The sequence below is a fragment of the Streptopelia decaocto genome (assembly GCF_964273445.1).
Source record: "Streptopelia decaocto genome assembly, chromosome: 1".
In the NCBI taxonomy this organism is placed as follows: domain Eukaryota; kingdom Metazoa; phylum Chordata; class Aves; order Columbiformes; family Columbidae; genus Streptopelia; species Streptopelia decaocto.
Genome location: NC_138663.1, coordinates 47,826,139 through 47,970,317, shown reverse-complemented (window position 1 = coordinate 47,970,317; position 144,179 = coordinate 47,826,139). Strand labels below are relative to the sequence as shown.

Sequence of the window (144,179 nt, the reverse complement as noted above, 5' to 3'; positions counted from 1 at the left end):
ATATTGCTGAAGTTTCAGGTGTCAGCCATATCATCCCCTTAAAAGGGCCCTGAACCTTGATGTGGGAGTCTAAGGTCTCTACATTCATGGGAGACTCAGTCTCTTCTGTTTGCTTTTCAGCAAACAGCCCATGAGTGCCTAGAATTAACTCATCTAAGTTTTAAGAGATATGTCTGAAATACTGATCATCATTGTGGTTCAGGCCTCAGATTCAGACTTTCAGGAAGTTTTTATCAGTTCTGGATCTTCTGAATCTACAGACAAGTGTGTGTGTTTGTTGGTTTTTTGTTTAGTTTAGTTTTGTTTGTTTGTTTTTTTGTTTGTTTTTCTCCTGAAAATGGATTTATCCAACCTTTGTTTTAAAAGAAGCAGAGCTTCCTGTCAGAGTCACACCTACTAGCAGGATCCTTGTTATTAGCTTGATTAAAAAGTCCAGACACTCAGACCCATCTTTGGCTTCAGCTTCCTTCTCCCTAGACAGTGCCCTAAGTATCAGCCTACACGATGCTTGGGCAAGGCCAGATTTGAAGCTATAGTGAAGCTAAGCCTTTCTGTATGAATAAATACCAGCTAAAACAAACCAGACAGAAAGAGTACATGAGGAAATGGGTTTGAGTACTGAAAATAAGGTATTCAGCTTCAAAAGCACATTTCTGGTCCCAGCTCCTTCTATGAAGACTTTTCTGAAGTTTTCAGTCCATTGGCTATTAAGATGGTGAGAAATTGAGGATTACTGCCCAGGGTTCCCAAACCCACTACCACCTCAATAGTCCCTGCTGCATATTCTTTTCTGTAAACAATGTCACTCAAGTTTTTTGCTATGCAGTGCAGGAAAGACAACATGTCCCCAAGCCGCTCATCCCATCAGGGTTATGCTAGTCTCCTGTATATGTGGGTTGGACTCTACTCATATTGCAGAGTCAGCAGAATTTAGGGCTATGTTTCCCAACTGTTCTGCCACTGTTCTGCTGCCTTAATTGTAGAGAAATGAACCTCTTCATTATTTTTAAAGTGTATTGAATACCTCTGCTGGAGTGGGGTCTTCAGCAGGTGCGGGTATCTGCTAGCCATTGGTATACACATGATGGGCATGTGCAGAAGGCACATGTACCTAAAAGAACTCTTAATTAAGAAGTATCTAATGAAGTTTAGATACCTCAAAGTTTAAGTGACAGGAGGAGCTGAGAGGTTGCTGCCTTCTAATTTGGGACTGGAAGCTTCAATTCCTGTAGTTACTAAAGCCTTGCTGGAGATACACTTATCTGATTCTTTGAAGACGTGCAAATGTAACTTTAAAGTTCTGCCCTCTGAACCCTAAATGAACAAGTAGAAGCTTTTTCTTTACTTTCACCTTCATTTGCAGCACTCTGGATGGCTCAGTTTGTCCTCTGTGAAGTCCCAAGACTTCACTTACTGTTGTGGCAGCCCAGTCTGACATGTTTGTAAACCTGAACCTCAGCATGACACTACAGCAGAACACTGGTGATTTAGGTGTAGGGTAATTTCATTTGGTTTTGCTCTTATAAAAAAATAAAATTAAGGAAAAATATTGCAGGGAAATTTCACATAATATCACAGACCCTATTCTGGCATAATTCCATGCCCTCCAGAATATCCTTCCATTAAACCGATTGCAAAGCTTATATGCACTAGAAATTGAAAGGCAATGTGGGTTTATCACTTAATCTTCAATATTAGTTTTCCTTTTTTTTTTTTTTAGATTTTTTATTGTATGGGACACTTTAGTTGAATCTCTTCAGAGATGATATAATTTCTTTCCTTGTTTTTCATTTAAGATTTGTCAGTGGAACAAGTAATTGTCATAGATCATTTTGACCCGAGGTCTCCTCATCAGCAAGGTACACACACCAACAACACTCTTAAATACATTTAAGCTTTCTTTTGAATCTGTCATGAATTTGCTAATCTTCAGCTCACCCCGTGTCACTCAGAAAATTATAAGCCTAGAGATTTTGCAAATGCTGAGCAGCATCTCTCTTTTTTATTACTTTTTCTTTGCACAAGAGATTTGTTTCATACACAATCATTTTGGTTTGTTTATCGAGATATGAGTGAGGTATTTTGAATAAGATGAAGAGTGAGCTGAACTTTCACCCAAAAAAGAAGTAAATCTCAATGTTAAGAAAATAGTCTGTAGAAATACTAAAACTCTGTTCTGCAAAAATGTGGCAATTTCACAAGAAAACCAGAATGAAATATTTACAAAATCATTTATGTGACATACTCAGCTGATCTTTGAATTAGAATAGGCTTCTAATTTCTGAAGTTTTCCCATCACTGGTTATATTGGTTCTAGCCTTTAACAATGTGTATAAAAATAGATTTCTATAAATCTGGTTCATTGGTTTTGCTATTCTTTTTCACACTATGGTTTATTGTATTGCTACCTCTTAGCTAGCCCTGTTCTAGTGAGGTAAGTCTCATGGGAGCTACACTTAGATCAAGCTATGCGTATAATATGCAGCTGATATTTTATAAGAAATGCTAATGGAAGCATCTGATTTTGCTTCTAGCGAAGTCAATAGACGCAGAATAAGTCCTGAAGTGAGTATTTATTCATATTAGTTGCTGTACACACATGACCTTACCTGGCAGGTTATGCTAGGGACAGGCAAAACTGCCAAGAGCTATGAATATGAAAAGACAGCATAAATTTCAGGAATCATTACAATTCCTGAACTGTAAGAAGAACTAATGGTTCTACCTTCTCAGATTCCTTGTGGTGGCATAAATGTGAAATGCTATGGTTAATGGTCTTTTGGTTTGCTCCTAGGGATATCTTCCTATTGGAAAATGCAGAAGGGTTTAAGTGAATGTACCAGTTTGTCTGAAACCCAGGAAGGGAGAAAAGAAGGGTTTTGTATAAAAAAAATTAATACATTAAAAATATTATCTTTCCAGGTCTGTAGTATTTTGACTTGTCATTATTAAATGATTTTCGAATTTTAAAGATGCATAGAATCAAAGAACCACAGAAAATCACAGTCTCCTCCTTATAATAAGGTCAACATTATACTCAGATGAGATTACAAAGTAAAAACTGTAGAAAAAACCCAAGCATGACACAAACTATTGTGACTGATCATAAACCAAGGAAAAAAGAATAAAGATACTTTCAAAACAATTTGAAATTGTCTGCTTTCTTTCTGTCAGGTTATGATCCCATATTGAAAATATGAATTTCTCAGGAAGCAGAAAGTCTTTTATAACTCATTTATAACTTCAGCTGACAACCTCAAAATGTACCAAAGCCAGCACAATAATACAGGAATCAGATTCAGTAACTGAAATCCTCATGTGTCTAAATTAAAACTGGTCAAAGGGCTACACTGTTGTAAACGTTGTGGTTGATTTACTCAGAGTGAATATTGACTTTCCCTACACACAAGAATAAGTTTATATCCTAGAGGAACAGCAATCTAATCTGCATGCTAAGCTCAAGCACAACTAATATGTCATTTCAGCATCAAATTGAAAAAAGTTTATTCACCACAATGAGGTTACCTGACCTCTCATCTTTGGATTCCTTTGTGACTCTGTAGCAATATTTTAAGATAGAGCTGAAATTCCACATTCAGTGTTCCTGGTTCTGCAAACGTGTTAAATCTCCTTCATTCATCTGGTTCTCACAGTCCTGGAAAACTCCACCTCTCTCTTTTATCAGCATCTTACAACAAAAAAAATTTAAAATGAACCAAGGATTGACTGCTGTCCTGAAGCATAAAACAAAACTAAACAAGACTTTCCTTACCCTTCTTCCCCAGACAGTTGATACTTTAAGTTAGGAATGTTATCTTTCAAAAATCAACCTTCAGTTATAAAAGGGGTGGATCTTATTTAAACAACTAATACAATCCAGAGTGTTTCTTTTTAGTGTTTTGACACTTTGATTAGACAAAATACTGCAGGTAACTTTGTACAGCTTTTTAATGGCAGTATGCTATGAATAAACAATTCCTGCTGCTAGCAAGATGGGAAAGTCAAGAAAACAGAAAGCAAACACATAGAGAGAATATAGAGGGATAATAATAATAAAAAAGTAATAACAGGGAAAGTGAATGGAGAAATACAGAAAAAAAAATAGATAGGACTGGAAGGAAATTAGAAGATTCAAAGATGAAAAATGCAGTGAAGCAGCAAATTGGGGAATCCAAAATATAGAAATGGAAAGCAAATAAAAATGAATTAAATAAATCTCCATGCAAACACACTGCACAGAAATAAACAAAGTATAACATCTAGGGAGATAAGAAAGCAATCCAAGAATAAAAATATGAATGTGAATTGAAATGTGTGTTTTTGGAAGATGGCAACACCAAGCAAAATCTGTAATGCGAATCAATAATGAAAAGCAAGGAGGAGGCCAAGAATCTTGGAAGAAATTTCTTGACCAGTTTGAAAAAGTCTCAGGATCACTGATTTTTAGGACTTTGGATTACAAATGACTAATCTTCCTATGGTGGTTAAAGACCACACCTTCTTTGCACCTGTCCATCTCTGCTAAGAGCTTGTGTAGTTTTTGCTGTTGAAAAAAGGTGTTTCCTGATTTAGAAGCAACTCTACAGGTTTAATTTCCGGGCATGGTGTTTTTCCAAGTTTGGAAGATAGTTAGAGCAGAGCAGGGTGGGGGCCAATATGTGTGACTGTAACTGGGAGAGAAAGATCCAAGCAATGGATGGGTGCATGTATATCTTGGGACACCAGATCAGAAGGCAAATGTACTGGTCTTGGAGGACTGGCAGGGAAATCTCAGCAGGTTTAAAAAAAACAAGACTTGGACAACAGCAAAAAGGTTTTCAACAGTACAAGGGGATACAGGGCAGAGGGAAGGGGATCAGAGGAGGATCTGGGGACATTTCTGTTAGATGTTCATCCTTCTTAAATATCCACAGTAAGCTCTCAGGCAAGTCCTATCACTGTACTATTTATCTGAGCACCTTGCAGTCTTTAATACACTTATATTTTCAAAACTCTTGTAAAATAGAGAATAATTATGATGCCCCAAGAGGCTGAACAATTTGTTCAAAATCACTCAGAAACTCAGTATCTGAGCAGGAAGCTAACACAGAGGTGTCCTAATTCTGCATCACAAGCAACTGGTTTTTCTCATGTTTCCCATACTTGCTACCCTTATTCCTTTTGCTCAGGAAAAGTTTCCACTAACTTTACCTAGTTGCTGTTTTGGTCTTACTTCCTCCTTCATTTGTAGGTGTCACGTTGGTACCTGTTGCTTAGCAAAGGGGACAGCTGGAGAAGGGAGCTTAGGAAAAGTAGCTGAGAGCTGCACAGAGGTGGTCAGTGAAAAAAGCTGGGCTAAGACACAGCCAGGGCTTTGTGTGACTGTGTCAGACACTAGTAGAGAATCAGAAGCATGAACGTGCGTAACCGGTATGTGTCAAAAAAGCTTTGTTTATAAATAAGAGGAAATTGAATGCCCCAAGGCTGCTTTGGCACTGACTTGCTGTTGCAGAGGGATTGCTCATACCCTTCCAGAAATCACAGTATCACAGAATGTTAGGGATTGGAAGGGACCTCAAAAGATCATCTAGTCCAATTCCCCTGCCAGAACAGGAACACCTAAGTGCACATTGAAGCCTTGAGGCACTTAGGAGAGCTACATTCTGCATGTTAACACAGCTGTGGCTTTTCTCTCTGCACTGTGAGCCATGGAACCTGTAAAACACATACAAGCACTTGCTCTGGTAGGAAGTAAAGAGCATGCCCACAACAAAATAAGGTCGCAACGTTTACCTTGCCGATGCACAACTTGTGTTCTGTGAATTGCCTTGAACAGTGAAGCCTCGATTCTCCCTGCACACCAGTCACTCAGCTGCTCCACAAGAACAGCAAGTCAAGAATCACTTTTCCTAACCAGTTCACAGGTCACCACTTGCCATAAGCTGCTCATTCCCTGCCTTCCTACTGACCAAATTCTGCAGCCAGGGAGCCTGGCTTTCTGCTTGCAACACAGCCTGCAGGGCACAACACATGCTGTGAAAAACCTCGTCACTCACTGAGCTCATATTTTTAGCCAGCCCTGAAGGAAAGCCCACATAGTGCATAGTAGTGTCCTGTGCCTGCACTAAGATCCCACAAAGGTGCTGGTTTCCTCGGTTCCAACAGCTCCAGCAGCAACCATGGACATGTGGCTTCTGGAAAACAGATGGTAACTACCCAGCCAGCAATCTTCAGCCTGCAAAGGGTCCTGTAGCTATACTCCCATTTCCTCTTATCATAGTCAACAGTCCTGCAAAATTGCTTCCATGAATCATTCTCTTGTACAGCTACCTTTATCTAAATGTATGCACCTCAAATTGCAGTTTTCATTTGGGGTCCACAGATCCAAATGATGCTGAGAGGTAACAGATAGGGGTAGCCTGAACCAGCCCCCAAAGAAAGGGCTTCTCACTCCAGCAGAGCACTGTTAGAGGTTTTAGAGCTCTCAGATTACAGATTTAGGGGACAATTTCTGTCTTCAAGGAATCATTAGTATGAGTATATTAGATTTCAGAAATGCAAGTTAACACTAGCTTCACTTCTGATTGCATGGTTTATGGAAGTTTAATCTGATTCACACACTATATTTTCAGAGTCCAATTCTGTGTGAGCAGTATTTTTGGTCTAAGACTGGCAGGGTTTATTGAGTATATACATATATGCATGCCTATATTTGTTAATCTTCAGGTGAAAATTATTGAAAAACCACCCCCAAAGAAATGATGACATACTGACATCTCCTTTTCTTATTTTGCCCAATAAAAACTGAATAAAATACTCCATCAGTTTCACAGCAGTGGAGTTTCTTTTTGCTCAAAGAAAATTTTGTCCTATTGGTTATGAGAATGGGAAGCCTAGCTACATATAAATAATTTTGCTACATTGTTCTTTAGGTATGTAAAGATACTAGCTCATGGTGTTTCCTGAAATCCAGGAACAACAGCAAAGGAACAATATAAGTCTCTTTAAACATATTAAAAGCTACGGAAAAGAGTGTGAATTTGTTTTAATTAAACCAAACCACTCTACCAGCTCATGCCCTAGAAAAGGCCATTTTAACAAATTCTGTCAAATGAAACCCAAGTGGGACAAAGTGCCAAGTATTTTACTGCCAACTCTGTGAATGCTGGCGACATTATCCTCTTATTTTGCCAGAGTAATAGAGGATCAATTGTAAGATGCTACAGACGCTCAGCTACATAATCATTAATTATGATTTCTGTATTAACTATAAAGAAAAAAACTGGTAAAACCTTTCCTAGTTTGAAATGTCAAGTTAAGCCTGCACGAGGCAGATAAATGTACTGAAGATTCATTGCTGTTGGCATGATTACCCATAGAGTCATCGTTGTTGGTTACAATAAGTACAGTGTTGTTACAGCTGGGAAAAAGTAGGGGAAAAGATTGTGAAACATAGTAACATGAAATGCCATATTAAATGTTACAACAGTGTTCAAAGACATAGCTAATCAGCAAAGTGGAATTGTATGCTATGTACATGTAGATAACACAAAAATGTCATGACTATAAAAACTATAAAAAATTATATATATATTCCAAAAATATATTCCAAAACTTAAGTAATATTCTGATCTTAGATCTGATTATTGAACGTAACAGTCCACTTGATCTGAAGATACATCAGCTTGGAAATGTGAACCTATTGTAACGGATAAATAAAGAACTGTAAGAGGCATTACTTTATCTGCTAAAAAAGCAAGGAGGTGTCCTTTGCTACTTAAAACATCCATTTTGTTAAGTTGACGAAAGCAGCTTGAGAAGAAAAACCCTCAGATTCCTTGAGAACCGTGAAGAAGAAATTACATTTTTTTATTAAGAACTTTTGTGTGCAAAATGGGACTGCGGTTCTGAAGTAGAGGTAGCACAGGAGTGGGGAACTGGCATTATTCAGCAAGGTAGTAGTTGTCCAGTTGCCTTTTTGCTAAGATAAGACTTGCTTCTGGGCAGAAAGGGAGATTCAGACAAAACCACAAGTGACCCTGGCTTTGTGATTTTTATTGCTATGGTTGGGGTGAAAAGACATTTGTGATCTAGTTTCCGTGGGATATACCAAGTTCCTTGTAAATATTAGGTCACCCATTGATTTACAGCTTTACTTCTGCAGTTTTTTGGACAAAGAAAAGTAAATCCAGTATCCCTTCTTTCGAAAATGTACTTTGCATGTACCTTTCATTACACAGCATTTCAATAAAAGAAATAGAGCTCAATGACTTGAGGCAATGTGCTATTTACAGATAGTTTATTTTTAATTATCTTCTGCCTGTAATGCTTACTGTCAGACTACATTCCTTATATACTTACATAGATTGGTAGTGGCTGAAACAGAAATAAAGTGGTTTGAGCTTTTTCTTAAGCCCTCGGCTTTTTTAAGGCTTCACAGTGCAAATGGAGAACATGACATTACAAATAAAAGGTTTTGCTATGGAAGGCTGTCATGGAATCATAACAAGTTTATCAGTGTTTGGAAACTAGTGTTTTCCACTGATGGCAATGGCTGCTTGTCTGGGTTTCTCAGCTGAGCAGTCTCCATGGTTATTTTTCCACCATAGCCAGTAGAGGATGATAGCACTGTCTAAACTATGTGTCTCAGTGAAGCCTGATTGCCTTTGCAGGGCTGGCTAGTTTTGCTTTCTTAACATCTGGAGGAGTGTTATATGATTCCGACTTCAGCAAAAATTAGATTTATTGCAATGTGCATGTAGTAATTTGTATTTATGTACTGAAGTTTAGATTTTAGGATATTGCACAAAATCCCAGACTATATTATTAAACAGTTACACTATATTATTTCTTAACTGTTTTTCTACCAACAGCAATTTTATCATACATTCATAAGGAGGAGTTGTACTTCTGGCATATATATATATTTGTTATAATAATCACAGAATGTTCCAGAAGGACTATTAAACTTGCATGTTTCCACAATCTGTTTATGTAATGCTTATTATACGCACAGTATATATCTGCTTTTCAAGGAAATGGCAATAAAATGTGTAAATTGTAATCTCTTTAAGGCAAGGACTTTTTATTCCAAGTGCATTGCCAGCAGTCAGCAGTGAAAAAAACAGAGTAAGATACATATAGCGTGTAGTCACAAGACATTTCAGATGTGATCACTGCTACAAGTCTCGTTTCCCTAAAGGTATTTCTTCTTAGGCTGTTCTGAAGAAAGAAAGCCTTTTGAATAGGCTTGGTAATTTTCCCTGCAGGGTCAGAGGATGTGCAAATCAGAGGTTGCCAAAAATATTTCACAGGCACACACAGACTAAGACCTTGTACTTGTCTTTAAACAGCCAAAGAATCTCAAGTCTAGCAAGCAGACTAGAGACATGTCAAGTGATGAAATTGAATGTGAATGTAAAAGCTTTTCTGTGCTAAAAAAGAACACAGCCTTTAGATTAATATTAGCAAACCTTGCTATGTCATATTGCTACAATAAGCACCTCTCTGGGAAATAAGAATACATTAGTTCAGGTCAATATCTGCACTCCCATCAGACAAAATTACCTAACTGTCTTTGTCTGGTAATGATAATGACATTGCTAGCCTCCAGGGAGTTGACGTCACACAACTAAGCAACTCAGGAAGAGCAGCGTGTATAAGTGAACCAGCAAAGACCTCCACGGGTATGGACTGATTCAGCTGACGGATGCTATACCAATGCTGCCATGCAAAAAATCAAATATGCCCCAAGCTGTACTTGGTAAGAAAATAAACAAATTGCAAAAGAGTGTTTTAGGCATCTAAACTGTTGTAAGTGACCCATTGGAAAGAAAACATTTAAAGAATAGGACAGCATCTGAATCAAATCTATTATGCTCAACCCATGCTCAGATGTATACGTGTTTATTTACACTCATGAAAGCTAATATTCCTTTCCACTGTAAAAAAATGAAATCTGCTGTTGGTGTTTATCTACTTATGTATATGTACCTGCTTACCTACCTCAGATTACATACAGATCTTCCAAACAAAGCTAGAAAAAGGTAACCAAACATCAAAGCCTGTGAATAGGTTGACTGTACTGTATTGTTAGCATTGAGGTAAAGATGACATGTGAAATCTTTTGCCATTCAATAAAGAAGAACTGTGTACTGTTTGCATATTCTGTCTATTTATAAGAAAGGAACAGCCAGTTTTTCAGAGTGATTAGGGGGGCTAGGGTAGCTGGATTTCTTTTGGTGTTTGTTCAAGGGTTTACATGAAGCTAATTCTCTCTGTATAATCAATTTATTTAATTAAAAGAAAGGCTCAGTCAATATTCCTGTAGCAAAGCCAAGGCATGTCTGAACTCATTAAAGTAGGGGTTGTACGCTGACACTGATGAAAGGCCTGCTGCTGGTGCTGCTGCAAGTCCATTTAGTTTTTATTTGACATCAAGTTGCTTTGCTTGCACTGTCAGAACTTGTATATGAAGTTGCAGTGCCATGGAAAAAGAGCATATCTGACATGGAGCCAGGCATCTCTCAGATGATACCTGGGCATTGCCTCATTTGCCTGTCTTGTGATATAACAGCTTTGGGCAATCTGCTTTTTGCTCTCTTGCTTCCCCATCTCAAAATGGTGCCTGTGCTCTCTCCGTGTTCTCCTCCAAATAGCTGCATGTGGGAGTAGATACCTGCAATACAGCTTCTTCTCCCTGCAATCCATCTCACATATGTTTGCGAAGGGGATGAGAAATGGGGCAGCCGCAAGCATCTGAACCCAACACTTGTGATAGGAAGTAGCTCTGCTAAAGCTGAATCTTCTGCTGCTGCTGATTTTCAGCCCACTGGGCTGTCAGGAAAATCTGCTGTGAGTGGATGCAGCTTGTCTAACATCATAACTGTGTAGACAGGCTTTTGTAGGACATTCGCAAAGGCTGACTTAGCCCACTCAGGCTTCTGCCACCAAACTGCTTCTATAACCAGGGTAGGGGCAGTGGAGCATGCAGGACCATTATGGGATCCCATTTCTCTCCAGTGACTGCAGAGGTGATTAGACCCACTAGGCTAAAGCTGGCTTGCATAAAAACTCTTTTAGTTGGACTTTCATCAAAATGACTTCTTCAGGGTCGAGTAGATTATATTCCCACAGCTGCACTTTGATGTGTTGTTTTGCTTTATTTCTCTCTCTCTACAGTGCTGCTTAAGCACTGCCCAGAATTTTTAGAAGCTTTGGATCTGATCTGATTCATCCATTTCGAATAGCCTTGTGATTTTAGCCAGAGAAGATCATTTTTATTCCATCTTTTAACCTGCAAGCTAGGTTTCTAAAAGGATCTGTTCCACTCTGTTCATCTGAAGATTTATTCATCAGTTCCCTTTAATGACTTCTCAGCACACTGGTCAATTCCAACTCCATTTGCAGGGCACGGAAGTCTCAGAAATACTAGGTTATAAAAAAAAAAAAATGCAGAGAGGAGGCTGAGGGATTTGGGCTTGATTAGCCTCTAGAAGAGTATCCCCCTCAGTGCCTATAAAGAGGTCACCAAGAAGACAGAACCAGGGTCTTCACAGTGTTGCAAGGCAGGAAGAGAGGCATAAATTGAAACAGAAGAATTTCAGGCTGGATATAAAGAGACGTTGTATCCCCAGGAGGACAGTCAAGCAGTGGAACAGGGGCTCAGAGAGGTTCTGCCCTCACACTGGAGGTTTCAAGACACAGCTGAATGAAGCCCTGAGCAACCTGGTGCTACCTCAGAACTGACCCTACTCTGGGTCAGGTGTTGGACTAGAGATCTCCAGAGGTCCCCTCCAACCTGAATTATTTTGTGATTCTGAGTTTTGTATAGAGGGTGTATATATATCTACAGAAGGTGCTAAGCACTGCTGGGCTTAGGCAGAGGAGACTAACCGAACCCAAGATGAGAAGTCCAACTTTTTTTTTTCATTATACTTAGGAGGAACTATTTAAAGTTGTATCAATATTTTTTTTAGAAAATGAACTACTTTGAACTCTATACATGGATAGACATTATCCATAGAGAAACTGAGAGATCATATTTTGAGTTTTGTGTCTTTGTACATGACAGTAGTAGTTTGAGATTGCAATCGTCTTCTGGGACTTGCAGTCCTTGCCTTCTTCTTCAGCATTGTCCCCACTTTCCTCAGACCCTATCAACAGAAGGTTTATAGTCCCTCATATAGAAGCTGCTGAGCTCTGCTCACTTTTAATGGCAAAAATCCCTACCAGCTTCACCTTGTGTGCTTAATCTGGAAAAGCCCAAATCTCACTGCAGGCACTAAACCGCAGTATCATCCAAATGCCAAAACAAAACCTTTACCGAAAGAAGCAGTAGCAACACGATTCCACATCCCGTGAGAGACCCTGTTGTGGTCTCAGCTCTTTCTTGCCTGACGGCTCTTTCAGCAGAGAGCACGTTTGGACTAGAGAGGGATCAATCCTCCTTATTTAAACTTGGAATATCTTCTCTCCCCCTCTCCACTCCTACAAGGCACAGTGGTATCCAGATGAACCTGACCCTCTTATGACCTTCTTTTGAGCTCTACTCTAGCATATAGGCTATCATCAAAATGAAGGTTGCCAGGGCAGCTCCAGAATTGTTCTCCTGGCAATATAACCCAGCAGAGATGCTGGGCTTTCCCACAGAGCTGCTCTGGTGGAGTCAGACTACATGCAAGACACAAAGCTACTCTGCCCTGTGAGGTCGCTCCAATGCCTTTTGGATATGAGACCACTTGGAGCAAGATGAGAAAAGATGGTCAGAGCTGCTTGCTCAGTCTCTACTACAAGCACCTGCTGTGGGCATCCTAAGCATGTGGACCATCTGCTTATCCTGTCTTTTTTCTCCAAGCAAGATTTTTCCTTCCACCCTGAACAGATTATTTCTTTTTGTCTTGGTTTGTCTTGACCAGGAGCTCCCAGGGTCCTTTCCTTGGAGACCCATCCCCCTGTCACACTCTGGCAGAATTTCTTCTCCTTGTTCCACCTAGGGAAGGTTTGGCAAAGAGCTAGATTTGGCATGTGGAAAGCAGAAGCCCAGCCTTACCCTTTTTAATGACATTTTTAACTTCCGTGGAAGAAATCCAGCTAGGCAGTCTACCCAGGAGATTCTGTTTACCTCTATGCAAGATAATGCTACTGCAAACATAGTAAACAATTCATGTTATTTAGCTGAAAATTACATTTTGAGGGTAAGAGAATAAAATCAGCGTGTTGAAAGACTGACTCTGCAATGTTCTCTGCACCACTGAATGGCAGCCATATTCTGGCATAAAGATATCATGGGCAGACTGCTTTGCAGGTCCCGAGTGTGGATTGCAGTAAGGACACTAGATGTGCACAGAGATTAAGAATTAATAGGGTTTATAAATATATTCTGCCAGTCAAACAGTATTAACTTTAATTCACTTTGTAAAGAGGGTTTACATTCCACATGTCTGCTTATATGTGGAAGTCTTAAAACTGTTTAGAGAATAGACAGGCAAACATTTCATATTTTGGTAATAAATCAAGAAAAGCATATTTTTGATTTCCCAAATAGTCATAGAAAAATATTATCTGGAAATTTAAGTCTGTATTAGTTTCTAACTATATTTGCATCACAAATTTATTCTTCCTTGAAAACCTTGTGGTCCTTTGTTATTATATCTTTGAGTGTTAAATTTCTTTTTGTTTGTTTTTCTCCTTAAAAACCTATTTTTTAAGATTAAGAAAAGGAAATGTGTATTTAAAAAAACCCTGCATCTTTGTGAAATAATTAGGTTTTGTTTTTTAGAGATTCTGCTCAGAATTCTTTTGGTAAATATTTGGGCAAACTCACAATGAAAATACTATCCAATATTTGTTTTAATGAAAAACCATTTTGGAATGATAATTTGAATGGTTTTCTTGTGGAAGAGCTACAACAAGTAGCAAGCACAGTTTTACCAATCATTTCAATCACTCTTGAGAGAAATTCAGTGCCCCTCAGGCAAAGATTAAAAAAAAAAAAAAGTTTGAACAAGCAATCTGCTAGGCATTTATCTACACATGGGCACACATGCCTTACATTTCTACTGACAATCATTTATGTTCTCCCTACTGATTCCGTTCTGGTGCTTCATATTGATTATTTGTTTTTTTTTTCACTATATTTTTTTTTCATTTGTATCCCAAAATTCCTAAGTAATTTTTAACCAAAAGCATGACCTCTGGCCTAAATGTTTTGCATGCTGAGAACAACATTAGACTAATGTGGTACAGGATACTGAAGCACTTAACTGATTTCTACAATAAAATTCAAAATAATTGATTGTGTAACAGTTTCTCCAGGTCATTAGATTTCTGTGGCAGGTGCTGTTTTATCCTCAAACACCAACAAAAAGGTTGTTTCCCTGCAATATGAGATTGTGTCGATGGGAAAATTATAATGCCTGGAATATTTCTGCAACATATGTCAGCTTCTTCATTTCTATGGGTTGGGCAGGAAAGTGAAGAATCCACAGGAGACTGTACTGTACTGTTTTGGGGAGCACAGAGGAGAAAGTGCTTGCAAATGCTTCTGAAGAGTTTGGTATAGAGTTGATTTTGTTTGTGTTCAAAACTAAATACGATGATGTCTTTATATAATTCTGGAAGTTAATAAGAACCTCGTAATTGGAATTAAACTCAGAATGCTGATGATGAGAAGGAAAGAAGGAGGAAAGAAGAAGAAAACCTATCTTTTTTAGTATTTGTCTTCATGTGTACATGTGTTTACTGTGCACATCTATGTATTCATGTGAGCCAATTCTGTCTGGTTTCCATTGCCTTTGGTAGAAAGACATACATGGTGGGGTAGATCTATTAGTGGAAAATGCCTTAGACATTTGCCAACATCATATGCTTAAAACTCGGAAGAAATAATAGAAAGGAAAACATCCTTTCCAGGTTGACCTCCTGTGCTCATCACCATGGTATCTCTATGTGTTCATAAGAACACTGATTGTGGTGTCTGTTCCCTCTCACACATGGTTCTTTTTTCCTCTCCTCTTTCCTCTCCCCATGCAAGAGTTACAGGGTGGAACTGGATTCATTTTGAAATGCTATTACTTTGTAATTGGCAATGCAGTTTTCTTAGTGAGTCATATCAAGAAAAGGCACCTTTTATTTTGAATGTAGAGTAGCTTCGTTCTGGTGAGAACAGGACCCTAGTCTTTCAGAGACATAGAAGAAAAAATGAAATTGGGAAAAAATAAGTTTTTAAGAAAAGTTTAATCCCTGAAGCACTGAGAATGACACCAATCAGCATCTCTCCATGTCACACATTTAAATGAGACTAGCATGTTTACAAAGTGACACAGCAGACAAAGAAATTGCAGCGACTTCAGGACCTGAGCATCATTGCCCAGTGCCATTAAAAAGAGTAAAATCCATTTGTGGGAACCAGGTTTGGCAACATTCGGTCTGTTAAAACCATAATGTCATGGCAGCAGTGAAGTACGTACAGCTTTGAAAACAAACTGGGAAGACCGGTAGTGCTTCCTTAACCCAGTATTAGGCACACAGGTCTCTCTCTGAAGTGTAGCAAGCTGAAGTGCATCTGTTTCCAATGTCCCAGATGGTTCTTGTACAATCCCTATAACTTCTTTCAGTCTCCTATTCCCTTCCCGGTTTTCCTTCCAAAATGCCACTGACTATGAATAATTTAATTCGCCTGCCAGAGTTCTCCATCACATTCTCCAGCCTTAAGAGAGTAACTTTCTAACACTGTATTTCAATGTCTTCTGGCAGAATATTTTCCATCTGCTTTTTCGATGTGTGAGTGTGGGAGGGGCAGAGGAGGCTGGGATAGCGGGGGTGGTGTCAAGGAACGACGCCAAGACATACTGCTCTCATTGAAATGATCTACTGCTTCCTTTCTGTTTCCACATGCCTTGGTACACCGCTCTCACTTCCCTTCGGTGTGACTGCTGTTCCTCACTTCTCCTTGAGGTAAGGATAAAAAGGAAAGAGAAAGTCAACTCTTCTACAGATAACTTTCAGAATGTGTTTGGATTGGAAAAGTCCGTGAAATAAAGCTTTTATCCTGTTATTCTAGGCTTTTAGTCTCAGCTAGCAATGTAACTAGCTTGAAAAGTGTTTGTAGTGTGAGCACTGATCTGAAAGGACAGAGGAAGCTGGGCAAGGACGTGGGCACCCAGAAGGAAAGAGAGTTGGACTCCATCTCTGTCAGAGATCGCTTGGGGCATTGTTCTGTGAACTGGGAAGACAAGGAGTCTTCTGGTTATCACAAAAGGAAAACAACATAAAGCAGTAGCTATTTTCCAAGATACTGTTCATAGAAATAACACAGGTTTATTTGCCACATGACTTCTAGGGGTTGACCTTTACAGTGAAGATATATCTGCTACGAGCACTTTTCCTGTGTTTGGGCTGGGAGAAGCTGATAAATTTTGGGTCTTCTCTACCTCTAGACATGTTTTTGGAGTGGTTTTCTGGGACGTTACATAAACAATAGGAAGCTATAAGAAACATCCTGAAGCAGCCTCTAGGATTGCATTGCAGTACAGTTATGTAATAAGAAGCAGCAACGTGGATTAGCTTGTGAAAGTCAAGAAACATGACAGCAGGCATTATGCTTAACGTGGAACATATTAATGATAGATTAAATAATACAGTAACCTGTTCTCCTAAAAGACTAGTCAGGCAGTTTGTTGCCTGTGGCTATGGCTGATGTGCTGCACCCCATCACATTCAGTTGTGGATACTCAGTTCAGCTGTACAGGACCTTTATTTAAATGGAGAACCCTGAGAAATCCCATCCACCTTTGGCACAAGCCAAGGAGCTGAACTCATTCTGTGGAGCAATATTAGATCATGGAAACAGAATGAAAAAAGCTTTGTGCAGCTCTGTTGTTGCTGACACACAGCATGGAAAATGGCTGCTGACTGCTCTGTTTCCTTTGAGCTCTTGTACATTACTTTCTTCTGAGTTCTGCTAAATATAGTGGCATTTCATGCAAGTTATATAGCTTCTTTGTAGATAATTGATTATTAAATATAGTAGTGTTTTACCCAGATTATGTTTTTTCTTTAGTAGATAATAGCTTTAGCATATCTGTATGACAGGGGATTGGATGAGAATTTCAAATTCTTGAACATTGTAATGCAAAATTCTCTCACCCAAGATGTTCATGGGATAAAGACATGGCTTTTTTCTTCTCTTTCTAAGAATCATTAAAGACGAATTACCATGTTTTGCTATTGCAAAGTAGCAAATTTAGTTGATGAAATCTATTTGTTAATGTTATACTGTGGATATTTTAGCACTCTTTCTTGGTAGTTTTAACTCAGTTTGACAGGTGAAAATCTACATACAGCTGTGTAATTAATTTATACTTCATCAAAGTTGGGAAACAATTTGAATGGCAATTCAGAAGAATCTCATACAATGCTTAAGTTAGATCGTTGCTCCATGTACCTTAGAGTGTGTACAAGACAAAGGCTGAAATCTACAGCTTTGTTCTATTTTGCATAAAATTGTAGGGTTTTTTTTTTTCTCTTTTTGAGCATATGCCACCAAGCATGATAATGAACCAGTCAAAGAATCAGCTGTACTAACAGTTAATGAGAATTCAAAGAGATTTATTTAGCCTAGCACCATCCTTTCAGTGAAGATTCAAAGAGGATTAATTTGATTTATGTCAAAATGGAGGAATCTTTATATAATCTGCAGTCAAACTTTCATGAATATATTTATGCAGACTTGCAGACTTCTTCAAATTCATGTTTAAAAGCATATGAGAGAAGAAGACAATATTTATTTATATGTAAATTATTCTTTTTGTGCAGAAAATCTATTTCAGGTTTCAAATGTGTTTGTATTTCATCTTTGCAATGCTTGGGAACTGACAGTATAAAATTTGGAGCTTCTGAAATCAAGAGGTTTTGTATGTGATTTCAATGGACTCCAGAATTCATCTACAAAAAGCTGATGGGCAGACATAGCTCAGAAAAAAAAAACCCCTGTACAACATAATTCTTAAGGGTACTCTACCATACCTCACAGCATCATTTTTTCTGGAATACTTATCACACATAAAGAATTCACATTAGCGTGTTATCAACATTTCATCTGCTCTCTTTCGGAGAAGTTGCATGACTCACATCTTTCTCATACCCAAGTAAAAAACTCGTGCTAATAACGTCATTACAATGCAGCAAAACCTCACGTACAACTATATTAAGTATGAAAAAGACAGCTGATTTCAGCACCAGCAGGATTTGTAAGCACATCACTGCTTCTCAAACCCCATATCATTACCATTTCCAGGAACTGTGCATGGCATCCTGAAATGGCTTTTCAGATGGCATTTCCATGGCCCTTCATGCACTGCTGCTTTCATACAATGACCTCATATCATGCATGATGATACTGAGAGTCACAGATGGCATGAACACAAAAAGCCTTGTGTTGAGCCATTTTCTTCACATACACATTGAAATCCAAATTATTCATGAGTAACTGTACTTTTATTAGACAACTTGCGCTACCTAAACTCCAAATTCACAAGATCATTCATGCATGGCCAGAAGAGAAAGAAACTGTAGCACAGAATATCAAGTGACCTTACCAGCTTTTACTATACCTTTTTTTTTTTTTTTTTTTTCAATTATTATTTGTTACCTTGCAGGGTTTTTTAAGCAGTGGGGAATGTTTCAGGTGCTCATTAATGCAATTCTTTTTCTGACCTGCTCTTTCCAGCATTTCAGGTGAGGTTATTATTGGTAGTGAACATTAATCGAAGATTAACTATGAGAAGCAAAAGCATTTTACTTGATCCAAGTAGCTATTGGTAATGGATGTTAACATTTAGAATAAGCAAAATTACCAACTGTTTAGGCATATAATGTGAGGAAAACAGTGGATCCGGTCTTGTTATACACCAAAACAACCCTTTCCCACTGACTCCACAGCACTATTTCACTTCAGTATTCTTTCATTTTCACTAAGGGTATTTGCTAGAATGTTTGCTCTCTGAAACGACTCTCAAGCTCTCTGTCTGTCACCAGGTTTCTCTGTCAGTCATTATGTTCAGCACATATTAATGTTATGCTTCAGTGAGAAGGACTTAATGTCTTGTTCTGTCCAGTCTACTGTATGAATCATGCACATAACTGTTTAGACATTCAGAATGAAATCTTAGCCTTGTCCTTGCCTAGAAAAAGTAATGTAGAGAAAATCCCTTTTATACTTGCCTTAATTTTAAATAGTCACATGTATTTACTTACTATACTAACAGAATAAAGATATGTAGAGTGATGCTGTATCTTTGGCCAGGGAACCCTGAAAAACAGTGAGTATATAGAAAGGATACAGGCTAGTCTAGTGCATCTCCCATAGGCATCAAGAGTCATTTTGTGACTGGCATCAGTTGGAGCAGCATTGGAGGACCTCTGGCCACTTCAAAATCTAATGAGAAATTTCTGTGAAAAAAAAATAGAGGCTTATTTGGCAAAAGTATCATAATAAACTCTGTGCCTCCTTAAACTGAACCTTAATATGAAAAAACGTGCTAGAATATACAGTTAGTCTGGTAGGATGGAAAAAGTCTGGCATCTTGTGGGTCTGTGTTCTCTGATCTTCATCTCTTACTCACCCACTTTTGTATTCCTATCCTCTATATTCCATGTACCAATTTTCTTAGGTCTTTCTGAACATTTGCAAGCCTCTTTTCTGATATCTCCTGTCCTTCCATGTTCCAGGTCTCCTGAACCAGTGTTTTGCAACTTATGATCCTTGGGCCACTACTAGTCCACAGAAATGCAGGTGGCTGTCAATTAAAAACAAAAATACCAAACCAACCAAACAAACAAAAAACCCCTGAAAAAAATAGCCAAAGACTCTTACATGTGCAAGCAAACAGTCACCAAATTTGGCGAAACAGAAGCAGCTAAATAAAATTCAGAGCTGACACTAGTTTTATTTTAGTGATAACTGAAAAGAAGTATAAAAATGCTCTTTGGCAGTCCTGCACAAGAGGAAGATATTTTTTGAAATGGTCAAGCAATCCTTGAAATAAAACTAGCTGAGAAATAATAGCTTAACAGTAACAATTTCTTGCCGCGTCCTTTATCTGTCATGTCAGACCAGAGCACCACTTGCCATGGCAGGTTTAGACCTGCCTACAAACCAGCTCACTATCTGTGATGGAAAGCTGATGGGTGCTTCCGCAGCACAAGCTGATCCCTAAGCTTCACTGGTACTGAACTGGGTCCCTCTGTACTTTCTAGCCACCAGTCTTTATATAATGCACAGAAAGATGATATCTTTGAGACCTCTACTTTTTGTCATATCTTGTTATAACTGGCTAACTAATTCGACAGTTATTAGGTGGTACTGACAGATGAATTTGAAGAACTTATTTGCTAAAAAACCCAGCTAAAAATAGAAGGATTATAACAATGTCCTAAGTGACAGTTTCAGCATGATCTTAATTAAAGGGTTACTTTGGTGCACTGCATATACAAACTAATCAATCAGGTCATTTTAATGTGTTTTTAAAGGAAAGAAGAATACCTTTAATTTCACTGAAACAAGAAAACTTAAAACCTGCACAAAGTAGTTAACGATGAGTTGGTCTAAACATTTTCTGCTACTGCAAAATGTAGGTTCTGTGTTCAGTCAGTTGTGCTATGATAACTCTGTTATGTAAAGTCAGGTCATGTGAATGTAATGCCATTTAATGGGATAGGTTATAAAATCAGCTCTGGACAGAAATCCATTACAATTTCCCATTCTCATCTTGACAAGAGATAAAAACTTTATAGTGGTCTGTGTTACCTTAGCTTTTATCATATGGTGATATTGTATTCCCTGTTAAAAGAATGAATTTACTTTTCCTTGACCCAGAACGCAATTCTAAACAACAGTCACCTACACTCTCTTATGGTATAATGTGAATGTACTACAGATACAGCAAAGTTAATTTTAAGCTATACAGACTGTGATCATTGGGATGGCATCAGTATGGGGCTCAGCACAAACTAACTTCTTGGTTATTTGCTTTGCTTTTTCAGCTTTTAATCTCTCATTGAACCTAACATTTCCTCTGTCACCTGTATCTAAACTACTTAGTGCAATGCTAACTCAGGGTAGTTCCTGTTCCATGCACTGCAGCAGTATTTTAATGAGTAAAACAAAGGAATGAAAAGGCCCAAAAGTTTTCGCCTTATCCCACTGGAGAACAGTTAAACGTGGAAAATAATGCCTTCACAGATCAGACAGTGCTGTGACCATGTAATAAAAATAACTCCTTTTAATTCCTGTTGTCTCACTGTTGTGTGAGAAAAGTGGCAGGTTTCCCTCATACATACCATTTATGCTTCCCAATATGAGATCTCTGTCCTACGAGATTAAAAAAATAAAAATATTACATAACCACGAGCATACTCTCCATAGAGTGGCCTAGAAGAATCACTTCAGTTTTCGGAAGCCTAATTAAAAAGCTTTCTTTCTCTTCATGAGGGAAGGAGAGGAAGAACAATCATTGCTCAGAAAAAGTAACATTGGACTGTATTGGAGACCTTGGAGTTTCTTGAGGCAATTTACGCAGAAACATAGTTTCCCAAATGTCAGATACAGAATGTTTTTCCAGGCTTTTTGTGAAACTGAGAATAAATAAGTAATCATAATGAAACCAACACTCTTAAATCAACCAAGAGGTCAAGCTTTTTCAGTAGCTATTCACAACAGAGCTTTGAATATTTTTTCAATTATGTGCAACAGAAGGAGTTATGTCCTTCTGTAAGAATGTACTCTATTTTATAAAATATTTAACATGATCCTATGCTATGTAAGTAAACTCTAGAAAGAATGATATATTAATTACCAGGAGAAAACCTCATCCACTTAATTAACTTATGTGTTGAACTTCCTTTTAACATATACTGTGGAAGATAAAAAGTTCTGATGTGTTATATTTATAATCTGTTATTTTTCTAGAAGCAAAAATGAGATGAGTAGCATTTTGGATATGGAGATTTGCTGAACAAATTAGCTCTAGGGCTTCCCACATAATAATATTCCTTTGACATTCAGACTCTGGCCTCACTTTTAAAAAGCATATGCTGCACACTGAAATACTTCATAACTCTTTGGAAGTGAAATTAAAGTATATTTTAAGATTTAAAAATGTCAGGATACTCTTTCTTGATTTTTCTATTTCCTAAATGAATGCAAATGGAAAGATTCACAGCCGCAACTTTCATAAGGCCAGGACAGTGACTGAGAGTATGTAGTTTTTTCCACTTTCTTCCTTGTTAAGTTTAATGGAAAGCATTGAACAATTAAATAATTCCTGGGAACAGGAAATAAAGTTTGTAATATGATAATTTAGATACTCGCTTATACCTCTAAAAAGGACTAGAAAACAACTTGAACCGCAGTTGACCAGTAGTGCATTTACAGTGAATGCATTACCCAGGATTCCAGGCTTCTGGTGCTGCCTGTGGGGCTTGTTAAACCACATAGTCTGCTCTCACCTCACTCCATCTATGGATGGGAAATTTCATCTGGAGAAAGAGAGTAATTCACCTTTTCTGAGTGGTGTTACTGTCACAGAGGCACACCAAAACTAAACCAGACAGGTGAGAAGCTTGAACTTTGTTCTAACCAAAAAATATTCAGTAGAAAATCAATTAGAAATGGGGTTTATCCAAATGCTCTGATAATATCTAGCAAACCACAGGTTCAGGATACTGGTTGGGATCTTATTACTACATGTCAACACACAGGAATGATGATTCAAAGCAAGCACTCACTCACAAAATGAGAACCCTCAAGGGCAGCCCCTGAAACACAATCACTCACCAAGAAGACAAGGGCACTCAAGGATATCCAGGAGGTATGATCACTCATGAATAAGATGACAACACTCAGTCCTCGAGGAAGGTTCCTTAGATGGTGTCCCACCCCAAGGAGAGTGTCCCCAGCTGCAGACTCACTGCTCTGAGGAGGACCTTCTCAAATAAGTTTTCTGCAGGACCTCAGTTATACTCTAGGTCAAATCTGATCTGTGGTCAGATATGGTCAGTGGTCCATAAACTTCTCTGAATTGAGGCATTTCATTGGCTAAGGACCTTGTCTGTTGACTGAAGGACTTCGCCTTTCCTGTTCCCTGGCTGGGCTACATACATGACCATAATCAGGTCAAGAAATTACGGAAACTGTAGAAGGTGGGACAGGGGAGAAGTGCACCTGCCACATTTACAGTCCCACATGTCTGGTTAGTATACCTTGCTCAAAAGCACAAAGTTAATCCCACTAATTCAAAGTTATAAAATACTTCTCCTGGTCTCATCCCTACAGCCAGACCAGACCAGGAGGGCAGATACCTGTTTGGCTTTTAATCGAAATCTACTTTCTAGGACCATCTGGAGCCCCATTTAACAAAATCTGGGTTATTTTCAGGGCCTTAGGTGACTGGTGGTGGTCTCACTTTCTTGAATTTTTTCTAGAGGGGCAGGGTAAGTTGTGGCATTTGGTCAATCTGCTAGAGGCTTTAACTTTATTACAGAGTGTTGGGAAGTGATTTGTGGTACGTGCTGGCAAGGAAGGTGGTTAGTAGCTCCTTGGATCAGATACCTATCCTGCGGTTGCCAGCAATTATTGAAAGCCAGGTCTGACAATCACACAGAATCACAGAACCACAGATTTTTAGGGATTGGAAGGGACCTCGAAAGATCATCTAGTCCAATCCCTCTGCCAGAGCAGGAACACTTGGATGAGGTTACACAGGAAGGTGTCCAGGTGGGTTTTGAATGTCTCCAGAGTAGGAGACTCCACAACCTCCCTGGGCAGCCTGTTCCAGTGCTCTGTCACCCTCACTGAGAAAAAGTTTCTTCTCAAATTTAAATGGAACCTCCTGCATTCCAGTTTATACCCATTTCCCCTTGTCTTATCATTGGTTGTCACTGAGAAGGGCCTGTCTCCATCCTCGTGACATTCACCCTTTATATATTTATAAACGTTAATGAGGTCACCTTTCAGTCTCCTCTTCTCCAAGCTAAAGAGACCCAGCTCCCTCAGCCTTTCCTCATAAGGGAGATGCTCCACTCCCTTAATCATCTTTGTTGCCTTGCGCTGGACCCTCTCCAGCAGTTCCCTGTCCTTCTTGAACTGAGGGGCCCAGAACTGGACACAAGAATCCAGATGCACCAGGGCAGAGTAGAGGGGAAGGAGAACCTCTCTGGACCTACTAAACACCCCCCTTCTAATACACCCCAGGCTGCCATTGGTCTTCCTGACCACAAGGCCACAGGGCTGGCTCATGGTCATCCTGCTGTCCACCAGGACCCCCAGGTCCCTTTCCCCTACACTGCTCTCTGATCTTAGTGTTGCTATACAGTCTTATGTTCTTGTGTACTGTGCAGGCAACAGAAATCTGTAACATTTAGAAGCCAAACTTCCTTGTCCCTTTCTTTCCATTTGCCCTGAAAGCCACAGCCAGCTGTGATTTCTATAGCGGTGGTAATTTCTAAACATTTCCTGGAGCAAGAGAATGAACAAGATACAGATATGAATTGCAAAACCAGTACATAACAGTTTACAACATGAAACCAAACCAAAACAAAACAAAGTAACCCAGATTAACATTATTAAATTTAAGGTTTTTTCCTCCTGTTCTTCATCAGAGGCAATAAAAATAACTTTTTCTACAAGATCCTACTCAGTCAATCTGAGATGGCAACATTGGTTTCATCACCATCACGTACATCATCTTCACCATGCTTGCACAAAAGTAACAGTTGGAGTGTTTCAAATTAATAAATGCCAAGCAGACAGCTCAGGATTTCTCTCATTGAGTAGAAATGTCATCTCATGCAAAAGATTCAGGACTTTTATTTGACCCCATTCTAGAAAAAGAGTTGTACTCAGGATCACCTTAAACAATGTCTCCAGGTTTGTGAACTTCTAAGATGTCTGCTCCTACGAATCTGTTTTTTTTGTCTAGGATAATCTGGACTCAATTATTGGAAGCAGTTATTGTATTTGAAAGCAAATAACTATATTTTGACTAAAAAAGGAAAACAAAGTCAGCTCTGTTGATGTACTGAAGTCTTTCTTAAAGTCCTATTCTGTAGCTGCTTAATTCTACTGTAACATTAACTGCTTAAAATTGCTTTCATCTCCTTTCTTTGCTTTATAATACATGCAGAGGTCCTGACACAGGTTATCTTATACGCTTCCTAATACTGACTTTTTCTGTTTCAGTAACATGATAATGAACAATAATACAGTATAAAATTTAGCTCAGATCTCCTAACATTTGGTTTCTCAGTTTCCCTTGTCCAAACAGGGAAAAATTACATAATAAATCTCTCTGTGATGAATAAGACTCATCGGTCAGAACAAATCACTTTTCTTGAAGCAACTACAGGAAAATTTCCTATTTATTTTTGCCAGTTTTGGCATTAGTAAGAAGGTTCTGTACTAGTGCATTTCAAAGGTGATGAGGTCTGCTCTGAGTCTGACTGAAAAAGGAAGATATCCTTATCAGAAACATCAATATCAGCCACAGATTTATTTCTCAAAATAAACCTTAACTGTTAACTGTAATTTTTCTTCTTTAGCTTGTAAGCATACATATTTACAAACATCAACCAGTCATCCACTTTCATGCTTTACAAATTTTGTTTATTATTTGAAAGAGTTTATAACAACTTCTGTGAAAAAGATATGCTCTTGTTGGTCTCATCCTTCAGCCAGATACCAAAGTTCTTAAAGAGTGTTTGTCTGATTGTATTCTTCCTATTAGGAATTATATTTTGAATATGCAATAAGAAGAAAGATGTTGATGTTCACATTTTATTATCTAGTGGTTTAGCACTCTCTTTTCTCTTTTCTCCTTTTTTTTTTTTTTTTTTTTTTTTTTTGTTCCTGACGTGATTTCTTTTATTCTCTTGATTCTTTACTTTTCATTGAATGTTTTATTCCGACTTTGTGGTTTTTTGTTTGTTTGTTTTTGTTTTTTTCCAAAATATAAATCTGATCACACTGCATAGTCTATAGTTACATTTTTAATTGGTCTTCCATCTCATAGTCTATTGTTTCTGTTGGTTTCTACGGAGTCTTGAACAAGGAATTTTAAAGTGTGTATTTTTTGATCCACTTCAGTGGGGTTTCACACTTTCATGAATTAGGTAGGATGACCAAAATGTTTTTATTCACTTATTGTGGTGTGTGGGTATACTCATTTCAGTGCAAATAGCAACTGTTGCTTAAACTAACTGTTGTTAGTGAACAAAAATCACAAAGCAAAAACTTTCAAATAATAAATGAAACATGGAAAGAATGAAAGCAAATGATTGCTTTCTATGTTTGTGAATATGACTTGAAGCATTCAGCTACAGTAATGGTTACCATAATGGAACTCCATAGCAAAAAAACAAAAGCACTGACAATGTTGTTAGGCAGCTCACATACATTTCTAGAAGAATAAAATATGTTTTAAGCATTGGGATTTGATGATTTTTTTTTTTTTTAAATTTCAAAGCTAACTGATTTTAGGCCTAATCTTGAAGTTTATTGTGTTGTATTGTTACATCATATAAAATTATGTAATTTTGTAAAAAATTCCAAAACCTTAGGATCCCACATAATACACATTTTTTTTCTTAAACATTTGCTAAATAATATTTTATTTTTTATCACCATTTTGTTCCTTTTTGATCTACACTACTCACTAATATAAATACAGCTATTGATGCCAAGCATAGAATTCCAAACTTGTTGTTATACCACACTAGTTGTCCCTGGTGTAGTTTCTGTAGCTGAATTCTAACTTTAAAAAACATTGACTGAGAAAGACACAATTAATTTCATTTTTAGAAATCATAACATTTGATTTGTGTTTGCAAAATGGAGATACCCATTGGACTTTGAAGCCCTGTTAAATAAAGACAATGCACATTGTCAGCACAGACTACAAATACAGGAAGTGCTTCTTAACCACATTGTGACAGTGAAAACTTGGAGAGCTACTGTGCCCCATTTGAGAAGACCACTTAAATCACTAATGCCAAGGACTCTAATGAGCAATTAACATGCTTCAGTTATAGGCCATTAAAATGTTATGACTATTCCATCCTATTGTGCCATTTCGCAAATGTTCCTCTCTATATGGAGAGAAACACAGAGCTCCTTATAGTGACAAACCTATTTAATACCTGTCTATATATAAACTTATTCGGCTATTTATAAAACTATATAAGGTTTCTAAACTATATTTGTAACTCTTTCTCTCAGCAACCATGCCTTCTGCTATTTTGAGGTGATAGTGGATACCTAAATAAATCCTATTGGCTATATTCAGCTTCTCTTTATTTTTGATCTCTTATAACTGATGGGTTTGGGTCTCATTAATTTGACCTTGAAAAGACCTTCTGTTAACTGCATAGGACAATATAGATCTATGCTGTCAGTTATGGCAGACATTATATGCTTATGAAAGGGTAAAAAATATCAGCAATCATGGACAAGAAATAAATTCAAATTAAAGTCGTCATATTCTAAATGAAGTGGAAGAGCAGGCAATGTGTTCCCTGTGACTGGACAAAAAAGTCAGGACAGTTGTATCCTAAGCCTTCCACAGGCTGCAGATTTTCATTTTACAGTGCTCAATTGGGACAGAAAATGAGGTACATCTTATAGAACTTTAGACCACTAAGGTTGAGGTGCCAGTAACCAAACTGGTCACTCCAGTCCCTCTTTATAGTCACGTAGACACAGAGTCACATTAGGACGAGATTCATTTGCTTACTATAGATGCCTGTTCACTGATTATCCACCTTACAGGTATCTACTTGGGACTGGAGGAATTCTGGTCTTAAAACCCAATGTTCAGGCTCAAATCATCTTTACCATCAGCTGAAGCTAATGGAAGCTACAGACATTCAGCACTACTGAGAGTACTGGAGTTAATTTTTGACATACATAATTTGTAGTAATTCTTCTGTGGTCATGCTGTGAAAAGCACTCCCATCTCTTATCAGAAATATGTTACAGAAGGTAGTGATAAAAATGCATCCTCAGGTCAGAACTCAGCTAGAGAACACTTTTATTAGTTGATAAACTATGTAACCATTTCATCACCTCAAGTAAATTCATGACTCCTGAGAGGCCCCACCTTGAATACTGTGTTCGGTTTTGGGGCCCTCACTATAGGAAAGAAAATGGAGGTGCTGGAGAGAGTTCAGAGGAGGGTGATGAGGCTGGTGAGACATCTGGAGCACAAGTCTGATGAGGATTGACTGAGGGAACTGGGGCTGTTTAGCCTGGAGAAAAGGAGGCTGAGGGGAGACCTTATCACTGTCTACAGCTACCTGAAAGGAGGTTGTAGCATGGAGGGTGTTGGTCTCTTCTCCTGAGTAGCAAGTGGTAGGACAAGAGGAAATGACCTCAAGTTGTGGCAGAGAAGGTTCGGGTTGCATATTAGGAAAAATTTCTTCACGGAAAGGGGTGTGAAGCAGCGGAGCTGGCTGCCCAGGGAAGTGGTTGATTCACCAGCCCTGGAGGTGTTTAACAGATGCGTAGATGAGGGACTTAGGGACATGGTTTAGTGCTGAAGTTAGATAATGGCTGGACTCAATGATCTTAAGTGAAGCATGGGAATATTCCAACCAAAATGATTCTATGATTCTATGTTTCCACGTAGTGACATCATCCATAGAAGAGTCTACAAACAAACAAAATCGATAATGAGTTAACTCTTACAAACTTTTTTCAATTTTAAATGTTAACACCAAATTATGTGCACACGTACAGGGCTGCATTCAATTTTTCTTTAAATATTTGCTTTCTTTAGCTGTTGAAGTTGATTCAGGAAAGAATTCTGTCTGAAAAATAAATGCAGTATAACACACAGAGTATTTTACTGAGAGGTTTTACAGATCTATCAATTTCAAATGTTTTTCCTTCTCTAGTAGAGGACTTTATTAAGACAAAATGATAAACCAGATATAGTCTTTTCAAAAGTGAGACTTGTGTTTCTTCTTTTCAAAGTAGTAAATGTCAAGTCTACATGTGGTAGAAAGTACTCTACATTTATGTACAGGGTAGAAAAAAGACATGTAAACAGTTTTGACTTTGTGTTCCAGAGAGGTCTGCTTAGTCAGATAAAGGTTTTATAAGAGGCTCAAGAAAAGATTAAGAAAGATCACAGACTGCTTTGAGGGAAGAGGAAAAGGAAAAAATGGAGTCAAGGCAAGACCCAACATGTCTCAGCTGTGACATGGCATGATGGAAAACGGCACAGATTGAAACAAAGCAAAACCTTCTTCCCTCTGGAAAACGATGTTTTTCCTGGATGATGAGATTACATCTTGAGTGTAACAAGGGCTTCCCAGTATCAGAAAATAGATGAGACCTCACTGCCCTTTTGAAGGATGGTTTACAATGGTGATCTGTGGTTAATTTTCACATCTAATGAAAGAAAAAGGCTTAGAAGATTAGAACAAACCTTGAGGTTTGAGGTACTAAAATGGCTAGAGAGCAAGAAACCTAAATACCTCATCTCTTTGTGGACTGAATACATGATGATACTATTCTTCAGCATAACCCATGGAAATAAAAAATTAAAACTAGTTCTTTTCACTCTGCAAAGCTATGGATGCACTCAGCTTACTCCGTTGCTGCTATAGATGTATGATTTGTGCAGGCTATCCTAGGCTAATTCCAATAGACTAGATTGTGATGCTAATATCTGTGTGAATGTGTGGATGTTTTATTGTTAAAAGGGTCATTTCTTTCCATTTTAATAGAAAGCAGCCAGTTTGATTTCACTATACAGAAATACTGCTGAAAGCAGTTGCAGAATCTCATTATATTGTGTTGGGAAAAACAAACACATATGTTGAAATGGCTGCTTCAATGGAGTGGATGCTAGTGACCATAAATTACATGCAAGGAAAAACTTTTTCACTGTGAGCATGGTAAAATATTTGAAGAAGTAGCCCAGAGTATCTCCATCCATGGGAATATTCAAACTCAGAGAGTCTCTGACCAACCTGGTTTAACTGAACTGCTTCAAGGATAGTTTGGACTAAATGACCACGAGATGTCCCTTCGAACCTCATTTATTCTATGATTAGAAAGGTTAGGGGTTGATTGTATACCTAAGGCAAAAACATTAATAATGAAAATCAGAGTGAAGAGCAAGAAAGACATCTGCACTCAGAATTTATCATAGGACAAGGAAGTTTATTTTCTAAAAGGTTTTCCAAACAGCTATGCAAAATATTGTTAAAGATACTTGCCTTGAGGTCAAAGTTCATTTTTCCACTTTAAGTTTCTGATCTATTCACTATTCACTTAAAGTTAAAATTACACTAATGATTAAATAAGACACATAAGTAGATTCAATGCTCAACTTTTAAACTAAAGTTAAGTGAGAAAGTGCCAGTCTTTACAGTTGCCTCTGTTTTTTTCCATGCATGACAGAAAAACAAAAATGAAAAATGTCCAAGAGCTGCATCACTTCTGAAATGCCACAAATTTTAAATTCTGACTAATGCAGAGGTACAATAAAGAATTCAGCAAAGCTTTTAACACTGTTTTCTGCAGCCTTCTCCTGGACAAAGTGGTAAGATACAAGTTGGGTGTGTGTCATTTGAGATGGATAGGAAATTGGCTCACAGGCTGTACTCAGAAGGTGGTGATCAATGGTTTTTACTCAGGCTGGCAACCTGGCACAAGTGGGGTCCCCCAGGAATCAGTACTGAGTTCCTCACTGTTCAATATCTCCATAACATTCTGTCTTGTGGCACTGAAAGCACTGTTACCAAGTTTGCTGATGACACCAAACTGGGTGGTAGGGTGCACATGTCAGAAGGGAGAGCTATCTTACAGAGTGGCCTGGACTGGCTGTAAGAGTGGGCTAGCAAGAACTCTATGAAGACTAACAAAGACAAGTGCAAAGTCCTGCACCTGGAATGAAATAACCAAAGAGCCCAGTACAGGCTAGGATCTGTGTGGAGGGACAGCAACCTTGCTGAAAGGCACCTTGGGGTCTTGGTGGACAGCAAGATGAGCAGGAGTCAGCAGTGCACTGCTGCAGCAATGAAGGCAAGTTGGATCCTCAGCTGCATCTGCAGGGGCATTATTAGCAGGGACAGAGTTGTGATTATCTCATTCTACTTAATGCTTGTCAGGCCACACCTGTGGCCCCCACAATTCAAAAAAGAAGTGAACAGACTGGATAGGGTCCAAAGATGAGACACAAAGTTGGTCAAATGGCTAGAGAACCTGCCCTATGAGAAAAGACTGAAGGAGTTAGGTCTTTTCCACCTGGAAAAGAGAAGGTTCAGGGTATCTCATCACAGTATTCCGGTAATTAAAGGATGTTTACAAAGAGAATGGAGGCTCCCTCTTCCCAAGGAGCCACATGGAGATGACAAGGGGCAATGGGTACAAGTTCCACAGAGACAAGTTTCATCTCCATATAAGAAAGAAATTTTTTACAGTGAGAACAGCTGATCACTGTAACTTCTTCCCCAGGGATGTGGTAGAGCTCTCATTGTTAGAGGTTTTCAAGATGCAGCTGGACAGGGTGTTGTATAACCTCATCTAGCCTCCCTTTCCCACAAAAGGCTGGACCACATGATCTTTCAAGGCCCCTTCCAAACTGAGCTATTCTGTGATTCTATGAAAGATAAAACACATTTAACATCACTTGGAATGCACCTATGTGTAGTAAGGTATTGCTTCATCATGCAGTATGTGGTCAATAGCTGATTTCAGCAAAGATTTATTAGGATTTGGCATCTGTGCCCTCTGACTCTTCTCCACCAGCTCCCGAACTCACTGAACAGCTTTAACAGAGCAACAAGCACACACTGCTCCTTGAGACAACTTTCTCTGCAGTTGCTTCCCTGGCACTAAGACTACAAACAAAGAGAGTGTCTTTCCAGTGCTCCACTCACTGCCAGTCCTCCCACATAAAAGACAGCAGGAAAGTTTCCCTGGGTTAAGTATGAAAAGGAGGAGAATTAAAAAAAAAAAAAAGAGCACAGAGCTGTACTGGAAGAACTGACAATTTGGAAAGAAAGAAGGAAAGGAAAGTTAACAAATATTGGTTCATGTTCCTCTCATTCTGTTGGGACCGAATGTGGTAATCCTAAATCTTTGTTTCTCACACATCTAGAAATAAACTGTACTGCCCATGTGTCCCCACCTCATGGCAGAAGCAGAGCTGGACGGGAGATAATTTTTCCTTGCTATGAGTTTTCCTCTCAGCTCATGTTGCCACGACTGTTAAAAATATTTAAAGATCCTGTTGCTGCTGAGGATGTGATCATTAGAATCTTAGCAGTTCCATGGGATAGGGCCTTGAACCATGTTCCTTGTGAAGCAGTTCAGGAATTTCATCTCAACTGCCTTGATTTTAAAGATTATGTTCGTGGAGCTGGCCCATAGTATTTCAGTCTGTGTTGTGACATGTGTGCCATTGCAATTGAAAAAGTTAATAATATTTCAGCTGTTCTCTAGTAAGGAAAGTGCACCAGAGTTGAACGCTAGGAGCTTGCAGATCACTCAAGTACAGACCACCTTCCCATATGTGACTAATAGAGTTGCGTTTTGCTATGAACTTATGTTTTGCTTCAGCTATCTTTATTTTCCTGTAGGGGAGAAATAGCTTTGAATGTCTGAGAGTCTCAAGGAATGATTCAAAATTTTTGTTGATAAAATCACAGTGTGATATATTGCAATTTACTAGAGAAACCAGGAAAGGATGCACTTTGTGTCCGTGGTGGCAACTCTCTGGCAATCTCCTCATGTTGCCTGTAGTAAAAAACAAAACAAAACAAAACAAAAACCAAACAAACAACAACAAACCTAAACAAAAGCTTCTGGGATTATTTATTTATTATTCTAACTGAGGGTTGAATCACCCTAGAGGGATCTTGCCACCTCCTGAATGAATTACTTCTGACATTTCAGTTGTAATCTGAAACATGGAAACAAATCTCTTTTCAGGCAAGTTTTACTAGCTAATTTCCTGCACTAATTATATATTGTATAGAAAATGCAAAGGCTGGGAAGGGAAAAACAAGCCCTATTACTGGTACGGATGTCTATCCTTTTGCTGCTCTTGTTCTTGTAGATTGGTAATTACACACAAGAGGCTGGATGTTTTTGTGGGTGGCTGTTTTTGGCTTCATAGACATTTAAAATTTTGTTTGAGTGAAGTCAGTGTAGTGAGTTAAAGCAGGTCAAAGCTTAGTCCATTTGAACATGTGCCTTTATGTAGGAGATGAGGAACACACCCCAAATCCTGACTGGTACTCAGTGCCCTCAGGCCTTACAAAAGGAAGGCAACTCTCTGATACTGAACTCACTGCTCCTCCTGTTTAAATCATGCCATGGCTCCACAGTTACATTGAGACATCTAAGAGTGTATCTTTTTATTAATCTATTACGTTTTATTAACCTTTTTTTTTTTTTTTTTTTTTTTTTTTTAGATAAGGAGTGGTTATTTGAAGTCTAATTCAACTACTGTAAGCCAGGAACAATCAAATACATATATTGCGGTGCTTTTCAAGTTTTCTTCCTAATTTATGAAGACTGTGTGGGAGAAGACAACAATCTGTACTCAAGAGAAATGCAGTGAATCAGCCTGATCTTTATGGTGAAATGTTCTTTTATGCAGCTGCTGTACTTTGGAGAAAAACAAACAAACAAAAACCAACAAAACAAACAAAAAACACAACAAAAAACCCCCAATAAACTCCAGATTCTACTGTAACCAGTCTGTGGGGGTTATTTGTTTGTTTTTGTTTTTGTTTCCTTTTATTTGTTTGGTTTTGTTTTTAAGAAACTTAGGCTGATGTTCTTAAAAATACTATTCAACAATGGAATCTACAGTCTTAATGAGATATTTGGTATTGTTTAGAAACACTATATAATATCCCCCTCCCTTTCTCTTTGGCTGCAGGAGCAATACTGATTAATCACACTGACTATTATGGAAGTTAGACAAAGGCACAGAGGGAATAGTGTGGAGACCTATTGTCCCAGGGAAGGATCCAGGAGGGAGTCTTTCCTAAGTGCCACCACATGCAAACAGCATTGGTTGACATGCCTTTTTAGGAAATTTTGAATGTTATCTGCATACCCAGCTGGCCCATGAGGGAAAGAGAAGCAAGCACAACCCTTGCTGCCTTTCTGTCCTCTGCTGTGCAGAATGCCTGTCAACAATAACCACATCTTGCTTTACTCTGTTACTGTGCAGGGATATAAGAGGTGACAGAACAGGTACATACCTACACAGTGACCACAAAGAAGCACCTGGAGAAACAAGGATCAGTCTGATTTGACCTGAGCTGAATTATCACCTTTTTTTTCCCTTTTCTAGGAAGTAAAGGACTATATGGACGTGGCCTGATAAGCAGAGAGGAGTGGCTGTTCCTCTACACCTTTCCTGGAACAGAAACTAGCTGAAGAATTACCACAAAGGCTGACAGTTTGCAGTTCCAGCCTATACTTACTAGCCTACTAGTGTCACTGTGCTATGAGCATAGCAACAAGAATTTTAAAGGTCTGGGAACTCGATGTAAAACCTGAGGCATCTTGGGATTACGTGAGTCAGGAGACTACTTGAATGGTCATGTGCTCTGACATCTTTTCTACTTGTTGTCCCAGTGAGAGAAACCCCAGGAGTAAGGCTGGTAGCTCTTCATTCTTAGAAAATCTCACTAGTAATGTCTTTGCTGCGCACAGTCCTCTGTGGTTCAGATCTCTTTGAAGGCAGAGTAGGATAATGTTCCTTTGCACATTCCTCCTTCACCTTCTGGTCTGAACAGCTACAGCAATGGCCTGGACTTCTAAGGTTTTTGGCAGCACCTCCATTCCAGAATGCTGTTATGACTACACATATTTGCATTTTAAGTTTTATGAGGAGAAAAGGTTTAAGCACTTTTACTTAGTGTCAGACATAGCCTTGGTCACTGTGCCCTACATGACTGTTGGAGCCACGAGGTGATCCAGCAGTCAAAACAGGCCACTTATCCTATCACCCACATGCCAGAGGCCACCAAGAACTTTGTTCACGCTCGGGACACTTTCCTGGCTCCCTAGCAACTGCCCTGTGAGATGTAAACTGCTAACTGCATGAAATAGAAAACATACACTCACCATTTCTCACCTTACTCTCCCAGAGTCAAAACTCACTGCAGTAGAAAGTAGGACCTTCATATTTGCAATACATCCCTCCCACTCCCACCCTCCCCCAAACACACCTTACAGGAAACCTAGTATCAGGCAACATAAACTACAAAATGCTTTCCTCAAAGCAGTCACTGCCTTGTATCAAAATATGAAATCCTAGCTCACAGAACAGATTTATAAAGGCATGCTGTGAAAAGTCAGTAGGAATTAGGCATCAGGGTATATCCACAAATAGTCTTTGGTAAGGATTCAGACCTGGGCACCTGGCATTTTCTCAGGTCCTGAACTTCACTCACTGGATTTGCCCTGTTTCTTTTCCATCTGCAAGGTGTGGAAGAAAGGCAACAGTTTTCTCTTGTACCATGTTACAGGCATTGTAAACCCTCCAGTTATAGAAACACTTTTCCCAACGGAGCAAAACAATTCAGATTCATGCAGTTGTCTCTATGCTCTGGGTTAAAATGTTTTAGAAGCTTGATCTGTAATGCAACAAGGGTAAAACAATGATTCACTTACTTGTGTTCACAGCTTGTTTTACTGAGCATTGCAATAGTTTAACTTATTCCAGCAACACCCAAATATGTTCAGATGCAGCTGACACTGAGCCACTGTGAACTTCTGTTATTTTGTTTAAATTCTTCTGGGTGGTCCAGTTGCAAAGTGGAGATCCAGATAAGCCTGCATACCAGGGTCAGAGGTGTTTACATCCCTAAGTTCAGCCTGAAAAACTAAAAATGTGGGATGGAATTTTATTCCAAACTTTTCCTTCCCTGACATTCAGGGTGGCAGCAGCTGTTAGTGCTGATGTTAATAACTGTGCCCAAGAAGATCCAGCAAGTGACAGATTGTTAAAGATTATGTAGGGTGACCATCTTTAAAATGCTTCTAAAGTATCTTATTATTATTATTGGTATCATTAATTCTCATGTGTAATACCAGTGACCAGATTTCAACCCCATCACTCACAAACAGGCCATCACCTGAGAAGAAATCAGACTGCTTAGTTAGGTAGAGCAGTACATCCTTCACTGGGAGGAAAAAATTTAATTTTGCTGTGTGTGTTCAACATGGGAATATTTCCTTCAGTCATGGAATACAGACTAGCAGACTATTACAAACTTTGTTTTTTGCATATTTCCTGATATTCCAGAATGAATAAGATATGACCAGAGTGCTGCAAATACTTATGCAAATGCTGAATTTTAGACATGCAGGTAGTCCAGTGAAATTCAACAAGGATTGTGAGATGCAAACGATGCTGATATTTAGAGAGAAAAAAGCCAAAAAAACACTGTTTTCTGAGTAGCTACTCAGGGATGTGAGTTAGTGATGACATTGTTGATGTAAGAACATCTCTCCTAGGCAGATTTAAGAAGCTGGTTACCTTTCATTCAGTTTTCTGGAAGAAATCCCACAACAGAGGTACGTGTTTCTATGGGATATGTAGGCCTCCCTTTTTCCTACATTCTCACTTCCATTTTTCATTTGTGCCTCGTGTGTGTTGAGAATGAGTCAGGGTCCTGCTAGTGACAGTGGGTACTCAAAAAACCACCAAGTTCTGCTCCGCCCTGCAGCAGAGAGAGACTGGGGGTGAGTGCTGAAGCTGAGTCAATGTGCTCTGAGAGGTTTGGTGGGAATACGTCAGCATCAGAAAAGTGATGGTTGTAAATGCATCTGAGCTCTAGGGTGGGCTATTTTAAGTACAAAAAATGAATTGTATCTGATCTAAGAACTAGCCTGCAGGTTGAACACTCTTCTGCAATGCATGACAGGACTGCCAAGTACTGAGAACAGGCATGTGAATTCATCAGGCTAGCAGAGCTGGGCTTCAGGTCCAGTTTCTTTTCCTTGGAGGCTGGCACTTTAATTGCTTGTCTCTTTTGGAGGACATGAAGGGGAGCAGCAAAGGGAGTGAGACAACGAAAGCTTTAACTTGCTTTTTTTTTTTTTTTGAAAAAGTTGAAAGGTCCCTATTTAATCCCTATATGGAATGGAAAACTGTTTCTTGACTTGAACTTATTTCTGGAATGGGAATAAACAGTTTTCTACTCATTTCTATTCATGGTTCTTCATTCTTTCTATTTACAGACATGGATTTCAGATCATGAAATCTGAAGTCCAAACACCTTTGAATATTGATCCTCCCAGGAGATGTTTAGTATGGCTGCTCATGGGTGAGTGAAGATGGAGAACAGTTGCCTTACAAAAAGAATCCCACTGCTTTCCTTCCTTCATTTTCACAGTATTCCTTTAGCTTTCAACTAACACCAACCATTTAGGAGAAGGAAAAAAGCTGAAAGCCTGTCATAAATAATTATATATTCTTGAAGTCCTCTTAGCAATGTTCAGCAGTTATTTTTGAAGCATGCCAGCACTAATACACAATTGTTAAAGTGCTTCAAGTTCTTTGCTTTTTGCGTAGTGGTGAATTTTTCCACTGATGTTTTTTATTAGATGAAAACAATGCAACTAACTGGGAGCCAAGAAGATCCTGTATTTTAATTCATGTGAGACAAGGATTTGCCTGGGAGCATGTTGTCATAAGTGTGGTTGCCCAGGCCAAAAGAAAAAGAAAACAAAACATGACAAAACAAGCAAACAAAACCCCCCAAACCAAAACAAAAAACAAACCGATACAATTTTAGTAGATACAGAAAAAATGCTCAAATGTCCACTGGTTGTATAATTGACACCTCTGCTCAATGAACTGGGACAAGATGATCCATAGTATGACAATTTTATTAGATCAGGGATATTGTTAATTAAGTAAGTAGGCATTGCAGCCAAGTGTTTCATCTGATCATTTTTCACTTTACTGTTCTATGGAATCCTATGTCTCTTATTACATTGCTGGATGCAGATCTTGTTATAGTTGTCCATGCCTTTTCTACCTTTAAGTTAATCTAACATAATACGCTGCATGGGAAACGTCTGTCAAGATGTTCTGGGAAACGTGCTAGTGCAGCATATAGCTGGCTTCTTAGTGATCAGCAGAGAGCTTTACCTCTCTGCTCCGTGATCGGCACTGTTACTTCTTCATTTTCATGTGGTGTTCAAAGTGTTACTTTTAACCACTGAAACTAAGACTCTTTTACCTGGTTGACTTAAGAACCTGTTTCTGCTCTGCAATGCTATCTCTAGAAAAGATGAAAGCTAAGATACCTAAGTATCTTATAATCACCATCAAAATTTGACATCTGGTAAGCTTGACTTGACCAGTCTCAGCAACTTTTAATGTAAAGATACAGAATCTGAAGAACTGGAAGAAGAAGGAAAAAAAAGAAAAAAAAAAGAAACAATCTATTATAATGCACTGATTCTACACTTCTAACATTATCCGCAGTTGGCAGTGCTCTACAATGAATTTTTCCAGTCTATCTGGTCAAAAGAGTACTAAGAAGTACTAATTACCCATCTTTTATTGCAGTTCTATGTGAGAATGAACAAAACTCTGTACAATTTTCTTCCCCATTACCTGACTGGGAATCACCTGTGTTGGCTGTAGGTTACATCTGCAAGAAAACAAAATGCTGTAATTAGACTGGCAGAGACAAGCCTCACAAGCCTTGGACTTCCTCTCAGGAGAAGAATTCACTTCAAATGACTTCAGCACTTAGAAAATGAGTTAGATGACCAGAAAATAATTTCCTATAAATCTTGAGAAATACTGTAGGTAGACAAATATCATATACAAAATATTTGCAAATGCTTCTGCATAAACTGCAGTTCACTTCTGATTTTGGCCATGGAAATAAAATAATCAGATGTAGAGGTCCAAATAATGGTGTCTTCACTCCGAGAGTCTAAGATGCAATAAACGTTTTATTCTTAGCAGGACAAAATAGTTTGAACTACATGGTATTCAACCAGATTGGAGTTTAGGCAGAATGCTTATGTAACTATCTGCACCTATCAGTGTAGTTGTGTCCTAAATTTGTTTACCTGCTAACACCGAGGCAAGAGTAATGCAGGTAGAAAAAGAGTTTCAAGGCTCAGGTAAATGTCTTTGTACAGGAAGGGGCATTTTGAGAAAAGGGAGGATCACCATACAAAGGATACATCAGGATTTATAGAACAGTTATGGGTATTTAAAGGTATTAATAACTCACCAACAGGAAGAGAAATATCTGCCATAAATAATGAACACATCTAAACAGACAGAACAGAAATGTTATCATATGAGCCCAAGGGCTATCATACAGTTGATTAAAAAAATTAGGAATGAACTGGAAGCTAAATTTCATGGGTGAGGAACAGACCTGTTGTAATTGAAGATATTTTGAAAGGAAAAATTAGAATGTTAAGGATGATGTGTGACATTCAGAGCAGGAGTAGGAAAGGATAATACAGACTGGAAGATTAAAACAGAGATCTTACCGAGAACATCAAAAGGATAGAAATTAACAGTTAGGGTCAAGCCAGGGTGGTTCTCCCAGGTGTTTCAAACATTGTGAAGAATTTCAAGATTTGGTTTGATCTGATTTGATTTGATTTGATTTTGAGATTGTGTTAAAATTCTGGCTAGAGTTTGTTTTTTTGTCCCAAATGATTGTTGATCATTACATATGAGCAATAAAAATGTGACTGTGTGGGCTGGCTATAATGAAGCTGGGATTTTGTGTTCATTCATCACAAGATGTAACTCTTAAGTACATCTGTTATCTATTTCAAGATCTTTTCTTCTTATGGGTAGCTTTATGGATAATTGAGCTAACGAGGTTTTTGTAGAAAATCATCAGGAAAGAAGGTAAATAGAGGCTTCGGTGTGGTGTCTGTGTGGTAGGCTCAGTTATGACAGAAGAATTACAGAAAAATAGGGTTTACCTCATACAGACTTAGTCAAACAAGCTTTAGTATACAGTTTCAGAGAGTCATCAGGGCCCTCTCTATTAATGCTGCATGAAAAGTCATCTTTTTTCTTATACAACTGTCTTACGATGTAGACAACTGGCATGTGAAGGTGCTTATCCCTCTCCAGTTAACAGAGAGGACCAAAATAGTAGCTTAGGTGACACACTTCCAAATGATTGATAATGTAAATCTCACCTTAAGAATACAACAAAAATCTCTCTACTTAGGTTAAAGCCTCCGAGATACCCTCCAAGGAGAGAGAATCATACAGATCCTCCAAACAGCTAGTGGAAGTTGGGCACAAACTTCAGGACATACCTGCAAAACTCCAGTCTTAGGTGTTAGGTTGTCTCTCTTCCCTAGAAAAGGAGGCAGATGGTAGCAAATGCCTGCATGTCTAAAATCCTCTCTAGTTGTGTGTTGCTTATATTTAATTGTGTTGGACTTCAGAACCAACACAAGCGGTGAGCTGCTGATACAAGGGGACGGAATGGAGGTGGGCATAAGCTTGCACATAATCACATGCATGAATTAGTGCAGAGTATAGAGACTTGTATTCATATTCTCTGTGCAAACAGCAGAAGTTGTTTAAGGAAATACCTTCTCAGCTGTTTGCTTACTGGAGGTTACTGTTCCTGTAACTGTGCTGGTAGAAAGGAAGATGTATGCTCTAGCAGCTCCCACTCACAGACGTGCATCTTCAGGCAAGACCACTTTCATTACCAGTATTGGCTAAGATGTTGGACCTGATGTTCCTATCAGAGCAATGTGGATATGTAGTGAATTATTCTGACACTGTCATGAGGAAGCAGAAGGAAACACCGGGCAATGGAATGCTGTAAATTAATAGACCAACACCCACAAGAGATGCTTTGTCAAAGTCCTAAATCAGTGCAGAATTTGATTCTTCATCTCCTTCAAAAGGCTCTGTCATTCATTTACAAGTGCCGTAATCAGAGGTTTGTTTACAGTAGGGGACATTCTTCTTGCTAGAGTAAGCTGTTGAAGACAACAGAAGTCTAAAGGCATAAACAGGGATTGAATACCAGACTCCTACTGGGTTTTTTTTATGCAACCTAGTGTGTAGGGTAACCGAGCGTTGCACTCTGCACCTTTCAACTATTTCCCTGTAGACCTCAATGCACTGTTTTTCAATACATTTCTGAGACATGTTTAGTCTTCTCCTAGAAATTGCTGTGCTATTTTTGCATATTCAGATCTCTGTATCTGTATCATTCCAGTTTAGAGAAGCCAACTGTTCCCTCTGTTTTCATATGAAGATAGAATGAATCAGTGTTACTTCCATTCGTATTGCTGTTCCTCCAAATGCTTCCACAGATGTACTAGGAACATGGAGTTCTGTGATCTATAACAGTATTATCCCAGACTGGGCTGCTTTCAAAATCCACCCTGTAGGAACTGTACAATTACAAGTAACTCAAGACTAGTAGGAGTTATCACATATTGCATGAGGAAAAGTCCCATGAGGGTGTTCAGGTGATAGCAAATAGCTAACAGGAAAAAAAAAAAAAATCACAGAAGCAAATAGGCTTCCAAAACTCTGATATTCACACTTAGGGGAAGAAAGTTACTGTACCTCCAAGACTGGCCAGCACAGTACTTACTAGATGACTATATGGAAACTCTAATTATTGGTATATAGTTTATTTTCAATTTGTTGTGTAAATTTTAGCCTGCTGTCAGGAAGGCTGGTACCGCTCTAATAATCTTTTCTCCTCAGAAATATGATAGAAACCTAGCATGTACTCCTAAGTATAAGGAGACTGCTGATTTTATATCCAGCCTGCTGTGAGAATGATTTCACATCACAGCATCACTACGCATCACTTGCACCAGCTCAGCACAGGTATCAGTATGAGCTCAGAGTGGAACAACTAACTATATCTACATTCCTGATGAGGGAAAAGATGGGGGAACTACTGAAGATAAAGTACAGGGCCTGGTGATGAAGACAGGAGGGAAAGAAAGGTCTTCAGCTGGTAGACCTTAAACCTCTGCAAGCCTGGACATTTTTTTCTTGGCACTTCAATAGCAGTAACAACATCAATAACAGTTAAGAATAAAGTGAAGAATGGCAATTAAGAATAAAATGAAGCCCATGTAAGCATGTAAGCTTTCCTATCTGTGAGACACTTAGTCTCCACCAGCTGTGTTGGCTTGCTTCCTACCTCTGGGCTCCAAATTGGGTAACAAGAAAACTCTGACAGAACTATTTTAAGATCTCTGGCATCAAGCAGGGTTGGGGGGGGGAAAGAACCCCAACCCTCCACTTTTTAACTGAAATCAGTCTGTTGAATGCATTTTTGTTTGGCTGCCACAGTTCACCAAGCAGCCTAATGTGCCAGCTATTAGTACCCAGCAGAGAGCATGTTTGCAGCTATTCAGCAAAACTATCACATGTCCTTAGCCAAGGCAAGAGGGATCAGCTGCTCAACACTGGAGATGATAAAGAGCAGAGCTATTAAAGCAAGCAATAAAAAAAAAAAAAAAAAAAAAAAAAGAAAAAAAAGAAAAACCACAACCCAGAATGGAGAATGATTTTTATTATTATTTTTTTAACCTAATGGATGACATCTATAACTGGAAAGTATGAGTCAGAGTGTGCTGTGCCAGCATGGGGTCTTTATGATGTTTTCATCTGGCTTGTTCTTCTTCCTTGGCTGGGACCATTTTATCTTATTGATTTGTAAGTTTTAGGTTCCTTACAGTGCTTAGGAGATAGGTTCACATGTGTGTTTGTGTGTGTGTAAGTAGTGATAGTAGCTCAGTGAACCAAAAGCAAAGAGCTAAACTACTCAACTCAGGATATTTTTAGGGAGTAGTGAGGTTACTTTACAGTGTTGGGACCTCCTAGATAAATTCTTGCTGCCAAAGTGTTATTGCTGCCAAATCTGGCAGCAATGTGAGTGTGGGAGGCAACCACCCACTTTCTAGTGAGGACAAAAGGGACACAGCTCCGTCTTCACAATGATTAATCTCATCCAAAAAAGCTTTAAAAACAGAGAACTGTTTGTCCATTTGTAGCACATGAACAAATAGAATCCATTTGCACAGAGCTTCTCCGTAATACTGTATCTCTAGCATGTAACCAAGAAATAAAATTATACTACTTGTTGCAATGACATTTGTCCAGTTACCTCAGAAACAACACACCTGATTCCAGATTCTCATTCCAGAAAAATCTCTTTATATTTCAAGATCAGCCCTGCAGCATGGAGGATCCCTTGTCATGGGTGAGTCCTGTCCTAACATAGAGCCAGCATTTTTTTTATGGTAGCTTCTCCTACCCTGCAATGCTCCATTGCAGGATTCATGTTGGGACACACAGACTCCTGTGAGCAGAGTAATCCCCAAGACCAATGCAAGACAACATCATGTAAGCCATGTCTGCTTGGGCTGGTGCGATGGCTGGGTCCCCCCACGGCTTTCCAAGGACACAGGGAGGTGTGAGGCACCCGCAGAACCTTTGCCTCCCTTTTCCCACAGCTGATATAGGTCATGCTCAGTGCAGCTGAAAATTGAGCCCTCAGGGAGGGACCTATAATGAATTCACTAGATTAGGCAGTGAAAGCCAATGTGAACAAAACAACCAGCTGGATCAAGAATGTTTCAAGCAAGAGCAAGAATGCTACGTGAGTGGGGGAAATAATCTTCAGAAATATCCCCTTTCATTCTCCTGAAGATCATGCCCATCTTTTCTTCTGTACACTTTGTTATAGCCCATATATAGCTGTGAAGCTGACAAGAAATAAAGGTATTTTCATCCTTTATGTACTATCTTGTAGACATCAAAAACAGTAGAATATCTCCTCATGAAAGAATGTGATGTTTCTTGGTAAAAGTCTAAAAGACTATTCATGGAGGAATCTGTCTGAAGCCCTGGGATGTCCTCCCCCCCCTCTTTTTTTTTTTTTCTTTTCTATTTTATAATGAGTATTGGAATCTAAGTTGTTCAGCTCTTTGTGGATATTTTTAGTTCTGGACAATTAAAAGCCCTCACAAGAATTAGAAACAGTAAAATAACATACGTAGGGTAGCAGAATTCCAGAATCAGAAATTGAGAAGGTATTTTAACTTTGTTATTGGAGGTGGAACAATAATTTCAGCATAGACTAGTGTGAGAGTAGACTCCAGTTTATTTCTTTACTTTTGTCCTATGTCTCACAGGTTGTGTAGAAACCCTATGCTTTCAAATGTTGTTGTTTTTCCTTTAGCTGAGAAATGTCTTTTCATATGTGAGCCAATCCACCCACACTCTTCCTGTGATTATCCTCAAGAAATGGGAAGAAAATTCCATACAATGTGCATACCCGATAGTGTCACATTTAGATTTCAAGCCTAGTTTCACTTGATTAATAGTTTCCCTTCCTTTTCAGTTCCCAAGGAATGTGTATTCCCATAAGGCATTATTGGAAAATGTATGACAATTACTGTACTGGAGGAATCTCTCCTATGGATGCCACTCTTACCACAGAATTTAAGTAAGTAAAAGCAGCCTAATATTTGTCATTTGAAAGAGTGAAAGGCAACACTTAGGAATTTCTGTACAGTATCGCCTGTAAAATCTCCTAAGGAAATCCACAGTAAAATACAGTATGTGCTGAGAACAGGCTGGGCCACCTAAATGTGAATTGCTTTTGGCTTCAGCTATTCAGAAATCCCCAGAACAGGTGCCAAATTAAGTCACTCTACTAGCTGCTTTCCATGGTTGAAGGTCAGCGATAGTTAACACGGAGAGGAATCTGGATAGCAGATCTCACAATTCAAATGCACACGAACTACTCTAAAACACCAATGCATTTCTTACCTCAGAAAACCTCAAGTGTAGAGCAGTTTAGCTTTCCTTTGACATGGAAGTGGTTTAGAGCTTATAAGAAAAACTTTTTAGTCTTTCATATCAACGTTAATTTATGCCATTTATCCTATCTATTTATAACTCAAACATTCTAAATTAGAACTATTAAATGCAAATACACTATAATCTGACAGAAGGCAAAATATTCTATAAATCTGATTTGGAAAAGGAAAATATTCACTCTCATATAGCTGACTAATGGTTTTACAGTTGCAGTTTCAGGAGCTCGACTTTCTGAAAGAACTGCTGACAACCCATGTTAAACTTCGAAGATTAGTATGTTTAGCCATAATTTTGCTCCCATTTGAAACCTACTTTGTTGTCTGCTTGTTTCTTATTGCTGCCTTTGTTTCTTAGAACACTTGCATAAATAGAGAATTTTTGTTACTTGAAAGCTTTTTGATCTCCTTTTCATTTCCCACCTGCAATTATAACTCTTTCTTGGTGACATCACCCATTGGATGCAATGAAAAGAATTCTGATAAATAGCTCAATAAAGAACTATTGACATCAAATGAAAAATAGCCAGCTGGAACTGATGAACTCTCAAAAAGCCTGTTTGCATGCAAGAATCATAAACAAGGAAGAATACAATCAGAGAAGTACAGAAAATACACTATGTAAGCTATGCAGTGCAAAGTCAATGCAAAGAATTGAAAATCTCATAAAGGTGGCTGGTAATACAAAGTTAACTATGTAACCTGGTTAGCTAGAGAATGCTCACAATCATTAATCCAACAATAGTAACGTATTATTGTACTTTATTTCAGTGAACTAACAGGGCTGCTGTAATTTATTTTTCTTCCATATCTACTTAAATTCAAGCTGGGTGTACTTGTAAGAATATTCTTCTGTGTACTGAATTTCATTCTGACAGTGAAACACACCATAAGTGCATGATAGGCCCATATTGGTTTGATATTTTGCCTTTTTCGTTATTCCCCAGACTATGAGTTGCATTATATGTAAGTCCAGACTGAGTAAGTATCAAAAAATATAACTCTCTGAATGTGAGTGGAGTTGCTTTTAAACTGTGCTGGTAAAGAATCTCATACTTTTTTGAAACAAGTACTGGTGTATGCTACTGTTATGGGGTTTTTTTGTGCGTATGCATAAACTGAGGACATATTTACCTTAAGCACATACCTTAATCATATTTACTAGCCCATCATAGAAGTATAGATTGCAAGCCACTTCCCTCTATTAGATGTGAAGTATTCCTTAAAAGAGAATTAAAGCACAGTTGTTGCTCCTGGGCTCTATCCACTTTGTTGAATTGCTTATAATATTCACAGCATAAAAGTGAAGGCAGGGAATATAGAGTGTACCAGTAATTTTAATCTTGGTCTCTGCTTTTGAAAGAATTGGAAAAAAAGAAATTGCAGAGAGGAGTTTCTGTCAATTTACACTTCTGTTAGTTTTGGTACTCTTGGCTTTCTAGATAGAGGGAATGTGCTAGCTAATACATATTCTCAAAAATCTTCAGGTTAATATGGAGTCAGTTTAACTCACAGTTATAGATTATTATCATTACAGTGACTTTTTTTTTTGACAAACCTGCTATGTCTTTGTTCACTGAATAATAAGATATAAAAAGTGACAGGACCTCAGAGCTGTTTGAAAGAACGTGACACATACAGATTCAGTAATAACTCCTAAAACAGTAACAACAGACATATACAGTCTTGCAGTCAGAGTTGGTTTGTGTCCACAATCACAATAGTATTTCCCATAGTGCTTATACAAGCTCTGTGTGCTAATAAGCATGGATAATGTTCAGGCTTTTCACTGTACTTTGAACTTACACAGTTTATCGCTTCATAGTAGAGATGACCCAAATGCATTCTCTGGTTCAAAAGCAGTTGCCCTCTGGAACAACTTATTAGGTGCTCCTACTTCAAACCTAGTTACTTAAGCCTAAAAACCTCTTTCATACACAGGTTGTATCTGCTTTAAGTCCATCAAAGCTGCTGTGGGTTTACACCATTGCAAAAGAGAAAGAAAAGCAGGCACCGCGTAACCCCTCATCCCCAAGGATCTCTGTCTCTATTTGCTTGGAATAGCAGATTTGGGAAAGCCATCAGCTCTGCAGTATGAACCAACCAAAACAGATTTGTTTTAAAACAGGGTGGTTTAGAGTTAAGGTAGACAGTTTATGTAAACAAGATGGTAGGAATAACTTCTAGACTAGCCCAGTCTTCTGATAATCTGACATACAAAGAGAGATGGAAATCAGAAAGTGATTTCAGAAACTCTCTTTGATTCTGAGAGAGATACATTTTGCATTTGACCCTTTAAAAAATGTCAGCAACACTGTATTTGCCTTTCTTGATCTTTGTATCAATACCTTCTGGCTGTGTAATATACTAGCAGATACATTTTACATCCAAGAAGATATTTTCAGAACTGTCACAAGTGAGTTTTCACATGAAGCATCATTTATGTGACATTTACAGTTCCTGAAAAAATCAGGCACAGACATGCCCAAGAGTGCCAATCTTTTCCCTCTGGAAGGGTGAACCTCAGAATGATTATTTTACCAAAGAAGACAAGCAGTTTGTTGCATGGTAGACTTTTACGTCATATGTTTTATTTAAAGTCATATATGTAGACACTAAAGGCAACACTGTGACCTCTGTGACTGTAGCCATCAAAACAGCGGTGTCCCTTAGCTCCACTTTGCTTCCTATTGTCCAGATGATGTGATTCCTCAGCTTTCTTCATGCTGGGTTGACATAATTACTTGAGTGAGAGATAAATACCTGAAGCACATCTGAGAGAAGCTGGCAGACTGTCTGGGAGAGGTACTGTCTAGGACTGAAGGAGCTATTTCCTTCCTTTTGGCCACCTTGTGAACTGAGAGTATCTTCTAGAATCTTCAAGTGCATCTCAATACCTTGGCAGCAATAGCAGCCAGGGAACTTTATTCTGTTTTGTTTTCTTATTTACAAGCCTATGTCAAAATGCAGATTTTCCACTGTTTTGGTCATGCAGAGTAAGCAGTCGTAGTGCCCAGGTTTTAAAATGATTTGAAACCTCAGAAAGAGTAAAATCTGGTTTGATTTCTGCTCCATGTCTTTTACTGCATTGATGCTTAATAGCTATCCTACCTTCCACTTCCATTCTGGATGCACATCAATTACTGACTCTTAAGATCACTGTATCTGAAAGACACAGTATCTTACAAGGCAACAGGTAAGAAGAATGAACTTCTACCTTGCTGTGATCTTCATTTCTTGATCTAGTGTGCTGGTTATCAATGAATACTACTGATAAAAGCTATAATAATTTAGGATTGGATTTAGAGAAAAATTGTCTTGTTGTCTAGTTTGTTTTGTTTTTTTTTTTTTTTTTTCTGTTTGAGAGGTATTTATTTGAAATTGTGTCAGTTTGGGTTTATTGATAAAATGAGGTTTTGTATCATGTATACTTTCATCCAGAATATTTGTGACAGGTGCATTGTATAAATTGATCAGATAGTTGCATAAATTGCATAACTGTTGTAGATATTAAAAGCAGGAGTTTACTGGAAAATGCCCATACAATTGCCAATGCAGAAAGAAAGGCATGATTGTGGTATATCAGGCCCAGTCATCTGAAGGTATCACTTTAATCATTTGTGGTATTAGAGAAGATGATATTACTTCATTCCCCAGCACAAGGGAATGAAGCTATTTCACAAGTTGATGCAATCACAATCAGTTAGCTGTAATAATTTATTGGGCTCAGTCCTTCACTCTTATGCAACGGTACACAGCTGTTTTATCAGGTCAGAGGGTGCTTTTCTTTTTAGTTCACTGTTGAGGGTATATTGTAATCTCTGCATTAATTTTCCTGAATGGAACTCATATCCAATCATGAATGTTTTAGCAAGGCATTCAGAAAACAAGCAGCACAGTTAGTCAGTTTTACATACTATGATTGTCTGGTGCTGCTAGGGCAGGATGAGGACTGAATAAGTGCTCTTCCATTGAGAAACTGGCCAAGATCTCACTTCCCAATTTCAGTTAAAGTACCTCTTAAAAACTTAATGGGGTGGATGACAATATAAATGAAGGCAAATTTTACAGCCGAGGCCCATTGCAAATACAGGCCAATTCATAGTAGACTTCTCAGTGATTTCACAGTGATTTCTGGGATTTTACACTAGAAATTCGATGTAAAATTTTTTCTCACTGTAATTTAAGAGCATGAGCAAGCAAGACAGACATTTCAAATGTTTTTCTTTTGATCGTATTTTTAGCATCTGCTAGTGAGGTATTGTCTTTCACTATTGTATTAACCTGTACTGCTGATACTTTCAATGCTTTGGTTTCTATGAAAAGAAGGAAGTTTTATACTAAAACAACAAATATATACTTGAGTATTAATAATGAAGACTGTTCTGCTAACTAATTTGAGTGCCAGTTTATAAAGATAGCCAGATATTAAAAATTTTACAGTCTAGGTCAAGTTTGGATAAACATCTATGAGAGCAAGCTTTCTTATCAGATTCCAGAACTTCCACTTGGCATCTCAGCTGGAAATACCAGAAGAAAAGCCCTTCTGTTAGAGCACAGTCATTTCCAGCACTAGTCCCTGGTGGAAATCAGAGGTGCCAAAGTACTTTTGCTCATGAAGGGTTCAGTGTAAGTTCAGTTCCAAGCATGGACTAAGGTTTATTTTGTGTTTTCTTCTTGAAGTCTGTGAGAGGGATTGAGTTGTAAGTACTGCATTTTTATTTTAAAGCCTAATTGTAAACAAGCAGGGCCTTCACTTCTAATTGCTGAGGATGTAACTCGAGCCAATCATAGAATCATAGAATCATAGAATCATAGAGTCATTTCAGTTAGAAGAGACCCTCTGGATCATTGAGTCCAATTATAACCTAGCTCTAGCACTAAACCATGTCCCTAAGAACCTCATCTAAACTCCTTTTAAACACTTCCAGGGATGGTGACTACACCACTTCCCTGAGCAGCCTGTTCCAATGCCTGACAACACTTTCTGTGAAGAAATTTTTCCTAATATCCAATCTAAACCTCCCCTGGCACAACTTGAGGCCATTTCCTCTTGTCCTACCACTCAGGAGAAGAGACCAACACGCTCCATGCTACAACCACCTTTCAAGTAGTTGTAGACAGTGATAAGGTCACCCCTCAGCCTCCTTTTCTCCAGCCTAAACAGCTCCAGTTCCCTCAGTTGCTCCTCATCAGACTTGTGCTCCAGACCCCTCACCAGCTTTGTTGCCTCTTCTGCACTCGCTCTAGTACATCAATGTCTTTCTTATGGTGAGGGGTCCAAAACTGAACACAACACTCAAGGTGTGGCCTCACCAGTGAGAAGTACGGTGGCACAATCACTTCTCTAGTCCTGCTGGTCACACTATTCCTGATACAAGCCAGGATGCTGTTGGCCTTTTTGGCCACCTGGGCACACTGCTGGCTCATATTCAGCTGGCTGTCAATCAACACTCCCAGATCCCTTTCTTCCAGGCAGCTTTCCAGCCACTCTTCCCGGAGCCTGTAGTGCTGCCTGGGGTTGTTATGACAAGCGCAGAACCTGGCACTTGGCCTTGTTGAACCTCATACAATTGGCCTCAGCCCAATGATCCAGTCAGTTAGTTTTGAAAAGGACCACTGATTTGGCATACATTAGTTGTCAGGTTTTCTGTAAAAGAGAAAGGAAGTGGTTAAGATATTAGATGGAACTTTTCTTAACTTAATAATTAAATCTATTCCTTTTCCACAAAATGCAGAACTATCTTCTTCTGCCTGAAGAGACTTGAGCAGCAATTGTTTATATCCCCAAAGACTGCCCTAATCACTGCACTTCAGCACAGTCTGAGAGTGGGAGGGAGGAGAGTCGTCTTGGCTACTTTTGATAAAGCTATTTCACTTTGGATAAAATAACACAAATTAGATGAAGAGTTTTAATACACATTTCCTTATATTCAGACAAGTGCTTAAGCTAAAAGAAAGATTTATTCTCAGTGTTTACCTCAATTAATTTTTAAACATGTGCAGATCAAGTAGAGCAGCTTCAGCTGGAGAGGCAGAGCTGACCCTCCAGTCCAAAATGTGTCACATCTAGATATTAGACCATGCTTGCAGAAAGTGTGAGTTCACAACCTCTGAAGCAGATAAGTAATGTGAGTTCAAGGCCTTTAAGACCCTCCTGAGTGCTTTAATAGCAATAGCAAGACAGCACCAGCACCTCTTCCATCATTTTTTCTCTTGTTTACAATGACTGGTGCAGTAGCCGTCTTGTGAGAAATCCCAAATTCAGAGTGGATTATAGTTTGATGTTTAGCTCAGTGGACATTTAGTTCATACAGACATGGTTTGAATGGTCCTGTACATGCTGACAAGCAGATGTTTGAGGTCAAATTGGGCCTGATCTTGGTTAATTCTCCTCTTCAGTCAATGAAGACGCTGTCAGAGGGTCATTCATCCTACATACCTTAGTGTCACATCTTATGATAGAAGAAGTGGTCCTCTGAAGGTGACTATTTCTCTTTGATTATGTTAACTTTTAGGGTGACAGGTAGAAATCTTACTACGAAATCCTCATGAAACCTGTCTTGTACAAGTGGATACATTTACAAAATTCAGACATCAATACTGTTTGGTAACAGTTTGTGGGGTCTTTTCAGATTAAAATTTTGAATGTCAGCAACAGAAGTAGGAAACAGATACAGCAACATTTTTGTTGATGTAGCACTGCATGCCTGTTTGGTGTCCTCTCTCCCTGGGCCTGAGGTCAGCTCTTTAGATTCTGTTTTAAGATGAATAAATAAAAATCTTTATTTTTTTTGTAAAGTGGTTTCACATGACAATCCTGTGTAATAGTAAAAAAGTTGTTCAGGATACTGCATTTAAAACCTTTGATAAAGTTCATAAACATATTTTTTATGTCTTATTTTTTTCTTGCCTAAATATCCAAAACACTATGCTTTGCCAATTTGATATTTGTGTGCAGATGGATTGGCTGGGAAAGATAGCATGAATTTTTAAATAATATATTGACTTTTTCCTTGTAATTAAAAATGTTGATTTCCTTTGAAAATACTCTGAAAGTTATAACACCTGTAATTCTTTTAATTAGTTTTTCTTTTTTAAAGTTTAAATTAAAAAAATCAGCATATCTCTCTGTTCTTCTTTTTGATTATTTCTATTCAATCTTAGCTCAGGACTTAATCTGAAAAATGGACCTCAGAAGAACTTCGTATTCTCATATATATCTTCCTTATGGCTGATCTGTGGAAAGCATGTTCATGTTGCCAAATTTCTAAGACTATATTGGATACTGTATTATTGATACTGTAGTATATAACAGTCATATGCCAGCACAAGGCAGGGACAGAAATATCCACAGGGCAGCAGGCAACTTGAGTTGCAAAGTTTGACCTTGTGTTAAATCCACTCTCTTTTTAATTCTTATGTTTATATCTGAAAAAGGGGTTATCTCTTCTATGGAGTACAACCCTGAGTGTAGTGAACTAAGATTTTCCTGCTGCTTGAAAGAGGAGAGATGAGAGTGTTACCAGAAGGTCACTCAGGGTAACACAGCTGCTTTAGTTCAATACAGCATCTTTGCCTAGAAAGCAAGAGGCCTGACTTACCTTCTGCATGAATTTTTTTTTTTTGCTGTGTGTATTTTTCCTAATTAATTCAGAAAATTGTGTGGATTGTACCTGTGAGTTACCTGTATTTTGGAACAGTGTGGAAATAAGCAATGATCCAGAAAACAAAGCCACTAACTCAGTTATCATGGCATTTGTCATTTCTTCCTATGGATTTCAGGGTCTTGAGTAAGGAAGATGACAGTCTTTGAATATCAACATCACGAGGAGATGTGTTCAATGTGAGGTGTACACTGCTGTGCTTATAATCATTGACCTAAACTGTGAGCTGGGAAAGTGACAGACTCCTTCCAGTCCCTAAACATCCATTTGGCTCACTCAAGGGCAAATTTATTTTCACAGCAGTTGATTACCTGTCTGGAATAAGTGAACTTCAGAGAAGGCCAAGGCAACAGAGCTGAAACACACATCTGTTCAGATCACAGTGCCAATGAAGTTTGTGAAATGATGCATATTTCCTGCAGAAAGTCCCAATTGCTCCTTCCTTTCTGTGTAAAGTATACTTTTTCTTCAGAAGTTAATTAACTGATATTTATGTTTTATAATATGTTCCTGCTATTACTAACACTATAGCTTACTGCACAAGATGCACATCAGGTGTTTTTTCTTTTTTTCAGGCTGTCAAACAACTGTAGCGTGGCACTAGCTGTTTAACAAGACAGAGCACATACTACCCAGTGCTAATTCTATTCCAAAGCGGCAGCTGAATTCACATAAGCTTTAAGTGGGCGTTATGTATTCATTTGCACATTTGCTGCTGCTGCTTATAACTGATTCTGCTGCAATCTGCTACACCTGACAGGACTGTTGAATCTCCACAGAACCTTAAAGAAGTGACAGATGTTGCAAGTATCTCTGCATAAACTCATGAAACACACTACAGGTCATTAGTTTCAAATGTCTTGGGGCAGAGAGATACAAATCTCTTTCGCTCTTTCTCTGCCCACAGTCTCACCCACTACCAGGTCTGGACAGAGTACTCTCTATAACCTACCTCATCATTGTGAGTCATGTTTCAGCTTATTGTCCTTTTTCTCTGCTGTCTTTTATTCAGGTGAGATATTTGATTAAAGTATATCCAGGATACACTCGTCATAAAAAAGATATTTTTTTTTTGCATTTACCTCAGAAGACTGAACCTGGTCAAATGCAATCAATTGCAGTGCTTGCTTCTCCACACAAGCCTGCTGCAGTATTCCCAACCAGAAGGACTCCAGGCATAACCCCTCTGTTGCGCATGCTGAAGTAACTTTGCTAAACCATTTCCTTAGAGACAATAAGATGAAACCAATGGTATCATTCTCTGCTATTACCTAGACAGGATTTGAATTCAGATTTTTTGCAGAAGTTCCTGTGACAGCTCACAACTACTGCTTGTTTCCTTTTATTCTGGGTAAGCACCACTTGCAGAAAAACATCAGTACCGTGGCTCCCTGAATTCAGATTAAATCAGGAAGTATATGCTATTTTTAGTTCTGGAAAATATGATCATCTTCTCTTGCCTGCTGCTCGTAAATCATTTTGCATGGCTTTTTTTTCCCTTTTTTTTTTTCTCTTAGAATGTATTAGGACATTACATATTTCTGTTGATGTATGCAGTGGTGATTTCCAAGATCACATAGGAATGAAAGCGAAATGTGTACTGTTTGTTTTGATTGCTTATTCAGTCATTACACAGCAAGGGTAGAACTCATTCATGCACTGCTCTTCATTTTGTATGGATATACGCCCTTTTAAAAGGAAACAAATTCAGTCATATGGCTGTGCAGCTCCTACATTACATAACTGGCCCCAAGCTGTGGGAGTGATCTTGTCTTTTATTAATACGCAAGTTAAAAGCTTACTCTAAGATAACCATGTGAGTCGGGATTCTTCCTACCCTTATTACTTTTCTTTCTAGGTTCAGACTCAGAATTTGCCTCAATATTACTGGCCATTTCTTCTTCTTACATCCCTCTCCAAAGCCAGAAGTGTCTCGGCAGTTGCCCAAACCTCTATATAAAGTACAGAGGCAAGTGTATGAGTAACTTAGACTGGACTCACATTTTAGATGACTAAAAGTAGTGAGGTGAATCCTACCTGTTTAGGTTTGCTGTCTCTATGTAGCCAGTTTGCGTCATATGGAAGATAAATGCTACAACAAACATCATCCTTGTAAGATTCCAGAACTTCAAAACACAGCCACGTGAATTTCTCTTCCTGAGTTTTTTTTGTCTAAACTAGGTGTGAAGTTTAAATATTTCACTGATGTTTAACTAATGTCTTCGGCATTGGGAAGACATTTTTAATAAGGATATACAAGTACATTTTTGAAAAGCTCAGACACTCACCTCTTCTGCTAAAAATATTGATTAGGTCTTCAACACCTTCTTGTGAAGTAAAGGATATTATTGTCACAAACGCATTCAGCTGAGAGGAAAGACAGTGAGACTAGCTATAATTGTCTTGGCTCAGAGTCTAAACCCTTGATTTGCAATTGGTTATTATCTTTTTTTTGGCCTCAAGAATGTTGAATCAAGAATTTTCTCTATCAGTGCTTCTTGGCTATAATGGTATAAATAAGTTAGGTATGGTCATTCACTTCACATGTTCATGCTTTTGGGGATAACTAAGATATTTAAAAGCTCAGTACTGTCTATTCAGCAACTGATGCAAAGATTTTTTTAAATTAGAGACTTCTGTTGATATACCTTTTTTTTTTTTCCCTCATTTTATTCCTCCACAAAAGAGAGAGTAGCACATGAACCTTACACTGATTGATATTTTGCACATGACTAACAAAAATCTCAGCTTGGAAACTTGGGAAAATAAAGTGTGACATTTACTTAAAGTCTGCCTGTATCACAAAATAGTAAAAGCTTTTCTGGCTTTTCACCTCCAATCTGGATTCAAGTCAGAACAGAGACAAGTTTAGTTACATGGCATGTTTCATATTTCTTCTTCCCTGGAAGAAACTGAATAACTCCACATGGATTCTTTGGCAATCCTTAGTGACAGCAGTCCTGGTAAGAGAGAACATGTAGGAGATGATCGTGCAATAATGCTTTTGAACATGACAGCTTGCACTTACTTCTTAAAATAAAGAAACAAACAAACCAAGAATGTTTTATTTTAACATGCCTAGTACTAATGGAATATTCCCCTGTTGTCAAACTGCAGCATTGCTTGCACTGGGATCCCATTTTCTTAACATACACTGGCATGAAGTACTTTCCAAAATAGCATCTACCTTGAAGTGGTTACTTTCTTTTCTGTTCTCCAGTGAAACTTATATAATAACTTCCTGTTAAACAGGAAAACTAATAGCATCTTTATGAATATTTCTTTTTTCAGTTTACCAAAAAAAAGAATAAGTGGCCTGATGTTCCTCTTAACACGGGAATGTTTTTGAAAATACATGTTAAAATGAAAATTTCAGTGTTTTCAATAAATGCCAGAATATAGACAGAAACATTTTCTGTTGATACATTCTAAGAACTCCCCCTCCACAACCTTGTTTGATAGTAACACTGTTGAAAGATTTTTAATATGCATCTGACTTCATTCATTTTATTCAAAACCAATGATGATGTTCATTTGCCAATTTTTGGTTCTGGCTTGTTTTTTTTTTTTTTTTTTGTGACCCTGGCTCAGTTATTAGTATTTCCTTAATTGACGAGCAATCCATTTTGTTGCTGCGTTTTTGGTGCTTCATCAGTAAGTAATATTTTGTTTATTCTGCATTGGTCTAGCAGTCCAAATGATACTTCAGAAACAGTCATTGCCCTGTACATACCGGTCAATGGGCAACAAAACTCAGTAGACTTCACCTCATGGCATCAGTCTATTATCTCTTCCTAGTTTGCACTACCATAATTTTAATTTTTGCTTCATTTTCAGTTCCACCATAAGCATTAGTGGAAATTTTCCTGCCTATGTACATATTTCATATTAGGCTATCATTTAATAAACTCAAAAATATCAGTATTCTGAACCACATTGAAGAATCATTCTTTCCTTAAACTAAATGTTAACTATTTATATGCCTTTGGATTATAGAAGAATATTAAACCAGCTACTGGTTCATAATACTGCTTTTACCAAAAGCTTCCAACCCTGCACAGATCACAAACAGCACATAGTTTAGCTGTCTTTCGGTACTGCCCTATGCAGGTGAAACTATCTTGAGACATTGGCTTGACTAAAATGAAGAGAAGCTGCTTTCTGTTGTTTTCCCTTTTCCTTAAATTTTCTGAAGAAAAATAAAGAAAAAGGAAAAGGAAAAGAAAAAAAAAAAAAAAAGACAGGGATTGTGGAAAGGCTTGAGCAGGAAAGGAAATTAAAAAAGATTAGATCAAATTAGATCAAATTGCTTTAGAAGGACTGATCCACAGAGGATCATTGCACTGGAAGGACTGATAAGACAATGGTGTTTTAGAAGTGGGTGTTTAGTCCTAGAAGTTTTGAGATCAAAGCTAAAGGAGAATGAGCAACAAATTGTGGGAAAATGATCCCAAACACTTTGTAGTTTATACTGAGAAAAAGTGATGAGGAAACTGAGACAGGAAAATATATATGAGAGTATTTCCTGCAGTTTGCCTAAACCTTCTCCTTTGCCCAAGGCTATGTGGATCTCGTGGATGTGTACCCAGCAGAGCGGCATAGGGGCGTGCCCTAATGCAAGGAGCTCAAACAACACTCTGCTGGTGGACAAAAATGGTTTAACAGGGCATATCAGTGGACATAAATGGTGTGATGGGGCATAACAATGACTCAGAAAGCAAACCACATAGAGGCAGCGATTTTCCACTGCCTCTTGGTGGAGACAACTGCCAGCTGTGTGGGCGAGCTCCTTCTTGGCACTCTGCTTCACTAAAACAATGCGAGTGGGTGCAGGCTCCTGATTTGATGATTTGAAGAGACCTGTTCTCATCTTGCACAAGTTTAAAACAGTTGAAGACCACTGACTTACAATAAATTGTTCCTAAATGAATCCAACACGGGTGAAAAAAGGATTAGTTCATGATCTTGCCTGTAGCAAATCATGGACACAGAGCCCATGAGAGGCACTTTTTATTCACTTTCCCATTACCAAACTTCTCAATGCTTCTTTTTATTGTTACATTTTCTTCTTCTGCAGCTAGTGGACAAGATGGCAGAATTCCCACTCATTTATGTATTGTGTATGAGTACTGTGTATCTTTTCATGAAGTCCAGAAGGCTTTTTCTCCTGCTGTACTATACCTGTCTGCAAACAACACCACTCTGGCTTCTAATGTTGAGTATTTATTAGAAATGCTTTTACATGAGCTGGCAAGGAGACAACAGAGCAACCCTAACTACAGTAAAAGGAAATATTATTTTCAAAAGCATTGTGTGAAAACAAAAAGGAAATCAGCGCTAAAATAAATCACTTAAAAATATGCTACAGAGTCCTTGATATGTCTTTCCGTCATCTGAAGATAATGCAAGCTAGTTATTAAAAAAACGCAAATAGTATTTTCCTAGGTAGATCACTACAACCTCTTGGGACTTGGCTGACGTATTTACATATGTATCATAATAATTATCCTGCCATTTCCTGACTGTTGTTGTATTAGTTTAGCTACATTTGTTTTAACATTGATACTCAAAATAGTTGCCTTGATTATTCTTATTATACTTCCCTGTCTTAACTGGTGGGCACCAATACATGGAGCAAATACTCAAGAACATGTTAATTCTCTCTTTTGCATCTTATATTGTTTTCTTATAAAAAGATAAAACAGATTTTCAGAGACAATATGCTATTACTGTAAAGCATCATCTCAAAGAATCACAGCATAGTTCAATGGAGTAACCACAGTTATTCTCTGATAGAGAGCTCCCTTCTGATAGGGACAGGTAACGCTATGATTTTCCCAAGGCCAGCCACTCAAAAATCACGGATTAATTGCATCTTCAACACATGCAAAATAATAATAAAAAAATTCCAGCTTTTTTTTTTTTTTTTTTTAATTTTCCTTTTGGGTTTTGAAGCCGTATGTGTGCTCATAGCACCCTTTCAAACTCTTTTTTTTTTTTCAGCCAAGAGTCCTTTTTTTTAAGTTTTCAAACAGAAACTGGAATTATGTGTTTGCTCCTCAACCTCATCTCCAAGAGTGGAGGTTTAAGAAAACGCATTAAAGAGAGGAAGACTGCATATAAATTGCAGGAGCTGGGAACACGCATATAAGAAAATCATGGAAGATGTAACATACATTTCTATACTATAAAATAAATCTTTGGCACCAAGAAAATTATGCAAAATTTAAATAATGAAATTTAGATGTTGCTAGCTGATCTTTGAAAGGGATTGTACAAGTATTCAAAGTGCCAGTGTTTGATTGTTCAATTTAATAAAAGCAGTAAGAAATATGTTTCTCATTTCACTGCCTCTTGCTATTCATACAGGCTAATTCTCACTCTGCCAGTGGCTCATTTCTTCAATTCCAGGATGTACCTTCATTATTGTTGATGTATTATATTACACAGTAAGTGTCTTATGTTAATATTCAGAACCTTGTGGTTGCCAGGCATCCTCCTTAAAGAAAAAAAACCTAGAATTTTCTTTTTAATTAAACAGTTGTCTTCAATATGAATAGTTGTCATAAGCTACTGCCATTACCCAAGTGGTAATGTTTTCACAGATCATTAGAGAATTATTCAATATGAAATCCCACACCTGTATTTATGGAATAGTATATGGAATATATAAAAACAGTCAAATTACCAAGTAAACAGTTCTCTAGTGTAGCGCCCAAAGAGAGGAATTATATAACAGTACTGAAGCAACTTTGGGGAGTTTCTACAATTTCCCATTGTATTCTGTAAAGAAATATAACAGCCACATTTGTCATTTGTATCATCTTATTACAGTAATAGCCATCTTTTGCCCTCAGTTTTTCCATGGTGTCTGTTGCAGACATTTGACTCATCTCATTAACTGGGCTATAACGGTTTGATGAGGAAATTATGTTATTGGAGAAATCAAGGCAGCTCCCAGTGAGCAGCAGTGGCAAAGGAAGAGTGGGTACTGCTTCTTGTTGTGAATCTAGAAACTTGGGTTTGAGCCATGTCCCCTGTAACCCGGGCAGCAGTGAGGGCTGTCCTCTGGTGACCCAAACAGAAAGGGTATTATCTGGTTTGGGTAACTAAGAGCAGCTGGAAAGGAGACTGCCCCTTGTGCATCAGTGTCTACACAGCAGATACTGGCTCACCTTAACCACATCTGATCACTTGCAAAGCCTTGCATGAACTGGACAGACCTCAGTGTAATGAATCTGGTCTTGATCATGTCTTTGGGCCATGTCTTAAAAATCTGAAATGTGAAACTTGACTTTGAACTTCTCAGAGTGCGTAAATTTTCCCTGTGTGATTGACTGAAACAGAAAGCTCATTAAAAATACTCCCATATTTAAGCCTGGGAAAACAGTGGGAAGGTATTTCACTGTGTTTTCCTCTCTCTTTCCCAGTTCTTTGGCTACTGCAGTAATATGCAATGAAATAATGATCTTACAGAAATATTGTGTCTGAAGAAAACCACAAACCCCTAAGAATGCTTTTAAACGATGGGATTCATTATTTAATCAAAGCAAAACTAATGTGACAGTGTCTCCAAAGGTGAGTCAGTTTATTCTAAGAAAAATACCTAAGACAAGAGGGCTAAATTGCCCTCTAGAAATGTCATTCTTTTTCTATTGCCTCCTGAGGGAGTCCAGATGACTTGGTTAGATTATGTGCCTAATTTCTAACAGGCTAAAATTAAGTCAGCAGGATACTACTCTAGATGGTCGTGTTATAAAGATCATCTATTTGCTGTCTCACTGTATTCAGTACAACATTGGCACCAGGAGGAACCTTGAGTTCAGTTTGATGATGGAAAACCAGTCCTAGTGTAAACCTAAAAAAGATCTCTAAATTATGCAAAATGCTGCAAGACAAACAAACAAACAAAAGCTTCCACCGTTTCTTTTGTCTTCAGAAGACTAAAAAGGCTTCAGATAGTCTGTTTTCTAAAGCTTTAATAATTTCTGTGAGTAGATTTAATTGTCCTGGTGCTTCTGTTTATCTATTTTTCTCAGCATTTTACCTGAAAATCACACTAATGGAGAACTTGGCAGAAAAATACAGTTGTCAGGAAACTGTGGATTGTCAGAGACCTGTTATCTAGACAAATAAAACCAAACAAAACTGAAGGAAAATATAAAAAGACAGGAATGTCACCTCCTGCTGTTCCTTCACCAGGATTACTACCATTCGAAAGACCACTTTCCAACACAGCAATGATGTAAATAGAGGTGAAATTTATAGTGCTTCGTCTAAAAGGAATAAAAGACTCCAGATGCTGTTAAGAAACATATGTGATAAAAAAGATAAGAAAACATTATTTCATTATAAAAAGATTTCATTCTATAAAGAAATAAAGTCATCATGAGGTAGTTCGAAGGTTAAGTCTAAGTGAAGGACAACTCAAGAGAATTTAAACAGAGTCTTGAAAATGTCTTGGACTGCCTGAAAAAAATATCATAGATTAAGCTGCTATTGAACTTTTTGACCCTTTCAGATGCCCGTTTAGACACTGAAGAAATGCCTAGCATGGGAATGTATTTGCAGCTCTTTTGTAAGACTGAAGATGAGACATCTCTGCTACTGTTTCCTTTTTTTTTTTTTTTTTTTTTTCCCCTGTATATGCTTCATCCACCAGTTAAACTAATACAGAATATTGACAAGCACCTGAATAGATATGAGCAATGTAGGAGAGAAAGAGTTGTTCTCTGCAAACTCAGTTTCCTATCTTACAGTACGTATTCTTGTTCCTTGTTCTGTTCCTTAATGTCTGCCACAGGAGTGTTGGAGTGATTAGAGGAATTAATTTGCACTTAGAAAATTTAAATTTATTTCCTAGATCTGCCAGCAACTTTTCTGTGCAAACCTAAGCAAACCAACTGAAAGACGAGATTCGGATACGTTAAACTTGCATAAGTCTTCAGAGCTCAGTTCTGAAGCCCTTGGGACAGTTTGGCTGTATAGGACATGCTTGGGACAATTGTTCTTTCTGTTTTTTTGTTAATAAATAAATATTTGCATGGTTCGTGAGTGCTCTAGGAAGTGTCCAACAGTGAATAAAAGCCATGCATCTGTCTGTTGTTGATGTGTGTCATGCGATCTGGCTCTTTTTCAAGGCAAATAGACCCTAATAAACACAAGAGTGATAGACAACTTCAAAATGCATATTAATTAATTTTTTTTTTTCTGTACAGAATATGACAAATCACTACGTACTTATCCTAGTAATAGATCTTCTTCAGAATCACAACTGCTTGTAGCTATGACTAGTGTTATAAGATTATTTTTGGATTACAGCAACAAGAAGGATAATTATTTGATCTTGATAAGGAAAACTTATGGATTTATGAATCATAAATAAAAATAGAAAATACATCAGGAATTTTAACAAATGAATAAACATCCTTTATCATATTTTAAATTTGTGTTTCTTTAAGAAGACTTTCATATTTATTCTGTGTTGTCATAACAGGATTGTCTGCCATATCTGACCCTGAACTTCTAATAACTTTTGAACCTGTTAACTAATTTCAGACTAATTTGACACAGAGGTGGAAATTTCATAATGAAATTCTTAAGTACCTCATTAAAATCTGGCTGGTAGAGGAGCATGTGTCCTCATAAATGGAAAATTACCATATGAACTTATATCTGATTAGGTACCAAAGAACTAAACCAAGAAAGAGCCCTTAGAAGTCTTCTGATGCATGGAAAGATTCAGTCAAATTTGGCCCCTTCTTCATATCAAATTCAGTTAATGATGATAATGATAAACTCTGAAAAGAGAAACACTTGGTTAGCCCCAGTGCCTATGGAGCAAACTCTTTGTTTACTCAAAGTTTACATGTGCTTGCACCCTGAGGACAGTAAAGTCAAGGCAAATGCCTTTCAATTACTCTATTTGAGGACCCCATATAGTCTTTGCCTTTAAACTGTCACTGACTTTAGACTGAAACACCTCTCTTGATCAAAGTTATATTTTTAATGATTTTTTTTCTTGAAGAAAGTTTTATTTTTTCTGAACATAGATTATATTGGAAATGCTGAAATTAAATGAAATTATCTTTGAAGGCTCTTAAACCTTCATGAGATTCCACTAGATTCTATACATGCATCAAATGTAATGGCCCAAGATATGCAGCAAGTCTGACTTGATTATTTAGAGATATTGTCTTGTTTTACACTTTACAAATTTAGGAGCTAAAAGTGGCCTTGACTGTGTCTGGCAAGTCATTAGTACAGAATATGCAAAAGAGCTCCATTCTTTTCTGTTCATAGAAGACACTCTTAGATCCCTAACTTCTTATCTACAAAGCAAAGACCAACTGTCCACCTGGTTATAAACAAATATAGGAAAACAATTTAAATGACCTTGGCACCCATGATGTGAGTCAGCTAGCACTCGTGTACATTGGCAGTGGACATTAATGTCTATACACAGAAGAAAAGCAGGACACTGTTGTTAAAATGCCAGAGGTTAAAACATCCAAAATTGGAGTTGGAGTGTATCGTTATTTAATAGTGCAACAGGCAACATTTTAAATTAATTAAATCTGAATGATTACAGCCATTTGTAGGTAAAATAAAACAACTCCAATATTTAAATTAATTTTTACTTCTTGATTCATCCCTACTGGAACTCCTGAAAGTATTAGAAAATGTTGACTACTTTTACTCACTATAGTGAAAAACTGACAGAAGTTATAATAGAAACCTGAAGCCATTGGCTATACATTCTGTAAGAGCTATATTTCCTGTGACTGAGAACAAAAATAGGTTAGATGTTTACATCTGAGCTGAGAAGAACAGGGAGCAAATTAATAAAAGTGTGTTTTTCTTTATTGGATGGCCACACATACATATATTTAAAGGATTTTGCTTATTAATATTAAAGAAAAACAGATTTTGGTAGTATATATACATATACATAGTAAGTTCTTATTTTAAAAATATTCATATTTATTTTTATTTATACTAAGCATTCATATATATAATTAAGTAATGTTACAAGACTACTTAAAATATGAATTTATAATTTAATACCATAATACATCCATATCCCAAGTATTTTTGGCAGTCTTTAACTGAAGCATAGATGGTGAAGTACTTTACTACGTATTCTTGATTTTATGATACAGTTAGCAGGTGTTTTCTGTTTCTTTTTCAGACTACATCACTTCTGCAGGGGAAACAATATTGCCTATCTCATAATAACCTTTGGTGGAGCCAGGCATGTACAGCAAACTCCAAAGAACCCCTATGGGTTAGTGGTGACAGTTTGCAGCAGTTTGTAAGGAACTTGGAGAAAAAAGTTTGTGTGAAAAACCTGGAGGAAGCCTCAATCTTTTTTGCTGAGAGCTCCTCTAGCAGTAACTAGAACACCCTTGTAAATAAGTAATAGGGACACTAAGTTTCTGTAGAAGCATGTAGCCCTAGTCACTACCCAGCATATATGAAACATGATGGCAATGAGGAAAGCTAGTGAGAAGTACAAGAAAACAGGTGAGTGTTGTTAGCAGAAAAACAAACCAGCAGTTACAGCCTAAATAGGTGACTCATATAATAGATAATGAGATAATTAACAGAAATAGTGCTCCAAACTGAGGACAGTGGAAAAACTGAATTCTGTCACTCTAAACTGGAAGAGCGTCTGTGGTGACATTGTTTATCAGAAAGCAAAGAGCAACAAGCAACAGTGTTGAGAAACTTGTTATTACACGTAATTTGGCAAGCATTAAAAATTCCTTAATTTTTGGCAGAGCTATGTCATGGAACTCGTGCCTCCAGGGGGTGGAATGGTCAGAGAAACAAATTTAAACTTCAGCAATGATCTGCAAATAACTAACATTATTGAAACGTTCAGAGAAAAGTGCAGAATAAATGTGGATGCTCAAAATGAAGGAATGCACAGGGCAGGAGAGAGGCTGAATGCTGAGGAAAATAGGCAATATAGAGCAACATATATACTGCAGAAAGTAATATGAAGTCTGAAGAAAGAAAAAAAACAGTGTCTGGGCAAAAATACAGGAGATCAAACAACCCTAGCCTCTTACTACCCAGTTAATTGGACAGCTTCTTCAGGAGGAAGAAAGTAACTGAGGAGGTCAAAACTGCACCTGGTGAGAAAGCTTCTTGTAATGTCATTTGTACACACTTGTCAGGCAGCTGTTGTGCTTGCTGTGATGTAAAAGGAAGAAAATAACTGTCTTAGGTGTTGCCTGACAATAACTTTGTTTGTGGTTTTGTTTGTTTGTTTGTTTGTTGTTGGTTTTGGGTCTTTGTTTGTTTGTTTTTTTCCTTTTCTTTTTCACATGAAAAGAACAAGAGAATTTTAAATAGTTATTTTTCTAGTGAATGCAATGAAGGAACAAAGGAGAAAAGGTGGCAAAAGTGGTTTTAAAGAAACAGCATTTTTGAGAGAAGAACAGGTGATGCTGTAGGAAGCATGAGAAAACAATCAATAAACACAGATGTATGTGAAGTTTTGGAAGATAAATTCAGGAGCTACTGACCTTAAAAATATCTAAAGCTAACTGTTCCAGTCATGATAAAATTTGAGTAAATACAAATCAAATCATAAGAGAGACAAAAATTACATTAAGATTCCATGCATTTCATAGAAATTATGATCAGTACAAAGTCAGGCACAGTTCTTTGTGCTTAATAAATACTTTGCAACAAGAGTAATAGATTATAATTGGATTTTGGCGCCTTTTTTTTTTTTACAAGACAACTAAAATGATAGTTTAATGATTTATAGAGTTTAATTGTGTTTCTCTAGAGAAATGCCACTTGCTAAATAGCACAACTGAAACTTCAAGTAATACAGAGAGATCAGCAAAAGGGATGAAAACAAGTTAATCCTGGAATTAGACCTCTAGCTAAACATTACTTTGTATATGTCATGCACACAGATACACATTTTTAGAGTTCAAATACGTTTCTGTTTCAAACATCAACTGAAAAACTTACTTAACATTCTTATTTTTGGAGCATAAGGTTGCAAGGTAGCCTTTGAGTTGGATTTTTTCTAAAGTAGAGGGTGCTCTCTCAAATGCCACAGCTCTGCAGTTTATGCTTTAGCTTTAAAACAACAATTGCCAGCAGCCTTGTTCATGTCACTTTGTTCTTCGCATAATATATCTTTTTGTTTCTCCACAAATTAAATTATAATTCATATTTCTCTCTCAGAATTAGCTTCCCACAGAGATCCTTATTATAGCAAATGTAGTTGTTATAACTAATTTTAACAATTTAGTGTATAAGTTGGTAGAAAGTACTTTTCATTTTTCTGCTAGTGAACAGAACTTATTTTTAAAGGGAATTTAAATGTATTATATGTACTGCATGCTGACAATTTTTGCATATCTGCCATTACAGTACATTAAGCACGTAGTAATGCCGCAAGTTAGGTTGTTAGCAGCAGACCCAAACATGAATTTGAAAGAACTAAGACTGAAAAGGAAGAAATAATACTTTTGTGAGAAAAACTAGAATTATGCTGATATGCTAGAGCACAGGCAAATGTATTCTAATAATTATTGAGATTTCAAAGAAAAACTGCTGCCAGAAGGGTTAAAAAAATCTTATTACCACATACGGTGCTTACCTTACAGGCAGTTTCGAGTGACATAGTAAATACTAGGCTTTGTTTATAGATAGATAGACAGACTGATATATCTGTATTTTAACTTATTCCTTAAGATTAAGCATATCACTAAGCTGTCAGGGAACAGTCAGGCAGGAGTGGCTGCTCTGGGCTGGGAGGAGCTGGCAGGACAGGCAGCACTCTGCTGTCACCAACAAAAAGGTGGAACCTTGCAGCACCTGCACAAGGTGAGCAGGTCAGGGATGGTGGCAGTAGCTGGGGATATTCATCCTCATGTCACGCTTTCCCAGGAGATGGTGCAGGGCTGCTTGAAGGCACCATCTCAGGGCCCGGGCAACCCCCCAGGAGAAGAGTGCAGAGCCTATTGGGGTGCTTTGAGTCCTGACACAGGCAATGTCTTTCTCTTGTCTTTCTCCAATTCTCTCTTCTTTATTTTTCACAACAGGGTGTTTTCTTTTTCTTACATATAACTTTCACACACCACACTTTTTTCTTGCTTAACTTCTGTCTTGGCTTAAGGAAAAGTAGGTGTCATATGACTTTGGATTTTACTTGTCAATTCCCCATTCCTCAGGAATTTCTTGATCTATACTGGACTCCTTGGGTTAAAAAAATGCTTTGGAATATTCTTCTTTTTTAGGAGGTAAAATACCTTGTACAGATAGGCATCAGGCATTTATATGTCACTATTCTTTTGTGAACAAAGAAAGAAGCTCATTACTGTGCCGGGGGTCTGAGCCCCTCAAAGTCAGAAAAATTTCCAGTCCTAACAATCCCTTTTTTGCATTCTCTAAGTCTTTGTTCATGTAATTGGTTGAAATAAGATTGATAGGATGAAGCAAACTCACGGCTTTTAGGTTCTCAAATGTCCAAATTGCTCTGTTAAGAACAGAAACCTTGATGTTCCTTGTTACTTCACAAACATATAAATGCTAAGAGATCATATTTGAAGTAGAGATTACACAACGCCACCTTGATCGTAACAAGCTTCTGTGTTTATGAACAAAATGTATTTGCATTCTTCATCAGTAGAAACCTCATATATCTAGATGTCTTTACTCAGAATCGTTCATACCATTTGGACAGAAACATTCCAGACAACTGAAGAAAAATCCATTGAGTGATACCTTTTTGCATTCTTGTGAAAAGTACATTTTTGTTACCTCATTTTTTCTCTGATACCACCAGAAGATGACTTGAAGGAGAATTTATTAATGTCTGAGTAACTTCAGCAAAAGTTTATTTAACACAGCACAAGCACTCTAGATTAATTGCTCTGGCCTATGATGGAAACAAATTTCTCAAGGCTCTCTGGAACACAATGTATGACAGTGTCCAAAAAGAGCAGCACAAAAATCTGTCAGTCAAAACACACAAAATCCATAAATACCATTGTTTAGTGTAAACAACTCATTGAATTCACACAGTTTGAATCCTTTCTTTTGCAAGTTCTAGCAATAAAAGCTAGGAAATAGCCAGTTTTTCAGGAACTTGAAATCATCACTCATCTGTAAATCTGACAGTCCACGGCAGGGGAGGTCGGGTGTGGAACATTTAATTGCAACCATTTCACTGCTTGTGACATTAAAAGCTCTTTTAAAGTAATTCAAATCATCGCGTGGCGGCAGTCTAGTATGCTTCCTCTCTGCTCTCTAGGAATATTTGGTTTCCATTTTAGAATATTTTGTTCAATTAGGCTGTGTGAAAAGTAGGACACCAGACAATAGAAACATTTTTCTTTTCAGGAATGAGGTCTTGGTACATTTTTAAGAGATCAATGGCTGAGGGACCTGAAGTTACTCATGTTACACAATCTGAACCTCTTCTTCTCAGTGCAGCATCCAGTGCTTTTTATTTGCTCTTTATTTAATACTCAGTCTGCATGTCATGTGTTCATGTACAAGGTTCATACTGTTAATTAAATGGATTGCTTCTTAAAGTGCACTAATTGTGAAATCACATCACTTTACCTCCAAATAGCTAAAATAGAAGCCACTAGCTAGGCAGAAAAAAGTATGTTATTTTAGACAAGACAGAAATGTTAATTAAGAACTCCTGTACGCTGAAGTTGAGAGGCAATATCTTCATGTCCTGTCCTGAACGGGAACAATTGCCAAGACAGATTTTTTAAAACTTTACCCAGAAATAGCACTGTACTAGCTAGAAAAAATTTAATAATTCTTTCAATTTCCTTTCCAGGTATTAAAGGTTATTATATAGAGAATTAAATGGCATATAGCCTAGAAGTACTGAAAATCCAATCGCAATATGTACTAAATTGCAAAAACAACACATGCCAAGTAAGCTATGCAAGTAGTTGTTTGGCTAAATTTTTCATAACCTAAACTGATTCTGTCTCAAGTTGCTTTCCAAATGGAAATTGTCTGGGGACCAAACTAGATCTTCTGTTCGTGATAGATGGCAGTCATTTGCCTATTACTTTTATTATTATTATTAATTAAATCTTTTGAAATTTATGGCTGAAAATGTCTTTGTTTTTGCTTTTAGTTCCATATTACTTCAACTCAAGGTCAAAAAGAAAAAATTGATTCTTATATTCCACTTCAATTATAGCAATAATTTCCCCACTAACTGAGATATTGATTTTTATCATAGCTATTTGAAGGTAGCAAATTTATATATATATATATCTATACACATACACACAAATACACAAACATATATATACACATGTGTATAGATGTATTTGTAATACATACAGAGATGCACGAAGTGGGAAGATTTTTAAAAGTAAAGAGACTGGTTTTGTACTCATTTTCTACTAAGGGTCAATAAAACCTGGTCATTTGAAATCCAGTTTGTATCTTGAATAGTCTTCTCCATAAAGATCATATTTAGGGCTAATATTCAATAGAATAATCTTGTAACCTCAATGACAGAAAGAAAAAGGGCTTAGAGTCTGCTTCTTCACTTATGTTGCAAAATTCCTACACCTTATTGGAAAAGAAAAATGAAACAAATTCTGTTTCATTTGTTGTATTTTCTCTTTTTTACATATAGCAATAATGTATCACTGATGTTGGCATCTTTAAGCTGTTGATCATTTTGTCCCAGTTGCAGAAACACATCTTAAAACATATAATACAAGAGAAATCAGGGCATAAACATAGCTATTAGGTTATGGTTCTCTTACCATTTTTTAGGAGAGGAGGTGGAGGGATTTACTGTTAAGTAAATCAATATTGTACTATAAGAATAAGATGTAAAGTTATGGGAGTATATAAGGAACCAGTCTGATATTTTTCAAGAGTATATCACTATGAATTGCATTTTATAATTAAAATATAATACAGTTTTTAGTCATTTTCTGAGAATTAAGAAACTGTTTAACAACAAAAAAATTTTGCTAAAAATAAGCAATTGTACCTTCCTGAGTGGGAGGCAGTTCTTACCCGATGCCTTCAACTACTAATCTCTTGATACTGAAACTTGCACATCTTTTCTTTCCTAGGATAACATTCCTCAGTTCCTCAGGGTCAAAATGGCTCCTGTCTATGCCATAGACTCTTCTCACAGTATTTTTCAATGCTGCATGCACATGGCAATGTCCATCTGTCCAGATCACGCCACTGCCTCTCTTTCAACTTGACCTTTTCTGCCCCTAACCCTCCTTTAGGTTTCATTTTTCATTCTTTTAAAATCCCTCCTTCTGCAGTTCCTCACTATTATTTTCCTATCACTGCTTCCTACCACTTCTGTCTTTTCTGTCCCTTCTCTAAAACCTAACCAAGTTCTGGTCCCCTTGTAGATGGACTCCTGTCCCTACCCACACAATCTTCCTGTTCCTGCTTCCCACCTTTGCATAGAAAACTCTTGTTATTGCCTCCAACCTACCACTGTCATACTTCAATCCATGTTGATGACTCAACTTTTCTTGCTATGTCCTTACGACATTTCAATCATGTAGAAGTTGTCTTGTTCTCTCCACTTCCTGGCTCTTGAATTTCCACTTCATTTTACTCATCTGGCTCTGAATCTGTGCCTGTTTTCCCTTATGGGAAGCAGTATTTTTATCATAATGCTTTGTTTATCGCACTTTTTTCCGATAGCCTCCAAATCCTTTCTCTACTTATAATTTCTCTGTTGGTTTTTTTTGCTTGTTTGTTTGTTTTTGTTTTATATAAGTTGTTTTATTTTTTTTTTCTCCAAGCTGCTGCCTACTAGGCAAGATTAACCCCACCTAATTTTAGCTGTCTAAAAGTTAACATGCAACCTGAGCTGTTCATCCTATTTTTTTTTTTTCTGAAGTTAAGAAAGAAAGATAGTCAGTTTCAGAGACTGATCCATGATGCTTACGTATCTCAGGATAGGAGAACATCACCTGTAGAGGTAATTACTTTTCTATATTAACTATCAGAAGAGTTTACACAGCTAGATTAGATTACATGATCATTTTCAATGATTAAAATTAATCATTCTAATATGTATTCCATTGTAGTTTCATCCCCTGGTTTTCATCTTGTGATTTCCTACACTTATTGCATAGAGTTCTGTATAAATTGATATTTTCAATTTCTAAATTAATTTAAAAGAAATGACTAATTTCTCACAAGTCAAACTCTGTTTCTGATTATATAATCAATTATATTTTTATTTGTTTTGTTGCTATTGAAAACATTTTTCTTCTGTATTACCTTAGGCTTCTCACTTTTCTCATGGGGCTAATGATCAGGATAGTTGAAAAGTGTATTATAACAACAATGGTTTTAATTCAGCTTTGAATACACAGTTTCTAAGCAAAAGTAAAAAATACCCACTATTAACAGAAGAAGCTAGACAATTAAGACTAGTAGTTGATAGAAATTCACAATGTTTCAGACCCGAGGAGAAAAAAAAAAAAAAGGAGGAAATCTAGTTGTTCTAGACATGACGAAAAAACCAAAACCAAACAAACATAATGCAAAAAATTCAGTTTCCTGATTATGTTCAATGTCTACAGAAAAGAGATCTGAGGTATAAATAATTAGATCTGGAAGCCTTGCTATTTGATCAACAGTAGGACTTATTTGGCATAATACAGTTCGTGACATAAAACACATACACAGTTCATAATATGCAATTCATATTACATTAATGTCAACAAATTTAATTTAATAAAATAATAAATATAAAAATGTATTAGCTATTGTTCTGGATTTATTAAATAATATTACTATAAAATATTAAACCACACAAAATTTAAAAACAATGTCATCAATATTTGTATTAATAGAAACCGAAAAAAGCAGAAGCATTGCCATCTAGCTCAAAGACAGATATCTGCTCCAAAGTCCAGAGTTTAGATGGATCCAAAGGCAGGTGGCACATAACAGTAAAAGACAAAAAGTATAAGGATTATGGTGAACCCTGGAGCCGAGGTGCATGAAACTTTTTGTAAAGAAGGACCAACATTGTCTGAATGAGAGGACTGAGTGGTTTTACAGGGAATGATATGCTCCCATATGCTAGGAGAGGAATTTTTAAACTATTCAGTAGGTTCATGGAATGAGCTGGGGATTTGATAGATAAAGTAAAGGATGCAACAGAAGAGTGGTTTTTTCTCCTCACTACAGAGTGACTGACAAGGCCTGAAAGCAGCTTGGAAGATGGTGATTCTGAATCACTGAGGTAGGAGGAAAGTAATGAAAAGGTATAATAAACACAGAAGACTTAAGAAGACAGATTTCAAGAAACTCTGGGGAATTGGAAACTAAAATCTCTGTTAGAGAAAGTCCAAGTCAAAAAAGGAGAGCTGATAGTGTCTCAAGGAAATAACATTAAGCATAATTCCCAGCTATATTTTAGGAACTGGATTTAGCAGTCTCTGGATTGAAAATGGGTATTTTAGATCTTGTGGAGCATGACTGAGGGTTCAGAAGAAAGTTCAAACAGATCCACCATTTTATTTTTAAGGGGCAGCTGGGAAAATTATATAGATAGTTCATGGAAAATACTTCAGCAAATAATTAAGCAAACTGTGTATAAACTAATAGAGTGTATAAGCAGATAGAATTTAATAAGAAGATGAATAACTCCCAAAATGCATTTGACAAAAAACTCTACTCTCACTCTTCTAATTAGAAGCTCAACTAGTTTTGTATTTCTGCAATCTGTTACTGCATAGTTATAAAATACATTGTCCAGAAAGATAACTACTTTCGCCATTAGACAATATGGCATATTAACATGAAACATATTAGAAGTGACAATGTATTTATGTAGGTGAACTTATATTTTTGTTAATTTCCTAACATTTTCTGATCCACTCCCCAATACTATCAGCAGAACTGACACTATAGAACATCTTTTTGATTATCTAAATAAATTGCCCACCAGTATATGAGTGGAAATCAGACCTTTTTTTTCCCCAATATCATATACTCCCAGAAAAGGACTGAATATGTTGGCAAACGCAGAGAGAGAAAGTTTATTGGGATAATTTATTTGAGAAAGAAAAGACTGTTCTCAGGGTTATCTTATACTTTATGAGCAAAAGCACTTGGAGTAGATAAATGTGTAGATCTTTGAATACAAAGAAAGCATGTGCATGGAAATTCCTTGCCTGTTAATGCAAGAAGTTAAACATTTTGACAATAGTACACTGCAAGATAACTGGGAGGGACACACACATTTATATAGTAAACCAGAACAATTGAGATGAAATAATATATATAGTCTAATAAAAGTTTGTATTACTGCCAAGAAGTGTTCATGCCAAAAATGTTCTGCAGCACAGCTGCCAAAAAAAATCTGAGAGCATTATGAAACACGCTAAATCTATACATAGAGGGGCTTAGAGAAGAAAAAAAAAAAAAAAGTATGTTTATTCTTAGGATTCAAGTATATCAAATCATTATGGTTATTTTATGCACAATAAGCAAGGCTCTGAGCATGCTGGCAAGCATTCAACAGAGCATTTGTGCTACTTGAGGACCATGTTGGTCGTTAAATTCAGGAGGAAGGCTGAAAAAAGCCATAATTAACTTGACTGTTTGAGACAAGCTAAACATCCAAATTGATGAAAAAACTTCCATGTGTTGTTAGATATAACTTAATAACATTCCTGTCATTGCTAAGCAGACTCAGTTCCCAATGAAGGTGATTTGATATACACAGAGTAGCCATCCTGGAGTCTACCTTGAAAAAGATGAAAAGTGGGTTGCCATTGCTGCCATGTGGCCTTCAAATGAGTACTTCCGTGAAGAACTTGGAGAGCCTTAGGAAGCCTTCCTAGTTTGCCATTTCCAAAACAGTATTCTAACCACCGGGTTCTGAGGGCTAGATCATGAATTTTTAGATTTCCTCTTGAAGATAGTCCACTGACCAGTCAAAAATATCAAGATTCAGGCATCCAGGAGGGGACCTGGAAAACAAAGGCCAGTGACAAGGCATGACATCTGGGAGAGGGAGCTGCCATGTTCTGAGAAGAGACTAAAGGGCTATGGCCACACTTCAGAGCAGAGAAGGCTGAGAGATGACAGACCGAGATTTAAAATTCATGAAGGCAGAGGCTAAGGTGAATGCAGAACTGTTGTTTACCAAATCCCACAATACTGGAACCAGAGGGCACTCAATGACATAGTAGGAGGTGAGCTTAAAATAGCTAGAAGAAAGTACTTCTTTACACAGCAGGTATCAAACTTTTGGAACTTACTGCCACAGGAGGGCTTTTTTTAATGTTCATCTGTGAAAAAGGATTTCAGACATGTTCTCCTCCTTATTCCTTGTTGTGGGCTGGCTAAAGCTTCCCAGTGCTTAGATCCCTTGTAACACCTGATGCAGGAGCTTAACCTTCCTCTTTTTGATTGCTGCAAGGTGTCTTCAGCTCTTACCTCAACTTTATGAATTTAGTGATTAGGAGTGTGCTCTTAGCTTCAAAGTATTACAGCTCTACCTGCAATGGAGTCTGACAGTTTTTGTTCAGTATCTGCCTTTTTGTCTATGAAGATACACAAGCAGGCACAACAATTTCTTTTCCAGGAAAACAGTTTAGTTTACATAGCATTCTCAAGCTTTGCTGTGAAATAGGATGCAACAAATATGCCATTGGGAAAGAGAGGTAAATCACAAGTGTGTGTGATAGGTGGCTTAATACAAGTGGTAGGAGAGAGAAATAACTAGAAATTTTGATTTGCAAGGCAATAGCTTCAGGAATGATAGTCCTTCAGATTATGGCAAGATTAAATGGGAATCCCTCTTCTTCTACCATTAACACAGCATGAATTTCTGAGTATGACATCTGCTTTTGATGGGGTGTGAAGTTCATGGTTGAATTTCTTCTCTACTTCTTCCTTTATCACAATATACATTGAAGAGAGAACACAGTTTCAGATTTATTTGTCTTGCAAACAGGAGAGAAAAAGTGACCTCTGAGCTGACTTCATTTCTGCATTATTTCTGATTCTAGACATACAAATGTGTGAGACAGGCAAATGCTGAAAAAATTTGTATTGGTTTTCACAAAACAAGCATTTTTCTTCATATCTTTTTTTTCACAATTAATTGTTGTTATCACTATTTCAATTATGATTTTCAATTGTTATGATCAAGCATCTTGGAATTAAGGTTAATAACAAACATCAGAATAAAATATAATTAGGATGGTGGTGTCACGAAATCTTAAATTCTAATTTCAATTTTAATCAGCCCTTTGATAAAATCTTAACTGAATTTAATGGCTGAAGAAGGGCAGAGAGAAGACTCAAGTATTCTGCAATGTAAAGAAATAATTAAGTAATAAAGAAAACAGTACAATTGAAACCAGTAGTTCTTTCTTCTACTAAGCCCTGGCTAGTAACATGGTGCTAGCTCACTTCATTTCCAGCTGCTAGATTTCACTAAAAGAAGCTAAAAATAAATTCAATACTTTCCTAAAATGACTTTCCCGTGTAAGCAAGTGTTGCAGTTGCCATAGGGATGTTATAACATCACAAATGGGAAGCAGTTCACTTAGTGGTAAATAAGCACACTGGTGGGCAAGTTGTCCGTTTGAGCATGTCTCAAAGAAGAAAACTCTCAGGCTATATTTTTGAGGCGGGGGTAAAAAGAAAAAGAACTTTAGATTTAGTCCACAACAGTGCAGATCACTGAATGTAGGTTTTCACAGGTGGGAGCATCTGTGGAGACATAAGACGCTTACTGCCTATGCCTAGTGCTCTAGCACCTAACCTCTAGGACCTACACCTTTTATTGAAAAGAGATAAAAATTTGAAAACATCTTTAAATTCTGTGACAATGAAAACATCATCCTGTTCTTACATTTACCATTTGTCCAGTGATCCAGGAGCTGTCCAGCCCTTCTCCTTTGCAACGCATTAAGTGACTGAATTCTAGTAGTACACAATTTGCCCTATACTACCCATTTATTTTAAAAGTTAATACAAATAAACACAAAAATGCCTAACAAACCAATTAACTTCCTTTCCAAAGTTTCTTCATAATGTTCTACATCATAAAATTTCAAAGGTCAGATGATATAAATAACCAGTGACTTCACTGAAGTTGATACTACTGTCCTGATTTACAACAAGTAGTAATCTAACCTCAGCACTCAAGTATTGCATTCTGTGCTCAACCCAGAATAGAAAGCAAATGGCTGGTTAATAAATACCATGGAAACAAGAAAAAAAAAAGTACAAATCCTATAAAGAATCAAATTGGAAAAAAAGAAGAAAAGCCAGATTGTCTGTAGTTAAAATAGAATTAACTGGGATTCTGCAACAAGATCATTAAAATACAAAATATTATGATAGTTTCTACATTTTTGTACGTGCCTTTGGTACATGTTTGAAGGGTTTTTCTTTTAAGGCTGATAGTTTTACCAGTCTTAGAACGTCATTACCAACCTGCTGTTCTGAACCCAGTTTCGAAGGGGTCCCTTTCCCAGTCAGCTCTTCCCCATGTGCTGGATCAAGCCCTCTGAATTGCCCTCCCACAACACTTTTGTTTCTCTATTTTGTACCCATACTCACCTGTTTCCTCAGATAAATAGTTAAAAATTTATGTTTCCCCCTGAAGTATGCCCCATTCATTTTGCAGTATATGTGCAGCTACAGAGTGAATAGTAAAGCTCAGCCTGGTCAGGGATGTTGACCAGTAAACATTCCCTCTCTTTACTTATTCCTGTCTGGGATTTAACCTGCACTACATTTATGGCTCCATTTTACAATACTAGGTGCATAGCAGAGGACAAGTGCTCAAGCACAACATCTACATCCCAAAGTAGGCTCTGTGAGCAGATCATATCAGGTTTCATGTTAACCCCAGTGTCAGGACAGAATTCAGTTAGAAGAATCACCCACCATCTTCCTTGATATACCTCAAACTGATATTATTTGGGACCATGTGGCTGACCAAGAGCAGCGGATGCAAACAACACAGCTAGAGTTTGAATTGCAGTGTAAAAAGTAACTACACTAACTTGAAAATTTGAGATTTTTCCCTGTTTTTTGGTGTCCAGTGTTTGGAGTCTGGTGGCTAGGAGAGAATGAGTCTTAACTAGTGGATATCTAAATGGTACTCGGTCAGATTACTACCAGGGCTGCTAGAATCCCACAGACCAGTCTGGACTATAAGTGAGATACAAGTCATCTCTGCAGCTTTTAACAAAGAGATTTGTGTATTGCACTACAGGCCTGGATTTCCTTTATGGTCAAGAGGGAGAGATGACATTAGATAGGCTGAATTAATCCGGCTATTTTAAAGATGTACTCAAGCATGAGATAGATAAGGTGAATTGTGCTCAGGATATGACTATTTATCTCCTTCAGTTATAATGGAAAAGTAGAATGAACAACTCAGATGTGTACATTTACATGACAAATGTCTACATTTGGGGAGACAAAAATCACCTTGGCTGCTCATACTGTCCTTGCAAGCAGTCAGCAATCACTCTGATTTTAGCTCGCCTGCAGATGCCATGCTCCTTTGTAGGAGACAATGCCAGAAACTTCCTTAGAAGGATCTCAGAAGCCTTACAGGCAACCACTGATAGCAAGGGCACATGTGGCAGCTGGGGACTACAAAATATGGTAGCATCCACTCACAGAGTGTGTGTGTCAGATGCACAGAAAGGGCTGCTGGTCAGCTCTGGAAATACCACCAGGGTTGCCTCTTTCCCTGCTCCAGGTGGGCAAGTAGCATTAATAGACAGCCATTGCAGTGTCCATGGCAGGAGAGAGGCAGTCCCACAGGGCTGTGTGGGTATCCTTTTTGTCAGGGTCTAGTGCTTAGTGTGTTGCCTCTTGGTCTCCTTCTCTTTGCCCTGTTCATGTCCTTCTGCTAAGACACCCAGTCACCCAGCGAGAGACGTCATGCCTGTTGGTCATACAGTGACTCTCCGGAGAGGTGCCAGTATGTTTCTCTGTGAATACTTCAGCATTTTATTCACGTTGAAATAGCATCAAGAAGAAGAGGGTAGAAAACACTTTCCTCTGAAAAACCCCATGATGTAGTCTTATCAGGCATGGAAAGGTGGGATTTTAAGCAAAATGTAAATTGAATACTTGTCTCTCAGCCCCTCTATTCTAAGCAGTGAGCTATTGCTCAAAAAGCAATAGTCCTCCTTTCTGCCTATGCTTTAATAAGTTTGTGCTTTGTGTCTTTTATCACAAGTGGCTGAACATGAAATATGCTGGAAATGGCAGGAACAGTTGGTTTCAATATTTCTGAACAGTTTCTTTCAACCCAACATGAACTCTATTCAAAAACTATCTTGTAAGTTTTGCTTTTGGCAAAAATTATAAGAAGATACTGACCTAAATGTACAGTGATTATTCGTTGTCCCAAAGTGCTCTTTACAATGAAAAAGGTACTTGAAAAAAATATGATCCAGCTGTCCTAACTGTCTAGTACAATGGCCTAATGAGCAATGTGATCCAATAGTTGATTGAAGGTAGAGCTGATTTTATATAGTACTGGAGAAGACTCCAAAGGATACAGAAAAGCAGAACAGACCCTCGTGTAGACTTTAGTGCTTTGAAAAGCCAGGGAGCACACTGCAGGACAAAAAGTCTCATGAAATGACATGAAGCTCTTCCTGAAACTTCACCTATTGAACATTTTGTTTTTTTTAGAAGTAACACTAATCTGGAAGAAAAATAATGTTCAGATAGATGTCAACTTCCATATTTTATTACATTTTTGTGTATATATCTAGCCTATATATGTATAACTCTATATATAGTTATATGTACAATTTTATATTAATCATGACTAGAAAATTTTGCCTGATGTCCACAGCCTCTTTCTGTTTACGTGTATACGTAAGTATAGGTATAAATATACATCCATACACACATAAATACATATATAGCATAAGAAAGTTTTCCAGTTTTCCAAATGCACTGAATACATATGAAAGTACATACAATCAGCACAGAATGTTTGTATATATGGTGAAGTGGCTTTTGTAATGTTTTTTTGTGGTGCTTAAAGGGCACTCTGATGTGAAGATTATAACTCCAGTGAGCCTTTATATAACAAAATAGAAGATGAAGGAGAGACCTCTGTCAGATGCTTTCCTAAATGTCTCTAACAGCAGTGGCTGAATCTTCTCCCCTCTGGGGAGCAATGGTGCTGCTACACCTCCAGTTTTTGCTGACACAGGGACTCCTGTTTCTACTTTGTTGTCATGAAATGCAAGATGGTGGTCAGGTGAAGATAAAATTTTAAATGTTAAATTAAAGTTTCATTTTTGTTGTGTTTGTGTTAGTTGTTTACAAATGAATAGATAACTGAGTAGAAACACAGTTAAGCAGTTGAATACGCATGAGCACATACTGTAATTTATAGTCCTGTCTTTATCAAGGTATGAGAGTGATACTGGTATTGTCATCAAGGCAACTGCCCACTGAGGCTGGGTTATGCACCCCAGTAGCAAAACTAAAAGATAGAGTTCCTTTGAAGTGGCAGAGGTGTGTCTGTTGGAATATTGCAGCCACAGCAGGCTGTCCAAGCTGTGCAAGATGTGAAGAGATGAACCAGTTCTGCTGACAGTAAGTCCCTGTATTCTAATTCAACCTGTAGATAAAACTCAGTCAAGTTTCTCCTGGTTCCTGACATACGAGGCATGATTTTCTCATACTGAAGGTGGTCACTGAGGAGGTTGCTGGACAGGATAAACTGCCAGTGGCTGCCCCATGTTAACCCTTTCCACCACTGGATTTACTGACAAGCCTTCAAGCAGTGGAAATTTTTCTGCACACAGATAGACAGGAACGAACTCAGCTGGAAAACCTAATATTTTCTCCTGTCAGGGCACTCCAGAGAATTGACTGTCAAAGTTTCCTCAATCTGAAAAAACATTAGTAGGACCCCCATTTTCATTAAGACCTTCATCTGTCCTCATAGAGTTTATTCCTCCTCTCTCTCTGCTTCTTGTGCAACATTTTTGCAAATGAATTAAATAGTAAATTCTTACCATAGTATATATGGGAGCCGACAGATATGCTGAGCTGGCACTACTTGCTAGATACGTTATATGTCAGCTATCTTACATCAGATTCACTATGGTGGCAGCCATATCATGCCAGCTTCTGACAGCATATGGTACAATAGCTTTTGCAGCTTCTGATAAGGCCAGCTGTGGAATTATAGAAAGTAAGGCTAGATATGACATGGCAATTCATGGAGTTTGTCCCTCTACCCAAAGACAAGATCAGCTGCTTCTGAACAATTCTTGAAAGATGGCCATCTTACTGGTTCCTAAAACTGAGCAGTGATAACAATTCCACAATCCCAGGGAAAAGTATTCCAGTAAATAACCATCAGACAGTTGGTATTGTTTTTTTTATAATGACTAACATAAATCTTCCTTGCTACAATTTATGTTTATTACCTCAAGTTCTGTTCTCAAAGAATTGTGAACATAGTTTATTTTCTTCTTTGGCAGTTACCTTTAAAATATGTGAAGAGTGTTAGCCCATCTTTCCTCCCACAACTCAGTCATCTCTTTTGTAAACAAAGTGAATATAATTCCTCTTGTCCTTCTGTATAGGTTATATTCTTTAGATTGCAGTTCATTCTCATTGCACATTCCTGGCATTTTTATGAGTTAAAGCAAAGGACAGTCATCAAACAATATAAACTTATGAGTTTGATACGTTAACAAAATCTAAAATGAAAGTGTGAGGGTGAATTGTTATTTCTTTCTAGAGATTTAAAATAGTCTATTATTTCATTTTTCCAATGAGATCTTTTACTTTTCTTAACCTGAGACAATTGTTGAGGTGCTTTGAAGGCAGTACCACCTTAGGCTCTATTTTGCTTGTATTTGTCATAGATGCAATTGTCTGCAAAACTCTCTACAAGGAAGGTGTGGCCTCATTACACTGGGAAGAAAAGAGCACACATGATCTCTTAATCTAGTAATAGATAGTGATATCTCATTGATAGTACTTTACATGAAGGAAACTTGTTTCTACGTGTTTTAAAAGAGCACTGCAAGAAACAGCTGTGTAATTCAGAGGTTGTTCGAGAAACTTATTTGCCTGATCTACTGCTGGAGAGCTGTGGCATGTTCCTTACAGATCTCACGCTTCCTTGAATTGATACTCTTTGTGCCACTTTTAGTTGACTGAGTGGTGATGTCAACCCGTCAGATTGAGATAACTGTCATGCACCAAGAAGGAGAATCTACAGGGACTGCAACATGGAAGAGGTTTTTCCACTCTGCTATTCAGTGTGCCAGTATGCACATTATCGTCACCTCTGACATAAGGGAGCAAGTATATCTGACATAAAGGAGCAAGCATACAGGTTGAAACATGGCCCCAAATCCCTGCCTGCACCCTGCTGCAATAATAATGCAGATACAAACAGCAACAGAGCATCTATCTCATACAGTTGTGTGATATGTAAGCTACTGGAGCTACTGGAGCAGTAGCTGAAAAAGCACAAACACAACAAACCATACACCTGAAGAAATCCTAATAGTGACCACAGGTGATGGCAGCACACACTGGAAATGGCACAGATATAGACAATGTCCACAATGTCCGCAGTGACGGGCTTTCCTAGGTTTCCTAGGTTTTGTAAAACCGGTTGGACATGCCAGGAGCTCTCATTCAACTGTAGGTTTCCATGCTGATGTCTCCTAGCAGGAGCTTGGAGTAATTTTATAATTCACTAAATGAACTTCAGTAATTGTAGCATTTCTTGATAAGTATCTGATGATATGGTCAGCTGCATCTGCTTCATAGCCACGTACTACAGAAGTGTGACTTCTGGTCATCCCCTCTGTTTTGGAGGTGTGCATCTTCTGCACATCAAGGAAAGCAACTATTAATCAGTACATCACTGTTCATGGGTGACTGTCAGCCTCCTGTGCAGCCTGTTTGACCTTTAGTGGCATCTAGTGGTAAATGAGTTTGTATGGAAAATCTTGACAATTAAATGGCAATTAAACCAGCAAAAACTGATTTCATCTTCATACATGAAAGCAGGAAGAATGGAGCTTACAATGGATGAGGATAGTGAGGACAGGTTGCTGGCTGCCAGGATACCTTATAGGCCTAAACTATTCTCCAGTCTATGTGACCAAATTAGTTTCAGTGTTAATTTACAGATCTTCTGATGAGACTCTCTATTTATGGTTTGGAACAAGGACTGTAGTTAGTTAAGAAGTTAGCACTAACAAAATTTTGCAAATAAAACTGTTATTTTTGCTACTTTGCTGATTGTAATTTCTTTGTTTCATAAGACACTTTGTTCCGTGTAAGACACTCTCTGCTATTGCAATGAGAGTGCCTCTTACCCTTAGAAATGTCACAACAGATTTTAATATTATCTTGGCAAAAGAACTGAACCTTTCTTCCTAAATAGGATTCAATAGTATTTTGATTTTATTAGATGTCACAATAGTTTCTTGTCCTGTCTAGTGTTAAAATGTATATGGACTAGTATGCTAGGTAGAGGCAAGCCACAGTTCAGAGTCAAAAGACGTTCGTCTCATAACTACATGTTTCCATATTCAGGCACCATACTGATAAAAGTTGATAGAGACCTCTAGCTCTGCTTAAATAACAGCTTGCAATTTTTAAAACTTCTGTGTTTTTAATGCACTACTTTTACACAAAAATCAGCTGTACTTAAAGAGAAGCAATTTAATAAGCACTACAGATGAAGTAGTCAGTCCGAATGATTTTTTTTAAATAATTCCAAATGTTAAAAATTCAGGCCAAAATATATATATGAAAAATTTCCATAGGAAGTGTCACCACAAGTGTAAAATGTCATGCATGAATTAATGTATGCATATTTTTTGTTATTCTGTAGCTCTATTAGAGATGAGAAAATGGCTGTGAGTATAGCATTTACAATCTTTGAAGTCTTCCAAAGAAAATCAGTGTTTACATTATATGTGTCCTTATATTCATGTAATAAAAAAGAAGGTCTGATACAAAGTTTAGTATTGCTCATCATGTGGGCTGACTGAAAAGGTATTGTTCAAAGATGTTTTTCAGTGAAATGTTTTCAACTAAATTGTTTCATTTACTGAGATATTGTCAGATTAGACCAATTTTACACGGGAGCATGGTAGGAAATGCAGGAGGAGATATTTTGGCCATTGTATGGCTGCAAACTACCATGCAGTCCAAATTCTTAGCACAACTAAGACGAGAAAAATACTGTAATATGCCGTCCTGGGAGTCATTGATAAAGTCCTTATTTCTGTAATCTAGAAATGCCTCCTTTTTGCTGGGAGCTGATTTTTAAAAGAAGAAAGGAATGTTATTTTAGGACACAGAACTTGTCAGTGAGTCACAATTCACTATTTAAGAAAGAAACAAGAAAACTTTCCTCAGTGAATTGATGAATGAGATACATTAATACAGTAAGTCCTTCTTATTTCCTTTGGTGAGGGATATACTCACATTCTGGCAGCCAGTAAAGATTGGGAGGCCAGGAAATATATTTGGGCCAGTTGAGTGTGTTTGTCTGCCAAATTAAATAATAGACCAGAGACATTGGAACAGGACTAGAGGATGTAGAAGATAAGTGAAAGCAGTGCCAGCTGAGAGGTCTAATGGTCTTACTGGAAAGTGGTTTGAACAGCTTGCAGCTGAGATGAGACAAAAAGTCCATGTGAATAGAGAAGCCCATCTGTCTCTGAATGCATCTTCCCACTTAGTGATTAGGAAAGATGCAGAAATTATTTGGGTTCCTTGATTTGCACAGTGAAAGGAAAAGGGGAAAAGATGGTTGTGTTCTTCTGACACGGCAACATTACTTCAGATCAGCTTTTGCTTTGTTGAAGAGAAAGTCTTCTGCTTGAAGAAGCATTAAAACATGTGCCTACCTTCAAACAGCTCCCTATTAATAAAGCTGAAGGAATAGTCAGAAAATTATGTGTAAAATATAGCTGATTCTAGCAGCAAAGAAACTCTACCCAAATGAAACTGATTGGTCATAGAAAACAAATGCTTTTTATGGTTCAGGACACATTGATTGTGAGTTTAGAGGAAGAAAACCCTACTGAAGTTACCCTGGAAATCCTGAAGGCATGAGGCTGTCTAAACCAAACTGTGGAGTCTCTAATCACCTTCCAGCATGCAAGAAGCTGACAGCTGATCAGAGAGTTTATTATTTTCAGTGTGATGGTGGCCTTTAAAGAACTAAAGGCTTATAGCTAAAAGAGGATTGGTCAAACAATTTGGGTGTGATTCAAGCAATCAGTAAACAGTTGGCAGGTTTGGTAATGCTGCTTAAATTGAGGTGGATTTTGTTCTTAAAGGCTTACATTTATCAAGCATGGTTCCCCAGCAATCTAAGTGTACTGTATGCTTCTCTCCCTTCAAATCCAAGAATAGACAAGATGGAAGGACAGGCACTAACAAAGATGGATTATGTTTTTAAATGTATAGAGTATCACCAGCATGACACATATTTATCTAAGAGATGGGGCAATACAATGTATTTGACAAAGTGCTTAAAATCTGAAACAGTTACATTTATATCCAACTTGTTAGATTAAAATAAAATATCCACATAGTAGAGATTATTTTTTCAATATAACTTTCAGGTCTAAACATAGTGGATTAAGCATTTCTTAAAACAAACATTAAAGTCAGGGCCAGATTTACAAAAATATTTCAGGGGAGATGTTTGGAACATGGGTATAGGGACTTTTTCGAGGTGGACAATGACATACACTTCAGTGAGAAAAGCAGACAAAGAAGGAACAATCTAACTATTATTGATGTCCCTACAGTCTGTATTGTGCAAACCCTGAGTCACAAATGGGAAAAAATAAGTGAAACATTTTTTCAAAAGAATTCCTTCCCTGAAGAGTTTACTTACAAAGAGAAAAAAAAAATACACATATGAAATAAATATGCAGTGGGAAAGATGGCAGAAATACAAATAAAATAATGAACATTCTTGTTTATTTTTAACTGATAGAAGCAGCAGGAGGGAGAGAAAGAAATGCCTTTGGGATAGTGAAGAGAAAGGGAGGAAATAAGAGATCAAGTATGGATAGTATAGTATAGGTAAGGGCGAGTATAAGCAGGTTGAATGTGATGTCAAATGATAAGTGGAGCTCATCAAGGGATTCAAGGAGAAAATTATGCTGTACTGCATGCAAAAGATCAGCTAAGATGGAGAATCTACAAAAATCAGTCAAAGAGAGAAAATGATTATTAATAGAATCAAAACAACACAGAGAGGGAGACAAGACATTTTTTGCTTTTCAAAACTCAATTTGATAGCCTCTACAGTCTGTACTCTGTGTGCTGAGCACTCTTACCATGGACTGCCAAGAACATTAGGAAACTGTTACTGCTACTCACTAGCAGAGAAACCAGCCCTCATCAAACACTTATTTGTTGAGACTTATTCCAAGGATGTACACCATGCTCCAGGATCTCTGAAAAAAAATGTTTAAAACAAATAACTTTTATTAGCTATTCAGTTATTAAAGTCTTCAGATAAAGTAAGTCACAACTACTTAATCACAGTGGGACTGTTGTCAAATCTAGATCAGATCAGCCTTGACTTTGTCTAGCTGAGTCTTGAAAATCCCCAGAGATTTTCAGGAAACCTCCAGGGATGGAAATCACACTGCCTCTGTGATTCCCAGTGCTAGACTGTTGTCCCAGGACAGGTTTTTCCTAATGTCCAATTTGAGACTCAGTTATTCTCCTTCAGAAATGTTTATCAGTTATCATAATCTATAACAGAAGTATAAGAGTCTCTTTATTAAATACATTTTCAATGCCAGAAGACAAGTTCTATGCATTCAGCTACACTTCTAATAGACTCTACTGTTAGAGAAACAGCAACAGCACTACACCTGTCAGCATCTGGAAGAGGAGAATCACACAAACATGCCTAACTATTTACACTGCTAATTTTATATTCAATGTGTGCCTCCATTTTACCATCACCTATGTTATGACAAAAATGGCACATAGTTCTTGTAATCATGCTTTCCTCCATGACGCTAAACAGAGCTTTAACCTGATAGCAGAGTGGTGAAAAGCTTCTTGCTGCACAAAAAAATTAGAGGTCTGAGATTGCACCTTACCCTGGGTTTATGCTACAGGCTGCCCCTGTTATGAATGAGGTTTTGGTCATCTGAGCTGGGGAATTGAAAGCAGCTGGATGTAATGCTTGCCTTATGTGCTCTTGGCTACAGTTGTTGGCATTCCTTAGCCATGCAAGTTTCCCCTGTCCTTGGAGGAGCGCTTTTTAAGCGCTGTAACGCCAGTAATAGGTGTACCCTCCTACTGTCACACTCCAAGTTGTTCTTCAACCTATTCTTTCTTCCCTCCCAATTAGACAGATTTCCCAATTTGGGCAAATCTGGTGTAGCTGTATGCCTGTTCTGCCTCTCACTTGCAATAGGAGCACATTTGTCAATGAGAATGTTTTGTTTCTCTCCGCTGGTTCAAACAGGAATGCAATTTTCTCCATATATCTGAGGAAGTACCAGTTACAGAGGAGTACTTAATAGGCTGTCAGTCATTTAGCATGAGTCTTAGATCTTACAGTTTTAAAATGCTGATCCCTTAATTAGTAGTCTTCATGTTTTTGGTTTTGTCTTTAATGAAATGAGCACTCTAATTCGGTTGTGAAATCATGCATGCTAGTTTGAAAAAGCCTTTATATTTCCCTCATAAACTGATGATCAGAGCATTGGAACTACATTTGTGGTTTATTTGTAATTTGTATTCTCATCAATGCACATTTTCAAGTATAGAACTAACTTAAAAAAGAGTAACTCTGCCCTAACATAACCATCTGCAGCAAAAGAGTAAGTGCTTGGCAACACTAACTAGTTCATAGAACTTCTTACTAGATATAAATAATCCGATTTTCTGGCAAAGAAAGTCCCCACAGTGTGATCTTTAGTTAGAGGAAAGAAAACTTATGTTAGTTGGCACATCTAGCAGCATAATGTAGTTATTATTAAAAAAAAAAAAAGTGACCATGTAAAAATGGCACCTTGTTAAACAACGTAACAACTCTCTGTGTGTATTCTGGGACAGATTGGCTTACACTATTTAAAACAAAAACAAGCTTTTATTGCTTTCTACTCCTGTTAACACTGCTGAGCCAACACATCCACACAGAGCAGCAAGAGGCCGGAGCCAAATACTGAATGAAGTGTTTTAGCAGGACCAAGGTGGACTTTAAATATATAAGTCATTAATACAGATTTTAAAAAAACAGGGCTACTGTAGAACTAAATTTCTAACAGAATCTTGTCTCTAACAGAAACACTGATCATGAGAATTTTGAAGAACATGTCTAGAATTTCAAGACTTCTTGTGGTACTGGCAGCTTTGATGCTTCCCACCAGCCAGCTGCACTAGCAGAAGTCTCAGACATGCTCCTCTGTTGTGGGTACAGCTGGGATTTCTGGACGTGCAGAAGTCTGGTCAGAGCCACTCTGCATTTCTTCTCCAAGCTGAGCCCTCTGCTTCAGGGAAGCTTCAAGTGAATTTGTGACACATTCTGCACAGTGGCTGCTTCTAGACAAGTGAATTAACTGTGCTCAGGACTGCTGTCTAGCACGGAGGCCATTGGAGAGAAATGTACCTTATCCCTGCACTTAACTCTATCTTCCGGCACCTCAGAGTGCCTGTATTTCTCTGCAGGAGGAATAAAATCCCAAGCCAAGGAAACGTACGCAAGACACCAGCTTTTTGACAAGACTGGGTGCTGGGTGGTGTTCTCCAATCATTTTCTTGATGCTGTTTTGTTGTATTCCAGCAAATGGGCAATGACATTACAGCTTTGTGACAATGACTATTTTTCATAACCAGAAGTTTTTTCTCTTTTCTATTTTCAGGCAGACAGTGTAAAGAAAGCTTATGATACCTCTATCCTTGTACAGAGCGTGCTATTGTAGATGTGCTTGGAAAAAAACACTGGTTTAGGGATAAATGGAGAAGGATGGTGCTTAGGTGGTCTGCTGTGTAATGGCTCTACTGCTTCTGTTGATGTCCACAATCAGGGGTTTAATAACCTGCAGAGCATTGACATTGACAACTGAAGTGCCTACACCCTACAGCCACCCTGCAGGCTGGGTGAGAGGAAGGGGAGCTGAAGATGTGTGTTTTGAACACAGATGTCTGATTGTATCTGAGTTTAATGGATCTGGGGCTTAGACATAGTCTCTTTTAACTAATTCATAGAAAAAATTGTTATCATCTCCCCAAAACTGGTTTGTCACTTTTGTCAGGGAAGATTATAATATGTACATTGGAAAGAACCTCACTGGAGGGAGGTTCATCCTTCTGCATAGAGATTAGTAAAACACTACTTTTACTTAAAACTTGCATTTGAATGAAAACTTACCTGATCTACAGTTACTGACAGTCTATTGTCTCCAAGACATTGAATTTGTACCTTTTCAGTACAATAAAAATGCAGCCAAACTTATTGTTTTGTTTTAAAGTTTGCATCACAAGCTGTTTATGCCACAGAATTTTCAGTACTGGATGTCTTTGAGGCTTTTAGTCCTACTTTACTAGAAATCTGAAATTCTGTTTTTTGCAGTTGTTATTGCTTACAGCTCTGAATGACAAGGATGATTAATATTAACAAATAAATAGAATGAAAAGTAAATAAGATATTTTGATTTGCTATAGAATTATGTTTGCGTGCTCTTATTTGTTCATATCATATATTTTCTGGCAATATATTGTATATTGTCCTAATTCTGCTATTTGTACACAAAGTGAAACCAATGTTTAAATAGAGATAGTATTGATATGGCAAAACCTAATTTTATTTAACATCATAACTAAAAACGTACGGATAAAACTACAAAATTCATATCTTTCTCAAACAAAAAAATGACAAATTGTTACTGTAGCAATAATTATTGGCAACTGCCTTCTAGGGGATTTGCTGTAAACTCTCTGTGATGTGCTTTTAGAATTTCCTAACATTTTAGGAGAAACAGCATCATACCCCATTACTGTGCCTCCCCACCCATGAAGGAGCTTCCTCGTGACCCAGTTTCCCTGTGGATTCCCCTCTGCAAAGGGCTGCAGGATTCTTTTTGCCAAGAAATGTTGGACCAGATGATCCTTGTGGTCCCTTCCAACCTGGTATTCTACGATTTTCAAAGGAGACTTTGCAATAGATTTTTGTCCATTTAAGTTCTAATACCTGTTTCCAACTTCAAAAAGCTTCGAATTTTTAATTTTTCTGGAAGAAAATTACTATCCTGTGATTCACTGAAATCATTGCCACAGGTAATTTTGGTTATAAAAAATATATGCTATGTAATTTAGTTTTAAGCACTTTTAAAGGTCTACAGTGTTGACTCAGAGATAATGGTAATTTTTTTTTTTTTTTTGAATGACATTTAAAGCAGCTTTTATAGGACTGGTATGTAAACCTCCAATGTTATTATTAAAAGTCATACTCCAGAAGGTTATTCTTACTTAAATGGTCAAGAATAAAAAACTGTTTTGAGATAGCTAGACTTAAGTATGAAGAATTCCACTCATGATGTCTAGGGGACTATCTTCTGGCATAGACCAGAAGTATGCTACAGACACATACATGGAAAGTCATATGAGGAAACATATTATCTTTCCTCAGATGTGGATTAGTCCTTCAGTGCACCAGGTAGATGACCAGTAAGCCACTTGGTAGTTTTTTAACTTTGGTTTATTTGCCTCAGTATGACCAAATTTACCCCTTTACTTCAAATGGTTGAGAATGAACATGTGAATAAAAGGTTTAAATAGTGTCAGTTGAAAAGTAACTACCTGGGGACCAAAGGAGTTTTCTCTCTCTGAAGAATGCTGGCTACTGAGCCAAAAATGATGCTTGTCCCTGATTTAACTGCAACCAGATTTCATCAAAGGTGCAAAAATGATGACTATAAGGCAGGTAAGTGTAAATCTTCAGATGCAGAACTTCAACATTTCTAAAAGTCAACTGTGACTGATAACTCCCTTTAAATATGGAAAGTTCAGCTGGAAAGTTGGGTGTGTTTATAATAACTAAAGGAAAAGTTCTTTTTTTCAAACTAGGACTTGAGAACTATTTCTGTCTGGTTTTCCAAGGCAGTACTGCTTTTGCAGCCACAGGTGAAATTTTGAACCACAGTGTTTGCAGAGCTCAGAGGAGCTGAGGGAATCAATTCTGACTGTCTGGTAAAGACTGCAGCTATCGACATATTGTCTGCAGATACTAACTATCTTAGCAGGTGCAGTAGTGCCTGGCATTGCCAATAACATTTAGCTCAGATTATGAGCTGATTATGAAGAAATGGCATTTTTTGCTGGTACCATTAAATACATATAGTTATCATTCCTGAATGACTGCATTCCCTTTTCTTGTATCTTGGTCTAGTCATACAAGGATTTTTTTTTTTTAACTCCCTATTGTTCTGATGTGATTTTTTTGACTGTGATACTTACCAGATGAGGTCAGGTAAAATCCTCAAAATCTTCAAAGATAATGCCTCACACTTTTTATATTTAAGATCTGTTCTAAGACAAATGTGCAAAATACTTAGCTAAGTTTTGTTAAAGACCCCATTCTGTCAGAATTCTGTCTTCAGAAGTGCTACTTCTTGATAATGAGAGTTTTGAAATATGGATTAATGGTTAGAGCTGACCCCTATCCCTTGACAACGGCATCCTCCTTGCAATAGCAGGGAACAGTCTCTCCTTTCAACAAATGCTTGAATTCAAGACAGTTACTTAAAAAATAAGATTGGAAAGATCTATATATAGTGCTACCCACATAGGTGTCTAAAGGCATTTCTGAAGTCAAATAAAGTGCCAATAAACACAGACTTGATCTTATATTAACTAATAGAATAACCCTCTGAAAGGCTGAAAACTTTCTGTGACCTGTTCCTGTGAATATTTATGTACCTACTCTGTAGTTCACTACTTATAAAGGTAGGGCCTGTGGCACTGAGTATATTGCAAGGTGTTCTTAACTTCCAATATGGTGATTTCATTCCCATTCATTCCTATTGGGAAGAACTTACAGTTTTGGACTCACGTTGAATGTCGTATGGGTTACAAGGGGAAATTCAAGCAGCGTTCTTTCACCAGGCTTATTACAAAGCAGGGCGAGTCTCTCTGTTCTTATGCATGTCCTCAGGGCACTGACAGCTCCAGAGGAGGCAGGATAGAGAAATTAACTCACTGTTCCTTCCGTGTAAAAATGAGCGAACTAGTACCAAACATAGGGATTCTACAGCCTTACATTTTTTTCTCTGCCATGTGACTAGTTTAGGAAAGAGGATAAGGAAAGGAAAATTCAGAGTGATATTTTCCTTTTGGTGCAAGCTGTGCTATGAGCCTTGTAGAGACTGCCTATTCACCACTGTGTTTATTAGCCATCAGTGGACCTTTCCTACACACTTCTGTTTCACCTTGTTTAATCCCATTTGTACTGATGGCAAAATAACCAGAGGCAGAGAGTTACCCAGCTCCTTTTCAGAGAATATGAAAAAAAAGTACTTCCACTCTTTGTTTTTAACTTGATGCTTCATGATTTAATTTATTTCCCTCCAGATCTGGTATTATGAGAAGTAAATAAATAAATAAATAAATAAATATTTACCCTCTTAGCCATGCTTCTGTCATGTGTTTATTTCACTTTCTGTTTTCTAGGCTAAGTTTTAGTGAGTTTAGGCTCTACTTGTGTAGAAGGAAGCCTCTCCATTTTCTTTGATCTATCCTGTTGCCTTTTGTATAATTTTGTTCCTTATTCTACTGTATCTTTTTTGAGGTGGAATGACCAGAACAAAGCATGATTATTAAAAGCAGTTTGCATCAGGTATTTGTAGAGCAGTATAGCATTTTCCTGTTTCATTTTCTATTCTCTTCATACTAATTCATAGCATTCAATTTTCCCTTTGACTAAGCACTAAAATGGAGATTTCAAAAACCTGTGACTTACACATCTATTCCTTCAGTGGTAAAAGTTCGTTCAGAGTTCATCATTTGTATGTGTAGTCGGGGTTTGTTTTTAACATATGCATTATACAAATTACTGGCAATAAATTTTACTTTCCGATTCATCTCTGCCACTTAGTATTGCAACATGTTTTTACAGAACACTATGGCCAGTTTTAATTTTGGCCACTGAAGCTAGTTTTGTATCATTTGCATATTTTTTCATGTAATTGTTCATACTTTTTTTCAGACTGTTTAAGAATATGATTGGTCCCTGAGACACTTCCATAAAGGACTCCTGTGACAAGCCTCTCCCTTTTTTGAGAATGGGCATTTAATGCTGTAATTCGTTATTTATTTTTCAACTAAGTACTGATCCACAAGACAACTTCCTATTTTTTCCACATGATAGCTTAGTTTCTTTAAAAATCATTGTAATAGTTTTTGGAAATCCAAGATGGGTTAGATGGGAAACCTTCTCCACAAGATTACTGACTCCTTGAAAGAACTCATACCTCTCAAATTTGGGAGGCATAATGTGCTCTTCAGATGTTAAATCTTCTCCATAATATTATTTATTTGATTACTAATGTAGTTTCTGCTAACAGACCTGGTCTGAAAGCCATATTCGCTGGTTTGTGATCCTCTTTATTCCTCTTTGAAGCTGTTTCTCTTGTTTGTTTGTTTGTTTGTTTGTTTTGTTGTGTTTTGTTTTTTGTTTTGTTTTGTTTTTATTTCCAGGCTTATTCGGACCCCTTAGGTGAATGTCATCTGCTCCTGCTGATATGTTTTTATACATATTATGAACTGATTCCAAAATCCTTTCACCAACGCTAATCTTGCAGTGCAGGTGAAGTAAGCAGGTGGACTGATTCATGATGGTTCCCTTTATGACTGTACTTATCTCCCAGGGAAGGTTTGTCTCCTTTCCAAATCCACAAGGAATAGTGAACCTTATGTTGCCTGTTGCTGCCTCTCATATCTAAGAGATGTTATGTAGCCTATGGTCGTGAAAATCAGGTTACTGTTTCACATATATCATAAAACCATCATCCATACCACATGTCTAAAACAAATGATAAGTGAAAAAGGGCAATCCATATTCCCTTTTATTATTATTTTTTATTATTATTATTATTAAGAAAATGGACCACTGGGATAAAATACTGTAGAACTACATTGTAAAAAGTTTAGTCGACAATTGTAAAGGCAGTCTACAAAGAGACTGAAAATAACAGGCCTAAGCTGTTTTGCCATTTTTATAATGCATAGAAGAGGCCTGAAAATTTATATGGAAAAAAGGACTTATTCTCTCCCCATTAACAAAACAGGTTTAGGGAAGGCGGAGGGCAATGAGAAGTTTTTTGCTTTCCTATAATTAAAAAATCAGGTTTTGTTTCTGCATATGTCTTTTTCTAGAGGTTCCAAAAAAAAATCAGTTAATCTAAGACAGGAATGTGTGATTTTTCTTTGCATTGGTGGAAATAATGTCTGATTATTTCCTTTTAACACCTATGTACACATAAATACTTGGCAAAAAGGGTGTATGAACATCTATAATGACATCCCTTGTTCTCTCTTTTTCAGCTTTAATCAGCAAAAATATGTAAATATAGGTTAAAAAGTCATTAATGAATCTTCCCACAAAACTGATATGACATTTCTGATATTCTTCTAGTTTAACAATAGCAGAGAATGAAAGCCTTTCAAAGGGAAAAGCAAAATCTCTTTCAGGGTGTCTTTATTATAAAGAAACAAATGTTACCTGTTAAAGAAAATTGGGTTATGTTCTCTGTAAGTATAAATATGTGACAGGTTCAAATAACCATTTGAAAATACTCTTCAAACAAATTTCCTAGTACTGTGCTATAACATTTTTTTTTCTATGTTAACAAAGACTCTTAGTAAGAATTTTTTGAAAATTTGAACAAAGTCACAAGCTATTAGCTACTGTTAAAAATAACCACTATCTTCAGAAATCTCTTTGCTACTTCAGCTACAGATGGAACTTGCTGTTCCTTAAGGAACATAAGATGTTGACTTAGAAACAAATCAAAATCACCCTTAACCTCAACATTTATACAGGCTTAGTATCTCCACTATGCAAGAGGAGCTGTATTGTTTTCTTTTTGTTTTCTTGTTCATGCTTTACAGTCTTTTGTCCTCATGATTAGGATTATGACCATGACTGAGAAAATTTAAGACACTTTCATATTTCCCTTGTACTAAGTAGTTCCTGTTGTTGGAAACACAAATAGTTACAGAGAAATTCTGCTGTTTTGGATTTGCTATAATTTGAAATGCAAATAAGTAAATACAGTGGTAGGCATATCTGATTGTTGAAATTATGTAGTGCCAGGTTCTTCGAGAAGGTAAGCAGAATTCCAGAATATTTCAAAAGCAGGTATTTAAAGTCAATGTAGAGTTTTGACCTTTTGATAATGACTTTTGCAGTAGGTACTGCTTCTTGGCTGCCATAAAATCGTATTAGTATTTTCCCCTTCAGAGCAAGCTCGTTGTATATAGAGGAAATATTTCTAAGAAAACAGTAGCTGATAAAACTATGAACATACACTATGAACACACACTATGAACACCATTTTTTAATTGCCACTTTCATATGAAAGTAGAGTGGTAAATCTATGACTCAAGTTTAAGATCAGTATAAGTGTAGCTACACTTATAATTCACTAATCTTAATAGCTGTGTCTCTCGAACATCTATTTAACAAAACTTTAATAAGACTTTGCACAAATTAACAGCCTTCATTCATGTATCACATTAAAGGGTATAGATTATAAGTTCAGTAGATTTCATTCATCAGTAATGTGTTTTCATACATATTTACTGCTACATAAATAAACACTTTAAAAGAAGTATGACTCAAATATGGCTTTTTTGTTTCCTCTCATCTTCTCCTTACTCTCACATTTGTTGCTCTTAGTCTTTTCTTGGACCTTATTTGCCAAACTAGAGATAAATTGGAGCCCTCACCTGTTGCCACATCACTACTGAGTTGAGCTGATTGATCAGCAGTGCGTACAGCCAATGTTAAAGGTACCACAAACGCACTCTCAGGTTGATCCCAGAATACATAGTCACTTGGCTAATCTTTTCATTTCCGTTCTTTAAAGAACCAAAGGCCAGTCTGTGAAATCCTCCCCTTCATACAATGTGGCATGGTCACATCGATCAAAGTCAACCAGCTGTTTTGGGGAATGATGATTCTTAAAAGCCTACTGATAATAATGCCTTAGTGTTTCTTTTCATGCCATTCTGTCATCTACACACACCTACATTGCAGCTGTGTCCATTCATCCTGATTTTGTCCCAGGAATCCTCCTACAGGCACCTTTACAGACTGCTTGTGGTTTCTATTTCTTGATTCTCTGTCAGAGACTTGTCAGGATAAAAATATATCATGGAGGTTTAAGGCTTCGAGTTTTGAAGATATTATAGAGGAAATCAGTACTTTGTTGTCATTTTTTCCTGAGGTCCTGAAGTCACTTGTGTACTCTAAGTGGCACATATCAGCTTCATAGATGAGAAGCTGCTAAGGAGATGTGCTCTGACCATCCAGCCCACCTTCCACGCCCTAGGTATTTTTGCAATCTTGAGCTCATCTCAGGGAAGCATCTTGTCTTAGGGCCAAGAGAAGCAGGAAAACTGCTAATAAGAAATCCAGAGCCAGGAGTAATCCCAGGAATACACTATTTCAGTTGCCTTTCCTTAGGTAACCAGAGGTTCAGAAATGTGCTCTACATCCCAGTTAAGGGACTCCTCACACTTTCCTCCTCCTCCCCTTTATAATCAGGCTGTCCCAAAATAGATTCACAAGTGCTTTTCTTCTTACTTGGTATAAATACTGCTGCATTGAAGAGGTCATGGACAGTTTTAGATCCTCAAGCATATTGCTGGAATAATACACTTGAAGAGTGGCAGCTTTCTACCAAGAGTCTAGGTAGAAAAATGGGATGCTTGTTGTGGGTAGGTGCCTCTGTCAGATGAACAATCCTGTCAAGGGGAGAGTTGAAGAGACTCTTGCAGGACAGTGTGAATACAGCTACAGATTATTTTGCATTTATTCAGCATATCCACTGATCTCAAACAGTTCTATGTGCATAGCTCAAACTGGTTATGGCATCCATTAATGTTTTACAGTGTAGAAACTTACATCCCATGATCACTGACCTATCTGCCATAGCTTCCAGTTGTTAGGGAAGTTCATTTTCTCTAGATTTCCTGTAGCAGACACTCAGTCATGGAATTCAGTGTCTCTGGAAAAGGGACCCTCAGCAAAAGAAAAAAACAACGTGGACAATTTCACCCCTAGAATCCAAGCCCACAAACGACCACATGTCCTCCAGGCCAATTTCAAAATCAGTTTGGAGTTTCCCTGTTCATTATATCTCTTCATTTTTGTTAGGCGGGATGTCAGTCAAAGTCCTGACCCCCAGTTGCCATTTTGCACCTGCAGCTGGACAAAAATAATTTATTGGCATATCAAAAGTGAGTGCAGAGGAGGGCAACAAAGCTGGTGAGGGGCCTGCAGCACGTCTGATGAGGAGCAGCTGAGGGAACTGGGGCTGTTTAGCCTGGAGAAAAGGAGGCTGAGGGGAGACCTTATTGCTCTCTACAACTACCTGAAAGGAGGTTGTAGCATGAAGGGTGTTGTTCTCTTCTCCTGAATAGCAAGTGGTAGGACAAGAGGAAATGTCCTGAAATTGTGCCAGGGGAGGTTTAGATTGGATATTAGGAAAAAATTCTTAACGGAAAGGGTTGTCAGTATTTCAATGGGCTGCCCAAGTGGAGGAGGCACCATCCCTGGAGGTGTTTTTTTTGTTTATTTTCTTATGTTCCTTTGGACAAAGAGATTTGTGACTTTCAGCAGGTAAGTGCTAAGTACATGTCTGAATAATAATTAGAGAAAAGGATATACTAACTCTTATTTTCAGGCCCACCAAATATTATAATTCATGTTCCTCCTTTTCTCTGCAACACACAGCTACACACATTTCATACCACGATCTTATAAACCTGCCATCTTTTGTTTTGATTATACAGTCTTAATTTTTCTTTTGTCAAATGTGACTCATTAAAAAAATAATTTCCAGTTAACCTTTTCGTACCACAAGCTTGCTAGTTTCCTCTTAATTAATCATCTGAATAATGCTGTTTCTTTTGCTTGGAACATTGAAAACTATTAGTTCATCATAATCTAATCTGCCTACCTGTTCTCTGTCTGGGTAAAGGTTTGAATGTATAGATATATACTTAGTGTATCTAAAAAAAGAGAAGCAACCTAACAGTAATCCCTAAATCAGCTTTATATGCTGCCTTAAAACAGTGGAATACTTTGAATCATTGAAATAGTAAACTCCAGAACATATTCTAAGTTCGTTGCTGTACTCCCAGGGGAGGAAAAGACCTTCTGAATTATACTCTGAGAGGTGGGCTAGCACAGACTTGTGTTGGTCTACACAAGTAAAAATAATCAGGAATACCAGTCTTCTAGAGTATGACTAACCCATTTTCCAAGTCAGTGACACCAAAGCAGTTTATCTGTTTTCTTGGAAACATGCCTGTGCTTCTGTACCCTTCCTTCTTGAAATGTACTGTACACAGAGCAGCTGCCAAGCCAGATGAATCGCGCACTAGGGGGAATTGCTGAAAATAAGCAGAATGCAGACTGAAAATAGGACTTGGGAGTAATTGCAGGAGAGGAAAACAAGCATGGTTTTCTCCATTGTGGTTTCCTCTTAACCACTTTCCAAATGCTTCACGTACTATGGAAAATATTCTAGAGAAGAGGTGTAGTGGCTTGAGTTGAATCAAAAAGTCACTGCTGTCAATTACTTTTGACAACTGAGGGTTTGGATCAGGCCCTCAGTCTCCCAGCATCCTGCATTCAAGGCTTCACTTATTAGTAGTGAAAGACTAAGAAGGGCACACTCAAGTACAAGATGATGTTTGGTGCCTATGTCCAAAACCAAAATTGAGTCCCGCCCAGCTCAGAGGCTGCTAGACAGTAGCAGCACATCCCTGACCTGCCAGGCAGATTCCTCCTCCTTCCTCCCTGGGTAGCTCTGTCTTCTTAGGGCTGAGCAGCTCAGGGGGTAGTTCACAAGCCACCGTAAAGAACATCCAACATGCAACTGGAACAGACTCCTGAAAAAAAAAAAAAAAAAAAAAAAAAAAAAAAAAAAAAAAAGGTGAACTTGACTTTCTTAAAAGACATCTAGATGAGCAATTTCTCCTAGGGATACAGTTTGAACACTCATCTTAGAACCAGGGAAAGGCTTATTTCACACTCTTCTCTGTCCAAAAGGGTACACACCTGTACTTTCTACAGCTTCCTAAGCATTATAGACACTTCGATGCACTATAAGAGAAAGCAGGAGCATTTCCAACTCCTTCAGTTGATGTAGTGTTACTGTGCAAGAGAATGCAAGATTTATTGTTCTATAAAGAGAGCAAGACAAAACACAAAGCAAGACTGCTTTTTCTGTATTGGAGGCAGCCATCCAGGTCTCTTGTTGTGAGCAGAGGCTTTATAAGGATTTAAGTCATAACCACTGTGTAAAAATGTGCTTTTGTATGCCAAAAAAGAAGTCTCTCCTTTTGTTATGAATATTCTGGCAGTGATAAAATCAGAGCAGGAATTACATTTGAGAAGACAGTAGCAATAATTACTCTTGTCTTCTTGTTGTCCCTATTGAGGTGTGCTTAGGACTGCTGGGAGAATGCTTGTCAAGTCACATCCATCTAGATAGATGGAGCAGTGACAGGCCCAGCCATGCCTTATAAACTTCTCATCTAAGGCAACACTGAAGAAGAGCTACACATCTATCAATCGGGTACCACTGGGATTAGAGTGCAACTAAATTACTGTGTCCAGAGTCATCATTTGGGACTGCTGAAGAGTTTAGTCTCCCAGCTCAGGTTTTAGATGCTTAAATCCTTCATTAAGTCTGGTCGTAAATGAACTAAATATGTGTATACCTCCATCAGAGCTTTAGGTCAGGAAGCAGAGTAAAGTCGAGTCTCTTCTCAACTATCATGTATTTCTTACTCCTAGGATTACTGAATAGTGTAGAGTCAGACTGAGATCTGACTGCAGATGGTTCTAAATCTAACAGATGATGTCAGGATCCATCTCACCTGCACAGAACCTTTGCTGCTGGTCCTACAATATCACCCCAAAAGGAACTGGTATATATATAATGGTGTGACCTAGTCCCTCCATGCTCTCATGCTTGAATCTTTAATAAGAAGTTTCACAGTCTCAGGTGTTCTCCCTTAACTATGGATCAACTAAACCTGTATGCAAATGTAAGCATGCGTCCTTACACCTCCATAGGTGAGTCCAAACTTGTCTGAGAGCCATCTCCTAGTAACCACTGATGTTACTTTAATTTTTGCACTAACACAGCTACTATAAGAACTGACCAGTTCTCTTGGCTGGTAGAAATGCAGGACTATTTATGTTACAAAGAAGAGCAAGGCCCGATCCTCAAGTTACAGACCATGCTCCAAACTCTCAAGTTTTTTGCTTGCTCAAATATAGGTATTGTAAGCATACGCGGTTTTAACACTACAGTCCTTATTCATGCAAAAACACCCACTATGGTCAAAAATAATAGTGTAATTTGGCATCCAATAACACTGTATTCTCGAGTGACATTAATTCTCCTACCACAACTGTTGCTTCTTGCTTGAATAATTACTGTTTTTCTCTCAGCTTTCTCCAGATTTATACATTCATTTTCTTTCTTCTTCTAATAAGACAGAATAAAACTTGCCAAAATTTCAAGATGAGGACATGGCATTCATATAATGTTATTATCATGTTTCTTGCATATGCTAGTAAGACTGCAATGGATAGTGTAATATTTCCTGTCTTTCCTCTTCTTAATACAATCTAACATCTTTAGTACTTTCTGAGGCCTGGTAAGTATTGAACAGATACTGCGGTGTGATGTTCGAGAAACAAAAGTCACCCTTATGTAATTTTTTTTTTTTTTGTCAGTAAAGAACAATACACATCTTTTCAAGGAAGGTGACTTTTATGGGATGGAAAACCAGCAAAAACAAAGAAAATATATTAGAAACAGTTTTAGTTTATCTTCTGTATTAGAACTTCCACTGCGAAAACCTTTCTCAAATCTTGCATAGAGACATCTTGTATTTCAAATGTATTTTGAAGACAAACCAGCATCATAGACTTAGACCCTAGACTTTTCTGAGGTCTCATTATTTGGAGAGGAATATGGTTTTTTCATTGTTTATGTATGTATACATATGTGTAGTCACACATGTACATGCCAATAGTTACAGAGTGCCATCTGCTGTCATGTGAGACTAAATAGTGTTGTTTCTGTTAAGTTTTAGGGTTGATAAAGTTGTTGTGTCCTTCAAAGTCTTTCTGATAAACTTACACTAACAGACGAAGTACATTTATAAATTGTAGGAAAAGTGGAGGTGGTTTTTTCCTACTTCTGAACATATTAACCCCTCTATACTTTATTCTTCTTCAGTTCATATCACTGCTTAATCTTTCTGGCTGACCTATCTCTGCAATCTCTTTTGGCCATAAATGAAAAAATAATTTTGTGACAGGCTTATGTAAGCTATTGTTGATTTCTCAACATGATAACCTATTTAGACCAATAGGTTATTTTCTTGTTGATCTAGAAATAAATTGCACAGAGTCCAGGTACAATGTAAATAACAACAGAGGAGTTCACAAACAGCATTCAATCTCTGTTTGGGGAGTGAAAATCTAAACTTGTTCTTCAGTAGAGAAATCTGCCTTACATGTTGGATCCATAGACGGATTAAAGCAAAAAAGGAAACTTTGTCACTTGTCACAGTTTCTTCAAAGAGACAAATCCCAACCCCCCAACCATACGGAATTTCATTCAAGACTGAAAACTTGCTCAAATGCTGCCTCTTAAGATTGTTCAGTTCTTCCCTCTAGTGGCCTGTCCTTTTAAAATCATTCTCACAAAAGATAAATTGCTCAAATCACTTTCTTTTTGAACTTAAGAAATTTTGAGAAGACATAGATGCATAGAAGTTTGCATCAATTTTTCAGATGGGCTCCAAAGTGGCATTAACTAGAAGGCTGTCGAAAACATTTTGATATTATAGCATGTTTTGTGACATAATCTTGGTTTCCAGTTTGTGTTAAGTGGATCATATTGGTGAAATTTATCTAAACTGTGAAGCTCAGAAAAATCACAAGAGGATATTTTTCTCGGTTTTTAAGAAAGCAAGAAGAATGAAAGCCAGCAATGTACTATTCTGGACAAGCTGACTTCTTAATTCCTTTTGGGAGGGTAGCCAGGGAATCAGCACATTTTCTTGTATCTGACATGATTGTACAACTAAACCTTCTACTCTGCCATGGCATCTTTATGTGCTGCCATGATAATATTGTGTTGCCTGTGAAAAGTATTCCTGTAGAAATATCCTAGTTTTGTAACTGGACAACATTTTGTGCTTTTGCCGCTTGTGTTTCCAAAAAGAATCCCAACTTTTGCTGTTTCCTTCTTCTGCCATTCAAATGCAGATACCTGTAACCTCATTTTCAGAGGTATTGTCATTAATATTTTCAATATTTTTTTGGCAATGAGGACCCAAAATAGGCTCTTTATTAAAGAATCCACATAAGAAAAGAGGTAAAAGGAGCTAATAACTATGGGTGGGATTTGAATAGTGATGCCACTTTCTAATTCATTCTCCTTTTCCTGAATCACTCCTTTTTGTTTTTTACTGTGCTTTTCAATGTGAGTTATCTACCATTCATATTGCTATGCATGACATTCTTCTGTGAAATATTTAACTTTCTGCTCTTGTTATACATTTGATTGTGTAGTCTTCATTATATAATTTTATAGACTATTGTGATTACATTAAATATTTAGTCGGTGAAACATATCCACTTCTTTAAAACTTGCCATCCTCCTCACTTTTTCACTTTCTTCTAGAAGACCATATTTCAAATATTTTTCTTTTTCATGGAATGCTGCTGTAGTGATTTAAACCGCAGTCAAGGTAAAATATGAGAACAACTGAACCTAAACTGGAAAACTCATTCTGCTATGACCCATGCTGATTTATTGCTGCTTTTCATACTTTGCTAGTGGTTTTAAATTTTTAGGGATGCAGGAAAAATAAGCATATCCAGGCCATAGATATATATTGTATGTATGGGAGCCTAAACAGTTAAATGTGGACCTGTCTTGAAAAGTAAGATTGCTGCTGGAAGGATGGTTTGAAAAATATTACCTGATGGGAACAGAGCCCATTTGTGTCAGTCTTCAGTGTTTTCTTATACAAACCCCATTTTTAGCTAGAAAATAAATGTGCCTCATATTGTCATGTAAACCTGACAAAAATCAATACTTTGAAAGTAGTGCCATCAAAGGCCAACACTGAGATGGATATCTGAAACAGATTTCAAACTTCTATATTTCACTAGCTTTAGATTTTGGTGGGAAAATATAGAATAAGATACACAAATGACTTACCTAAGATTTTGGGTTAAGTGATTGACTGCTCTATTGACCTCCAGATATGTTTCCCCATGATTAGGAAACAAGAAAGAAAAAAGATACTTGTATTACCCAGAGCTCACCAGAAATATGGCAAGGAATTCCACCTTAAGTAATAATGGTTTTGAATAAAGCTAGAAATTTGAAAATTTGAATTTATTTTTTGTGCAAAAGAGGAATTGTGATTAAAAAAATAAATTTAAAAAGAAAAGTAACAAGAAGAAAAGCAACAACAAAAAGAAAATCACTGCATTTTCAGCTTTCTATTTAGCTAGACATATCCTATTATCCTGAGTCCCTGGGGAGTCAGCAGCAGAACACTACGGGCAGGTGGAAATTCAGTTACTGAAAGAATATGGCAGTCTGGCAGCCCATTCAAGCATTCTGGCAAGCAGGCAGGTAAGCAACCAGGCACAGAAGGAGATAGCTTGTCTTAATCACTTAATTCCTTAGGTAAATTTAACAGAATCAATATAGTATCATGTAGTATTTTAGTGTAGTGTAATTGGCTTATTGTGCCAGGGAATAGTTCCAGTGGTAGATTTTCAATCTATCCTAAGAGTAGCTTACACTGCCAGAATGACATCCACCAGGGATCTCAAAGCACTTCCCAAATGCTCCTGAATGAAGCCTTGTAACACATGCTGCACATTGGGTAAGGAAAGACATAGAAATTAATGGAAACTTTTCACTGGAGTTGATCCAAATTAGCATTGCTAAGCACTCCCTTCACTTTAGATGGAAAAATAAACATATATTTAACACATACCCTCTAAGAGAGAAGACTTGTTCTTAATTTTGGTCTTTGACAAATGCAGATATATTCTGGCAAGGAAGACGGGAGCAAAGGAAAAGAGGTAGATTCTGGTATTATAAACAATTCTTGTTTTTCCTTAAAAAGTGCTTAAGCAAGGACCAGACTCAGCTTCCACAACAATCAACTGGAATAATTTTCTTCTCAGAGTTCTACTTTGCCTTTAGGCCTGCAAATTTTGTAAGAGTTTTACATGCTCGGTTTTATTCATACACTTTAAAAAACATATGAGTGATTCTTATAAGAATAAGTAATGTTCACTTATTTTAAAAAGTGCTGTTGCAAGCAAAAAAGTTAAGGACAAAAGCAGCTCACATCCTCAACTGTTGTTGAAACCAGGAAAGTAAAAAGATAATGGAATTTAAAGCCTTCAAATACATTGCATGTTCCAAGTATTATTACCGGTATTCTGTCTGCGAATTAATAACATGAGTTAATATATATTCACTAAGTGCTTTTTTTCACAACTTCTTTAAAAAAAGCACATAACTGTATCTCCTTTCCTTATATGCAATATTTACTGTTTTTCTTTCACTGTGTATACGTTCATTTCCTAGGTAAGTTTCCCTAAGTAACTTGGATCAATGAATTCCAGTTTTCCTTGAAATTGAAATATAAGCACCTAAGGTAATTTTTAAGATCTGCAAAGTGCCAGTGATGTGTCAAACTGAAATTAATGTCTCTGCAAGACCATTCTGTAATTTTCTTACAGTGTTAAGTATCAAGGCCATATCTGATTACATCAATAGTACAATGAAAGGTAAAGAAACCCTTGGGTACTCTTGGCTCCATGAGACCAGAGCTTTCACTACAGATCATAAATCAGAAGAAAAAAGACAATATTTCATACTCCAATGTGAAAGTATTTCTTTCCTCTTTCAAGCCTTTATTCTTATACTATTATTATAGAACTTATCATCATACACTTACTGTAGTGCACAGGTACCATAAAAACAAAGGGATTCACTTTGAATAAGCCAGATCATTATGTCTTTTGCAATTAAGAGAGCTTTGAGAAAAGCTTGCAGTGACATCCCTAGGTTTTTGGAAAGCCCTTGTGTCAATCTTGGAGATCAATGCTGTTCTTCAGAATTTTATGGCTCTTCTTCCACTACCACTAAAAAAACTCACAACAATAAATTGTCATTGATTCCAGAGAAGAATTAAGTTTAATAGTATTCCCAGCCATAATATTCAAAATGCAAGCATTATGCTACATAACATATCATTGCCTTGCAACAATAAATATCTTAATGAATTTTGGTTTCTTATTTATCCCATTTCTTTATACACTTGTCATGTATTTAGGTAATTTTTTCAAGCTGTGCATTGAAAGGTGAGTTGGAAAAAGAGAACAGTTGTTGTAATTGTTTTTACTGTTGCTGTTGTTTAACAAAAGCAAACTTTCGGATACAAGAAGTGAAATCTGAGATCTGCTAGGTAGTCGAAAAACCACAAGACTGTGGGAACCAACGATCCTAGTACAGGTTCACAAAGATATAACGGGTTTCACTCTCATAATAACTGGCTGAAAGTAAGGCCTAGCTTTAGATTTCTGGGAACAAATACTAGTAAAGCTCTTTCATGTTTGGAAGAGCCCATTTTAAACATTATGAACATGGACACACAGAGAAGACAGTTTCTGACTGAAAAACTCCTATGCAGCTATTCCAGGGATAGAGAATAGAATTGGAGTTACATTATCAAATGCAAAAGTCATAAAAAGTGAAAAAGAAATCTATTTTAAGAAACTTAATTTATTTCTAAAGCTAATAGATATGGAAGAGAAAGATACAGGAATACAAGTCCTTTATCATTTTAGAAGGTTTAAAAATAGAGCTTTAGGGGAATACATGCATTTTATAGCAGCCTTCCTAAAGGCAGACGTTTGGTTTCCTATTTCAAGAGAGGAAAAAGGAGATGGAAATTGCCAGAGCATGGTAGTTCACTCAGTAGGGTGGGAAGAATTGCCGTCTGGAGAAGACCGTCTTTCTCCTCTGACTACAGACTGTCTTGAGCAATCAGCTTATACCTGGTTCCTAACATTTAGACTGCTAAAATTAGGCAAGGCAAATTCCATCTTATGTTAAATACTTCTCCATGAAGACAGAAACTTGAAAAAGACTGTGTGGTGAAAGATAATGAGATTATCAGCATTGCTTGTGCCAGGGGTGCACTGAAGAACCTTTGGTCTTCAGCTGAGCTCCTCGTATGCAATGCACAGCACAAACACAGAACAAGAGAGCATGCCGTGCCCTAGAGAGTTTATTCGTTCCCCGCTGTCAAAGATACTGCTAGTTCTACCAGAGCAGCAGTATCTTCCCACGCTGGTCTGCTATAAAACTATGATCTCAGTCATAATTCAGTAATGAGATTTCTAATGCAAGTAGAGAATACATTAGAAATGGAAACAAGTTAATACATTATATTAGCATCTGCTCTGATTCTTTAGGATGCGTTATTCATCAAGCTTTCCCACAATAAAAGGTCTAACTTCCATCACAAGATGAAAGTATTTAACAAGCCAAATTTTTTAAGAATTCAAAAGCATTGATAAGCATTTGGACTCTTATCTTATGTGCATGGAGTGGTAAGATAAAGGTTTATGTGTAGCCATAGGTGGGCTATAGTGTCATACTTTCTCATTAGAGCATTTGAAGCATCTTTTTCAGAGTGATTTCATTTAAAGATCTAAAGCTAAAATCAGATAAAATCTTTCAGGGTACATATCCCAACCCCACTGTCCATACAGTATGACGTGTCTTTTTTTTTTCCTTCAACTCATACTTGTATAGTCTCTGTGCAGACTATCACAGAAGATACAGAAGTTCATGACAGTGAACAAAATCTCTGCAATATTAGGTGTTTTTTCTCATAAGACAGGTCATATCATTTGTCTCTGGCCAACTTTGCTTCCTCCTTTCTGTGTGACACATAAAAAATACAGATATATCAAATATGTTTAATATCCCATATAAAACAGTGGCCATGCAACATACACAGTCAACGTACACAAGGCATGCTAGACTCTATTTGATGGGAAGATGTTACAAATTCTTCCATATCAGAGACTGAGTTATATTAATTGCTCTGTACTAATTAGTATTTAAAATTCCAATTACATCTACAGGGACTAAAAACATTAAAGTTGTAGCATTGTAAAACAAGAAGCAGGTCATCCAGGATGCATAATAAGTTGCAATAAAAATATTTTTACTACTAGTTTGCTTTTCAACAAGCTTTAGCAGAGTGTCCAATTTTCAAACGTACCTGAATGTTAAGGCTGGTGACTATTAATTCATTTCTTTCTTTTCAACTAGGAAAATGCTGTATATCACTTGTTTCTGTTAGGTATACAATGTTAAATCCAGTAGTTGAAATATAAAATAAAACATAAAATAACACCTAAGATTAAACTTCAGGGAGTAATACAATAGCTAATGAATTACGAGATGATACCTGAATTTGAAAGCAAGTAATCTGGGGCATTTTTTTAGCTGATATATTAGTGGCATATGTGTAAAATATGAGAACTTCCATCAGACATTGCTAGACACCTCAAGACAGACCAACCTCTTATTGAAGGGGTTTAGATAGTTATGGCAGAAAATTAAAAGCTGGTGATTCATTTTGCTATTACAGAAGAAATAACATTACTTGGAATTTATAAATTATTCTTTTTGTCATAGAATGCATAATGAATCACAATTTTTGTTCATCACTAGCTTATTATTAATTTAACAAACATAGACATGGAGTAATATATTTTTTCAGTTCTATTTTTTATTAATAGAACACTTCCTTTTATGGGTTTAATATGGTGACCAAAAGGAATGTAGTGTTGAGGTAATGAAGGAGCAATGAAAACAAGACTCCTTGAATTTCCATTCTCCTGATTTACATAGCAGTCTGCTCAACGGAGAAAATTATTCTGTTACTCACAGTAGAACACGCACCTCATTATGCAAGAGTGGTGCACACCGCTTTAATGAAGCCACAGACTACAATGCAGGGATTGTGAAGGGCTCCTCTGGGATTCAACTGCTTACCTGGTTGCAGAAACATGCAAGGAAGGTATACATTTTATCCTTTCTCAAGTTAATATGCAAACAGTTGCAAGGGTAATGAAATTAATAGAATTACATCAACATTTACATAGAAAATATTTATCTCAATGTGTTTAAATATAAAATATCAGCCCCCTTCCCATTTAATAAATGCCCTAATTTCAGGATGTACTTTTGACATTTTTCTTTCTCTGAACAAAACAGTACAAAATTTTTAAACACAGAAAGTTTGCTAAATGTCCATTTTTGAAGACATCAGTGATATATGTTAATATATATTTAGTCTCATTTGAAATATATTCAATTTTTTTGCAAGATAAGACATCCATTATTCATGCTATCTTTCTCAAATTGAAAGCAGTGCAAGTCTCAGGAGTTTTAGAGGAGTGTTGCATAGCACAGATAGAGCAGATACAGTGGGTCTGTGTTGAGTGCATGTTTGGATATAACAGCAACAGAGGACCTTCTGATTTTGCCCATATTGCACAGTTATCATACCTGTGAAGCTTTCATTTGGCTTTCAAATTGAATCCTTTGAATGACCACAGTGTATGACTCCAGGAATGCCCTGCAGGATATCTTGAACACAATCCGACTGGAGAAAACTGGCAGAGAAAAGCTGACCTTCCAGTACCCATCAGAACATCCTTAGGCACATTGTGAATCACCCTGACATGAAGCATGCCAAATGCCCAACAACCCCCGGCACAGGTCCCATCTGAGAAACAGAAAAGGGAGGAGTTGTACCTACAGCATCCTGTTGTATGGATCTCCATAATGAACACCTGTGAGCAATTCAGCAAATCCATGTACTTTCAAGTCCTTCTCATCACAGATGAATCTCTAGTCTCATGTGATAGTCTTCTATCATAAGGACATACCTAAATGCCATGTAGCCCGGGTCAGTCCTCTATTAGGAGTAAAAAAATGTGCAAAAGACCATCATCCTACACAGGCACTACAAATATGGTCTCTCTGTAAACTGCAAGCACAAGCTTCTCATCCAGTATCCAGCCTCCCCCAACCATTCACCCCATACCCAGGGCAGAAAAACAGCCACTTTTCAGCTTGGCAAGAGGTCCCAAGTCTCCATCTGGGTCCAGCCACAACTAGCACATCCAGTAAGGAAAAGTGAAACTGCCCGTCTTGGGCAACATCTTTCTGGGGTGGGTCCCAGAATCCATAGATTCATCAGCTGTCATGCTTGACACGCTACCAGGTCATGTTGTTGGAGATATGCCCTGTAGAGTGTATGGCAGTGTAGCCCCACACAACAACATGCCGTGTTCTCTTCTTGCATGGTGTTCTTTAGGACCTTTACTTTTACACTGTCTTCCAAACTAATTTATGATAGCTTGTGATGCATACTAGTGCAGTGAGACCATTATAGAGCCTGATAATGGGGCATTGTAGAGTAAGATGGTATTTCATGGCACAGACAAGTTAGAGTTGGTGAACACTAAAAGTGCCTTGTTAGACATGCTATGAGGACCTGTGAGATCTCTTGATGAGAAAACATTATGCAATTTTGATATGTCTGAACTATCCCAAAAAATATCCTGGAAATTTTGTGTGTTGACAGCAAGTATGAGTCTGAGGTGTTTTTGCTGGCACAGTCTATAGAGTGGCCAAAGAGAGCAATGGAAACAGAACGAGTGAAATGAGAATTGTCAAGTTAAACCTCTAGCTTAACAAAAGGTTAGATTCCATGGGATAACTGTGTAAGGAGGAGGGTAAATGTGAGGCAAATAGGTTATCAGTTCTAAACTACCTTCAGATTTGACATTACAGTTAATGCTCACAAGGTTTAGCCCTGTGTTTCAAACTATCTGTATTTCTGAAGACAAAAGTGGAAGTAAAATGCAGGTCTGGGGAAGATGGAAGGTCTGTACAGTTTTGGTCTAATTTTCTTGCCACCAAATGAGAGTTCAGGTCCCTAGATGAAGGAGAGTCCTATAGCAATTTCTCAGCGTTTGCTGCCCTGAGCCCCATAAGCCTTGTTAACACAGAGGCCTCCCATCTTTCCCTCAGTCCCCTCAGGACTCCTGTCCCTCATCTTTCCTGTCTCAGAGCTGCTCTGAGCCATTTTACCCCATCCGCTTGCCTTCCATCACTCAACTCTTCTCATCTCAAAGCCTTCCCTATGCTCTGCCCACCTGCTGCAATTTCCCTTCCTGACTTAATGGCCCAGCTTCATGCTCCCTGATGCTCCCTTGCCAACTCTTCTTACTCATGTCTGTCTCCAGCAGGTACAGCTTTTGACATAGAGGCTGCTGTGCTCCTCTACCCCTGCAGTGCCTGCATCCTGTGGGAACAGCTGCTGCCACACCAAGTCACCACTGCTGCAGGCATCTGCTTGTACCCTTCAGTTCATCTCCACTCACATCTTCCCAGCAGCAGTTGTGGCTCTTATTCTGGCAGGAATTTTAAAATCCTGCAGAGAGGTTGCATTGGTAAAAATTGTCCTAGATGCATTTCAGAGGAAATACTCAGGAAAAAAGAGGGGAAAAGAAAGCCTTCCCTGGAGGTGCCCTTGCTCCTTTACCAGACATGGAGATTTTCTGGGACGATCTTTGAGGGCTTATTAGATTTCTCTCTGAAAAGAATTAACACATGTTTTTAGGAGCCCTTGGCTTTGCCTCAAAACGTCAGTGTAGGATTCAGGAGAATTACATAATTTAAAAACAGCAAAGGCCAAATAGGTCATATAGTGAAACCTCTCAGCAGTACAACCTTGCACTGTTTGGAGTATGTTGTGGTGCCTTTGTCCAGTCTAGATCTGATTTACAAGGGATGAGGCTTCCTGTACTCATCAGTAGTTTTTTTGTTTTTCTGACACTTTATGTGATTTTAACCTTTAGAAGTTGGCAACATAAGCAGTTTGATACCTGCGACTTTCATCCAGACTGCAGAAACTTCCATTTTATGCCATACTTACTTCACTTATGTACAAAAGCTGAAACATACTGTTATACTGCAGCAACAACATAAATAAAAGTAAAATTGGGATACTCAGTCATTTTCTCTTTACTGCTCATTCACAGTGGAAAAGAGCTCTGACTAAGCAAGATAGCAAGATCTCTTTCTTCCCATAATTGTTAGTGCACCTCACCCATTTTCAACCCTTACATCTGCTCTTCTAGCTGAGTGAATCTTTATTTTTCCCCCCTTATCTCATTTCTCTTTTTACTTTTGACCTTTTCAGTCATTTCTCAACACCTTTTCTTGGATGCTTGGGGGTATTCTATGAAAAACTTCAAAGTGTTCTACAAAGCTGTAGAATGCCTGAAGTTCACAGTAAGTCTTTCTTACTGATCGGCTGTAATGCATGAAGGAACTGCTGTTCCACTGAAACCAACAAGGATTTTGATACAGATTTCTCTGGGGTTAAAATGCCATCTTGTTTCCGCTGTTTTTCAGCTTCACTTTTCACTTTCCACAACATTTTTAAATCACTAATTCTGATCAGAGTGATTTTATACCAAATTTTAGAGCAGGAAATCAGATGCGTCAACTTGACTTTTGACACTTGTGTCAAATAGGATTTTGTTCTAGCAGGCCATGATACTACAAATTTGCATGCTTAGTTGTGTGGAGAAGAAAAATCACATTGACTTGAGCAGGATAACATGGAGGCACAAATTCATCATGAATGATTGTGTGATAAAGGATGTCATTGTCCATATGACACAATAGGAACAGAGAGATTTGTGTTAGTGCTGAATAAGAAAACAGAAATTCAGAATTTGAATCTTGTGCCTGAACTACAATAAGACCATTCCACCCATTATATTTCTCTGTGCAATGAAGAAAGGTAAGAACTGTACTAGAATTGGCATTGAAATAAAGAGATAGCATAAGTGTTTATACTTTCAAGTGCTTGGGGTGACATTTGAGTTGTCAAGTCTCATTATACTGAATATCATCCACACCTGTCACACGTGTTGTTGAAAGACACTTCTAATTTTTCACCAATATATTTTTGGACAGAGCAAAGCACTCCTTTTTATGATAGTGAATGACAAGCTTTACAATTTCATTTGTGGGGAAGTATCTGCAGAGAATTTATGTTGAAATGAGCAAGATGTGGCCTCTGCATGGATGGGCATATGCAGTGGATATGGCATTACCTGTCAAACAACAGGCTGTGACTAGTCTTCAGAATTCTTCTTTTTTGTTATGTGCCCTAGGTGTATTTGAAACAAATCTTGGTAAAATGTTTGCTATTATGTAATGGTATTCTGTTTGGGATACCCAGACAGAGCACATACAAGTTTTGTCTCATTGTAATTTGATGTCCTCAGTTTTGAAAAGACACCATTTTTACCCATTGGTTTGAAATATTCATAAGGAAAAAGATATTTTGCAAAAGCTACATTTTTTCATGAACCAAACAAAGTGAAAAATGAGTAAATGGCTCAAGTTATAAACTATTAATCAACTTGATAATTGCACATTATATTGCCATGAAAATTATGACTTTGAGTCACCTTAGGTGACTCAGTCCTTCTGGAATAAAACATTGAATTTCCGAGCGATGGTATTCTTTCTAGCGATCTGAATGCTGATAAAGATCATTGTGATTAATGGCTACCATAATCAATATAGAATGAATTAATAACAACTTTCAATTTTGCAGTAAAATGCTGAAGATAACAGGTATCTTCTGTGATGTACTTACGCTATATGTACAAGAGATTAGTGTTTTAATGCATAACATTAAACAATGTGAAACTGATATTCTTCATTCCATTTAGATATTAATATTTTGTAGCTTATGTAAAAACTCATTAAATTAGATATATTTACAAAGGAAGTGTGTAGGACATGTCCTTAAAGAGAAATTAATTTTTTTGACATGGAACACTTTTAATGAGGTGTAGCTGACAGTTATCAGATTCAGTCCAAATTGCAACAACAAACCTGCATGAATAATGATGAATTTTGTATTTATTTTTGAAAACAGGGCTTTCAAAAACTAAACAGTGATTTGTATACTGAAAAAGTATAGTAAATAATTATCCAATGTCACCAGATACACATTGACCTCTATAGTGAAATTCTCTTCTTGGTGCAATATGTGAATACATGTACTGAAAGAGTTACCTTTGCTCCTAAAAAATATAAATGTTTGAGACACAATAAGGATGACACAAAACACTAAAGGGGATTGAGGCTTTGTAATATTACATGACTTTTAGTCTTGGTCACATAATCATCCCTCTTATTTTTCATTTTGCTGTGATACCAAAAATTAAACATTATTAGTTTTATCTTTGTGATCATGTGCTAATAGCTCAAAATAGAGCTTGCCTGAAGTTAGTGGCACTTTGGAGATTTGACTTTCACACACAGTAGGCAATCTGGGGAGATTAGTAAATATGTAATAGTAGTCATATAATTTCTGTGGATAAACTGAGACAGCAAACAAGTAACCCAAAGCTTTGCTTCAGATTTAAACCAGTGTTTTCCTATTCCATTTTTGTTGGATTTTGGAGTATTTTTTTTCTTCTAGATTTTTGTGTAGCTCCATATTATTTGGTTTTGAAACAGACGATTTCCAAATTGTCCCCAAACTGTATATTCTCTGACAGAATCATGGAGAAATGATTTACAAATGTGTATTTCTCTAGACCACTTCAAATGTTATTCCTACCATGAAATGGATGTAGAAGGTGGGGTTTTTTTGCTTTCTCAAAAGTGCCAAGTCTATAACGAATTCTGAATTCAGTACATTTCTGAATTCAAATAATGTGTAAATTTTCTTTCTGAAATAAAACAGGAGTTTCCTGTACAGCAGGCAGCACCTTTGGGGCTCTCTCACTGTGCTCCCACCTCACTGACCAGTAGTTACACCCCAAAATTCTGTTGTCATAAAGTGGCAAATGCTAAGACTGCCTTAACAGGACAGCTTTTGGGCAGTGTTACAAATGAAAGCTACCATATTGGGACACAGATCTTTTGCTGTTGTCGATTTAAAATGTGAGGAAAATATATACATCAATTAAAAAAAATAAAGAGGAGGTACTTGAAACTCAAAAATTCAGATTCTTATTTCCATTTGTCTATGTACCTTGAGAAGTGAGGAGGAAACCAGTTCTTTAGACTGTCCCTGAGTTTAAGGGAAATGTCAATATTTAGACAGAACGTCTTGTAATCGAATCCCAGTGTGCTTGCTCCCAAGCCTGTTTGATATAGATCTTTCATGTTCCAACACCTGAAAATAGAAACAACTTAAAATGTCACATCCTTTCACTGTTCACTGCTAAGAGAATAGAGATCAGTCAAAGACATCTAGCAGCATTGTACAAATCAACACTTAGCCAATAGCAAGGACATCTGTAAGGAAGAAAAGAATCGCACATCTGCCTTCAGCCTGAAAGATCACGCACAGAAATGCACACTTGCAAATCTGTGGAAAAACCGAACCTACAGATATCCATCCACCATGAGGGTTGTGAAATATTTTCATTTGCTCCATCTCCTTTCTGATGTTTATTTTAGAATGAAGGGCCTGATAGGCTGGCTCTAACTAAACAACTCTCAGGCTGGCTGGCTGGCTTGAGGAAGAAGGAGCTGAGTCATCATTCCCGGCTTCACCACATCTCTGGGTCTGCTGTGCACGTGCAGGTCTTCACAGGTAATTCCTACTGAAACTTTGCTGAATTAGATGCCTTAATACTTCGAAGCTGTGGGACAGGTTCAGCTTTGAAAAGGTCCTTAGTTTTGACAAGTTGAAAAAATTACCGGGTGACGAAACTTCCTGAACCATTTTCTGAAAAGCCTTCTGAAGACAAATGCTGGAGCTCCACTCAGAAGCACTGGAGCACAAGATTAGTTTCCTCCTTCTCCTAGAGTTATCAGAGACATGTGGAACATTTTTTCCACAGGTCCCTCTTGCTACACTGGGAAAAACTGTCAATCTTTCAGGCAATAACACTCATCACTTTTCCCTTTGTTACCTATAAAAGAGCTGCTGTGCATTAATTTTAAAAAGTATATGCAATTTATCCACCTAAGACACTCTAGTTTTTCACAACTAAACAGGGCAGTCTACTTCATCTTGATTCAATTGATTTTTTCACCTACTGGGAGAACAAGTAATAAATAGCAACCTTATTTAAAGATCACTGCAGTGGGTTGTTCAATAGTTTTGGTGCCATAGCAGTCTTTGTTTGATGGCTACGTGGTTTCCCACTAGGTCTGAAAACATTAAAGATCTGAGGAAAGCCATTTTCTGTCTTAATAGGAGAATCAATTGGCCTGAACACAAAGGTTCAGGCTGATATGATTAAATGATATGTGCTAAGGAGATGAACTTCTTGCTGTATATTTCAGCGTCTAAAGAATCAAATGATGACCAGCACTGATCTTCATACCAGATCAGCTGAGAGCATAAAGTTGGACAAGGTGAATTCTTCCTTTGTTGTATTTTTTTTTTTTTTTTATGTGCAGAAGAATAATACTACAAGTTAGTTTATTTGATTTATTGCCTTTTGAGAGAAAAAAAGTGAAACTTTAAGTAGTCTTAGGGGATTAGAACTCAGCCAGCAAAGGACAATTTATTTGTTTTATACTACTACAAAGTCCATTGGAAGATGGGACAGGATCTAAATTTCATTGACCTTGATTTTCATAGACATCTGATCAAGAAAGGCTGCACATAGTGCAAGATACAATTTATTTTATTGACCTCAGAAATGAAATCTCCAAAGTCTGCCTCCTTTTGATAAAATAAATTCTTTGTGCCATACATATTTGTCCCTTTTGGCCCTTCCCTTTTCCAGTACTCGTTAAAATTTGGTTTTCTTACATGTATTATGAAATTTAGATGCATTTAACTGCTCTTTTTACCAATAAATCCAAAATTAACATTTTGGTTTCAACATTAAATACTTAGAATTTCTACAGACAAAGATGAAGGATGTGTTAGTTATGTATTTATTTTGTATCTTGTTTCTCATCTGTGCAGATATAGAATAACAATTTTACAACATTGTTCTACACCATCATTAACTGTAGTCAATGTCAGAATGTTCCTCCACTAACAGGCATGAATCTCTTTAAAGAGGTAAGATTAATAATAAAAATTTAGCCCCTGTTTACTGAAATGTTGCAAAGTTATTTCCATTAAAGGTAAAAAATGTGGATTGACCCACACTTTGTTCTCTGCAGTGACCATGTGTTTTTGATAATTTGCACTGCTTCAGAGAAACTGGAATTTGTTTTCCAGGAATCCTGCTCTTTCATCTTTGAAGACGGTGACAGCACTGCCATTGACTTTATTGAAATTAGAATGTAAACCTGATGTCTCCATGTAATCTATTTTAAACACAGATATATTTTTGTTTGTCTTCTATTTCACTTGCTTTGTAATGATTGTTTTCTTAATTCTGACTAGTCTTTCAGTAAATTTTGTCAATCTTCCAGCTACTTTTCACTGACTCTTTTTTTTTTCTTTTTTCTATTTCTTCCTGTGGAAGGAACTTTTCAGTTATATTCTATTGAAAAATGTCATATGTGACATAATATTAGTCATAAAAGTAAAGATTCAGCTAATGTTATCCATATTTGGGGTGAGATATGCTGCAACATAATTAGAAAATGGAGTAGATTGAACCATTCTGAACTGTTCTCACATAAACCTTAAGTAGTGGTTGCTGTACAGATTGTGTGCAACATCCTTGTCTCTGGAGGAAATTAATTCAATGTATAGATTTGTCCTCCCAAATGTAGAATATTGAAACATTAACCTCTTATCTACCCTCTCCCTAGAAAAGAAATAGCTAGATTCTCCTAATTTCTCTTAGTTTTACATGTGAAAGTCATTTCTTCATCAATAAAATGAAAATGGTCGTGATTTCATCGTTAATCATATATCAATGTAAAAACACAGAATCACTGAGACAAAATAACAAGGCTCCTAGGTGTAAAAAATTCCAGGGTCCTCTGCCTGAATAATTGTAGTCTGTTTTGGGAATTCTTGAGAGAAATAATCTCACAGATCTGAGTTCCTCATGGATTCAGTAATGTCTGCTGATTTCCATGGAACCTCTCAACCTCTGCTGTGTGTACCATTGCAACTGTCCACAAAAGTGTGCAGAGAACTTCTCAGAATGTTCAGGTTAAAGCCAGTCCACCTCCCCAGAGCATTATGAAAATTTTTCTGTCCTGAGGGGAAGTAACATTATATTTGAGAAGTGTCAGACTACAAAAACTCTGAGAATTAGGAACTTGCATTTAGATCTGTGGCAGAAAAAGCAAGCTAGAACACTTGGTACATATTTTAAGCACTGAAATGATTATGTAGTTTGACTTAGTGAAACTGAAGGCCCAGCATCTCAGGGAAGGATTTGCTCACTGTGTAGCAGCATGTTTTTAGGTACAGTGTGACATTAGAAAATCCATCTAAAAACCATCAAAATGTAGTACTAAAGAGGACCAATTTTTCTCTCGTAACTCAAAAGGCAGACAAAACAACACAGAAAATAGTAAATAACATGCTTATTAATCCCAAATTAAGCTGCAGTTGATTATTTTCTTCATATTTGCTGGGCTTTATGTCTTCGTTTCTATGGCAAACTGTCAGTGTAAATGGAAGAAAATTACTAAGCAATGCCTTGCATGATGATTATCGCTCATACATTACTCCCCCACAACATGCATATAACTCACTAACTGTTTGGTGTGCACTGAGGAGAAAAAGAGCACAATGATCCTACTCTTCATCATAGACCACGCTGCCAGGAATGGAAATCAGGCTCACTGACCTATAATTCCCAAGATGTCCTCTACATCCCTTTCTATAGATGAGAGTTAAATTTGCCATCCAGCTCCAGTTCAGAGGCTGCTTGTTATAGTAAGTTGCATCACAAACTGAACAGTAGAAAGGACTGAAAAGTTCTGACAAGTCACCTACATCAGATGAGACTGAAATAAATAGACAAATGTTCAGCAAACAGAAGGTCCATTGGCAGCCCAAAGAGAAAGTCTGAAAAGGTTTTCCTTAAGATTTATTTCCAGAAATGATCAATCCTCATGTTATTGCTTCAGAAACAAAAACTTCGTAAGAAACCACCAGTTCAAGAAGTCAGCTGGGTAATAATAACACTATTTGGAGGAGCATAAATTACTGTTGAGGGTTTGTGCATATGTTTTTGTGAAAACACTCCTGAAGATTATTTTCTTGCCAATAGTCTGAATTATTTGCTATTATTTGAGTTGGTGAAAGAAGTATTGGAACTAATGCTTGACTAATTAGGTAACCACTGACTACAATAATGAAATAAAATTCTCTATTTGACCACAGCTTTCTGTATCATCTTTTTCTGAGCTGGGAAAATAATACTTTAATGTGCCCATGGACATGTATTTAGTTGTTACACTGGTATCTCTGTGTCTCTGATCACTTTTCAGGCTAATTGCAACAACCTCATATCCTTATTAAAACCATATAGGAGGTCATATGTGTGAGTTTTCATGGAAAATATATATTAAATTAATTCACACTTGTATTCAGGCAAAAGAACAAACTCCTGCTTATCAGGTAATGCCTGCTTTGTCTTTAGCAGCTGCATCCAGAGAAGATGCTGACTCCTGGTGTGATCTCTGACTGGGCATCTGTATTCACGTGTGATTTCCATAGCAGGTCTGTCTGTACCCACACTGTAGGGCAGTGATTGAGTGGATCTCTTTGGTTCGAAATCCCACTGCCCTGGGGACAGGTGAGGACTGTCTTGTCATGAGGTGTGTTTCATTGCATAAAAATCAGGCAAGGACAACATACTGTGCCATTAGTGCTCATTTCTGCATGAGATTGAGACATATGACACAGGACATGAAGGAGACCTCTGCCCTTTTGGAGTGACAGCAGGAGACCACAGTATCTAAAATGGAAGCAGAAAGTTATATTTAGGCAACTGAATTTTGCCTCCATGATGACAGCAGATGGAATGCCTGGTGTTGTTGGGTCACAGTGTGATTGCCTGTCTGCACTATATGACCATTAGAGCACACACAAAAGTGCTATCACGGGTTCAGCTTTCCTTCCTTCCTCCCTGTCCCAGCTCTCCCTCTGCCATCACCCTCTGGATGTACTGCAGATAAGTATGCATGGCCTTGAACATGAGTTCAGAACCCATGGACAGTTCACACAACAGCTGGATCACAGACCAGCAGCCAGAACATAGGATCTCTGTGACTAGTCAAATAAATTTAAGGCACAGACTGTAATATCAACAACTTTCAGAGACACGCTCTGGCAGCCTAAGAGATAAAAGGTTGTAGATAAACCATTCCTAATCCCCTGAATCAATACCCTAAAAGAAGATTCAATTGTTTCTTTAAAGGATGTCAAAGACTGTTTATAGACAATGAGATTAACTTGATTAAACATCAATTTCTCCAGTGAATACAAATGATTAGCATTCACTAATCATAGTTTACTATATTTGATAAGCTCTCAAAAGAAAATGGGTGTTCTTGGGATTCAGTCATTTGAAATAAGTTGCTGTCAGTCTTAGAAATAATGGCAAGACAAAGGAAATAATTAATTCTCTGATATCTGTGCATGCCTTTGCAACAGGGAATAAAACCAGCTGTAGTAGCAGCAATAATAACAGCAATATTAATAATGACAAAACCAGGAATAGGATGCTTGGAGATTATAGGACAGAGTTTTTGGACTACTATAGTGCTTTTAAAATGGAAAGGAATCCTTCTAATATACACCTGTCACATGTGATAGAGGTTATCAGTGACTGCTAGTGATTTGTAGTTGAATGACAAAGTCTTCAGCATTTATAACACTATTCAGCCTGGTAGATCTGGAGGTAGCTTAGAACGTACCTACTACCCAGATTTCCACAATTGTTGTGCAGTCATCATGACCCACAGAAAGCTTCAGTTCTGCTGATTCACCATTTATCAGTTGAGATCCACTTGACTAGAAATCTTGCAACCAATTCTAAAAAGACAAGCTAGTTTTTCCACATGCTGAAGAAAGATGTTTTCTAATTCACATTTAAATCAACATTCCTGTCTTTGTAAATAAGTGGGAGACAGCTGAATATATTTAACATCAAGTCACAAAGCAGCCCAAAATAGTAGCTGTGTTTCAACCACTATAGAACAAAATGAGGAGAAAAGGTATTCCTAAACAGTGCTAGCAGCTGACAAGACAATATAATGCTGTGATAAGAACATTACTTATTATTGTTCTTGCCTTGAAATAACATTTGCATGAAGACAATTTATGTTTTATTCTAATAACATGCTAAGGGTAAGCAAGATAAAATATATTTTGGGATGACTTGTCTGATTCTGAAGAAATTACTCCCAAGTGTTATTTGAGATTTTGTCTCAGATTCTTCCATGCTATTTCCTGCTGCTCTTATCTCCTCTACATGTTGCTGTCAGAAGCTCTGTAATACATTCAAAATGTATATTAAAAAAAATAAAAATCCTGCGGATCCTGAAGATCATTTCTTCTCTCTGTTACGTTCCTTTTCAACTAAACGCTGAAGAACGCTATCTCTCCCACCCTGAGACTATCTAACCTCCAGAAAGATGGAAGTTAAACCTGATCAGTCTAAAACCACTGCTTTTTAGTTCATTTCCCTCTCATTCAGTAATCATCAGTAGTAAACACCAGAAGTCTGTTAATGACCTATAATTTGCTTTAGAAACTTAAAATACAAGCCATTTTATTTCCCCCTGGGTATACATAAATGAGACAAAGTAAAGAGCACACACGGAATAGTCATTAGATTTATTCATCAGTAGCTAGGAAATTCCTTATTTGACTCAGAAATTCAAAGGATTCAAAGTAGCTAAGATGAGAACAGTGAAAAGTGCAGGGAAATGTGGTGGTTCAAAGGTAGGAAGCAGGTTGTTTTCATTCTGCTCCTGGCTTTCCTGGTGACTGGAACAAGCCACTGAATGTTTCTGCTCCTCACATGAGAAATGTTTTACCAGATCAAGAAAAGGATGTACATCAAAAGAGGAGAACAATTGTTGCACATAAATAGTGGGAATGTTTGTTAAGAGGGATGATTAAGAGGAAGAATACTAAAGGAAAGAATTAAATTAAAATGTAAGAAAAATAATTAAAATGTGTAATCTATTGTGATGTATGTAGCGGCCTCACAAGATAAGTGCTAAAAGCCCTCTTCTTAGCAAAATAATATTATAAATAGAAGTGCAGTAAATAACCAAGCATTTCTAAATGCACTTGCAAACAAATATTCAGTAAAAACAATGCAGTATAGATTAAGAACAACTCTTTAGCAGTCAGCAGTTATGTAAGTGTAAAATCAGCACAAGTGAGGTCAGACAGGGTCTAGGAATGTTAATGTATTTGAACTGGAATGCTAATGCATCTGAACAGGAATGCAAGGTACAACATTACAATGCAGTGTCTGGAATTAATATTCAGTACTCTTCCTCTCTAATAGACTTTGGTACAGTGAAAAATACAAGAAGCACAAAAGAAGAATCTCATTCATCTGCCAAAACCACAATCAACAAAGCAAACTGAACTGATAAACAGCTGTTTTTCATTCTGATATAATGGGAACAGAAAGAAAAATATGGAAATTGGAAGACTGCAAATAAGGTTGTTTCTCTTCCCATTCGGCTCTCAAACATCCCAAGTAACAAAAAGCATGTGAGTTTTGGGTGACCTTCTTTGGTGTTGACTTATTTTTACTCTTTCAAAGCTCTCAAGTACTCAGTTTTATCTCACAAGCGAATGCTGACAAGTGTCATGTATGTCACAAGAAATCAGTCTTTTAAAAAACTGAGAACAACCATTTTGTGTCATTTCAAAGAATGACCTCTGATGAAGCCATGCAGCCAGAAGAAAAACAAATAAAAGACCTTCCACCCTAAAATACAGCAAACAAGCAGCAGAGTGCTGAAAGAAAAGTAATTCAAGAGAAGCACACAATAAGAATGAGAAAGAAAGTGTGTTAGTCTGACTGACTTAGGATGGGGATGATTCAGTGCTGAGGGCCAGGCTATTGTAAACTGAAGTCCGATCTCAGTAGACTTGGCTGGTTGGCTTGTTTGATTATTCGGGGGGCTGCAAGCCTTTTGGGGGCAATCCTATGAATTATAATAATTTATACTCATTTCACAACGTCTTAGCTTTTGGAATTTCACAGTTCTGTGCAAAGATACCATTCTGAAGAGTCGTGTATTGTGTTGCTATCTTAGCAAACATTAGGACTACAAAAAGCCTGAGAGGTAAAACATAAAACCAAGAAAGAAGTGAGTTGCTTTACCATTGCTTTAAAAAATGTTGCCGAATTGATTGTGAGAAGTTGCCGAGTCCTTTTTTTACCTAGATCCATTTATCATAAAGCAGCAAGAAGTGCAAGATTAAAGAAAAGCAAACACTGAAGGATCAAAGTGTCCTCAACCCTACCACACATTCAAACTGACCTTTGACCTTGCCTTTTGCCAACATGAGATAAACCATTCCTCTAAATGGGGGACCTCAGAGGGCTTGAAAGTAAATCAGGTTCCTGCCTCAAGGCATTTAAATTAAGTAGCTCTTGTAGCTGGGGAAACGTAAGTCAATCGCCTGTTTGACTGGGCTGAGGAGGAAGGACTGACTTTTCTGGGACAGCTCCAGGTGGGCAGGTGCCTTCAGAGGCCAGCAAAGACCCTTCCAGAACAGAGAGGAAGATGTAAAACACACTTCCCCAAGCCATCATCATCTTCTTAAAATATCTGCTCCTTAATGAATCCCAGCTGAAGGGCTATTTAGCAGATGAAGACTGTTTCTTTTGGGCTGAAGGAGCATGACCTCTCCTGTTGCAAAGGACATTTATCTCCTTCTATAGCTGGCCAACTGTGAGGCACATGGTTGCTCTGCCCACACACTGCTGTGTGCGTCCCTGGCTGGGAGCAACAACAGCCATGCTCACACACCGTTATCCAGAGATAGTACCAGCGAGGCTGGTCTCCGTCTTGAAAAAGGGGCTCAAAAAGGGGAGGCCAAACACTGCAGATCTCTACCTTGATTAATCCTGCTGCTGGGCTGTAGGGTGGCATTTCCCAGCCTCTACTGGTGTTAGAGGTTGTCTGGGGTACCAAATCTGTACTTTTCTAAAGAATTAATTCTTCCTGTAACTAAAAGCCCCACTTTTGTGGTGTGTTTTGGTTTTTGTTTTGTTTTGTCAAGCACTGTACCCTCACACGCTGGTCTCAGGAGAAGGCAATTGTAGTTACACCCCTGACACTGGAAAGGAGTTTTCAGAGCAGCTAATGAATCAGTTTATTCCTCAGTGGCTATTAATTATGTCCATATTTAGGCAATAAACTAGGTTATCTTCTAAAGTTTCAGAACTACAGACAATAAAAGCAGCATAATAGTGGTACATTATCATCTTAAAAAGACAAAATGAGGCATACAGATAGCAGTGGGGAGACTTGTAACCTCCTTCATTTAAGAAATCCAGGGCTTTGTAGAAGGGCAATAGAAATAGTGAGGTAAAGAAGCAATACAAACCTGTGCAAAAATGGTTATCAGGCTTTAGAATTTTCTGAATATGGTGCTTCGGAGCAGACAGGACTAAGAAAATATCAGGGGAAGTGGGTAGATGATGGAGAGAACTTAACATCAAAACTAGGAAATTATCTTTTTTTTTTAGGATTTGAAAAGCCACATTAGAGCATTTTTTTCTGGTTCTGCATCCCACATAAATGTTCTGCTGGAGAGGAACAGGTGCATAGATCCTCTGACAGGTGGAGAGAGTTAATTGACCCTGATCTCACAGGCTTTACAGTGGGTCTGTACCTTGGGAAAACAGAAGCAAAAGTTCATTTTCTGTCTAAAAGAAGGACATTAACAGTCTTACGCCGTTTAATATGATTTGCTCCTTTGATCTGTGTATGGCTTTGTCTACATTGTGCTAATTTACTTAAGTGTTTGCAAGGAGGGGCCAAGGGGAAAAAGCTTTCATTAGAGCTACAGAACTGCTGAGTTGTTTGACAGTAATTCTATTTGGAATTAATTTATTTAAGTACAGACAAGGTGGGGTTGAGGAGTGATTTTTTTTTTTATTTTTTCTTGATATAGATGGGTTAGTCAAATTAAATTGTGTGCATTGATTGCTGGCTTTGCTTAAAGTTTGTCTCCGAACAAAGTTCACCCAGTACAATGCTGCACAGGTTACTCCTTGGGTTTCCTTGCTGTGTCTGGCACACGCATTCCTGCTCGACCAAAACCAAGCAAATACACATGTGTACATATAAGTACACATACAAAAAAAGCCACAGTGAAAGCTTTATCTGCACATTTCTCTCAGAGTGTCCCGGGACTCCCAAGGGGATTATTTTGTAGAGACAGTATTTTGTTCCCTGGGACTATTTTCTAGCTTCCTTGCAGAGGCTGCAGGGACAACAGTTGTGATGCTGGTTACTAAGATGCAATTATACAGTACACGGAGATCGTGCCGAAACGACCAAAGGCTTTTTGCTTGAACAGCAGTCTCTTGGGAACAGATTTCAGTCAGTTTTAACCTAAGCTGTGTTTAAATCATAGACATAGAGACAAAAGGCTTCATACCTTGTTACTGATTCTTCAAGCCATTTGTTCCTCCATTTTGTTGAATAAAGTAGAACTGACTGGATATGGGTTGTGGTGTTGATGTTGTTGAGTTTTTTTGCTTGTTTTGTTTGTTTGTGGTTTCGTTTAGTTTTTTGTGGGGTTTTGCTTGGTTGGATGGTTTGGTTTGGTTTGGTTTTCTTCTCTTTGAAGGAGAAAGTAAAGAGGAAGAAATGTTAAAATCTTTATTTCAATAACCTCTCCATGAAGAAGGGTTGTGAAGTGCATCTGCATCTTTCCACACACAGTTCCTTGTATCAAGGAATTCCGTGTGGTCATTTCTGCCTGATGTTACTCTACTGAGTAAATGAAACAGAAATGAGAGACCATAAACGTGAAATCTGAAAGAAAATATATAATTGTATAAAATATAGGTTTATATGATAACATGGTGAATATCCTACTAAATGCTAGCAATTCTAATCAAATAGTAGCTGAAAAATGCAAAAGAATTCATAGCAATAAATTTGACTAACTTAATTTTTTCTACCAGGAAGTAATATGAATTATATGATTTTTTTTTCAAAGTATATTCTTCTTTAAATGATAGCCTCTCTTGATCATGAAGTATTAAGGTGTGTTAGTAATTAAATTTTGAAGTATTGATTCATTACAGTTGGATAAATAAGCATTATGAATTATTTTTCTCTGCTCCCAAACCAAATTGTTTTATCGTTTCATTAGTACACAGGTAAATTGAAATGAATGTTCCCACACAGTAACTTGAAATAGTGGAAATTCTGAAAATATTTCAAATTATACATTTTAAAAAGATTTATAAATAGCTTATTTTGTGAAACTTAAAAATATAATGATCTCAATAAAGGATACAGCTTGTGTTAAGGAACTGCTAAATTAAATAAATTGAAACACTAACTGAACAGGTAACAAATTCTTTTAAACCATTTGGCCAGCTGCAGACAAGAAACATAATTTCTTCCAGGTTATTTAGAGAATATCAGTTTGTACTTTATACATATGCCTTGTTTTCCTGGATTCCAAGATTACAAGGACCCTGATTTCCTTCAGGAATAGTACTCATTAATCTTGTATGACACTAGCTCTGTCTTAAAGACTTTGAAGTACATTTTCCACATCTGGCTGTATGGAAGGTCAGGATGTTCCAAGCTTTATTTAACTACAACCAGATTCTGACCAGTGTTTTCCAAACCATTTAATTTTTATGTTGTCTGTCATTTTGCATCACTCCCAAGACAATATTAACACTAAAATTGCTATGCTACTGGCGATTTGAATTACATATTAAATTAAAATGCAACAAAATCATTCATTTCCTTATTGTTCCTCACAATAGCCTCAGACTACTTTTATAATTCAGTCAATATTGATATGTGTATTAAGTGGAAATTTCTTCAAATTTTAACACACAGAGATCGACTGCTTTATCAAATTTATATTATTAATGGCAATCTTTTCCTCAAATAGATTTTAATTAGATTAAAGATAAAATATATCACTTATGGACAAATCTGCAGTAATTTAAGATAGTTATAAATTTTACAGCAGACGTTGAAGATAAGGTACAGAAGTGCTGGATCTGTATTAGCTCTTGCCAATGAATGTGCAATTCAGCCCTCAGTCCTCAGGCATGACATTTAAATGGGGAATGTCTCTCTAACTGAAACCATGATGCTATTTGAGTCAGTGGAAAAATTTCCAACATTTCATCTGCAATGTTTTTTCACCTCTGTTCTTATATAATAATCTATAACAAGCAGGTTTTATATTTGGCTAAGTTAAAATTCATATATGAGGTACTAATGAATGCTAAGTGCCAGATTGTGGAAAGTGGCTTGCCTTGCTCCTTTGGTTCACATTTGAATTTTCTCTCCATGTTTTTCCAGTTCCTTTCTTTCTCTCTCTCTACCTTAATAAAATATATAGATACTATTCATAGTTTTAGGAAACTCAGGATATTTGTCACTTCTCATACAAAACCATCACAGGCACTTCAAGTCTTGCAGGGAGCTTATGTGGACATTTACAATCAGCCATTTATTTGTTCCAACTCTTTTACATCATTCCTTAAAAATATGCTCTTTCGTTTCCCAGATCACTTCTCTGACTGTTTAGATGGACTCTATTGCTAAAGCAATTTTGTCTCTCCAGCGTCTCTAGTATTTGCAGCAGTTATTCCTAATGACTTTACATGGATTACAGTTTCTCTCACATATTTTTTTCATGGGCTAGTAAATCTTTCCTCACAACTCAAGCCTTCTGCCATCTTTTCCAAATATAATATTTTACCCTGAAGCTTTTGTTTGTTCTGCTTTTCTCCTTTGTATCTTTACATTTCAGCTTATTCACAAATTAATTTCGTACAAATTGTTGCTATAAATATCCAAAGCTTTTACATGCTCATGCTACCTTTGCATCTCAGTGTCTCACAAAATATTTTATGGCTTACCCAACCCATGTACAAATTATTCGCAGGAGTTATTTCATTCATTCACTGCATAAAAATAAGGCAAAATAAGGAAGTCTTTAACAGCACATTTCAGCATTATGCACTAATTCAAGACAAGAAATGGTGAATGTCATATCAATTGAGTCTATGGAGGAATGTGGAAAGGCAAAATGCTGTTAACCTAGTTACAGTTTGGGATAGAGACTTAAATGTATTATAATACTTTCTCATAGGGATATAAAATAGCTGTGACTCATAACTGTCCCAAAGGTATGCAAGATCTTGTCCTTCCAGATTTACTGCATCAACTGTATGCTAATAATGTTTACTGAGGAAAATTTCTGGATATTACATTGTGCGTAACAATAATGAAATTTAGGGGATTTAAAGTATTGTATACTCTGTGTATTACAATACTCTGTCATGCAGAAAACAATATTTTTAATAAATTTCTCACCAGTGTCTAGGATTAAGTGAGGTAACTTTGTCAGGGACATCCTTAGCCCCTTAGAAGAATAGGAAAAGATTGACTCTCTGAAAAGAAAAAAAAAAAAAAAGTGTTGAAAATTGGCTTGTGCCTTCTGGAAAATTTGTTCAACATAGAAAGTAGAGAAGATTAATGCACAAACTGTCCTCAGAGAAGGTTAGAAACAGCTCTGGGAAAAGTCATGATTCTTGGACCCAGTATCTGAGCTGCCAGTCTTGCAGGAAAGCAGGAGAATAAATGAAAGACAGGACAGGAAGATGCAAATAAGATCTGCCCCTGAATTCACACTAACAAGCCCTTGTTCATCGGTAGTGGAGACTGGTTGGAGTGGCACCCAGGGTCTCCTGCCTGTCCCATGGCCATGCTCCTTCATTTAGCCACATGTCCAATATGTACCTCTAACTCACCCTGTCAAATCCACCTTATGCCCTGTATCTAAAGCATCTTAGCACCAGGCTCTCTGCACTACCTACTGGAGCACTTCCAGTAGCTTTGACACATGCAATCTGTCTGTTAGCACAGTCTGAACTGAAGCCTGTTGGGATGACAAGCTAAAGCAGCCCTTGCCCATTCAGGATGTGCTGCACCTCAGTGCATGAAAATGAAAGCCCTTGGTCTCCTATTTGTAACAGCACCCACCATCTGTTGGCAGATCCTTCGCACAGGGACTTGGAGTAGCACCATGACAGAAGAGATGATGTCTTGCAGTTTTATGCATTAACTTTTCCATGAATCATCTACCGAGCTGTGCAAAATATTGTACTAAACCCTGCTGGAACTCAGGTTTGGATTTTTTATGTTCATTAAACTCCAATTATGTTATTGAAACTCCCACAAGCTTGGCTGAACTGGAAAGCCAGTGAATGTCCTTCACCTGGAGACACAACAGAGGGAGGTGGCGGACAGCTGCTGTCTTCCAGTACAGCTTTACTGCAGGCTACAAGGATTTGGTTTGTTCCTCACTATTTGAGACATATTAAACTACTGAGGAAAAAGATCATCCTTCAAAATTTACAGGCTCCCAAAGCTTCAGAACTGTGTGCAAGTACATTATTCACATGCTTTTCCATTTCCTGCACATCAGTGTCTGTCTGCATTGTGTGCCCAGTAACCACTTTCCCCCAAGATCCACTGTACGATGCTGTCTCCCTAAACAGTTTCAGACAGCTGCCTTTCCTTTAAATCAACCTGCCAGAGAAACATTTCCTCATTCTCTCTCCAAATGTAGGCTCCTTCCCTCCCGCCTCCCCTCCTTCCCTCTCTACTAAATCATCCTGGCTTAAGGCCCAGAATAGGCAATGTTCAGTTCTGGACCAATGACAGTTTTTCTTTATAGATGAAAATGTGGCTGTGTTTAGCATTTTCTTTCCCAACCACTCCAATTTAGGAACAAGAGTTTTATAAGTCATGCTGCTTCCCAAGTCCTAGGGAGTCTCAGGGTGTCAGATTTCAAAATTTTGTCAGTTTTCTGAACAGAACAGTAAATTATTTTGTAAATTGATTTGTATTTATTCAATTTAATTTGCCTCTCTGTCTGGGTCATGTGCTGTAAGGGAAAAAAATGAGAGTGAATAAGAGCCTCAAAATAATAAGGCGTTCAAAATAAAAAGAAAAACAATTTGTCAATCGTTCTCTTAGCCACCTCATTGACAATCACTTTGTAAAACCATACACTTGATATGAAGTTGTCCATGGTCTAGGAATTACCACTGGATACCTTTATGAACAGCCCTGATTTTACTGCCATGTCTATACTTCTAAATATGGGCTTCTTTGATGTTTTCTCCAGAATATTCTCTTCACTTCCCTGGAAAACTGCCTATAGAATGACTTTTTGCCAGTGCTCTCTCTGGACTGCTCTTGGGTGCTGGCTCCCTCTCAACATCACCAGTTTCACTCAAACATGAGGTCTGCTGTATTTAAGTCACCTTCTAGAAAGAGCGAGTCAGGGAAAACCTCTATCTATAATCTTCTCAATGTACATAAAGAATACACAGTGACTCGTTGGATGACATCTCCCTCTGAAACCTCCTGGTACTTCAGAAAGGCTGGTCTTCACCCAGAAAACTGTTTGGGTAACTTTTTAGGAGAGACATTATGTGTCTGGAGAATTTACTGATAAAAGGTCACTCAAAAAGACTTCTAGACATTGCTGCTTCCTCCTCCATTCACCCATTCACAGAGAGGAAGAGCTTTCAGCCTGACAAGTGCTCACAGAGTCCGGTCTTGCTCACATGGCTGGTGAACTCCCTCTCTGGGAAAAGTCCTTGTGCTGTTTAGGAGCTCCTTTCACCTCCTGCAAGAGATGATAGCAATGATCAAATGATTCGTTGGAACACTGAAAATAACACCACTGGCAACTATTTGTGATTCCTTCCACTTTCTTCTGGGTATTCTTCATAACTAGCACACAAATGTCATGCACAACCCTCACTTTCCTCTGGGTCTTCGATTTAATTAAAGGTTATGGAAAAATGTTATATAAATCAATATAAAAACTTAATGCTAAGATGCAGCAGTGCCTGCTGGTGACAGTGCTGTCTCTTTGGTCGTGAGGATGCATTTGTATTGGTGCTTACTGAATTGCATTAAATCAACTAAAGATTACAAAAAAAATCCATTAAGAATAACTTCACAACGCGCTTTTGCATATCTATGCTGTAGTTGTGTCAGCAGCAAAAGTCTCGGGCTTTTTTTTAATCTACAATGAGAAAAGTCACCTGGACAATGTCTTGTTAGTTTCCAAAGAACAGAAGTGATGGCTGTGCAAACAAATCTGATTTTAAAGTCTTGTAATACCCTATCAAAAATTATATCTGTTATAAAACAAACCATGGCAACAGCGTTTATGTGACTGTCCTTATATAAGCAATGGTGATCACTGGTGAATAAAATGTTATAGACATATAGAGTGAGCCAGCACTGGTGGGTTTCCCACTTATTCTGTATTAAAATTAAATCATTTTGAGCCTCCCATGCAGATCATATTTTCTCAACAAAAAGCAAGGTGCTTTATTTATTCATTTTGTACCTGTGGATTTTAGTTGCTGCTTTTACCTATTAAACACATCTATTCCCACATCATGTAATATTAAAACAAAACAGTTTGAATGAAAGTTACCAAGGGCTTGGAATGAAAACATATAGTATGAGGCTTTCGATAATTATGATAATAAGAAAGATGCTTTCTCAACTTCTCTGTCTCAGTGCTCTTGGCAGCACCAGGCTTGGAAAATTAACTCTTAACAGTTCAGTCAAAACCATGCATGAATATATTTGAAAAAGGCTGCACTGGTGAAGAATAGGTGAAATATTATCGTCTTACTGTTAAAGTCTGTATTTCACATTTCTCAGTCACTGAGGTTTTACTACAGGTTAGACAATTAGTTTTGATCTAAACCTTACCTCAATACACTAATCTAGAATAAAAGTTTTTATTATCAAGGTAATTTCTATTTCAGCTCAAGGAAAAGCATTCTAAAAGTCAATAGCTAAAACTTACTGAAGTCAAGAGCAAAACTTGAATTGATTTTCATGACACTGTGTCTCACTTTTTGTGGCTTTGCCGAAAATCATAGAAAGAGGGAGAGAGAAAGAGCAAGAGGTAACTATAAAAAAAAAAAAAAAAAAAGTAAATGAAATTTCTTTCACCCTGTTCCATTTTGGAGGAAGAAGGCGCAGAGAAGCAAAGAAGAGAAGATGTGTTTGTCTTCTACTACCCAGCAAAATTTTCCCTTTAACGAGGCACTATTAAATAGAAATAGAAGATTAGAGAAATAAATTGAATTTAGATCAGATGCAATTGTGTAGATGTCATGTTCATTGAAGTGGTTGCTGAGGAGAAACTGGAGCACAGCACCACATCTTTTGAGAGCTGGACATCAATATACGAAGCCACTGTCACAGCAGCAGCAGAGAAGAAAGCTCATGCAAAGAGCCTATTTTGACAAGTAAGTCTAACTACTTTTCCCCTGTTTATTAGACTGTGGCTTCTGAGAAATTGACTGTGCTAGTCTTTGCTGAGAGCTAAAAAAAAAAAAAAAAAAATCCATATAGAGCATATTGCCTTGAACACGATGATGCTACAGGGTCTGCCTTTCATCTGTGAATAAGTTAATGCATAAAGAACAACATTTCCCATGAAAGTATAAAGGCCACCACTAAACCATATGTACATGATTTCATTCTCATAAAACCTTCAAGATATTATGTAATACCGTACTCCAAGAGAAGGCACAGTATGCTTTTGTGTAAAACACTGTCATGACTGTTTCTTGATGTTTAGGCTGCATTCATCACTTGTTTGGATTTCTAGTTCCAAGGGCCAAACATTTTTAACATTGGTGCTTATTTTTTTGATGTTGTTTTCTCTATCATGATCCACAATTTTTTTAGCGATCACCTACCCCTAAATAGTTTACTAGGAAACAGTTGAGTGATAATGCTTTATGCCAGCCTTATGAACAGAGTAGAAAGGACGATACAGAACCATCCTAATGAGGTAGTGATGTGGAGGAAGAAGCTAAAGGTTCCTATGGTGTTTTTCTTGAAGCAACATTAAACTAATGTGCTATTGTTATTATGTTATGTGATGTTATGCATCCATTATCAATGAAATATAAAATATCACATATGTCAGAAAAGGCTGTTAATGGAAATATAAGATGTTGTTAAGTGCTTTTGGTGCATTTGCTCTCTATTCACAAAAAGAGATGTAGGTATATAGAAATTTTAGTCCAAATGCAAACCCAAAGTATCACGCCTGATAACATACTTGCAACATTTCTGTGTTTGAATATTTGCTGGAAATTTTGCTTAAGTCAGAAATTTATATTTCCTCATGTACCCAGCATTTTGCGTTTTGTACTCACTAGGGAAAACTCATTCAGAAAAAGGCAACTTTTAAAAACTTTCCCAGGAAAGTAGCATCCCTGCATCCCAGGCCTCATTCTCTGCCTTTATCCTGTGTTAAACAAAAGCTAAACAGGGGTGGTGGATCTCACGAGGGAAAGAACTGTGTTAGGACTTTCCATAAAGATTTGATCTCATGAGACGGCATAGGAAGATGCACATACAGTCTGGTTGCCCAGAAGGTACAGTAGAAGAAAGGACCTCTGACATAAATGAAGGATAGTATAGTGAAGATGGCATTGATCATGAGAGCAAACTACTCCACAGATTACGAAGTCCCAAACTCATAAACATAAATTTCAGTCTCTAGTACATATACATAATCGTGAGCCTTAAAAATATCTAGTCAAGAGAGCCCTCAGTATGCATCCTCCCTTTCATAAGGAAGACTTCGTTTGAACTGATTCTAAATGTTATGGAAATATGAATATTTCAACACAGTTATCATTTGCTTAATATTCACAACAATCAGGAACAGAGAAGACAACATCACGTATACTATTTGTGATTTGACACAAAGGAGAGTCTTCAGATGAGATTTAAGAACTCTGATTAACATTATCCTAAAAGGTAAGGGAATTCTCAGCTCTTAGAAGTCATGACACAAGAGATTTTTTTAATCCACAGGTTCACGTTAAAGAATTTTGCTATAGTAAAAATGAAGTATAAAACATTCCATAGGTGCAGACAAAGTTTGAAAAGAACACAGTTGCCCAAACTTTGTTTTTCTGTCTACTTTTGGCATTCAAGGTTTAAAAGCCCTAAGTCATAGCTTCAGTTTGACATTCTGTGGCAAGAGTGAGACATCAGCCCTCATAATGGCTATATTGTCACTTTATCATTTACCCTATAAGGAAAAGTCATGCCTTCTATACAATCTTTTTTTTTTTCACTTGAGAGGCTCACCATGTTTCAGGACTCTCTGTATTGCTTCCAGATGAAAAGATAAGTTGACTATGTCTCAGGCAGTTTAGGAGCAATCACAGCTATTCAAAACAGTAAATAAAATCCTGATTTCCTGAAGGCAACAAGAATCAAACAATAGCACAGAGCTTCTTTGTTTCAAGTCCCTTTAATTCAAAAGCTCTTTATGCTTCCTCAGTAAGTGGCTGCTTCAGTGCTTGTTCAGTCATGGGCTAAGTTTCTGCTCCCTCTCTGTGCTTTATTCTGTGGTGCTTTTTACACATGCATGCTTTTAAATAAATCATACTCAGTTAAGCATTGCTCCCAGCTAGTTCAAGCTCTAGTGCTTCCTCACATCTGTTTTTGGTTGGGACAGTGATATACACATTTTGATCTGGAGGCTGTTCTTACCTAAGCAACCTGTTATGGACAGCTTAGCTGCAGAACAAGCTGTACTCATCAGTCTCAGAGTATTCATCAGTCCACCTCGGAACTGCATGCTTTTTCCAGCACCCAGCGCAGGACTGTGGCTCTAACTGGAGCCCTTGGAGCCCTACATAATATAGTGTTAAATTATAAAGAGTTATAATTGGAGCAATATATCTGGGTTTGCAGCAGTGCAGGTTGTTAGCCCCAGCCTGCAACATTCCATGTTCACAAGGATGGGTGCAGCCTGTTTGTGTGATGCTCCTATGTTTCAGCTCCAGCCCTGAAGCCCCAGAGCTGCATCCACATGGAGCTGAGACAGCATGAATCACCTTCTCATACTGGCAGGGCTCGTTTGCCTGGGCTCAGCATCACAACAGCACAGCTTCAGAGCATCTATGCCAGCATTTGGCCAGGCTTTGAGCGTTGGTTCATCCAAACATTCAACCACTTGCACCCAGCTGAGCAGTGGGATAACCCAGGGCAGACCTAGCAGTGATCCACTTGTGGCTTAATGACAGAGAGCTGCAGAGGACAGGCAAGTTGCAGTGGACAGGCGAGTCATAGAAACATAATGAGAAAATTAAATCTGGTTTTATATCAGCAAAGAAGATGATGACGAAATGCCAGCCTCTTCTGAAAAGTCAATCTGCTTGTTTGCTTTTTGGGGTGGAAGGTTTTGTTTTGTGTAATCTTTGGCAGGAAGGAAAGGGAACAAGTTAAAAAAAGAAGGCAGCAAGTTTCTTCAGCTGCAATTTGTGACTCACTGAAAGGTAGTTGATTTTGGTTTGCTGACAGTTGCCCCTACTGGAAGTTGTGAGCTTACACATTTAATTTCTATGCTTCACTTTTTTTATTTTTTTTTTAAATTTTATTTTTTATTTATTTTTATTTTTTTGCAAAGCAAATAGAAATAAATTGGAGAGCTTGACAGGAGTGAGCTCAATATATGTGTTTTCTCCTGTTGGGATGCTAAATTTGATTTGACTTTGGAACGGAGGAGGAAGCAACTGGACACTATAGCTGAAGAACAGTGAGGAGACAGAATTAGAAAAGGATAAAAAGCTAAAAAGACTTCCACTTACCTGTCACACACAAGGGTAACTGCTGACAAATTGGAGTAGAAGGAAGCACACTAATTATAACATTAATCCTATAATTTCACTGACTTTTTTGCTCAATGTGACAAAACAGACAGGGAGACTCATGAAGCTCAATAATGAGGACTAAAGTATGTTGTTATTATTACTTTTTGAAAATGTTGAGTTGTCTGCTCCAACTCTCTGAGTTCACTTTGCTCTCTTTTAGCACATGGTTATCCATTATGTACTGCATTTTGTGTATAGAGCAGCTGGATGTTGTCCCAGAGGATTTCTCTGTGTATTGGGAAGCTCTGCTACAGTCAATGCTTCCTGTCTGGCACCTTCATTGCTTGGCCTAAGGTCAGATGTGGGTGATCAGACAAGAAGATGAAGAAATGCATGTGGAAACCTGCACTTTTCTGTAAGGAATTTCCCAGGGGAATCATGTTGCTGAGGGAGTTTGACAAAGCAGGAACCAGAGCTGATATTCTGCATCTGCAGGCAGACAGTGGATTTCACAGGAGGAAACTGAAACACAGGCTTGGAAAATTCTTTGGAAATTAGCCATATTCAGGGAATAAAGAGTGGTTTCATATGTGGAAAAAAAAAAAAAAAACAACCAGTAAACTCTTAGGTCAGGTTTATCTTCCCAGAAAAGCATTGTCTATCACACTGAAGGAGTATAGCTCTCCATAGAAAAGGAGCACTACATGATACAGGAGTGCGTTACATTTTTTTTAGGTGTTTGTCAGCTTTATTATCCATGTCCTTGAAACTGATAACAAAAATGGTGATTCTAAACAGGTATGGAATACAGTACTGTTGTGCCTCATGAAGCATTCTTGTTCCCTTACTAAAGAGGTATTAAAATTGTGTCTCCTAATCCACTGCGCTCGGAATTGCTTTCCAGACTTAGCAGGTCATCCATACATGTTGTCTCAGACTTGTTTTTGGTCTTCATCTTTCTCTACCTCTTTTGATGATTTTCCCCTCTGTCTTAACATGGAAATTTTTAACCCTTTAGGCAGACTATGTTTTTAAATCACACATTTGATTTCCTGAAAAAAAAAATACCCACCATGTTCATTTCTGAAAAAAAAAAAAAGAAGAGATCTTTAGAGACATAAAAATGGAAATTTATGTTACTGGAATGCAACTTACACATTAGATATATGGCAGATTTGATTCCCCAAAGAAAGTGCACTGTATATATATGAAGTTAGTTTTAAGCACTGCCAACTCTGAACATGAAAAGTCAATAAATTTGATGCTGTTAGAGATGAAGATTATTTTTAAAATTTCTGTACTTCCAGATGAAGGTAGCAGAAGACTCTCATTTTTTTCCTGAAGGTACCCCTAAATGCTTAGTTTCTGCTAACTTTGTAAGCAGTCTAAATTACAATGGCCGTTCATTTATATATAAAGATAATGATCAATGCCACTTAGCAAAGAGGGAAAAAAAATCTTTCTGGGAAGAAAAAAAAAAATCAGGTCTTTCTCAGTCTCCTGCCACTATAAAGAGATAATCTCTGTTTGTTTTTTCAGAAAATGCCAACCCTGTCATCTTTATTTATAGATGAATGGGTTTCAGTCTTGAAATGTTTATTCTAAGCCTCTGTTAGTGGATGAATTTTTCTTTGGGTAGTCTAGTGCAAAGAAATATTGTCCCCATTACTATTCGGAATAAAGGACAGAGGGAAAAAATAGTTAAGGGTTTCAATTGGATTGCAGATTTGGGCCCTATCCAAGTTGGCTTTGTGGATTTGCAAGACTGCATTATACTCCATTGTGGGAAAGGTATTGTTCATGAGGTAAAATGTAAATATGACTTCTTTCAGTTCTAAGCACTTGAAAGAAGTGAAGACTATAATGGAAGAGAAAAGCAGTGTGACACAGATATATTTGGTGAATTGTTTTCCAAAAAATGTACTTAGGGCTAAATTTTTAAACACTGTAAAAAGTACAAATGAATAGAAATTCTTTTGTCTAGGCAAGTATAAATACATGTTTCTAGCGAAAATGTGTTCAGTGAAGAAGAACTAATGAAAATGAACAGAATGTGAAGGTAAAAATGACGTTATCAAGTCCAATGAGGATCACTTCAATATATCCATATGCAAAGAAAGATAACATGAATTAGAAAGAATAATACTAAAATAAGGAGTAAATGTGACCCAACACTAAAGGAGGAGCCTCACTCAAAGATTCTTTTGTTTTAATCTTTATTCTCTCCATCAGATGCCGTGAATTGAAGAACAGACTCCTTTAGCTCTTCCCTGCATCGGTTTTCCAAAGTGCTATAAAACAGTGAAGGGGAAGCTTTATTCACCTATTATCTTGCTCACTGCTCTACCCACAGACTGAAGCATGATATTGCATGTGTGTAATCTCACAGGTGAAATATAAGGTCATTGCCAAAACTCTTACTGATTTTTCAGTTGATTCTGTCTTCTACAGTCTATTAGCAGAATGATAGCTATAATAGCACTACCATCTGCACCTCTTGCTCTTTTTTCATCTATTTCTTTTACATCATTCTACTCTTTACATAATTGTAAATTTTACAATTAGGTGAAGCTTAAGTTAAAGTCCTTCAGAGACTGACTACTGCCCACTTTACCTGTGTCAGATCTCTGGAGAATGTTTGGGTTTTTTTTTAGCACCACTGATGGTCAGGTCCCTCTGCAAGGCTGTGGCCATTGCTAGGCAAGACAGGGGAATTAACAGAAACAGCAGCCTCTGCTGTGAAAACAAACCTTCCAGCCCCTTGTGAAAACAAACTCAGCAAGCTTGACTGCTCAGTGCTGACTAATTTTGTCCGTATCCTTGGGACAGTAATATTCCCTTTTGCCTACCCTCCTGCTAGGAAGCCTTGAGTAGGCTTTTGCCCCTGGCTGCCATTCAAGGTGGGAAATTTTTGTAATGTAGGAACCTGTTCTTCAGTCTTATTCGGTTACAATGTTGGTAAATCTATGGGAGAAACCAAAAGGAAATGTGGGGTACTCTGGCTGGTACTGTTAAAGCTGAAAGAAAATGCTAAATAAACCATAGAGCTTTTAGAGTTATTTCTGTGAGACATGATGGAGGTTTTTGCACAGGTAAAAGATGTGGTTGTACTTTTGACAGGTAGTATAGCAGAGGACAATGGGTTATTTTATCAGGAATATATCTAGGTAAAAATCTTTCTCTTTTTCCTTCTTTATGAACTTCCCATCAGCCAAATGAATCAAACTAATGAGTCTATGTTGAGAAATTATTGGGAAAGCAGTATGACATATTTTTATCCTCAGTAATTTTTGCTGACACAGCGTCTCCCAAAAAAGCTCTTTGTGAAGTACAGTTTACTAATGTGCTATATTTTATAAACTTTCAATACATTATGAAGTAATGTGGGAACTGCAGAACACCAGATTTCTAGTTTTATTAAAATAAATTAAGTGGGTCTGATTACATGTGTAGAATGAGAAGGTAAATGGCATTGTTCCAGGTATTCTGCCTGGTGCTGTTAATAATTTCTTGAACACTAATATACTTAGAAAGGCAGACATGGTTGAACTTCAACTTTTCCAGGTACATTTCTTATAGTAAGAATAACAGATTTGGTATGAACTAGATGATCTCTTGTGGTTCTCTAATCCTGATTTAAACTTAGGTGCTTATAGGGACTGAAGTTTGTTCAGCCATGCTGGCTGGCTAGGTGTCAGTCACAACCTATAATTTCTGAACAACTGGCCCATTTCAGATGGGAAGACCTTACCCTCAAATGTGGTAAGTTCCTGAAAATGTACAAATTCGAAGCTGAGTGAAAGAGACAAATGCAAATTGGTGACAAAGTACAGGTAAAACTCAGACATCAGCTATAGTCAAATACCTCTTCAGTGGCTGGGGACTCAGCCCTGGGTGGTTGGGCTGGAATGGGGACCTAGACCACTATGGGGTGGCCAGGGATCAGAAAGGGGAGACCTGGGCATTGCTGGTGGGTTCAGAGTGTTTGAAAGAGACTGCAGGGTGCTCAGTCTGTAGTTCCCAGGAAAAGTTCCCAGGGCCAGAGTGACAGTGAAGTCAGGGGGATGCTGAGAAGGTCCTTTAAATCAAGCATCTCAGGCTCACAGGAGGAGGACCTGTGTCTCTAAGTTAGAGACTGCAATTGTCTTTGGAGGGAAGAGCATCTGGAAGGAGATGCTGGACTGAGTGGGATATTCTCTGAGAACCAACGTGTTTTGAAGAATCTCCCTCAGAACTTCTCAAAAAGAGCATTTGAATCTGAATACTTTGAAACAAGGGAAGCACTACAGGAAGATACTGAATGGAAACAGTAAAAATGGTTAAAAATTATACAGGGGGGTACAAAATTGGAAATGAGATAAATTATTATAATTTGCTAGCTAGTGTCAGTGGTTCTGTCCTTACATGAGTCAAGATCTGGCAAAGCTCGCAAGCATACTGCAGATATTTGATGTTTGTTTCATATGTTGACACTGTTAATGTAAAGTTAACAAATGTGTAAAAATAATCTTATGACAGTCTGACTCCTTTTATTTGTACAAAAAATGACTTCTGCAAGCTGGTTCCAGGAATCCATGTCTTTGCTTAATGATTTAACATAGGCAAATTACTGGTCTAAGTCATGTTATGTACTGACTACGGTTCCTGAGGCAGAAGTGCTTCTAAAGAAACACTTTCTTTCCTGTTGAAACTTGTTTTGTTGTATTTTGCATTAGAAGTTTATTCCCCAAATTCTTCAGAGAGAAACAAGTAACTAGCTTGACATTTCAGTCAAAAAATATTTTGTATTTCAATGTTTAATTTAAATGAAATTTAAAAATGCATCCCCCCCCTTTTTTTTTTTAATCAAAATCCCCTCCAGGTGAGTGTGCTTTGACTGATTGAAGTGAGTTTTATTTTACTTAGCATGTTTCTAAAAAACTGGGTGAAAATTCGTTTTTGTTCATATCAAAACTTTTGCCAGTTCATTGTATCTGTAAGTGCACTACTGAAGTCTTTGATTTGCTCAGTGCTAGACCAAAACTCATCATAGGACACTTCATGCCCCAAACACATTCACATCTTAAATACAGAAGGGCTTACAGATCATTACGATCTTTCTCTCTAATCTACATGACACAGACCTGTGTCCTAAAATGTTGCTAGTGAGGATTGGGTTCGGGGGTGCCAATACTGCTGCCTGGTAAGAAGTCTGGCTCACTGCAGAGTTGCCATAGTTGTAGAGCAGAATGACCTGCAATTGACCACAATTTGGTGATAATTTCTCTATTTAAAGACCAAAGAAGAATAATTTCCTTATATTCAAAAGCTCCCCTATAACTGCTACCTTAATAAAAGACATTTCTTCTCCCAAGCTATTTTTGCTTATTTTTTTATCATAGTTAAAACTAAGAATCAGGCCTATCTTAGATGTATGTGGTTTCCTAGCCTGGCAGGTCCATCAAGACAGGGACCTAGTGACCTGCCTCTCTGCTTTAGACTTCAATTCTACTGCAATTCATACATTTTGCCTATGACTTAAGTTTATATTAGACTAGCTAAAACTAGTCTAACGTTTCGCTTTGTCCCTGTCATGAAGCATAGCAATGTGGTTCCATTTGCAGCATTAAGAGGTTATTGAGTGTTGGAGAGGCTGTCAGACACCTCAGAATAATCTGGATGCAATGGCATTTTAATGCAAGCAGCAGCTATCTGTTCCTCTGCCTATGACAAGAACTAGAGTGAGTCAAGTGAGTTACATGACTCATTTTGAACAGTCACTCTAAGAGAAACATGAGAAGCAATCAACCAAATATCAGGCATTTCTACTCAAGAACTGTGCAGGTTTTTTTTAATTGATCGAAATAAATATATTAAATGAATATTGTGTAACCTGCCTTGAAACATTACAGTAAAGATGTACCCCCATACAAGAATATCTGAATCTTTACTGAAAAAACCCAAGGATCTGAAGCATGAAGCCAAAAAAAACAAAAAAACAAACCAGAGATAAAAAGCACTGCATAAGTTATAAAGAGAAAATCAGCCTATTTGAGACTGAGAGAACTCAAACCTATGCGAAATCAGGTCTGCCTACCCCTGCTTGTGTGTAATTATTTTCTCTCTGCCTCTCTCCTACTGATCTCATGGATCTCTTGTCACTTGCTGCAATAAAACCATTTAACCTTGTCTTTCGGCTCACAGCTAGAACACTCCTCAGGGAAGGGGCTGGATTGATGACAGATGCCCTCCAGTGTGTTTTCTGACCACCAGCACACAGGACTTTGGGATTTCCCCACTGGAGACCCCTCACTCTTCCCAGGACCAGTGCAAAGCCCTGCACGTGCACACAGATGTCACACTAGAAAGCCTAAAAAAATTACAGATTGAATTGCTTAACTTAAAGCTACCTGTGTCCGTTATTGACTCTGGGCATAGCTGCATAACAAAGGCACAATATTAAACCTTAATAAATGCTTGAAGCATGCAGTGAAACCACATAGCAATAAAATAAAAATTGTAAAAGCCTTATTCCCCTTTGCAGGCAGACCCAGAGGATCAGTAAATATTTATAACTAAGGAAGAAATATTCTTCTTGTCACCCTTCACATCTGCCATTTACAAGGAATGATGCTTAGGAGATCCTGTAATTATGCTAAGCATTTCAGTTAATGGCCAGCAAAATCACCTTGTGCATTACAGTTTTCTCTAGGCATCACATATATGAAGAGTTGTGGTAGCTGCTATAATTCAGGAAAAAGATGCGAACCTGATATATGAAAATAATGTTATTCCTAATTTTTTAAAATCAATATTAAAGTGCACCTTTCTGGATACATGATAGAGATTTCTCAATCAGGTCACGTTTGGTTTCATACGCAATTTTTAATATTTTTATGAATTTCTAAATCTCATGACACCTTTTAATTTTCACTTTGAGATGATGTATTTATAGATATTAAGTTAGAAATGGCTCTGCATTTTCTACAGTTGTGTGTACTTTAAGCCTGACGGATATTCCAAGATAGCTTACCGCTAATACCTCTATTAACTGGCTTATTGATCCCTACAGCTGTAAATACACACAGCACGCTCATTTAGCAGGAATACAGTTTAGCTAGAAAAATTAAAATGGTATAAATGATCCATCTGGAAATGAATGTCTTGCCAAAACAGCATTTGGGTTCCATTTTATTCAGCCTGGCCCAAGTCACTGGCACTATTAAAAAAGTCTAGGGAGGGTATTCATTTTAATATGTTCTATATTATGCTACCAAATTTGTCACAGTATCACTCATTTACAAACACATAATTGGGAGACATGAAATCTAACTGTACCATGGACCAGCTGGGTAGCTGAGGAATATTTTCACAGAGTGAGAATAGCTATAATCCAGCGTTCAAGGCAGCCTGCCCGACTCCAATCGAGGACTCACACCTGGGTTTTCCAAACCTCAAGTGTGCCAGCTGCCTCTGATAATCTCTGTATGTTCTTGTGCAGAAGCATTTGTATATGTTTAATACTTATAATAAGTTTGCAGGATCCTACAATAGGGGTACTGAGAAACATAATCTGGCACTGTTATAATATATGCTGTTGTTATGAATATCTGTGAAGTCTAATTCTGCTTTCTCCTTCAGTCAGGTTTGGTTTTGTTGCAATGCATCATTGGATATGTTAAAATTTAGACCCAACTCCAGTGTACCTCTTTGAAGTTAACTTTGAAACACTTAATTAAGAACAGCTGAATGATTTGCTGCATGAGAGTCACAGCTGTAAAGCTAAGCCAGTCGGTTAGGTCACTTTACAAGGGCTTGATGGCTAACTAGAAATTTGGGAGGTCCCAGTCAAGCATTCATGAAGCCTTTTAAACAGTTTCTCACATCTGCTCAGAAGCTGCCTGAAACGGGAATGTGCTCCCTTCATAAAAGACAAAGTTTTTTTGTTAAAACTCTGTGTTGATGGAAGAACAGGTATTTTTTGAATAATGCTGGCCCTGCTTTCCAAACCTCAGTCTGGGATCACAACTGTCTCGAGGTAATCTTTCTTCTGCAGGGGATGAGAAAGTTTCTGCAAAGCAGTACTTTTGAGAGGTGTTAGAGGTATTCCTTCCAAGTGACATTAAAGATTTCTTAGAAACAACGTAGGTGAAAAGTGTGGGTTCTAGGGAAAGAATATTCATGGACGGATTCAAGGAGCCAGTGGTCACATGCAGAAGCCCCTAAGCTGGAGTTGTAACCTTTTCGCAGCAATGGTGCAGTCTTTGTGCTGACTGAGACAGTGGATAGGTGGGTGATTCCTGTTCACCAGTGACCATCAGGCTACTTTTATTGATGCCCACGTGTCAACAGTACAAACAGCTTTCCCTGAGAGCTGGGGAATGAAATAGCTGACCCCCAGTGTGCTCTTGCTCACTGACTGTTTCAGTCCAACAGCCAGGAATATGCAAGGGAGTGTGAATAAAGTAAAATGTGTCTCTTTTATGTGAAGGTTGAACTAAAGCACTAGGCAAAAATTTTGCAAAACACTGGAGTTAGAAAGAGAGTTGGAGTGACTTTTATAAGGTGGCTAAGGCACCACAGTTCTCAGTTCACTTTGTGATTAGACACAGGTTTGGGCTATCTGTTGAGCTATAATAGTGTTTTACAGTGCAATAAAGCAGTGGAAAAAAAACAGTGCACTCCCAACTACCTGCAGGAATTATTTGTGCTAATTCTATTTTAACAGAGCATGTTGCTGCTTCACTGTTTTGTGGATGTGCTAAACTGTTGACAAACTGAAAGTATGAGACGTATTTGAGAAGAAAATTTATGTGACGAAAATACTGTTTGTTTTATTTCAAAGATAAAATTGAAAGCAAACTTAGAAACATTCTGAGAATTTTAGGCAGTACTACAAAAGATATTGCAGAATTACCATAACTGCTCTTTCTAGGTACTTTCCTTCCTCTTTTTTCATGTAGGACACATAGCTGTGAGGCATCTATAACTAAAAGGTAAATCTTTTTGGTATATTCTAAAGAGATCAAAGTTATAGACAAAGCTTCAGTACTTTACAAAAACTTCATGCCCATGGGACTAGATCATCTTAAAGCAATTTCTCTGCAAAACTGTATGCATAGTTCACTGTCCATAGAAATAGCAACACAGACACCTTAATTTGACAAAACATTTAAATCCTTTTGCCCAAGCTCAGGAACATGTCTTATGGTGAAATCTGTGTGTATAGCTTTATGGCAGAAAGGAAAAATTAAGCCAGCTAGCAGGAAGAAAGGTGTTGGGGAGGGCTGGAGTGAATGACAATGACATTTCCTCTCTTGCTAGAGAAAGGAAGGACTGAGAAACTGACAGAAAGGGGGCAAGTATTTGAGCTATGATTATTAATGCAATCATTATAAAACACCTTTGCCATTGTTGACGATTTGAAACCTCTCCTTGTTTCCCACGCAATGACCTACTGCAATTCTTTGGCTTAAGTTTCAAATATGAACTTGCGCAGCAAGAGACAGTCTTGTGTCACTAAAATAAATGACAAAATGCCAGAAATTACTTGAAAAGGAGCAGGAGTAGACCCAGGAAAAGAAAAACTTAATGCCAAATTTATTTCCAATAAGATGCTTCTATAGCATTTAATCATGATTCATCTGCTTTAATTTAATGGTTCTGTTTGTTTTGATTAATTATACATTCATTCAGTATTCTTATATGATGACATTGTGTGTTATAGAGGCTGCTGGGAGATAACTTTTTTTGAAATTGGACTATCACATGAAATATAAGTACAAATTTTTCTCAACTACTTGGGGGTTTATCTCAGGTTTCCTGAAAACAGTGGTATTCCTAATAGCTTTTTAATTTTTTTTTTTTTTAATATGGAGAAAAAATACATGAATGACAGCACAAAATTAATGTTTGCTATGCATTAAGGAACATGATCTAGCCATTCATCATGCTTCTATTTGTTTTTCAGATCACTTCCTATTCCTGAGTCTATTTGCAGAAATTAACACCACGATTTTTGCTAGGCATCCAAATTGTTCAGGTGAGAACATTCCAATGAAAAAAAGGCAAAGTACACATTTGCCTTTGAGCAAGGTAATGATAACAAATGTCAAATCCGATTAGAACCTTAACGGCCAGTAGTAGAGCAAAATATGAAAAATGCTAGTGGGGTGAAATAACATTTTCTAAACAATTATTAATAAAGCTTATAAATCTCCACATACATTTGGAATCACAAATAAAGCTTATCTGTTAAAATTGCACATTTCTTATTCATCAAATATATTTAATATGCTTTAAATCTAAACAATTGGAG

The 144,179-nt window shown here is 37.5% G+C and overlaps 1 long non-coding RNA gene across 2 annotated transcripts; it reads left to right on the top strand.

The window, feature by feature from the left end:
• Positions 1-37,290: 37,290 nt before the first annotated feature.
• On the top strand, positions 37,291-115,359 carry LOC309449994. 2 transcript variants are annotated; one of them, XR_014186032.1, is made up of 4 exons: positions 37,291-37,344; positions 44,419-44,523; positions 114,997-115,095; positions 115,258-115,359. It is a non-coding gene; the product is annotated as an uncharacterized lncRNA (long non-coding RNA). The 2 variants fall into 2 exon arrangements; XR_014186033.1 differs by lacking the exons at positions 37,291-37,344; positions 115,258-115,359 and adding an exon at positions 115,200-115,257 and having other exon boundaries at positions 44,505-44,523.
• The last annotated feature ends 28,820 nt before the right edge of the window (positions 115,360-144,179 follow it).